Source organism: Mastigoproctus giganteus, chromosome 12, assembly GCF_048544385.1.
Source record: "Mastigoproctus giganteus isolate SK-2022 chromosome 12, ASM4854438v1, whole genome shotgun sequence".
In the NCBI taxonomy this organism is placed as follows: Eukaryota; Metazoa; Arthropoda; class Arachnida; order Uropygi; family Thelyphonidae; genus Mastigoproctus; species Mastigoproctus giganteus.
Window position 1 is genome coordinate 10577523 of NC_143586.1, and position 121896 is coordinate 10699418.

At 38.4% G+C, this 121896-nt stretch overlaps 3 protein-coding genes across 3 annotated transcripts; all 3 read left to right on the plus strand.

Moving 5' to 3' along the window:
• Nucleotides 1-10662: 10662 nt before the first annotated feature.
• On the plus strand, nt 10663-34652 carry LOC150076673 (ionotropic receptor 25a-like). The gene is made up of 8 exons (XM_090386603.1): nt 10663-10806; nt 20535-20641; nt 25690-25777; nt 25861-26019; nt 26345-26489; nt 27365-27594; nt 30097-30362; nt 34394-34652. The coding sequence occupies exons 1-8, from the start codon at nt 10663-10665 to the stop codon at nt 34650-34652; spliced, it is 1398 nt and encodes a 465-aa protein (XP_090242729.1).
• A 5080-nt stretch (nt 34653-39732) lies between these two features.
• On the plus strand, nt 39733-61224 carry LOC150076674 (uncharacterized). The gene is made up of 11 exons (XM_090386705.1): nt 39733-39850; nt 51997-52119; nt 52376-52428; nt 52865-53005; nt 55206-55357; nt 55545-55797; nt 55900-56060; nt 58775-58866; nt 60513-60674; nt 60910-60979; nt 61074-61224. Exons 1-11 carry the CDS (start codon nt 39818-39820, stop codon nt 61157-61159), a joined length of 1326 nt encoding a protein of 441 aa, XP_090242831.1. The 5' UTR covers nt 39733-39817; the 3' UTR covers nt 61160-61224.
• A 16353-nt stretch (nt 61225-77577) lies between these two features.
• On the plus strand, nt 77578-112696 carry LOC150076675 (2-Hydroxyacid oxidase 1-like). Its single transcript, XM_090386605.1, has 10 exons — nt 77578-77661; nt 77875-77909; nt 79518-79658; nt 80236-80387; nt 80917-81172; nt 82191-82363; nt 98540-98631; nt 104681-104839; nt 108208-108277; nt 112587-112696. The coding sequence occupies exons 1-10, from the start codon at nt 77578-77580 to the stop codon at nt 112652-112654; spliced, it is 1230 nt and encodes a 409-aa protein (XP_090242731.1). The 3' UTR covers nt 112655-112696.
• Nucleotides 112697-121896: the final 9200 nt, after the last annotated feature.

The following is a 121896-nucleotide window of genomic DNA, read 5'->3' on the forward strand; positions in this document are numbered from 1 at the left end:
TGAATAGAATTGAAATTCTCAAGGATACTCAGCATGGTTTTGTAAAGGGAAAATCATGTTTAACAAATCTGGTTCGCTATTTTGAAAGGGTCACTAATGAGCTGGATTTAGGGTATAATTTCGACATTTTTTATTTAGATTTCAGCAAAGCTTTTGATTCAGTCCCACATGATCGGTTGCTTTATAAGCTGGAACAGGTTGGAATCACTGAAAAAATTCTTAGATGGATAGCAGGATGGCTTCAGGGCAGGAGGCAGAGGATTGTCATAAATGGTTATTCCTCAGATTGGGTTGATGTAAGAAGTGGGGTTCCCCAAGATCAGTATTAGGACCATTGTTGTTTTTAATTTTCATAAACGACATCGATGAAGGGATAGAGGGCGTGACGTCTAAATTTGCAGATGATGTAAAATTGGTAGAGTAGTTAATGATTACTGTCAAGCTGAGCTTCTTCAGAGAGACCTAGATAGACTTCAGGAATGGTCAGAAAAATGGCAGCTGTGCTTTAATCCAACAAAGTGTAAGGTGTTACACCTGGGAAACAGTAATCCCAAAATTACTTATTGGCTTGGTGGAGTTCAAATAAACCCAGTACTGAAGGAAAAGGACTTGGGTGTTATGATACGATCAGACATGAAATTCTCTGAGCATTGTAAACAGGTTGCAAGGAAGGTCCATGGTGTCCTATCGATGATCTATCGAACTTTTGCAAGTAGAGATAGGGACGTGATAATCCCATTATATAAGACTTATGTTAGACCACACTTGGAATACTGTGTTCAAGTATGGAGACCGCACCTAAAGAAAGACATCGAGCTTCTTGAAAGGGTGCAAAGAAGGGTAACTCGCCTGGTGAGATCGGCAAAAGGGCGTCCTTATGAAGAAAGACTTCGAATATGTGGGTTGCAGAGTTTGGAGACTAGACACCTTAGAGGAGATTTGATTGAGGTGTTTAAGGCTTTGAGAGGCATCAGTAAAATGAATGGGGACGAAATTTTCAAGATTATAAATGATGCTAGAACTAGGGGACATAAATTCAAGTTGTGAGGGGGGGAATGTTTAGATTGGACTGCAGGAAGTTTTATTTTAGCCAGCGAGTTATGAATTACTGGAATAAGTTGCCTTCATGGGTGGTAGAGGCTGACAGTTTGGGGAAATTCAAAGGTCATCTGGATAGTACCTTCGGGTGAGGGAAGCGCATAGGATGATAGGTTAAATTTCCTTTTCTTTTATTAATTTTTTATTCTTTTTTTTTATCATCGTTTTATTTGTTTTTTTTTTTTTTTTTTTTTTTGGCTGGTGCAGCATAAGCCATAGGCTTTCTTGCACCATGCGGTCATTACTAATACTAATACTAATACTATTTTCTTCTATAAGTTTCAAATTTTTAACAATAAAAGTGCGTTTTGTTTTTCTTATTTTGAAACTGGTATTATAACGAGTAACCACTTTGAATACCAATATAAGAATTCAGCCAGAATTTTAAAGAGCAGTTTTGAAGGAGAGCCATTTTTTATGTGCGCTGGCCGTCATCAGTGCTACTTTATAGATCTTTTAATCCTCCTGCAATGAAAGGTGTAAATAAAAACGCTTTACCGATACTTTGAAAAGCTTTAGCAACTACCGATTTATTTATAAAATGGTTTCTAAATTGTTTTGTGCCAGCTGTGGAAAACTATTTGAAGTGGAAAAATCTAGATTCAAAAATTTTATTATATTGGATAACGCGCCAGGCCATCCAAGAGATTTAAGTCATCCAAACGTTGAAGCTTCTTTAATTCAGCCATCCATTAGATTAAGGCGTTATATCTACTTTTAAAACTCATTACATCAGAAAATCGTTACAATGGATTTCGGAATTGATTCCGTATCTCTTGAAGTGATGGAGGCATGGAAACATTTTGTAATAGTGGACTATATCGGAATCATGGCTTTATTGCTCAAAGAAGTAAAACCATCAACATTAAATGCGTGTTGGAAAAATGCATGGCCACAGTCAGTTCATTCAGGAAATATGGTCGAACCGGTGCGATATTAGAACTTGCTAAGCCGGTAGGAGGAGAAGGTTTTGATGATATGACTACTGAAGATGTGCGAGAATTAGTGATAGATAAAGAGGCTGGCGAAGTGATTTGGTGGAAATGGCATCGGAGGTAAACCAAATCAATTCATAGGATGATAGCGCAGATGAAAATTCTGAAGTTTCAAATTTTAAAAAGCATACGGGAATGCATAAAATTAGAAGAGCAATTAGAATCTTATTTTTTTGAAGATCCTTCGACTGAAAGGAGCACAAAGTTCAAAAGGGAGCTTCAAAAATGCTTAGCTCAATACAGTGAAATTTCCAAAGATCTATTAAGCAAGAGCAAACAGATCCATATTACTGGTTTTTTAAAGAGAGCAGAGGATATACATAATCTAGATGCTGAAGAAGAAAGTTCAGAAAATATTCTGCAACGGAGAAAAAAATTCTCTTTATTGTGCTTAGCAGCTATGAAGAGGAAGAAAATTAAATGAACGTATACATATACACTCTACTGCCCTACCATTAATATCTGGACACCCCTCTATGGATGGGGAAACAGGTCTTATGCATGCAACACGTCACAGAACATGCTATAAATAAGCACACAGAGCTTCGAACAGACAATATCAAAATTGGGCATGCAAGATGACACGTTCAACAGAATTACCTCAACAAATGCTAGCGCGAATCCTGAACTGTAGAGCAGTTGAAAACAGTCCTATGGACAGAAGAATCGAGGTTCGCACTCTATCATCTTATGGCCGTTCCTGGGTGTGGTGAATGCCAGGGAACAGTTCCTTCCTGGTTGTATCCTCCTAACAATGAAGTTTGGTGGAGGAAGTGTCATGGTATGGGGCTCCTTTCATGGTTTCGTTGGGACCCATTAGTCGTTATCGACAAAACCATGAATGCTGTGCAATACCAGGAATCCTGGACAATTATGCACTTCCAACGTTATGGCAATACTTCGGGGAAGGCCCATACCTGTATCAGCAAGACAACGCACCATACCATACTGTTCGAGTCGTAACAGAGTGGTTTGAGGACATGGGTGTGGAAAAGTTGAATTAGCCAGCCCAGAGTGCTGATCCGAACCCTATCGAGCACCTTTGGGATGTATTGGATCTTCCGGTACGTGCACGTCGAGATAGCCCAAAGAACAAGGCCGAACTGGGGGATGTGTTAAAGGCCGAGGTGGAGGAACATGTCACCTGCCATTTATAAAAAGCTGATTGAGAGTATGCCGCGTAAATTGAAGACCATCATTAAACCAAAAGGTTTCAGCACAAAATATTAAATGACACAATAAAAGCTCATTTATTTTTGTCTAAAGGCAGATGTGGATATTAATGGTTGGGCAGTGTATGTATCACAGTTTTTTATGACGTCTGTTCAGTTATTTTTAATAATAATTAAGTTTCCGGTAGTTATAAAAAAATTGGGTATTTTTGTTAGCTTTTGAAACGTAACCCCTCCCCCTTTTTGTACTGCTTTCTAGTCCCATATAACTCGGTTTCGCAATACACGATTTTAAAGGAACCTAACTACCGTGTTATTCGAGGGTTACCTGTACATTGTATTTTTGGATGAATACTAGGCAACCCTTGGTTGTGTTCAATTACGGCCACGGTATGTAAAAAACCAATAAAAAATTTTCCCGAGATTAGGGAAACCGCATTGAGTTCGATGGGTGTTTCCTAATCTCGGGAAAAAAAGAAACTCGATTATTAGGGGAAACCCATTGAACTCAATCACCATTAAGGTGCACCGTGAATATCCTTTTAACTTCAAGTGTGACTTGAGTGGCAAAATATTGGCAGTCACGGTTCTGACTAACTTAGTCAGGTTGTCAAAAAAATCGGATAAAAGTTTCACAGGTCGAAACGGAATTCGAAACAAGGCCTTTTCCATAAGATGATTTTAAGAAATGTGGTAACTGTAAGTGCCTATTGGGCTTATTACAGGGCCTTCATAGAACCTATATAAAATCGGCACAAGTATGCAGTTTGCGACGGCTTTTAACGAAAATTTCTGTTTACTTGTCAGGAATCCCCCCTTTTTTTAGAGAACGCAACTAAGGCTATGAATTTTGTAAGACATCATTTCCACCTTGATTGTTTACAGTGGGTTAAGGTTTCACATACGTACGAGTTTCTGTTGTCGAGTAGATTCATTTGTATCAGTACCATGTCTTCTCCACCCCTCTCTTGTGAAACATAATGATAAAACAGACACACCCCTTTTAGGACAATAAAAGGTCACGGTGGATATCGTGTCTCAGTTCTCTGCGTGATTTTGAAGATTGTGGGGTTATTAAATATGCAGTTGTATCTGCTAAATAAACCTGCGAACTTATCGATCCCAAGTGTAGACTTTCCGAAATGTGCTTGTTTCCAGGTACCAATCAAAATGACGCTAAGAGATTTATGGAAGGTTCCTTGATATACGCATGATTCAGCAATTGATGTCTGAAGATTGAGTACTATACGATAATATCAGATTCTCCACAAAAAGTATCAGAAATTTTATTGCTTTTCTACTATGTTATGATCTGGTAAAATGACAACAAAACGGGACCTCGAACGCTTAAATCCAGAAGAGGCTGCAACTCTTCTGTGTGGAAGAACATCAATACTGACCACTCAGCTACCCAGAGGGTGATAACAACTGAACTGTTATATTGAAATTTATTACTTGTCAATACATTGTACTTACCACCCAAATAAAGAATACCCTTTCTAGTATAAGTACATTGGAGTGCCTACAAATGTCCTCCTCCTTAATGTCCTCTTACCTGAGCTGATTTTTAATTTGGAAAATGTCCTTTCACAATTCACTTAAGTACAGGCCAGTGCAGTAAAATAAGAGTATGTTTATGGTGATGAAAGGCTCAGTCGTACCAGTGTGTTTTAATGGTCTAAGGGGTTCAAAGACGGACGTGAGGATTTTTGCGATGACCCAGAAAGTGGGCGTCCTTCGGCATATCGAGATGAGGTCAGAGTTTTAAAGGTTCGGGCAACTGTGACAAGAGATCGTCGTTTTGGCGCTCAGAATAATGACTCATGAGTTGGACATGAAGAAGGAGATGATTCGTCAAATTCTCAGTTAACAGTTAGGGGAAATGAAGGTCTGTGCAAAGTTTGTGTTGCACAGCCACAGAACAGGATTTTGAATTTTCCCAAGCAATTAGCTTCAAACACCCATGGAAGTAACTTTATTCGGTCATTGCCACAGTATGTTTGCATAGTTGGAACATAAGGTTTGAAGAGATTGAATTCTTGCTTCGAATAAATGTAGTTTTTAACATAACCTACAATCGCAGTTATTGAATAATGATCTCAGCTACCAAACAGTAGGGTATTGTTTATGACGTTTTGCAATAAGTTAACAGTATAAGAAATAGGTAAAGGTAGGAAATGGCAGCCTTTATGTATACGCTGAGTGGACAGAAATCAGGGGATACCTACCTAGTAACGGGTAAGCCACCTTTCGCCCGGATAAGGGTAGTCACACGGCGAGGCATTGAGTCCACTAGTTCACGAAAGCGTTCCACGGGTATTTCCATCCATGCTTGCTGCACCGCTGTCCATAATTCCGTCGCATCCCTGGGTGGAGGATCCAAAGCTCAAACGGACCTTTCCACAACATCTCAAAGATTCCCCACAGGGTTCACGTCCGATGAAAGGGGAGGCCATTCCATGGTAGTAAAATGAGTGCACTGCTCTTCGAACCATCCAGTCACCACGGCTTTTCCCAACTACGGCTCTGTGGGAGGTACATTGTCCTGCTAGTACAGTCCATTGCCCTGTGGGTCTAAGATGACCATGAAGGGATGCAGATGGTCTGCAGGGAAGTACACGTAACCTAGACCGTTCAGAGATGGGTCTAGACATACCAGGGGTCCCGGTGTGTGATTGTTGAACATGCCCCAGACCATTACCGACCGTCCACCTGCTTGAACAGTTCCTTGTTGACATGACGGGTGCATAGCTTCGTGCAGTTTCCGCCAGATGCGCACCCTCCTGTTCTTTCGAAATACTGGAACCGGAATTCATCGGAATAGGTAACCCGTCTCCAATCATCTAAGGTCCAGTGCCGATTTTCTTTCGCCCAGTTGAGGCGTAGAGTCCTTTGTCTTGATGTTATCAATGGGACTCTGGTGAGTCGGCGGTGATTTGTGTCCCTGTCGCTCTTCGGTTGGCTGAAATGCTATTCGGGAAATGGAGTAATCCCGATACACTCGATACTGTTGAATGAGGATAGTGGAATTTCCGTACCGCCTCTGCGATAGTGTGATCCATGCGTCGGGCACTCACTATCAACCCTCTTTCAAAGTCGGTTAACTCACGACGGGTATCCACTGACATCGAATTACTGATTACGTGAGTGCAGTGTATCTATATACCTGCCAAGCTGTAGATTCGTCCGCTAGCGAGAGGGGTAACACTTTCGAGTGCCCAGGAACCAGGTATCCCATGAATTCTGTCCTTTCAGAGTACAAATGGAGACAAATATTTGCAGCTTGGAAGAAGTACACAGCTGGTCTCCAGTAAAAGAGACCTTTACTGCATCGCCAATTTTGCAGACAAGGTTTTCAAGAGAAGACGCAGGATATTGCATTCAACATCCAACTAAAGAACTCTGCTACCACTCCTTCGCCCACTGTCCCACTACTTTCTACTTCTTAAATAAATTCTTTGCGGAGATGTCTCAACTCTCTCTATTCCCCGCTCGACCTATCACCTATTTCCCCACTCCTATACCCCACTTCTCTCCTCTGAAACTCACGCTCCTATCGGTATTTTGGGTGGCATCTAGGGGGAGAGTCCTCTTCGGTGGAATCTCTTCCTGGGCGTAATGTCAGTGCACTGGTAGTAGACCCTGGCGCACCTCCACTTGACTAGGGATGGGAGTCAGGGGGCAGTGATCAAACTCGTCTATGCCCCATTCCTGTGAAGACACCAGGAGCTGTCAAACAACACTCAACAGAACAAACACTAACTATTAAACTAAACTATTATTTTTAGGCCATCCGAATAATTATGTCTGTTAATTGCGTGTGTTCTATGATTGGTTTGTCTGTTTTTCTGGACGAAAAACCCCCAGTTTCTGGGGGGAAACCCTTGCTACCTACGCCTGAGACCGACTAGCTCAGCCACGGAGTGAAAAAAAAGCCCATTAAAGATCCTCGCGTCATCAACGGGATTCCAACCCGGGCCTTTTCCACCCGGTGTGGGGAGGACTGTGACGGTACTACTGTGTTACCCACGCAGGCACAGAAGAAGCACAACACTTTATGCAACCACACTGCCGGAATTGGCACATACCTCGTACAGACGTTACAGCAGCTAATGGGACAAACCCTGGAGACCGCCATGAAACACAAACTGTGTTTGTTTTACATTCCGAAAAAAGTGCATCATGCACGCTATTCTAAAGGATATTGTTTATTATGATTTTTCGGTGACTTAATGAGTCCATTGAACTACTTATTTTCATGCAGCATTCGTCTTTACTACCTTGTAAACATTCTCATCACTTTTTTTTTTTTTTTCTCGCACTTTCTTTTTCGGAAGTTTGGTATGCCTGTATCGATTTTATTTGGAAAGATTGTGACGAAGTTATTCTACCTTAATGGGCCCAGCATCTGTATAATCTTCTTCTTCTTCTTCAGTCTTTCGTCTTTAGACTAGTTTGCCCCTTTGATGAGCTTTCTCCATTTCTCACGATCTTCTGCTGGGTGTTTCACTTCTGCATGGCTCCGAAGCCCATTTTCCTTCAGAATTGTATTTATGATGGTGTTTTTTGGTCTTCCTTGTTTTCTTTTTCCTGGTATTTTGCCTTCCAGCGCTTCCAGTAACAATCTCATGTGGCCTAGTGGAACTAGGCCATATGTGCCAAAAGCGCTGGAAGGATTTAGCGAATTAACCTGATCATCTAATAAAACTGTAGCCTAACCAGGTATCAGTTTCATTAGATGATGTTTGCGAAATTAAAGAAGAGCCAGAATTCAAAAGTGCATTTAACTACCTTGCCGGAGAGAAGGCATGAAATTCCCAAACATTGTGTAAATGGCTTGCTTTAAACGTATCATTATTAATGAAGCATCCAACAACATCGTTCCGTCCGTCATTCTGATTGGCATTAAGAAACACGCAAGCTTCGAAAATGCACACAAAGGGTCGATAGGTTATACGTCACTAACAGCACCCGGTAATATAAAACGGCAGTTCGCAAACACGTCAGAGGAGGACACCGCTTTGAATTACTTTGGTAGCCGAAGCACATTTCGATAACTTTTCTCATGTTGGAAAGACTGATCGCTGAAAGCACATCACCAGTTTGAAGTTCAGAAAGAAAGGGAAGAAAAGGGATGTCAGAAACTTGGAGAGTTTGGAGTATTTTATTTCCGATTACGTGTGCCATCCTCGATGCACATCAAAATGGTAAGAAGCATATTTATAAGAATTCAAGGTGCAGTTTTGCCTCAAATTTAGCCTGGTAGAATTACATTAATGACTAGAATGCTGTGACCCCTGCAACTAGCAAGCTGTGATTCCATCAGAGGAGAGAGCACGGAATTATGTACTAAATGTTGGACTTCTGAATTATTCTTGGACTTGGGTTTCCAAGGTACATCTTTGCGTACTACTAACATGTGAAAATCAGAAATTGCAAGATCAGGAAAATGCATTTGAGGTTATATTTTAATTTTAACTACTGCTGGCATTATCATTGCTGATATAACAATGTCAGCAATGATAATGCCTCTCAACCCAATCCAACCCAATAGATTTGGGTTGGATTGGGTTTAGAAGGCTAAAAACAAGCGTTTTTACTGTGTCAGATAATTGTTGTCAATTTTGATGGAAGTTTTTCTGTCCTATAGTCCTTATTATGACTTTCCGTCTATCTTTTACAGAAGGAAATTTTCTTATCTCACACGAAGCAAACCACCTCTCGTTTTGGAAGTGTTCTGCAGTACTGAAGTCAGTGAGCGATGTGTATACTGGCTATTTACGCCTGGAATCTCACATCCTTATTTTGTTCTCCCCAAAATCAGGTACAGATTTACAATAAATATAACTGAGTTGCGCTGTTAGCTAAAATATTTAAAATTTAATAAAAAATGAAAAATAAAAATAATTTATTTATTATTTTCATCAAGGTAGTTTCATATTTGTTTAAAATAAAAATATTATCCGTTTTGAACAAAGGATTAGTTTCTGATAAAAAATATTACGTTTTTAATAATTTTAACTAAACCAATTTAGTTAATAATGTTCAACCTCAAGTTTGAACAATTTTGAACAGAGATCAGATCTTTAAAATTACCTAGTATTTTCCTTCCAGTTCTCATAGTTAGCTTCCCTGTTTCGGCTGGAACCTGGTGTGTTTCTGCTGAGAACAATTTATGCTGTTACCAGCTGATTCTAAACTGGGATAAAGATTGCACGTGAGGAAATTAATGATATGGAACGGAAACGAACTGACCATTTGTTCGATAAATATAGGACTATACATTTTCATAGTCCATTTGATCATTCCAGATAAACAAATGGCCCAGGCTGGTATGTAAGGCAGGCAATACCCGGATACGCTTTGGGGACTGGTGTATATGTATCTCTACGTCTAACCAGCGATATGAGGAACTATACTCTGGGAACCTTAAAGATCATTCATGACTTCAAGGAATCTGTAAGGATTTTTGGGAAAATTTTTATGATAATGGCCGTGCTAGTAGACAGAAGGAATCTGTTTTGCTGAGAAAGAATACAATTGGCGTAAGGGGTTTGCTAATATCATTGAGGATCCTTTAAGAGTTTGACGAACTCGCTACTAGAGCCTTCTCGGGTGCTCCTGAAAGCAGATATTACATATGACAAGACTGCTCAGATGAGAAAATTCAATTAAACTTTCACCCCGCTCATTTCTAGTGCCAAGATCAAACCAACACATTCCGGACTAGAAGAAACTGTCTTGCCTACATTTGCATTAAAATCACCCATGAGTATCAAAACATCCTTTTTTGGGACCAGATCAAGAGCTGACTGGAAATTTTCATAATATATTTATATATTAAAAGAAGTTTACCTCAATATTGCCAAATTCTTATATACACTGGTGTTCAAAGAAAGTGCATCACCTCTTAAAATAGTAATTGTTGTCCGAATAACGTAAGTAATGGAAATATTTCTTACAGATTGCGTCAGATAAGATTGACACGCGTAGGTGATGGCGTAATATTGTATCAGCTGTTACTTTCAGCTATATAAGCACGCTCTGCAAGAGTTGCAGTCATTCCTTGCTTGTGTCAGTACAAAAATATTCACAGAAAAATATGTTCGACTTCTGTAACAAACTCTCCTGACTCACGATTCATGGTGTGTCTGACACACTTTCACAATTAAAAGCATCAGTATGATGGAAAGAATCTTATTTTTTTGGGTTTTAAGTATTTTTTGTGCATCCCTGTAGGGCGAAATTTTTCCCGTGCGGCCATTGTACATAAACTTAAATATTATAGATTTAACTATATACTAACTATAGACACTTTGTGTATTGTGACTTCACTTACAGAACGAGTCACTGCCACTTGTATTTCGGAAGAGATCTTCAAGTTTGGGATTTCAGTAATGACTTTAGAAGACCACCAAGGGTTGGCTTTGATCATTGAGATGTACAATCCATTCAAAAAGAAACCTTCCTTTTTGAACAAGAAATTCCTAGTGATGTACCTGACCGGATCCCAAGACGAAGCTAAACGTTTTTTAAATGAGGTGAGTTAACGAGACACTGGTTATGATAAATAACATGTTGGATATTGGATGGAACGGTATTGCCCAGTTCCAGAACTCGCAAATCAATATGGTTATTCGATTTATTTATCTTGTGTTGGAAAAGAGTTCAGGATTTTTACGAAGGTTGTGTTGTTTATTTATTTTAATTTTTATAATTGTAATTAGATGCACTTTACGATTAAGAAATGGAATTTTTGTGGATGAAAAGTGCAAGAATTCGAACTCTGTAATTCCGAAAAAAAAACTCATTTCCTTAATAATAAAAATGATCTACTGATGCTTGTTGGATGAGTGGTAGTTGAGGTTCATATTGTCTTGATCACAGGTTCCTGTGCTTGCGAAGTTTTACATGAGATGGTTCGTCTTCGTAGATGGGGAAGTAAACGCTGGCCAAATATCAAGCGATTTTTCAAATGCTATGAGCGGAGTCTACCATGCCGTCTTTGTAAGCGTTTTTTCCCACCCAGAAAATATTTCTGAAAATGTAAGTAACTGTTTGTATTCTCATAACTGAATGATTTTAATATCGATGAGTTATTTTAAAAACTCGTGGTATTTTTTATCGTTTATATGTCAGATAGGAGGTAGAAAAGCATCTCGACTTCGAAAGCGTCAAAAGGACGTCCTCTACGAAATACATAGTTACAGAAGGCCAGCTTTCCCATCGAATTCCAAGGATGTTCATAGAAAATCATACACACTAAGCCATTTTCGTCCATTGAGGTCGTTACTTTTCTACCACTGCAAAAACCTCAATCACGCTACGCTGAATGTGGTTGAGTTCGAAGTAAGTTTACCAAATACTTTTTGCCTTCTGATACTTAAGATATGTTATATTTCATGTTCCTTCTGCATTAGCAAAAAAGGAGTTAGTTGTGACAGCGCACTACCATGTATAAATATTTTGACATTTTTGATTTTAATGATAATAAAAATAACAAATAGGATAATACCTGGACACATTGAAGAAGAACCTCCTCGCACTCAGCATGAGACTACGCCGATCAAAAGAGGAAAATAAGCAACCGAATCTTCGATGAGGACCAAAGAGCTTTCTACAGGAGTCTAAGAGAAGACGGCAAAGACGAAAACGAATATTGTGTGTTCTCTGGTCGATTTTTCTGTTTTTCGGGCGAAAAACACCCCAGTTTCTAAGGGGAAAACCCCGGTTTCTAGGGCAAAAAACTTTGCTATCCACGTCTAAGACCGACTAACTCAACCACGGAGTGAGAAAAGCCCATTAAAGTTTCTCGCGTCATCGATGAGATTCGAACTCTGGCCTTTTCCATCCGGTGCGGAGAGAATTGTGACGATACCACTGCTACCCGCGCAGACAGCCGAACAGCAGAAAGGATGCAAGCAAATGAGCAAAAGATGCAAGGAGCAATTAACCGTAGATGCCGCAGTTACAGAGCAAGCCTGCAAGAAACGCAGCAACTTTTTTTTTTTTTTTTTTTTTTTTTTATGTGAACCCCGAACACGAAAGGTATTAGAACCTATAGTACTTAGTACCGTGCTTGGGTTGGAGGTTGAGAAGACGAAAGAAGATATTTGTTGACATTGGACTTGAACTTCTGTACACTGCAATTTTCAGGAAATACGTATGAAGGAAGGTTGTTCCAGAAAACAGCAGTTGAATGAATAAACGAGGAAGATGAAAAGTTGGTTCTGTGAGTTTGAAGTTGGACAGTAAATGGATGTTGGCTGGTGGCGGCACGTGTTCGGACCGTTTTGAAAGAGAGAGCGGGAATTATAGAAGCCAATTCAGAAGAACAGTGCCCATGGAAGTATCGGTAGAAGAGGCATGCAGCAGAAACAGTACGTCTATGAGAAAGCGAGTGGAGAGACTCTGTTAGAGATGAGTCATTAATTAACCTAATTTCCCTCTTCTGAATGGAATAAAGAAGACTGAGAGGGGTTTTGGGGGCACCACCCCAGATGTGGGAACAATATTCCATGGCAGAGCGGATTTGCGATTTATACAGAGTGAGAGAACAGCTGTTTGGAAGAAAAGTAACGCCGAGAGCGAAAGAGAAAACCAAGTTTTTTAGATGCGGAGGAAGCAATATTTGTAATGTGCTTGTGCCAAGAGAGATTCGAAGTCAGGGTAATCCCCAAAAGAGAGATATCATTTTGCCTAGAAATCGAAGTGTCACTAAAGATAAGCATAGGAGCAGAAGAATCCTTTTTCCGAGATATAAGACAAGACTGAGTTTTAGAAGGGTTGAAATCGACTAAGTTCTCTTTGCCCCACTGGAGAATTACCTGAAGATCGGCATTTAAGGAATTGGCAGCAGATTTTCGGGAAGTTGAAGCTGTTTGAGCAGGGCAAGGTTTGTCAAAATGGAAAGTGGAATGCAAGGTTCTATCCTCGGCAAAACTATGGATAGGATTTCCAGTCAATGAACAAAGGTCCTTAATATACAAGAAGAAAAGAGTGGGGGAAAGAACTGAACCTTGGGGGTCACTGGCATTGGTGGAGAAGTTAGAAGACAGAGAGCCATCTACCATCACCCTCAGTGAGCAATCAAAACTGGATAACCAATTACTAAAAACAGTTGGCAAACCATAAGAAGGAAGCTTGTTTAGAAGACCTTTATGCCAAACACGATCGAAAGCCTTTGAGATGTCAAGAGCAACTACTTGTGTTTCACAGAACCTTTCCATTGAATTAGTCCATAAATGGGTAACATAAGCCAGAATATCACCAGTGGTTCGATACTGACGGAATCCATACTGGCGATCGTTGATCAGACTGAAGGTTTCTAGGTAGTTTAAAAGTTGGCGGTTAATTAATTTCTCCATTACTTTAGAAAGAGTAGAAGAAATTGCAGTGGGACGATAATTGGATGGGAGGGATTTGTCACCCTTTTTAGGAACTGGCTGGATATGAGCAAATTTCCAAGCAGAAGGAAAAACACCTTTGGAATAAGAAAGTGAAAAAAGGCCGCAAAGAATAGGAGTAAGTTCAGGAGCACAGGTTTTGAGAACAATTGGAGAAATACCATCAGAACCTGGAGCTTCCTTAGCATCAAGATTCCTCAAAATCCTTCTGACATCCTTTTGACGGAAGACCACAGGAGGCATTGAATGCAGAGTGTTGGGAATGGTGGGATGTGTTTTACGAAGATCATTAATACATGAGTTGGAAAAAAAATGGGATGCTAGAATGTCAGCTTAATCCTTGGCTGAAGTGACAACAGAACCGTCTGGTTTGGACAGAAGTGGGCGCAGAGATTGGCAAAAGTTGCGGCCAATAGCTATGGCAAGAGACCAGAATGCTCGGCTACCATTAGGACAAGAAGCAAGTTTTCTACTCTTAGCCTGTTCAAACTCTAGTTTGGACTGATTAATAACTGCTTTACAATTGTTGCGAGCTTTGGTGTAGGCAGAAAATGAAACTGAAACATTGGAACAAGCCAATTACGAGATGCAACGTTCTTCTCTTGAACAGCCTTAGCACATTTATTAGAAAACCAAGGTTTACATAAAGGACGAGATTTTAAAGTGGAGTGTGGGACAAAGGATTCCATTCCTGCATGAATAATTTCGCTGACACGATCTGAGCAAACGTTGACATCAGAAGTTTTGAAACAGTAATCCGACCAAGGAAAAGAAGAAAAGAAGTCTCGCAGGTCATCCCATTTTGCATTCTTGTAATGCCAAACAACACGAGGTTGGGAATAGCCATGAGGTAAAGGCTCCAATGGAGAAAAGACAATCACCAAGTTTTGATCTGAAGTGCCTAAAGGACCACTCACTTCGACCGTGTACTTAGAAGGGTTGTTTGTGAGAAAAAGATCAAGCGAATTGGCTGTATGATTAGGATTGTCCGGTATTCTTGTAGGTAAATGAACAGTCTCTGCAAGTTCATCAGTAATTGCAAAAGCGTCAGCATCTCGACCAGCTGGGTCGGTGTGACTAGAAAACGGAAGCCAGCTGGAGTTGTGAACATTAAAATCACCAAGGAAAATTACCTCTCTGTTAGGAAAGTTGAACTGGAGAAAGTCAAGTTGCAAGGAGAGGAAGTCAAAGAGCTCCAAGTGCTTAGTGGAGTTGGGAGAACGGTAGAGACAACAGATGAATTTGACACAATGAGGTAGAGAGATTTTAAGCCAGAGAAGATCAAAGAGAGGAGATTCCAAATTGCCAAGTCTCTGACAGGGAATATCAGAACGGACATACGCACAAGTACCACCTTTGAGGCGAAAGGAATCATACAGCGAATAATTTGGGCACCTGAGATGAGCAGTAGTTGAATCAACCGATAACTGAGATTCTGTCAGAAAAAGTACATGGAGTGTGGAAGACTGCAAGTGGAAATGGACATTGACATGGGAATTGAGACCACGTATATTTGTGAAATGAATTAAGAAGTGTACACGGCATACATTGATTATCGCAAGGACTCCAACTTGATGCCTCATATCTGGCTAATAGTGGCACTGAAGATCTACGAAATCAATCCATCAGTAACAAACTTCCTAGAAGCAATGATGTCGAAATGGAGTACCACAATTACGGTGAAGAACATCATAATTAGACCGATCTCCATCAGAAGAGTAATCTTAGAGTTAAATTCCCCGAGCCTACTGTGGCTCTGCTTGGCACTCATCCTGCTGTTCATCATGTTCAGCAGGAGAAAGTATGCATATAAGATCAAAGAAGGAAGGAACCGCCTGTACAACACCATGTACCCACCTGATGCATGAACATGGATGACATCATGCTCTACGCGGGAACCGAGATGCAACTCCAGCAACTACTCCGATCTCAGACGAATTCAGCAATGATATCATGATGGAATTTGGTCTGGTAAAAATGCAACACCCACGGATTTCATCAGGGAAAATTAATAGGGCGAAACTACCAGTTGCACACTAGTAAAGAGATCGAAGCCATGACAGAGAGAAAGACCTACAAATAGCTGTGGACGATGCATGCTCGACAGTTACAGCACAAGGAAATCAAGACCTGCTTGATCGAAAAATGCCATCAGAGACTCAGAAGGCTGCTGAAAGCAAAGCTAAACGAAGGGAACACAGTTAAAGCCGTAAATACCTATGTAGTCCCAGTGCTAACATGTTCCTTCGGGATCATGGATTGGACTAACACCGAGCTGGAAGACATTATAAGAAAGACAAGGAAAATGATGAACAAGAGCCGCCAACGGCACCCGAAGTCAGCTGTAGAAAGCCTGACAATAGCTTGGGAAGAGGGAGACAGGGACTTGATAAACCTCATCAAGTAACAGAAAACAGAGATAGCTAACTTGAAGTTTACTATCACTGGATGTCTGGAAGGTTTGCTTCCAGAAAAATGCAGCAGCACTCTTTCATGCCATATGGAAGGTAGAAAAGTGGCATTCCCCAGTGAACCTATGTGAGGAGTCCCCTGTAGCCCAAGCGGCACAGATGTAGAAAAATGGACAAAGAAGACATTCCATGGCAGAAACTACAATGACCTCCATCAATATCACATACTTAAAATGGCTTCCAATGCATAGCTCACGAGCCGGACGCTCTTCTCCTAGACTGAAGGATTAATGGCTGTCATCCAAGACCAGGTAATCAACAGCACAAACTATAGAAAATGCATTGCCAAGGAGCCCGTAGTGTCAGATGACACATGTTGACGATGCCACCTGGCCTTAGAAACGATCCAGTACATCACCGGAGGATGCAAGGTGATCACTCAGACTGAGTACATTCGTAGACATGATCAGCTAGCCAGGATAATACATCAGAAGCTAGCAAGGAAATACCAGTTCATCAAAGAAAGTATGCCGTATTAAAAATACGAACCACAGGCAGTCTACAGACCCCAATTCAAAATCTGTACTGTGACTGCGCCGTAATAACGGACACGACAATTCCGCACAACAGACTGAATATAACCCTTGTCGACAAGAAGGAAAAGACTATATATCTGATTGGCAAAGCGGTGCCCAACACTGTCAACGTCCAGAAAACCCATGAGAAAAACATCATAAAGTACACGAACGTAAGATAGGAGACCAAAAAGAGATGTGGCATATGCAACAAATAACGACCATCCCGATCATCGTGTTAGCAACTGGTATAGTGCCAAAGACCCTTCATCACAGCCTAGCAGAAACAGGCCTCTCAGAGAACACCTACAAGGAACTCCAGTAAGTCGCAACCCTGAACACTTGTAAGATAGTCAGAGAGGTCCTCAACCAACACTAACATCAGACATAACAACCACTCTGTGTATGTGGTTGCAATACCTGTCACGGGGGTGGAGCCCCCCAATCAGGGAGAAATAATAATAATAACCTATTGGGCTTCTGTATCACGTAGGCTTTGTGGGGTCCATTCCTTCAAATTCTGTTAGAACCTTTTTCCACCCGTCTTCATAATATCCAGAATAGAAGACGAGAGGAAGAAGGCCCTAACAGAATTCGAAGGAATGGAACACACAGACTCAGGTGATAAAGAAGCAGAGGCCCTATAGCACCTTGTGGAGAGTCACAGACCTTCTCATTCACGAAATAATACCACATTACCTCGACAACAATGGTGCAACACTGGACGCCATCCACACAGCCGTATATTGATTGTGCTGCCATAGCAGCCACTAAGGTCAATGGAAGAGAAACGAGAGACCAGCAGCAGAAGAACTGAAAACAGAAGGAACCGCCAGCTTGGGAAAGAAACCTTCAGCAGATGGCAGAAGTATTAAGAGTCAGGATAGGCCAATTGACTCAGTACCAACGGGGAAATAGGAGTAAGAAATTGATTGGAGAAGGGAAAAGCATCCTCAAGAGAGACAGCATCCACAGCAAGCACGAGACAAAAAATCACAGAATAAGAGAGTACTTGGAAACAATGAAGCAGAAGCTCCTCGCACTCGGCAAAAAACTACAACGATACAAAGATAGCTACCAGAGGAAAATAAACAACCGAATCTTCGATGACGACCAAAGAGCCTTCTACAGGTGTCTCGGAGAATACGGAAAAGAGGGTAACGGACCACTCGAGCAGAAAACGATTGAAGAACTCTGGGGCAACATGGTGCAGGTAAGGAAGGCATAACAGCCGAGCACCCCGGACAGAACTAGAAAGGAAGAAAACCTAGGAATGATACAAGAAATGAGAGAGTGGGAGATTCGGGAGGAAGAAGTAAAACAAACAATCAAACTGGCGAACTCCAGAAATAGATAACGTCCACAACTACTGGTACAAGAAGCTCACTTGTACACACAAGCCTGGCAGAGCAGTTCACCCGAATGATAAGTTACCCAGAGACAATCCCGAAGTTTCTCACTCAAGGAATCACATATCTGAAGTCTAGAGACGAAGATACAAGAAACCCGGCGAGATACAGGCCAATCATCTGCTTCCCAACGATGTACAACATCCTGACCAGATGCATAACCAAGAAGATATCAGGCCACTTGGAGCGGCAGAACATAATGGCCGAACAGCAGAAAGGATGCAAGCGGAGGAGCAAAGAATGCAAGGAGCAATTAACCATAGATGCTGCAGTTATGGAGCAAACTTACAAGAAGCGCCGCAACGTGTACACAGCCTACATCAATTACTGCAAGGCCTTCGATTCCGTGCCTCATAGCTGGCTAATAGAGGCGCTGAACATCTACAAAGTCAATCGGATAGTGACAAACTTCCTAGGAGCAACGATGGCGGAATGGAGTACCACCGTTCGGGTCGACAATATCACAAATAGACCGATCCCCATCAGGAGAGGAACCTTTCAGGGAGATGCCCTGAGCCCGTTGTGGTTCTGTCCAGCGTTTAACCCGTTATCCACTATGCTCAACACGGCAAGTAAGGTTAGAACCTCAAAGAAGGAAGCAAGGAAGAACCTGTACACCCTCACACCCTCACCCACCTGATGCGCATGGATGACATCAAGCTCTACGCGGCAACCGAGAAGCAACTCCAGAAACTACTCTTGATCACCGAAAAATAAATTCTGCAATGATATTATGATGGAATTTGGTCTAGACCAGTGATTGTCAAATGGTGGGCAAGAGGTAGCTAAGTGTGCCGCGAATATTATGAAAGTATATTTTAAAAATGAGAAGAAACCCATTTGTATAGAGATTTATTACATCCATGATCAATTAATAGCTGGGCTGGGCCCCTAGGGTAACAGTTATTATTGTACACAGCTAGTTTTATTCATAGTTTAAAATACTGTATATTAATATAATTTTAATTTTGTACACGAAGTGCGCTAGAAAATGTTTATATGTTTTACTGCGCGCCACGGACAAAAAACGTTCGAGAACCATTGGTCTAGAACAATGAAGACCTACGGATTGCACCGGGGAAAATTATTCAACCGAAACTACAGCTGCAGAGTGGCAAAGAGATCGAAGCTATGACAGTGGGAGAGGCCTACAAATACCTGGGGATGATGCTGTCTCAGCCGTTACAGCACAAGGAAATTAAGGCCTACATGACTGAAAAATACCATCACAGACTCAGAAGCCTGTTGAAAGCAAAGCTGAACGGAGGGAACACAGTTAAAGGCATAAACACCTTTGCAGTCCCAGTGCTAACACACTCCTTCGGGTCATAGATTGAACTAACACCGAGCTGGAGGATATCATGAGAAAGACAAGGACAATAATGACCAAGAGCCGCCAACAGCATCCGAAGTCAGCTGTGGAGAGACTGACAATTGCCCGGGAAGAAGGAGGAAGGGGTATGATAGACCTCATTGAGCAACAGAAAACAGCGATTGCTACCCTGAAAGATTATTTCCAGAAACACACAGCAGCACTCCAACAGACCATAAGAAAGCTAGACAAGCGGTATACCCCACTCAACATAAGCGAGGAGTCCCCCTCCAACTAGGACGTACAGACGAAGCTATAAAAATGGGCAGAGAGGACACTCCATGGCAGACACTACAATGATCTCCATCAAGATCACATAGATAAAACTGCTTCCAATGCATGGCTCACGAGCGGGACGCTCTTCCCTGTGACTGAAAGATTCATGCTCGCCATCCAAGACCAGGTAATCAACACAAGAAATTATAGAAAATACATCGCCAAGGAGCCCGGAGTGTCAGATGACTTATGTCGACGATGCCCCCTGGCCTCAGAAACGATCCAACACATCAGAAGCTATCGAGGTTGATCAAAGAAAGTGTACTGTATTACAAGTACGAGACCGCAACCAACAATACTTGGACTGCGCCATAATAACGAATAAGACAATCTCTCACAACAGACCGGACATAACCCTTGTGGACAAGAAGGAAAGGGCTACCTATCTGATTGACACAGCGGTACCCAGGCAACCTGCATTATATCCATGGGGAAAAAATCAGGAAGTACACGAACCTAAGACAGGAGATCAAAGAGATGTGGCATATGTAACGAGTAACAACCATCCCGATCATCGTGTCAACCACCCATATGGTAAAAAACTAGGCTGTTAAACCCTACTTAACAGCCTAGTAGCAATAGGTCTCCTAGCGAACACCTACATGGAACTCCAGATAGTCGCAATCCTGAATACCTGTATCAACAGTAACACCAGACATAAAAACAACACAACTACCTTGTGTACTTGGTAGCAATACCTGTCACGATGTGGAACCCCCCAATCAGGGAGAAATAATATAAAGAGAAATTAATAATAATAAGAATAACAGATAAAATACATTATCAATATTTTATAACTCATTTTTGTTTCCGTTTTAAGTGGCCATTCTACTATCAAATATCAATAAATAAGAAAGGGATGAAAGACTTGTCAAATGGAATGGATGCATTTCTCCTAGGCCTACACGCCGAATTTTTTAACTTCAAGTAAGTACTTCTCTTTATATACTCTGATATACATTAGATGTCTTCTTCTTCTTCTTCTTCTTCTTCTTCTTCTTCTTCTTCTTCTTCTTCTTCTTCTTCCTCCAGTCACATAGTTCCCTGAGAAGCTTTTTTGGCCACCAAGAAATTCCTCCAACTGCATCGATCATGTGCTATACGAGCGGCATCACAAAATGTTACGCTCAAAGGTTCACTGATCCCATCCTTCCACCTAGTTGCAGGTCTTCCTCTAATTTCAGCAGTTTTTGGAGTTTTATGCTCTCTATTGCATCGGATAATGTGGTTTTAACCAGCCCTACATTAGATGTAGGGCTGGTTAAAATCAATTTATTTCTATTATGAAAGGAGGTGTAATTAATTGGGTAACTTACCGTTTCTCCTTTTGCCAAAGATGTAAATAGTATTAATAGTGGCAAATGATGCAAGAAAGCAAGCATAAGCAGCATCAGCCAAAAAAATCTCCCACAACACATGTAAATATCCTCCAATAGTTTATCTAGATGGAAGTGTGTTCCAACAATCACCCAACCGCTGGTTGAAGATAAACTCCCGCACATCCATCTCCTGCAACCATCCTTCCTCAATTTAAATGTATGTGTGTGGACTGAACAAGAGGAAAAAATCCATTAGCATTGAGCTTGGTGAATCTATTCAAGCCTTCAACACCTCGAGCGGATATTCTCACAGGTGCCTGGTCTCCGGACAATGTAATTTGAAGAACTGAAGCCTTAGTGAGAACACACTTTTGTTCCCTTCACCAATCTCGTCGCTCTTCTCTGCACCCGGGTGTTTTCAAACCAATTTTTTTCCCTCAGGCTCTGGTGCCTCTCCATGCATGGCTTCTCTGACATCACAGAGAAGTAGGTCAGACTTTGGATGTGTATTGGTTCTTTCAGCTGGTTTTCCTGGTAAATCTTTGCTCTCTTTCAGTAGACTTGATTTTATTCAACTTACGAAAACATTTCTTATTTCGAATCGTGCTTCTGAAAGCGAGTTTGACGTGGCAACACTAGTCGGTCTTTAAAATTCAATAGACTTAACAAAAGATTAAGTTGGCGATTATCTGTAGTCTTAAGAAAAGATTGGTTATATTGTGTAAAATGTGTAAAAGAATACTAATTTCAAATGAACATCTTTCAAAAGTGCAATGCAGTGTACACTGGAGTTTGTTTAACTTCTTAAAAAAAGATTAATTTTCCTTACTTAATTCTGTGAAATGTAATGTGAAAGAAAGAACTCCAAACTTGAAAAACTTAACTAGAAAAGATGTCTGTAGTCAAAATTTGTCTAGTTCTTAAAAAAAAGACAGACTCCATGGCAACCTAATGAACATTTAAAAGTTACAGTCATATTTAAATGATTATTCTGTGGATTGTTTAAAAAGGAAAAATTTCAACTGAAATTCCAATTTGTGATGAATATCTTTCACCACAAGTTGGAATTTCAAAAGTGCAATGCAGTGTAGACTTGAGTCACAGATTAATCAAGCAGCTTTTCTTAAGCTTGTTTAATCTGTGAAATGTAAAAACAAGACAAACTCCAAATATTGAAAATTCCATCGTCACTACAAAAGGTTATTGACAGTTATATTTCCAGTTTGACCCCTTTAAAAAAGACAGTTGATGAAATTTTGTTGACATTCATACACAACTAAGAAAAACGTTAACTGTTCCTTGGTAGTTTTTTGGATTCTCAGAATGGGACTAAGCTGGTAAACTTGTTTTTGAAGTTTGGGTAAGAAAGAGAGAGAGGGCAAAAGAACGCATACAAAGGATGACGAAGATTATCATAATGAAATTCGTAATTGGTTGAATGAGAAACACTCATCATACATTAACAACCTTGACCAAAAATAACACGGAGGAAACTTTTGCAAATTCAAAGACAAAATATTTTTTTATCGAATTTCATAATCACTAATACAGATTGATGTTAGACAATGACGAAAGGACACTTGCACGCGTAAATTCTTGGGAGTTGTCAGGTGATATTCATACCTATTTTTAGAGGAAAAATTCAAAGTTTTAGGCTGAGTCAGAATATGAAGGTCGAATGCAGCTTTTTAAGAGCAAGTAATGAGCATCTTTATGGACAATACAATCGATTTAATTCAGTGGGGACATTATGAACAAATTAACAGGAAATTATAAATTAACATTGAGAAATCACAAGTTTGGGTGATTGGTTTTTTGGTGTAGTTCATTCGATATTTGCTGCCCTAGATTCGTAGGGACGATTTAATCTGGTCTATATCTTCAAAACTGTTGTATAAAAAGGACTCGTTCTTTATACGTTGAACTTGATGCTTTTTTATTGCTAGCTTGGTTTCTAAGAACTACCGATACGTTTCTTGCTGTTGTCATTGATATTCAACAGGTGTGCGGAATGAAGAAGCTGTTGTTGTTCAGAGAGGTTGCCGTTGCTAGCGTGTACCACGCCTTGTTCCAACCACCGTACGATGTGCGATTGTTTCCACCAAAAATAAGAGACATCCATTCAAGGTCTCCCATTTACCTTCAGAACCCCATTTTTTCGAGGATTGTATTCCTGGAAAAATAGTTTGCTAAACGGTAAAAAAATGCAGATTTATTTCGGCTCACTTAAAAATAGATGTAAATAATTTAGAAGTCATCAGATATGCCATTTCTGGAGCGAGGGCTCAGGTGCATTATCGAGTTTTATCTTGTGCGTTTGATGAGAAAAAAAGCAGACCCAACCGTTTCTCAGTTAACATTTTCCGCTCCTCACTTCCTTTTATAAATATATGACGAGTGTTTCTCATTAAAACATTTACGAATATTTCATTGTAAAAATGTTCGTCTTCCTTTGTATGAGTTCTTTCGCTCTCTCTCTCACCTCAAACTTCAAAAATAAGTCTATCAGCTTAGTCTCCCATTATGAGAATCCAAAAAAACTACCAAGAAACAAGTAAAGTTTTTCTTCGGCGTGTATGATTATCAAGAAACTTTCATCAACTGTATTTTTTAAAAGGAGCAAACTGGAAATATAACTATGTTCATAACCTTTTGGAGTGACAAACAAATGTTTCACTATAACCACTGTACCTTTGAAATGCTCATTAAAAGTTAGAATTTCATTTGTGTTGTTTTTATATTTCATAGAATTAAGTAAGGAACCACAAAATTGATCTTTCCTTAAGAAGTTGAACAAACACAAGTGTACATTACATTGTACCTTTGAAAGATGTTCCTTACAAATCGAAATTTGATTTGAAATTTGTTCTTTTACACATTTAGCAGAATATAACCACAAAATTAATAATACTCTTAAGAATACAGATAAACACAAACCTAATCTTTTCTTAAGTTGAATAAAAAGAAATTGAAGCATACTGTATTTTTTACAAGTTACAACCAAATATAACTACAAAATTGATCTTTTAAGAAACTGAATAAACTTAGGTCTACACTGCATTGTACCTTTGAAAGACGTTCATCACAAATTGAAATTTCATTTGAAATTTGTCCTTTTTTAAACAATCCACAGAATAATCGTTTAAATATGATCACTGTAGCTTTTAAATGTTCATTAGGGGAGGGGCCTTTTTTAGGCAAAAATCAGTTTTAAAACAACATCTACTCGCCAGTTACAGCAGATCTTCATCATTCCTGAAATGAGGCCTCTAGACCTATATGCAGTACTCAAGATGTGGCCTGATCATTGGCTTATACAATGGCATAATCCCCTTCTTATCCCTGCTAGGAAAGTTCTTGTATACAGTTGACAAAACCCCACGATCTGTACTGATCAGAGAACTTCATATCTGACTGCCCAATTACCCCGAGGTCTTTTTCATTTTCCACTACTCCGAGTAACCCCAGAGTAATGTACCACACAGTTGGTACATTACTCTGGGGTTACTGCTAACCATATGCAGTACCACTTTCAACTGCCATTTCTCAGCCCATCAACCTGATTTTTATAGATCTTCTTTCAATAGCTTACCTTGATTACTGGATTAACCAATCTGCCATCCTTCGTATCATCTGAAAACTTAGACATTAAGCCTGATATATCGTCATCAACATCATTAATAAATAGAGGAAACAACAATGGGCCCAGAACTGAACCCTGTGGGACTCCACTAACAACATTAGCCCACAAAGAGCGGTATTCATGGATAGCCACTCTGTTTTCTCCCTCTGAACCATCCGTTTATCCATAGCAGTAACGTTCCCCTTAATTCCACGCTGCTGCAATTTGTACACCAGTCTTTTATGTGCAACAGATATCAAAATTATTTTTGCAACCAGTTCCTTTGTTACTGCATCACAGTATCCAATCAAATTGGTCAGACAAGATCTCCCCTTAATAAACCGATGCTGTGACTGAATTATAACTGTTCTCCTGCCTAAATGGTCCTGCATCGCTTCTGTAACCAGTGACTGAATTATTTTCTCTGGAACAGTAGTTAGGCTAACTAGTCTGTAACTATTCAATTATAAAAACTACAGTTTGGTTGGATTTAAAATTTAGAGAGAGAGAGAGAGAGAGAAAATCTTTATTGTACAGTAAACATACAGATACAATAATGTGCCCGCCACAGCCAGGAGGCTAGGGCTTACCCCACGACTGAGAATATTAAACTTAATTTTGGACAGCAGCCATTTGCTCTGATTATTGATGGACGCATGCTTTGAATGGAAGTAAGAGTTTGAAATACTGGAGGGCGCATCCAAACCGTTTTTTTTATTGGCGGAGGAAGGGAGGAATTGATGAATGTTTTAAAATGTTTTTTATTTGCATTTCAGATAAATAAATCACCATAAATGCCACTGTTATAGTCATAGATTTAGAAACGGTATATAAATGTTTTTCAGTGATTGGATCTTTCTTTAAAAGTTTAGAAATTTTTACGTTTAATTATTGGAAAAATTTGTTTTAATTTGTTGAATCGAGAACGTTTTAAGAAGTTAAAAGTTCTGTGATGCTCAATTTCCTCGATGGAAATGTATTTTCCAATTTGCGCGTCGAATTATATATTAACAAACTAACAAACTATTTTACAGTTACAAGCTCATTGATTCGAAAGATGGAACATATGGAGATTTAAAGAACAATAGTTTTACTGGAATACTGGATATGATATTCACTCACGTAAGATGCATTATAATTTCTTGTGTTTCTAAGAATATTTATAAGTATTTTGTCACCAACTATATCCATAATTACATTTCCAGGAGGCTGACATCAACGTTCCCACATTTGATGTGTCCTACGAATCATTCTTAGCAGCTGAGTCGGTGTTTCCAGCATGGACAGTTCCAATAACCTTCATCACCAGGGCTCCACGATCAATTTTAAGACCATCAGCAATCATCCATCCGTTTTCTCTGAGAGTGAGTGTTTAGTCATCGCAGATAACTTGAATATTTCGCCCCTCTTTGAAATATCTTGTAACAGACAAAGGATTTTATAACTTTAATTGTAAGACGGTATTACTGCGTGAGAAATAATTAATAATTTTAGTTAATTTTGTACCGTTTTATTTTGTTGTGTGTGTGCTGGAGATGAAGAATGGAAAGACTTTTTTGCTATAGTATTATAATACTTTTTTATTAATAGGATTATTACTTGAAAATTTATATTACTGTGACTAAAATTTCATTTTTACAATAAAAAAATTCATGTTCCACCACAATTTCAGTGCACTTTCCTCTGCAGATTTGGGTGATGCTTATTACAACGCTCATTCTGTCCAGTTTCTTCGCTTATTTCTTTTTGCTAAAGCCCAGGTGGATTCCCAAGAGTAGAAGAATCTCATTTTTCGAAGTGACGTGGTTATATTTCGGAACTCTAACCCTGAAAGGTAATTAACTCTTTGTACCCATTTTGTTTGTATATGTTACAGGCGGTGGCGCATTTTACCTTCATGGGGCCCAAGGCAAAATGGAATTTGGTGGCCCCATCTAAAGAAAAATATCTTTGTTAAATGGTCGAAAGGAGGAAAAGATGGTAACCCCCAACTTGCTCCTAAATTAGGATGTTCATTTTGGAGTAGCATCAATGCTGATTTAAGACGTTCAGATGCTATTAAAAAAAACTGGTCCAGCTGCTTTTTCTTCTTAAAAATTTGCATGCAACGTTCCAAATCGCACAACTATTTGAGAATGCATTTCTTTGAGCTGGCACAAAATAAGAATGATCCATCTTGCCTCATATAGGAAGCAAAATGGCATTTATGCAAAAAGGTTTTTTTATTCGTTTGCGTTAAAATTATGAGTTCATTATTGTATCTAGCTAGTAGTTTTTACCAATATATCTGATATTGTTTATTTGTCTATTATATATAAATAAAATATTCTGTAACGGTTTTTATCTCCATCTTGTACGCAATATTTTTGTATTTTTGTTCGGGCTTGTATACGTGTATTTTGTTATTAACTATTTTGCACAATAAAAGTCTACTCAAATCTAATTTCACACTGGTAATCAGGGTTCTGCCACCAACATAATTTCTAGATGAACAACCATATACTGTATAATGATTTCTTTTTAATAATGCCACCAGCTTATTTTTACGGTAGTAAGTCACTCCTGTTTGGAGATTGTATTCGTTCCCAGATCTTTTCATTCTTTTAGTTTGATTTTGTAAAGAACTTTTTCTTATGTGTAAATTACAACAAATCGACTCATCCAGCCATCCATCTCTTCTGTTTCTGATTGTTTTCCATATATTTTCAGGCATCCCAACTCCCTTATTTCGCAATGAGCCCTTCCGGACATTTTCAGTGTTTTGGTGGTGGTTTGCCTTCATCATGGCCTCAATGTACAGCGGAAGTTTGCTCTCCTCGATGACCATCACCGAGAAAGAGAAACCAATAGAGACAATGGAAGACTTAATTAATGCCGTAAAATACAGAGGGTATTCCTGTGGAACAATGGCAGAATCTACCGCTTACTATGCAATCATGGTAAGTATTTCTATACAGTGCACATTAACGGTTGTCCACTAAGTAATCATCAATATCCTCGTGCATTACAGTGTGGGAAAACAATCAAGACAGTACACATACACTGTGCTGCCACTTTATCAGGTATACCTACCTAGTAGCGTGTTGAGCCTCCTTTAGCCTTGAAAACAGCATGAAGTCGTCTAGGCATGGATTGAACAAGATGCTGAAAACGTTGTGCAGGAACGGAGCACCATGCAGACATGAGTGTGTCACGCAATTCCTTGAGATTCGACGGAGGTGTAGGCCTGCAGCAAACAGCCCTTTCCAGCTCATCCCAAAGATGTTCAATAGGATTGAGATCCACAAACTGAGCGGGCCACTGCAGCAAAGAAATGTCATTATTATCATGTTCCTGGAACCATTCCATAGGGATTCGGGCTTTGTGCACCGGCGCATTATACTGCTGGGGATAATGTGTTAACATGAACGGATGCACTTGGTCACCAACGATGTTTAGGTACGATGTGGCATTCAGCAGTGAATCTATGGGTATCAATGAACCCAACATGTGCCAAGAAAACATTCCCCACACCATAGCACTGCCCCCACCACCTTGCACAGTAGTCGTCAGACATGACGGGTCCATGGATTCATGTTGTTTTCGCCAAATTCTGAGCCTTCCATCAACATGATGCACCAGGAACTTCGACTCGTCAGAACTACCAGCTGTTTTCCAATCCTCGATAGTCCAGTGCTGGTGTTGCTGTGCCCACAGGAGGCGTGCTCTCGTGTTCTTCATCGATAACAAAGGCACGCGATGTGGCCGTCGTAGCTCATTCGCGACAAAGTGCGACTAATGGTCCGTTGCGATATTTTGTTCTGCGCACCAAGGTTGTATTCTGACGTGATGTGCGACCGTGTGGCCCGTCTGTTTGCTTGCACAATTCTAGCCATCCTCCTCTGACCCCTCTCTCATCAACAAGCGATTTTCTTCCGCAGAAGTACCGTTCAGAGGATGTTTTCTCTTCGTTGCGCCATTCTCGATACACCCTTGAAACTGTGGTGCGTGAAAAGTTCAAGAGAATTGCGGTTTGAGAAATGCTTTGTCCAACATATCTTGCACCTACTATGCCACGTTCGAAATCTGTTAGATCATTCCTTTTCCCCATTCTTGGTACAGTTTGTACATTTAACCTAATAAAGTGGCAGCACAGTGTATATGTTCTTGTTTATAATCCTGCACGACTACCAGGTCAGTGGAGTTTACAATAAATGAATCAATATAAATGTTAATCGAATTTAGCAGCCACGGGCTTAAACCCCGGTCCACTCAAAGAACGTGTGCTACTGTACTCGGGCTTCTGATTACTCGGCTACGTCAGTTTTATAAATCACTAAAAAGGCCTCTGTGGTCAGGAAATCTATCCATAATTGATTCCGCCAACTCTGACCAATTATAACTTTAAACATAGATAAAATTAAATTACAAAAAAAAATAAATATATAAAATCGACTGTAAAATATAATATAATTTAAAATACAATAAATCATAAGAATATATTAAAATAATAAAAATATTATGCATTAAAAGCGTTAAACCCGTACTACTCAAAAACTGAAGCTTTCTGCAGCATCTGCTGCCTTTTTCAACATAAGTAGTGCTGCATCAGCAATTCATTACAAAGTACTAAGCCTTCCCAGCAGACCCAGGGCGTACTATGGTACCTGCCCGTTTCTTGTATATCGGCACAGGAAGTGGCTCGGGGCTGTGATGGATAAAAACTGATCTATGATGGATCAAATTTTATCCATCATAGATCAGTTTCTTTGATTTTCTTTGCAGATCTTTCAGTCCCTCTTCAGCATTTAGCACTAATTAGTCACCATGTTGACATTCCACCTCCCCTGGTACCGCATCTTGATGTCTTTAATGTCCTGGTGAAAGCTTTCACCCTGTTCTTCACTAACACTTCCTAGATTTCTGGAAGTAGTCGATGTGGCAGTACAAAAAATGTACGTTAACACCCATGTTGCAGACCAACTTCTTGAAGTTTGGCCTCTGGGTAGCACAGTTGCTAGAATCATCGTCCTACCCGCACATCGGGTGGAAAGGACCAGAGTTCGAGTCCCGTCGATGACGTGAGGGATTTTTATGGGCTTTTTCAGAACGTGACTGAGTTATTCAGTCTCAGGCGAGGGTAGCATGGTTTTTCTCCCGGAAACTCGTGTTTTTCATCCAGAAAACAGAAAATCGACCACAGAACACTCGCAGTTTACAGCTAATGTATACACATAGCAATATGGTCTTAGTTGCTCATGCTCCTGAAACCCTACTACAACAACAACAACAACATCACCTCTGGGGGATTTACGTCTGCTTAGTCCGAATGAGTTGTATATACTCATCTTCCTCTTCATGAGATATCCTTTGCCGATTTAACGATAGATTGTCTATACAATATCTAATATAATAAACGATTCTATCTATGAGTGGTAATGTAACGTTGTTTTCAATTATAGATGTCCACTGATGATTCCTTTGACGTCATCAAAGAATCATTTGCAACAGATAAGTCGCTGCTTGTTTACCAAGGGGAGGAGACAAGGTTCATCCCTATAATTCTCAAAGAGAAGTTCGCTTTTCTGTATGACATTGTGAATTTAAAATTGTTGGCTAGTTTTAATGAAGTTGATAAATTCTTCATATCGAGGGAACCGTGGCACCTTAGTATGTATGGTTTTCTTCTTCCGAAAGGTCATCAGTGCAGGGAGCAGTTTGACATTAAGTAAGATTACTATTTCTTCTCTGTTTACTTATGTTTACTGTTAACTTATAACTTTAATGGCATAGCGTAAACATAATAACGTAATACGTATAACATAAACCAGATAACTTAATATGTATAACATAAACTCGATATCATAATATACACTGCCCTACTTTAAAAGTGTTTAGCCGTTGGGTCCCACATGGGATCCTCCGTTGCCCACACTATACCTCGTGTAAGCAGACCAGGTACAGCAGTATTTTAGAGATTTACTATTTATTCTTGCAGGTCCGGCCTCTTATTTTCCTGAGATTTCAGTGGCTAGGACCTATAAAAAAATTGGGTCAGGCGAAAGAGATATAAGTTATGCGGAGTAGAGGTGAAAAATTTTTGAGTGTGGAACTTATGTAGTTTTGACAAGGGTCAAACGCTAGTAATGAGATAGCTAGAGGGGTGAGAGACAGAAATATGGGGTCAATAGTGAAGATAACCCCAAAAGTCAGTGGGGCAGTCCCAATGCTCACCAGGTGAACATAGGAAGCGGCAGGGGGAAGGTACAGAGTAATAATCCCCCATGCAAGCGAAGGGAATAGATGGAAAGTGAACCGAGTGAGGGTTCACGGTTCAGATCGCCAAATGACGTTTCAGAAGCAAACTGCACAATGTCTTTGTCGGGCCTTCCTATGCCATTTCTGGGACATGTTGTCCCGTCCGTGTCAGTGGTCAAGTTAAGATAATGGCTTCAGTTTAAGCCGGTGGTCAGATCCAGATTAATAGTAATATTAATAATAATAGACGCATGTGATTCAGGGAAGCAAACGTATGAGCTTAGTAGCATCAGCCAAAAAAAAAATCACACAACCATTCCCTCTAAACGTTTGTGCACTTCCTCCTTGAATTTTTTAACCTATCAACTTCTACAACTTCTACCCTTATGTAATACTGTACTTTGCATTCGTCAATGTTAAATTTCATTGCCACTTAAATCAGCCCATTTGCCCAACTTATCTAGATCCTGTTGCAGTAGCACACTGCCATTACTGTCATTAACAACCCTGCCAACCTTTGTATCATCTACAAACTTCGATATTAAGCTTGATATACCTTCATCAATATCATTGATAAATATACAAAACAACAGTGGACCTTACACCGAACCCTGTGGGACTCCACTAATAACATTAGTCCACGAAGAGCAGCACCCATTGATTACCACCCTCTGTGTTCTCCCACTCAACCATCCTTTTATTCATTGTAGCAACTTACCCTTAATACCATTCTGCTCCAGTTTGTACAATAATCTTCCATGCACAACAGTGTCAAAAGTTTTCCTGAAATCCAAATATATGATATCAAAATTATTTTTTGCATCCAGTTCCTTTGTGACCACATCGTAATATCTAATAAAATTTGTCAGACAAGACTTTCCCTTAATAAATCCATGCTGTGTCTGAATTATTGCTGCAGTCTTGTCTAGATGATCCTGCAATGCATCTTTAACCAGCGACTCCATCATTTTACCAGGAATAGGAGTTAAACTAACAAGTCTGTAATCATTCGTGTCACCCTTCGATCCCCCACTTTTGTGAATTGGGAATACATTGGCACAGCTCTAGTCCGTATGGATCCCCTAAGTCCAAGGATGCTCTCATAATTATGGCTAAGGGTTTGCTTAGTTGCTTTGCCTCCTCCTTTAATATAACTAGATAGATCCAATCCGCCCCAGTTGCCTTTTTTTTATGTTTAACTTCAACAATTTCTCCTCCACTTTTCTCTCAGTTATTACAAAATCATTAAGCACTCTGCTACAATTTGATAACCTCCTGGCATTCCCCTCCCTGAATAACTCTGTATGTGTGTGAATGTAGATTCAAAATACTCATTCAGTTTGTTAGCCACCTGAGCACGATCATAAACAGTCGAACCATCGATACGAAGTGGACCAGTCTTTTCCCCTTTCTTTTAGAGTTTATATAAGTAAAGAAATCTTTGCTGTTTTTCTTTGCATCCTTTGCCAAGATTTCTGCTTTCGCTTGCCTAATCTCCTTTGTGACTTGATTACAGACTAGCTTATATCTGCCATAGCCTTCTGTGTCACCTGAGAATTTATATGCATCCCATGCATTTTTCTTCTCTGCCACGAGTCTCATTAGTTCATTTGATAACCATTTAGGCCTAAACCTTGAACAATATTTCTTAATAGGCATGAAACGATTAATTCCTTTAATGGTTCCTAATTAGAATTTGCTGTTGGTAATATCATCAGTTGATCCCACTGTACATAATTTAAAAACTGTCTAAGTTAACGATTTGTTGTTCTTCAGATTGTAGCTGTTAAGTGTTTGTTTGGTTGAGACATCTAAGGATCTTTATTCTTGATGACGAGTGGTTGGTTTCTAAGAAAATTCCTGCTAAGGTTGTGGGTGTCCTTCTTCTAGTAAAAAGATCCTGCCCCTTTTTTCTTTTAGTAGGCTGAGAAATTTTGAGATGGCCGAGAAATTTTTAATTGAAGTTTAAATTTGACAAATGCAAAGTACCGCATATGAGTAGGAGCAGTCCCAAAATAACACATCAGCGGTGTGGACAGTGGAAAATTAAACGATTTAGGGTAATTGTGTAGTCTGATATGAAGTTCTGTATGCAGTGCAGACAGGCTGCCATGACATCATGGGGTCCTGTCAATGACATCCAGGGATTTTTTCGGAAAGGATGAGGTGATTATCCCATTGTTTAAGGTAGTAGGCAGACCACATTATGAGAACTGCATACAGGTGAGGAGACCCCATTTAAGAAGGATGCAGAGCTGCTGCAATGGTGTAGCAAATGGTAACGATATTGGTGAGGAGAACAAAGGGATGAAATAAAGTCTCTCATACCAAGAGAGACTTCATTTTTTCAAATTCCAGCGTCTGGAGTCTAAACACCTGCAAGATGATCTGATTGAGGTTCTTAAGGCTTTGAAAGGATTGAGCAAGCTGAACGCTGAAGGGATTCTTCCTCTTGCCCAGACTGTGCACACGAGGGATCATAAATTGAAATTGAGGAAGGACGATTGCAGAATAAATATGTGGAAGGTTGCCTTCAGTCAATAGGTGGTTGATAGCTGTAAAAAACTTCCGTCCGTTGTTGTGGAAGTGTATAGTTTGAATGAATTCAAGGAATAGCTGGACAAATTATTGGAAGCGATGGATAGGCGAAATGGAATTTTTATTTATTTATTTATTTTTTTGGCTAATCTATATAAGTTTGCTTTCTTCCATCATTTTGATACTAATACTAATAATTTTCTACCCACCTCCAGAATTTTGAATATTAAATGTAGCGAAGAAAGATTTTGACAGAGAAAACATGTTTGACATATCACGCACAGATCAACATTTAGGCTTTCTGTGAAAATTATCCAATGTTATTCGTGAGTTAACAAAATGAAGCGAAGAGACGTACCACTCGCAAGCAGTCTCTCACAGTCGAATATAGCAAATAACCCATGAATTCGCATATCGGTGCTGCAGATCTCTTCTTTATTGACCCGATGGATAGGCGAGTGAACCAAATAAATGTCGACTTTAGTTTAAACATCGCCTGTTTTCTTTAACTTCAATATTTCGTTGAACAGTTAAAAATAACAAAACCAAATAAACAAAATCGGATATTTTTTATTTTAATTTTATTATTACATATTATTTTTAATTAATTTTTTTATTTTTAATCTGTTAATGAGTAGACGTCATTAAAGAAGCATTCCCTTTTGCATCCTCTTTTAAGGCAAGGCATACAGGTAGCGAAATTCAAAATGCATCTACATATTTCTGGTATTTTTGTTTATCGTCCTATCTTTAAAGTTTCTTTAACTTTTCTTTTGATGATAATTGTCCCCCCCCTACGATTACTTTGAAATTTTTTACATAAAAAATACGAAAGCATTTGAAAAACTAATTCTAGAAATCCAAACATATCAGAATAATCTATGAGAGAGGAGATATTATAAAATTAAAAGTATGGTTTTCCACTTTCATTCATCCCTGTTGTTGTTTTTTTTTTATCAACAGAACAATGAAGATTATTGAAGCAGGATTGGTAAAGAAGATACTGAAGGAATATCTACTTCGAGAAGAGCTAAAAGGAAACAAGGGAAAGGAGAGAAACCAAATGGAAGATTACGAAAGTAATACAGCTTTAAAGGTGAAGCACATCCGGATGGCGTTATATTTCCTGGTGGTTAACTACGCTATAGCTGCCTTCATTTTGGTTACCGAGATCGTGATTGCAAAAATTTCTTCAAATGCCACACGTTCATCATTTAATTAGCGAAGTGACCTACCTTCATTTAAATCTTCGTCGCTGAGATTTACTGGTGCTGTTTCCTTTCCGAAAGTATCTACTTCGAAGTGTGCCATCGATGACCCCTTCATTGTGCCACCTCCAATTTGCAGTTTTCTTCAACCCCTAGTCTCCCTAACCTCGGACATTTCCCACACGCTCTCTACACCAATCAGGCCACGTCGTACACAACAGCGAATAACAAAACGTTGCTCAGTCTTCAAATCTTCCATTATGCAGAAGCAACGCTGTTTACACTTACAGCATGCAACTTAAGGCCGCTTTTTAACTTCCAGAAAATCTTCTAGAACTTCCAACTGTGCCAGCGTGGACATAAACTCTTCTACCATCTACCAGCAATTGTTCGAAACTCGTGTGTTTGTATGGTGGCGTTGTCATTCTGCGAATTAAATATTTATCCTGAGTAAATGTAAAAACTCTTATCATCCCCTTGGGTATTTCTTTTCGAAAAATAAATAATTCTGAACCTGGCATGAATCAAACACAAGCTTAAACATAAATGTCTTAGAAAGTGTAATCTTAATACTATTCTGGAATCGATTTCTAGGGTTACAGCTCACCAAGTGGTAAACCTAGTTTAAACGACCAAAATATATTTCTTAATATAACTCTAGTACAAAGTCCAGTTCCTTGAAATAGAATTCGTGCAAGTGTTCAGTTCAGTTCAAGTATCTTTTAAAACATTTGGCGTGCAGTCATTTCAAATTCAGCCAAGATTCACCCAACCTACTTTTTTTTGTTCATCTAAACCTCCAAAATGATGCAACCTATTTAAACCAGAATTAGTTCGTACAGACCATCTTGCCCAACAGTTCGTCAACAGCACTTTCAACTTCTGAAATACTAACGAACTGAAGATATTATCTTTCAATTTCATTTAAAATGATATAATCTTACTTTCATGATCATCTTAAATCGTACAGTTTGCCAATAAGTTTGTAAAATTTCATGGTCCAGTTTCTTTTAGATAATATTCAAATCCAGGACTCATTGGCATATCTTTTCTCTTCAGGGCTACTTTTTAAGTACACTAATGCGGAAAATATGTTTCTAGTCATGTAAGCTGTTACTAAGCTTCTAAGTTTCAGTGATCAGTTTAACTCTGGTGATTTCTGTTTCGCTCAAGTGCATAATTTTAAAATAATGTTCCGAAGAAAAAGTTTTATTTGACTCATAGCGGGAATTAGAGCATTATAACACTTTTCAAAGAGAAATTTACTTTCCTGAAACAAACTGAGATCCATTTTAAATATAAAAAACTGTGGAAGATCTCTTTTAGTCATCTTTGGCGACTTTCCACATAATGAGATTGTTAGTGTCAAGCTATTTTTTTGTTTATGTCATTCTGGTTAAATATGCAACCAAAAAAAATTATGACATGTTTTTTGTTTAAAATAAATTTGATTGAATCAATAAATATTGAATATGTTTTCATTTAATATTAGTGAGAGAAGTGCTGTAATATTACTGCGTTTGTTTCTTGTTTTGACGCTCCTTTAAGACAGTCTTCGCCCTAGCGGGTAGCCAAGTGGTTATAATTCACCCTCTTCCATACACCAGGTGGAAAAGTCTTGAGCTCGAATCTCTTTAATCACGCGAGGAATTTTTATGGGCCTTTTTCGCAACTTGACTGAGGTTAGTCTGTCTCAGGAGAAGATGGCATAGTTGTTTCTCCAGTAACTCTGGTTTTTCGTCCGGCTGGCAGGGAAATCGACCACAGAATACAAGCAATTTACAGGAAAGCGCAATATGGTGCACTGGCAACAACTAATAGATATAAGAATTCATGGTTTTGTCCAAAATTACCAATGATCCCAGGCCAAATTATGAAAAAGAGCCCAAGACCATCACGCCGACTCAACGAAACTTCGTGAGCTTTGGAAATGATCAGGTTTTCCGGGTCGTTTCGTAATTCTGTCAGTCAGCATTACATTAGGCATAAACTTCAATACCTTCACTCCATAATCACACACATAGCGATACTTAAGAAACTAACAACCGCGGCTTGAAAGGAGAACTCTTCAGATGGCTAAATAATTGCAGTTAGGTGTTTTATCATCTTAAGGACTATTCATTACAACGGTCATTGCAGACAAATTTTGATTACTAAGAGCATCTTAATGGTAGCAAAGCAACTGGAAGACACGAATCTTGGATAATGACTCAGATAGAAGCAAAGAATACGGAAAAGCAATCTTCGAAAATGCGTCACATAAATGGATGCAAGCTGACTGAAATTTAAAGATCGTACCCATATCTCAAGAAATCTCCAGAAGGAAGACATCGTTCCCCAATCACTTAGAGGTAGTTAGGGAAGAGATCATTGATAAATTATTGTACATTTAATATAATATCTTGGAAATCCTGAACATGGTTATTTTATCCAAAATAAAATATTACTATTATATTTTTAAAAGGCAACGTGGCATCTATGTTAGTGCTGGGAACTGCTTGCACGAGCAGTAAGTAAATCTCCCAATTGACACACGAACGTCATGCTCTGATTAAAAAATAATGTGGTGTTCGCAAATACATCAAAATAGGACGAGGTTGAAATGATTCAATGACTGAAGAACTTTTAAGGCAGCATACAGTGTGAGGAGTGACAATACATCGCCTACTAGTTGCGAGTCCAGAAAGACAAAGTTTAGAACGTTGTTGGTTTTCAGAATTTCAAAGGTTCCAGTCACGTAGGTCGTCTTGGACAAACATATAATGGTAAGGCTATTTCTGAATATTTAACAGCAATTTAACTGCAAGAGTATCCTAAAAGATTCGCATCCAATTTGTTCAGCAGAAGAATTGCGGTTCCTTTTCACCAGCGTTCAAACTACACTGTCATTCTTTTCTAAGCTTTCTTTCGTCACTGAACGTGCGCATCTCATATAAATATTTCGGTGTAGGTGATGTGCATCTGCATTTTTTTTGGGTTATTCCAAAATACATTACATGAAACGAGACATACCTTAGCTAGCCACTTTATTAGGACCATGTACTAATAGCATATTGGCATTGATATGCTCTCATATATCATGGAGTTACAGAGTCCACGAAGTATTTAAATGAGGAACATAGTACCACGCAGTGAGCATAATATCTTGCCGTCGTCGAAGAGATGTAGACTGAAAGATGTGCTAACGAAAACATTTCAGTTCATCCTATAGATGCTCAATCGGGTTCAAATCCAATAGATCTAATGCCTTCGTCAGTTCCTGAAATTGTTTACATTTGTCATCTTGGGAGTAGTTGCATTATCAGCTTGGAAATCACCAGGATAGACTGATGTTCCTGGATACAGCTTATGTACTGTAAAGTGCTTTGTTCGAATTGCTGGCCAGGAGGTCAACAGATCTCATGAGAATATTCCCAATAACTTAGTCCAATGTATTATGTGGTTTCCTTCATCACTTCGGAACAGTACAAAGGAGGATCCATCAGACCACATTACTCACCATTTTTCACTACGGAGGCTTTTAATATTAGTATTGTATTAAGTAATCGTGTAACTTAATACAATTAAGGAATATAACTAGGGTTACTATGAGTTAGACTACCGTGAAGATGCAAGCAGAGTATTTGATTGTCGAGATGGACAATCAGTTCATATTTTGATAGGGTTTTTGTTTAGGACTAAAGTACTTCAGCATCCTTTTAGAGTGCCCATGCAAAACTTACTTTAAACATCTCACACACGTACATGAACTACTTTTTTTTACTTTAGGACAAAGAGAATTATCGATGGAAGTGACAGATAAAGCAGAAAAGCCGTGCGCTAACAAGAACTCAGGGGAGTCCAGGAAAACAAGAGCAACCAAATTGGCGAGAATGAAATTAGAAGGTTCTCTGTAATTTTTCAATTAATGATACATAGTTCTTCCTTTAGTACGAATCACTTCATGAGTTCTCATTTGTAAGGATTCAACTAGACTTCTTAAATATTTTAAACAAACATTAAGCCATTCTGAAAACAACCGAGCCCGTAATTCAGAGAGGTTTCGTGTATGAGCTTATTTACACTTTCCATTCAAGAAATTTAGCTGGTCAATTTAAATGCTCTACCATTCCAACATGTTCCTCGTGCCAGGTTGGTATTTTAAGTAAGGAATCAGATTATAATAGTCAAAACATCCCCAAAGCATCACTGACAAATTACCAGCTTGTATGACACTTTGCACGCCAATTTAGCACTGTTTGGAAAAGTTCTTGAGTCACTGCTGGTATAACTCTGAATTAGAGAAAACACAGTTAGAAAACAAGCATAGAGGTTACACGTTCAATCTTTTAACACTGTTACTTTAATGCTCTTTAGAATTCCAAAATGCTGTCCCTCCTTTTTAACACTCACTAACATCTTTTGTACCAATATTTCGTGTTGGAAAGGTTCTTGAGTCACAGCTGGTAATAAATGGAGGAAACGTTGTTAGAATCACAGCTGGTACGCCTCTAAATGGAGGAAACGTTGTTAGCAAACAAGCGTAGAGGTCATACGTGTTCAATCTATTACATGCCACAAAAACTAGAAGTGACTAATTTTTTTTGTCCTTTGTTTCTACATTACTAGAACTGATCGTTGTATGTGATGGCTGCTTATAGACCTGAAGAATGTAAGTACATCACTTTTGAAATGGTATACTTTCTCAAGAGCTTTAGGAGAGTATGAGGTAAATGAATCGAACGCAAACAGGACATCCATTAAATCAACTGCTAACTCCTCTCGGTTTTGAAATGCTTTCAGAATTTTCCTTTAAGAGTGATAACAATTTTTCTTATTTCTGTTTCGTGCCATGGAAACTAAAGTCATGAGGGGGGTCACTGTACTGTGTCTGGACTCTTCATCATATTCTGTGTTTGATTTTTTCTCTGCTGGATGAAAAACACAAGTTCCAGTAAAAATCCTACGTACAATATTCATTTATATGCAGGAAAAATAAAGGATCAAGTCTAGCCATCTGCCATCTGCTGCTATACCCGTACTTAATATTGTGTACATGTACATGCATTATAAATATAATAGTCTCCTATTAGTACAGGCGCAGAAAACTATCGTATTAGCAGAGAATTCATTTTTCATCAGCTTTAACAGCTACGAAGTTATACGACCAACTGTTATCATCCCTTGTGAACGATTTGCAATGAAAGTACTCCCTCTCTTTAAATGCAGTCAGGTATGGAATTATTCCAGTATGATTATTAATATTTATTTGGTTTATATGATTGCATAAGTTTAAGGTACCTGGTACCTTATAAACCTGATATAGTCAGCACTAAGGCACAAAAAAGATCCCTTTTTTTGTGCCTTTCAACAGGCACAAAAAGGGATTACGACAGGAGAATAATCTGCACACCGTGTACCTCATAATCAATTCATAACTTATCAACTGGAAACTTTAAAAATCGTTTATTGTGCATTTAGTATTGAAGGCCGACATTATGTGAATTTTAACTCACTCTTCATTTAGTGAGTTAAAATTCACGCAACCCTATCTATTAGTCATTATAATTGAAAACTTCAAACACTCAAGTCTCCTAACTATTGTGCAAATAGTTTACATTTTGAAAGAAACACCCCCCCCCCTCTTATGACAGTGACATGACTTGGACGTAGGCTCTGTACAAACAACTAGGTTATCCACGGGTCGACCAAAAAAAATCAATATCGTTTTTAATCGAATAATATTACCCAATAGATGAAGCTGTTATTCATTAAAAACTCGAAAGCACTGTTTAGGAAATTGCAGGTGCAGAACTTGTGCGAGTTTAAGTATTCAGAACTGTCTGTGTGGGCTGACACAAACCCTGAATACCGCAGGACAGTGGAGAAAAACATCAGCAACTGTCTCCAGCATTGAACAACTCAAAAAGCACGAATCGTTTCGTGGTACTTTCACAAACCATCAAAGAGCACCCAAACCATCTGTAGCTGAGATGCCCATGGTTACCGACAGAAGGATTCCATTGGCGTAGGCAAATTTTTCACATCCCCGAATACTGCTGGCAGGGACTTCTCATGGACGTTTGGATTATTATCCATAGAAGAGGTACCAGGGCCAATGAAAATAGGGCCGGACTCAAATCTTGCCTTACTCATCTGCGAAAGCTCGGTGGGACTGAGCAAGACGGAATCAAATGTATGCTGGCATTTACAAGCTGCCAATAACTCTGGCCAAATAAGATCCGGTGTTAATTTTGCTGTCAAAAGCATTAAATACAATCAAATTTTCCAGATCGGATTGAAGAGTCCCTGGACATTTTTGGTATTAACATTACCAGCAACACGAATAAGCTATTCAATTAAAATGGCCATTCATCTGTTGCAGTGGCATACTGTAAGTTATCAGATCGAACTCATTAAGACCAGAGTCAGGATTCTCATGTAGAAAGAGTTTATGCAATATTGCCTGCCCAATCAATAATCTCTACAGAATTAATCATTATTACCAAAGAAATCGGAAGTGAATTTTTTTTTCTAGAGATCTTATACAGATCTCTAGAAACAAAAAAATATGTGGGATCTTCTTATACAGAAGATCCCACGGGTTTTTGTTACCATAATTTTGGACAAATTTCATCCAAGGTTCTCCTATACTATAATATCCTTCTTCTAAGAGAAGAGAGTTCCTGCGACCACCATGAACAAGTTCTTGAAGCAATTCTCTTCTTTTTAGCTGATGTATACGAAGCTTTTCACATTCCACTTGAACATGTGCTGCAAGTGCAGAATTGGACAAGGTAATATCAATACCGTATTTGTTTCTCCAGAATAACTGGAACGAATAGCAAGTTGATGAGATCTGTTTATAATAAGTAGACTCTGACTGATAATAAAGTCTTCAATAAGTTGTCAAAGTGAATCCCAGTGTTTGCTGAACCATAAATTTCATTTTGCATTAACTTCAGATGAAATAAGAATATTTTTGATCGTATGAGGAGACCAGACCGTTTGCCCATTGATCTACATGATTTTTAAATTTGTGTAATTTGTCGTGAGGAAAGTATCACTGTCAGGATCTGTAAAAATGTTATTCATAATTAATCCTTATTCGTGCCAGCTGAATTTTACTCAGAACAAGAAGGGTCCAGTGAATGTTGATGTTCTCTCCTTAAACCATATTCCACTAAATTGTTGTTAAAGAGACTTTCGATGATTTCCTCTTTACATAGGTCTTTAGGAATGCAATTGATGAGGACTGAGGGATTTTCCTTTCTAGAGCCTCCATAAGTAAAAGAACTGGAAGCAGTAATACTCTTTAAATCTGTTTTTGAAGCTGTTTCCAAACAACACCACGGTTTATAGCAAGTCTTAGTGACTTGATTTTAATATTTTTAAAATCTGTTTTAAGCGTTATTACCTTTTTTAACATCTGTACTTATTTTTAATTCGCCACTATCACAGGCTCTAAAGATAAGTATGTTTTCATTAGCCTTAGAAGACGTCTCTCCATGTTGAATGTCACTATTAACTGCATCAGAATATATACGCATTGAAGAGGGGACCCTGTATTTCTAAGCTGCCTTCTTCTTGTGTCTTAGCAAAATCATCGGGATAAGCTGATGAGTAATCCGATTTTCCTGGAATCACAGAAGAGAATGAATTAACTCTATCTTAATAAATATGCTCTGTTGGTAATAGCATTCTTTATAGCTTTGAGTTTTCTCGTTTTCGATTAATAAGGCAGTAACAACAGTCTCAAGGTTACACCATTTGTCCATTATCAAATTTCCTGTATTTTAGTAATTTTTTAACTTCATTTGAAAGAAAGCTCACGATATGTTTTCGCATACTTGCCTCATATAAACTGGACACTTCCTGATCTTTGTTTGTTCCCTGTAATTTAGTTGGAGTATTGGGCTCAGTACTGGGTCCAATTTAGGGATCCAGAGGTACATTAAAACCAGTATCTTTTTCTAATGTTGATGGTTTGAATCAGGTTTGAATATTCTCTACCACTAAAACCTCGAGCATGTCTCTAAACTCAGATTGCTTTCTGAATTCAGACTGTGGTTGAGGTAATTTACTTCAGTCAGAGTCTGAGACTAGTTCTGATCCTTATTCGCTGCAGAATTTCTTGACACAAACACTATAAATTTCAGCAGAACCTCGATATCGATCATCATTAATGCGTAATTGTGACCATCATGGCAACCATTTGCAACAGCTGAAAAAACTTTTTTGGTTAAAATCTTAACAAATACTTGGCCTAGTAACACAAAAATTTCCCAAATACCAGAAAAAGAAACAAAAACACTGCCTCAATTATCAGCAGCAGAGTTCCACACCTCAATGAATCGATTCTATAATCAATTTTTCAGGAACACATGAAAATCATGGCCCACAGCCGCCATGGAACCTGAATTTGACCGATGCCAACAGAAGAACACATCCAACACTACACGAATTACACCCTACTTTAATAAAATGATTGTCTGCGCCTCCAGAAACAGAGGTGATAGGATGTCCCAAAAGAATTCATATACTTGGCCTAATGTTTATATAAACCCCTTTGGTTTCATAAACCAAAATGCTGTTAAATCACTGTACGAAAATATTTTGCCATCTGTATCCAACCTTACTTCCGCTGTCCATCGTAATCTGGGCTTTCATCCCAAAATCCGCTCTTCAGCCTATCATGCCGGCCGAATATTTTCTCATAAGATGATTAAATGCTAAGCTTGGACATCATATTGTATCATCTCGACGTTAACGGTATCATTAATTTATATAACCCCCCCTCTAGCTTGGTTGTACTGTGGTACTGCCCATACTTTATTGGATGGCAATAAATTATTTTATGTATATACACTACGATAGTTAAGTACTAATCGGTGTCCCATTATAGGTGCTGGTTTCCTCTTATCCATTTCTGCTACTACCTTCAAAAACAAAACCCGTGAATATTGATTGATTCATAAATTTCCACTCCACCTGTTTGATTGCGCCGAATTTTCCAAACTCTGTTTTCATACGTCTATCTGGTAGTTAAGAAATATGCTAATCTTAACATACAAGGGGTGATCATTTAATTCTCGGACTGGTGCAACATTCTATCTTAATTGTCATCATCTGAATCTTCTGTGGATTTCTCCTTCTCGAAATACTCTCCCTTGAACTTAACACACTTTCCCCACCATCGTATTCACGCATTAAATGCTTCTTTGCAAGCCATTTTTCGAAAGTCTGCGAAGTGCTTCCATTATGGCTCTGCGAGCATCGTTGTGTCTGACGAGAAACGCTTGCCCTTCAGAGCTTTCTTCAGGCGTGGAAACAGAAAGAAATCACACAGGTCTAAGTCCGATGAATAAGTGAGATGTAGCAGAACCTGGGCACCTCTGGCAGTGATCACTGTCTGCGCAATATTAGCCGTATGGAGCCGGGCATTGTCTTGATGGAGAAACCCCTTCACACCGGAATATGGCCGTCCTACCAAGACATTATTACCATACGCTTTATTCATCTTTTTAGCTGTGTCCGATGCATTTAAGCCCAGTTTGACACATTAACGAAACGAATCACATGTAACTGTTCAATCTGTATGTCCGACGTGATTCTTGCTTCAAACCGATCGTCAGTGAGACTTGTTGACATAAAACGGCCATCCACTAATTGCCGAAAAGCCCTACCATTCTTGTTGTTGTTGCAGTAGGGTTCTAGGGTCATCAGCAACTAAAGCAATATTGCACCGTGTCTGTAAATTGCATTCGTTCTGTGGTCGATTTTCTGCTTGCTGAACAAAAAACCCAAGTTTCCTGGAGGGAAAACCATGCTGCTTTCGACCGAGACCAATTAACTGAGCCACGTTGTGAAAAAGCCCATAAAAATTCATCACGTCATCGACGGGACTCGACCTCAAGTCTTCTCCACCCGGTATGGAAACTCTACCAACTGTGCTACCCACGAGAAACACTCTACTACCAAGAAAGTAACCAACCCACATTCCTCAGTTCTTTGGAAACTTAAAATTCCTCATAATAAAGTAAAGCATTCTGATTTACAAGCAAAACAGAATGCCTTACTTTTCTTGAAAGCACAATGCCAGATTTTTTTTTCTTTAAAGAAAGCTAAGGAAGCGTTCTTCAATCAAGAAACGTTGTTCATGCAGGAATTAATACACAAAATATATAAACATTAATATCTAATATTTTATGACCCGTATTATATTACCATGATTAGTGTTCAATGCACCTTTCTCCCATACTTTAGATGAAACCGTACCTTATAAAAGAGAGAGAGAGAGAGAGAGAGAGATAGTTCTAATGCACTGAGTGTTGCCAATGTCTGGAAACAGGATGCGCCTTATGCCATCATATGACAGCTGATATCCGGTAGGTGTTTATCTCTAACGCTTGGCTGCATGTTCATTGTCATTTAATGGTAGCAGTAAAGATGTCCTTTTGTCTATCCGAGCACCTGTTTCAGGATTTCTTTATTTCCTGATTTATACTAAATTTTTGTCGAGAAAAACCCAAGCTTAGACTCCAGCCCATTGAATGAAAAATCGCATCCCACTACGCTACCACGTCTCCTTCAAGTATACGCATTTATGCATAATTAAAGAACTCTGCGCATATTTAAAGGATTTAAAAAATTAGCTTTATTTGATACCATCATTTATGTATAAGTACGTGTATATAGATCCATCCCAAAAATTTACAATATTCCTAAAAATGGTAAGATCTTCATTAAATGAAAACTGGTTTTCATTTAATGAAGGGGTAGAATTTTTTTCAGCCTGGTCTGTACTTGTTAACAGGAGAGACTGCTTCTACAGGGATGGGATACACTTAAATAGAAAGGGTGCAAGAATGTTTGCTGATGCTATCGAGGCAATGTTAGGTGGGTCGGAAAACTGCTAGATTGGGGGGATACAAGGACTAATAGATTAACAGTAGCCACTGGCAGAGGTGAAAGTGATTCTTGCACTGCTTCTATTGGAATGAGCCGCAGCCTGGAAAATAAGATGCAGGATATTTCAGAGACTGCTGGGAGTCATTGGGGTACAAGTAAACACATGGGTTGTGCTAGGGTAGCTAAGAAAAAGAACAGGTGCATGTATACTTGTGTGTACACCAATGCTAGGAGTTTAGTAAATAAATTTGATGAATTTGAGGTATTGCTCAAAACATCAAAGGCAGATATTGTGGGGATTTCAGAGACGTGGTGTCACACAGATATAAGAAATGCAGAACTGGAATTTGGGGAGTACAATGTCTACAGAAAGGATAGACAGGATAGGAAGGGAGGAGGGGTTATGCTATTAGTTAAAAAACACATAAAATCCAAGGAAGTGAAGCCAGTCGACATTGCTGGACAGTGCAGTGTCGAGTCAGTTTGGTGTGACATAAGCACTGGGAGATCAAAATTGAGAGTAGGAGTGTGCTATAGGCCTAATGACTCTGATGAGTATAATAAGAAACTGTTCGGAGAAATAGAGTGGGCCAGTAAATCAGAGAGTCTTATAATGGGGGATTTTAATTTCCCAGATATTGACTGGAATTTGGGGGCTGGTCACTCACACAGTAGCAAGGCTTTTGTGGATTTATTGGATGATTGTTTTCTACATCAGCATGTTCGGGAGGCAACTAGAGAGAGTAATACTCTTGATTTGATTATCAGTAGTGATTCTTCATGCATTAAGAATCTGCAGATAAATGAACCACTAGGTGGCAGTGATCACAGTGTGCTGAAGTGGGATTTACTCAAAGAGGTAACTACCATTAGGGGTAAAGGGAAGGGTTATTGCTTCCGTAAAGGCGACTACGATGGACTGAGACAGTATTTAAATTCTATACAGTGGGACCAACTGATGATGTTATCAACAGCAAATTCAAAATGGGAAGCATTCAAAGAACTTATCTTGGAAGCTACTAGGCTTTACATACCAACTAAGAAATATTGTTCAAGGTTTAGGCCGAAATGGTTGTCAGATGAACTAATGAGGCATATGGCAGAGAAGAAACATGCATGGGATACATACAAATTAACACGTGACACGGACGCCTATGATAGATACAAGTTGATCTGTAACCAAGTTACAAAGGAGGTTAGGCAGGCGAAGGCAGATTACGAGAGATCCTTGGCAAGGGATGCGAAGAAAAACAGCAAAGAGTTCTTTACTTATGTAAACTCTAGAAGGAAGGGGATGAATCAGATTGGTCCACTTGAGATCGATGGGTCAACTGTTGATGACCCTGCTCGGGTAGCTAACAAACTAAATGAATATTTTGCATCGACATTCACACATGAGGAGTTATTCAGCGAGGGGAATGCCAGAGGTGTATTCAACTCTAGCAGTAAGCTAGAGAATCTTGTAATAACTGAGAGCAAAGTGGAGGAGAAATTGTTGAAGATAAACACAAGAAAGGCACCTGGGGTGGATGGGATCTATCCAGTTATATTAAAGGAGGCAGCAAAGGAGGTAAGCAAACCCTTAGCCATAATTATGAGAGCTTCCTTGGACTCAGGGGAGGTACCCATTGACTGGAGATGTGCAAATGTGACCCCAATTCACAAAGGGGGATCAAAGGCTGACACAAGTAATTATAGAACTGTGAGTTTAACTTCTGTTCCCGGAAAATTAATGGAGGCACTGGTGAAAGAAGCACTGCAGGATCATCTAGACAAGACTTCAGTTATAGCTAGGACACAGCATGGTTTTGTTAAGGGGAAGTCTTGCCTGACCAATTTGATTGGATACTATGATGCAGTCACAAAAGAACTGGATGCAGGGAATAACTTTGATATTATATACTTGGATCTTAGAAAGGCTTTTGATACTGTTGCACATGGAAGACTGCTGCACAAATTGGAGCAGTGTGGCATTGGAGGCAAGTTGCTGCTATGGATAAAGGGGTGGTTGAGGGGGAGAAGACAGAGAGTGGTAATCAATGGACACTGCTCATCGTGGACTAATGTTATTAGTGGAGTCCCTCAGGGTTCAGTATTGGGGCCTTTATTGTTTTCTGTATTTATAAATGATATTGATGATGGTATATCAGGCTTAATGTCCAAGTTTGCAGACGATACGAAGGTTGGCAGGGTTGTCAAGGACACTACTGACACTATGCTGCTGCAACAGGATTTGGAAAGGTTGAGCAGATGGGCTTCGAGGTGGCAAATGAAGTTTAACATTGACAAATGTAAAGTACTACATATGGGAAACAGCAACCCCAGAGCAACGTATCAACTCTGTGGTACTACACTGACAGTGGTAGAGAATGAAAGGGACCTGGGGGTGGTGGTGCAGGCAGATATGAAGTTCTCTGAGCAGTGCAGACGAGCTGCAAGAGTAGCTCATGGTGTATTGTCAATGATATATAGGAATTTTTCTAGCAGGGATAAGGAGGTGATTATTCCCTTGTATAAGGCAATGGTCAGGCCACACCTAGAGTACTGTATACAGGCCTGGAGGCCTCATTTCAGGAAGGATGTAGAGCTGCTGGAACGAGTACAGAGAAGGGCAAATAGATTGGTGAATGGGACAAAGGGGTTCTCTTACGAAGAAAGGCTTAAGTTTTGCAAATTACAGTGTCTGGAAACTAGGCACCAGCGGGGTGATCTGATAGAGGTGTATAAAGCCTTGAATGGTTTGAGCATGCTCAATGCTGATGGGATTCTTCCTTTAGCTCAGAAAAATCACCTGAGAGGGCATAAATTCAAATTGAGGAAAGACAGATGTAGGATAGATGTGCGGAAATTTGCCTTTAGCCAGCGGGTGGTTGGTGGGTGGAACAGACTTCCATCCCTTGTCGTGGAGGTTGATAGCCTAAATAAGTTTAAGGCTCAGCTGGACAGGTATTTCGAACGAACAGAGGGGTGAAGTGGAAGTGGTTATTTTTATTTATTTATGTTACTTTTTTTTTTTTTTTTTGCCTGATGCTGCATAAGCTTGCTTTCTTGCATCAAATGCCTCTACTAATGCTAATGCTAATGCTAATGCTAACTGGTTAGGAAAGCTTTCCTAAGGGAGCTCTGGAGATATCAGGGACTGAGTTGGAGATGGTGGGTAGTTCCAGGAAGCTTCATTTAGCCATCGTGGATATCCAGTGTTCAATATTTTAGATTGGGCAGAATTACAGATGAATACATGCATTGAGTATAATGTTATGATAATGTTGGCGTTGTTTATACCGGTAAGATTCTGTTTGATGTCCACAGTGCTTCTAATATTTTGTTTTTATTTCTTTAAAGCGCTGAAGAAATGTAAGGTTCTTGTTGCAAACAAGCCTAAACTCTTGTGGTGATTTGACTTTTTGAATTTGAATGTTGTTTTTTTTTTCTGTTTTTAATTAGTAAATGTCGTTTGAGATGACATGCTGGGTAATCTTGGCCAATTTAACTTAGGTAGTGGTTAGTTAAGGCTTGCTTTGGGTCATCAGAATAGACAAACAGCTTGTGATCGTCCATATGTGGACGATCTAAATCTCGGGATGTTTGGAGGGGTTTTTAAGCGCATCAGCCACTTAAACCATATTGCGCAGTGTATATTGTCTGTAAATTGCGTGTGTTCTGTTGTCGAATTGCTGTTTATAGGATGAAAAACCCGAGTTTTTCAGGCGAAAACCCATGCTACCCTCTCCTGAGGCTGACGAACTCAGCCACGTTGTGAAAAAGGCTGATAAAAATTCCTCTTCATTGACGGGATTCGAACTGAGTTCTTTTACACCCAGTGTAGGGGGAGCGGCGATTCTACATTCTCGGAAGGATGGCTGCCAAGCTTACAAGAATATTTATATTCTGTAGAATATTAAAAAGAATCGTAAGACAGACGCTATCTGTCACCTCAATCAAATCTAGTTGCCAAGTTGCACAGTGGTATCGTCTTCGCACACTGGGTGGGAAAGGCCACCCAGTCGGTCTTAGGCGTAGATATCAAGATTTCACTCCCCCGTAAATTCGGGTTTTTCGTCCAACAAACAAGAAAATCGACCAGAGAACACAAGCAATTCACGACCATAAAAATACTTGGTCAGATGAATTAATATTCCAGGTGACCCTAGTGAGACATTTGTCAGTTGCCAAGTTCTGCAATCCACATAATCGAAGCCTTTTCTTATGTGGATATCCTTTCGCCGATCTCACCAAGTGCGATAACCCTCTTTGGACCCATTCAAGAAGCTCAATGTCTTTTGTTAGGCGCGATCTCTATGCTACTACGCCCAGACAGGAAGTAGTGGCATAGTCTTTGGGGAGGGGCGCCACAGGTGGTTTCTTACAATTGTGCCATTTGTTCTCATGTGAAATAAACAGTATTCTGTAAATGCTAGAAGTTTCTATAGTGTGTTTTTTGTGTTAGAGTTGTGTTGTTCTTCTGAGTTTTGGCCACAGGACCCCTAGAGGGAATCAGCGTTGACGCCATCAGCACTAGGAGGTAGCCAGACAGTCCATTGTCACTGACTAGTCTCTGCCAGAGCCGCCTGAGCTTCCTGAAAGAAACCAATTAAAAATGAAAGGGAAGTAAGAGGGACAATTAAAGAAAGAAAGTTAAAGTGGGAAGGAAGAAGGAAGGACGTGGTAAGCAGGCGAACTTCACATTAGGGAGGTAGGGAAGGACTAAAGATTGAAACTCCTGGCCTGGAGAGCCAACCCACCCGGGGCCAGGGAAAGAAAAAGATTGCAGGGTTAGAGTTTTCCTGAAAAGGGGGACACCACATGGAATTTCACATTCAAAGGCGTCAGTAGCACCTGACCCACCTTTCAGTATACAAGTGCAAAGTCATTCCACACCTGATGGTGTCAATAAGGTTTGTCGTATTCCTACCCGCAGGGGGTTTTGCAGTGTATCGTACCCCAGAAGAGTTACTAATTTATCCTACCCCGAGAGGGTATGCAGTGCGTTCTGGTAGAGAAAAGAAAGATTCTTGCCTGATTCATAAGTCCGATTGCAATATTTATTGAGCAAACTCGGTAAGGGCCTCATAACAAAGCTCATCTTGCCGAAATAGAAGTTCCTGACAGTGTAGTTTCTCCTGCGTTTTTCACATCAAACACATCATTTGTTTATACTCCAGCACGACCACCAGGTCAGTAAAGTTTACAATAAATCATCGATACAAACGTTAATCTCGTATTTAGCAGTCACGGGCTTGAACCCTGGTCCACTCAAAGATGGCGTGCTATTGCACTCTCGCTCCTGACCACTTGGCTACCTCAGGTTTTTGGGACCGTAATGCCGTGAGGAATTTTTGGTGCCCATTTTCACAAGGTGGCTGAGTTAGTCGATCTCTGACAAGGATAACGTGGTTTTTTCTCCCTGAAACTCAGGTTTTTTCCACAGGGTATGCAAAAAACCGTTGTACTTTCTGATGTATTCTTTATAGAATTAATATTTGCTATATACATGAGAAGCCCTGGTCTTTCGATGCACTCACAAAATGGACAGGTTTCTCCATCGAAAAAACTACTACAGGAAAGGAAGATCGCGGCATTCTTTTTTTTTTATTATTATTATAATAAGAGGTAACGCTGCTAATTTTTTTATTACTTTTATATGCATAAAAGAGTCTGGTTCAATTAATTCTGAATATTAAAGATTACTGTTATCTGCATTGCAACTGTAGTTGACACTAGCGTAGGATCAGTCACGATTACTAAAACTCAATTTAATTACTTTAAAAGTGCATTCCATCTAATTAAATTGAAACCTTGATTTTCTTAAAGTAAAACAGTTCAATTTTGGAGCATCCACTAGCGTTCTTTGCGGGTACCGTCAGCTGTTGCTTATCTGCATTGTGGGAAAACGCTTTGCTGACCCAGACTGGCAGTATCTTCGTTTGAAGGTTGGAGTGATAATTCGCACGTAACTTTGGTAATCTTTATGTAATAACCCACATGACTCCAGACAAGCATCTTGAACTTCGGGGGAATTTCCTACATTGGTTATATAAGATTCAATTGTGTTATGTCGATCTTCCAACGGGTGTAAATCACTCTGAATCTTCCTTCTTTCTCCACCAAGGTAGGCAATACCACAAACACAACAACCACTCTCAGGTCAGTGTAATTAGGAATTTATACCACCCATATCGATACAGTGTTTGAAATATCTGAAAAATATATTTATTTCCTGCTTAGCTGCGAAGAATGTCTTTCATCGTAGACGGATCCAAAAGCGCAATTATCTTCTTAATTTTAAAAGTTGTTGCTAGCAATTCTTGGCGGTTGCAGAAAATCTCAATGCATGTATCAATTCCACGTTGAATTATCTGTTTATAATTGTTACCATATTTACAATGATTGTATTTATTCAAAAAATAAATCAACTCAATTGCGAAATATGATTATGTGAAATCCCGAAATTTTAATTTTATTTTCCAGGTCATTCCAGCCAACATGGTTCCTTTCAGAGTCTGTCTGTTAGGCTTAACTGTTTTACTTGGTACAGTTTTAGGGGACAGCTGGAGAGATGCAGGTATTGAAGACTGGGGTAACCAAATTGAGGTGAATAATACAATTAATAAAAACAATAGTTGTATTTATGAATAAGTTATTAATAATATACAGAGTGAATACAAAAAAGATTTATTAATCTTGAAGATCTTTCTGTGGTGTTAAACAAACTTATTTTTAATTAACAAGCCCACTAAGAGCTGTTTTGATGCGTATTTATCCACAGACAAATGGACTAAATTGAAACTAGATGAATGACCACTGACCATATAGGTGTGCACTAAAATTCGTTCTCTGTTCTTTTCAGGGCTTCAAGTTTCGTTCTGCACGTGAGTCAGCACCACCCTGTACTGTTGATGAGTAAGTCATTTTATATTTTAAATTTTTTTAAAACGGCCAGTGACAGAAATTATTAGAGTGGGCCCCGAAATGTAATCTCCTTGAGGGATTCATTTAAAACACTGTGATTGAATATGTTTTCGATATCGCGTTAACTGAACTGGCCAACCTAACTATGAAATCTGCAGAGTGCCTTTGAAAATTCTTCTTCATTCCCATGCTCAGCAAACCAAATTTCGGTGGAATCTGCAACTTTTGTTGGCCATAAATAATTATATTCTAAGAGGAACAATGAAATTTCTGTTTATCTTTTCCTTCTGGTTTGAGCATGGACACACTAGACTTGTCCTTGTGTTCGCGTGTAATTAAAAACAGATGATCATTTATGAATTGAGTTTGCCAGAATGGATGGACAAAAATCAATCTCAGTTCTCAATTGACCTGCTTATCTTTTCAGAATCCGACTGGCCAATATGATCACAGTGCAAGACTTCACAGACAACGCCCTCGACAGCCTGGACAGAAATGCGCGAGACTATTACAGGAGTGGAGCTGATGCAGAACACACACTTCGAGAAAACATCGACGCCTTTAGCCGGTAATTCAAGTTTTTACAGATGTCTTCTGGTTTGGTTTGAACTTTCAGAATTTTGGACATCGTATTGGGTAGATTTTACGATTCATCCAATTGTACAAATGGGGGAATGGGTATTAAAATAATTCCACCATCTTTAATAATTGCACATTCACATTTCAATTCAATATTTAAGCATGAATGTACTTTCATTTCATTCGTGCTGGACGTCCTGGACAATAATGCGTTACCTGTGTTGTTGTGGCTCGTCGAAGAAGGTCATTAGCTGTATTAGAAGGACAACTGTCTATGTTTGAGGATATGAGCGTCGAAGATTGGTCTGGCTCGCTCAGAGCCAGAGCCTTGACCTCAATCCTACGGAGGACCTTTAGGATGAATTCGACTGTCGCATGCACATGAGGAGGGACTGCCAAAAAACAGAGCTGAACTGGTCGCCTCTTTAAAGGCCGAATGGTGGAAATTTTCAGAGGACGTTCACAAAAAAATGATGAAAATTGCTCAACGGATACTATATGCTGCCATAAAGGATAAAGGTTTCAGCATAAGTTATTAATTTTCCTGTAAATAAAGGTTTTTTCTTTGACTATAATTGTTCTGTTCGTCTGAGCACTGTCATCATAGTCTTCAAAATTAGTTCTTCCTTTTGACTGCATTGTTTTATGCAATCGCATGGTTCGTCTGCACACGAAGATGGTTCATACGTATTGTTATTTGGTTTTTAGGAGCATTAGCAACTAAGGCCATATTGCTCCGTGATATGCGGTGGTCATTCCCTGACCTTTCCGCATCCTCCGTATTTGGTGGTGACGGGCTCGAACCCCGGTCTAATCAAGAAGCGTGTGCTACGCACTGCTGCTCCTTCCCACCTGGCTACGGAGGCGCCTGGTTCATACGTATAATTGCAGGTATCCACAATGAGATCGCGAGAAAAATAGCACGTGCTGCAAAGCAGGATTTTCCATTTGAGAAAAGGCTTAGAAGGTTTGAACTGCACACTTTGGCAACTAGACCCTACCTCATCTCGGCATCACGTTCTTCTTATGCTCGTTGAATGCTCTTCATCTTCAACTTGCTTTGTTAAGTTGGTGCAGCTCATCGTACTGCATTGATACTTGGATATGATAGCTCAACGATAGAAGATTGCTCTAACACCTCAAGATCTCGGTACTTCCTGGTGCTGCGCTCAAATTTCCAACCTTGTAATACACTATGGACTTCACTTATAATTTCATTTTGGTCTATATGGATTTGACCTCCCAACCTTAACCTCGGACTATATTGTGGACTTGACTCACAATCCTAACTGTGGATCTAATTATATCGTGGATCTGACTTTTTGGCGACCCTGTCGCCCTGGTAGACAGGGTAGGATTCTTCTATCAGCTAAAATACTCAGACTGATAGTAGTAGGCAGTCTGCCTCCACGAATAGAAACGAAAACCAGCGGGGTTATATCTGCTCCACTGGGCTTCACTTCACTATTAATTCCAATAAATATTTTCTGTCGTATTGGAACAATTTCATCCTGAAATTCTTCAATCCTACCCGGATTGCCATAGATTCTTCGATAGATGGTTCGAGGAACATTCCTAAGATTTCCCAAATCTACCGTTGCCGCCTAATTCTTCAATTCTGAATCCAAATAAAAATGTCTGAGATATGTTTCACAAGGGAAGTTCGGCTTCTTAGTCCTCTACCGATTACAATATAGCAGCTGGCATATCCCAATGGAAGAATGGTTAAATATGGAGCTAGACTTTCTCTGACATCTGGTGAAATCCATGTCAAGGCATAATATTGGCTGAAGATGGCCCCTATTAGGTACTGAAGTGAGGTTTTTAAATTTTTGGCTAAGTTGACAACTTGGTTGAAAATTACGAAAAAAAAATGGATGCGAATGTCCATCAATCTCCATTACTTGCCCTCTCACGTGACTTTCTTGTGACCAAATCTGGGTGATGTCAGTGAGGAGCATGTGAAGAGATTCCACCAGAACGTACAATCACCGGAGAAGAAATACCACGAAAGGAGGGATAAATCTGTGATGGGTAACTACATCTAGTTCCTTGTTCGGGATGATCAGGCTGACCACAAAAAACAAAGACGTTGAAATATATGTACATTTTTAGGGATATTTGATTATCTGAGGAGATTTTCAACTTTTTTTCCAGTGTTTGATTTTTTATCTTATTTCGCTCATTAGGTTACGGATCAGACCACGCGTTCTCAGAGACGTATCTCAGAGGGACCTGTCCGTTACCGTGTTAGGTCAGCGCATTTCCATGCCCCTGGGAGTTGCACCAACTGCAGCCCTAAAAATGGCACATCCTGACGGAGAGATCGGAGCTGCAAAAGGTGAGTTTACACATTTTTAAGGCCCTGCAATAACCTCACACTCAGTGTTGTATCGTATACGTATATGCAAATCATTAGAGTCAATTTGGACTTGAGGTAATCCCTTTAGATATCGAATTGCTGTATATTCTTGCAAAGTTATCAGGTGTCCTTTGAATAATCTTTTGTTTGTTTTCTCTTGTTTCAGCTACTGCCGGAGCAGAAACTGTAATGATTCTCAGCACCCTGTCCACCACTTCGATAGAGGAAGTAGCTTCAGTACCTAACACCATTCTCTGGTTTCAACTGTATGTTTACCGTGACCGAGATGTTACTTTAAACTTAATCAAACGTGCAGAGAGTAGTGGCTTCAAGGCTCTGGTCGTGACGGTGGATACTCCACTCTTTGGAAAGAGGCGAGCAGATGCCAGGAACAGGTTTTCTTTGCCGAAACATCTCAAGTAAGCATTCACAACTGGTTGGTAGCGCCACCCATAAAGAATTATCAGTACCATCTTCTATCTATCTTGGTATACGTGACATGTGATTTTTGTATCGTACAGGTTTGCAAACTTCCAGAACACACCGATAGGCAACGATGGTTCATCCGATTCTGTGTTGGCCGAAGTATCCAAACTCATTGATCCAAGTCTCACCTGGGAAATGGTGAAATGGTTAAAGACAGTCACTACTCTTCCCATTGTGCTCAAGGGAATACTTACAGGTATACGGTTTTCTATTGATCTTGGACATTTAAAGTTTGGTCAATAATATACACAGCTGTCCAAAATTAAAGTAAATTAATCTTTGGACAGTTGTTTCATTCACATTTTGACCAATCCATTACGCGACAGTCTTCGTGGAAGGTTCTATTCCTGGAAGTAATTTCATATGAGTAGTACTGAACAAGTAGCATGCATATCCGATCAGAGTTTTTCTTAGTGAAACGATTTTACGAAGGTGGTAATGTGTTCAAAGTTTAACATGAAGTTCGAGTGAAGAAAAAAGATCTTAAAAAAAAAAAGCCTAGTTAAGAAGTTTGAAATTATGATGTTAGTGATCGACAATAAGAATAGCGTGATCAGCAAGAAGGTACACTTCTCGACAAAATTAACAGAACGCGTACAAAACGTGGTGTACATCGTGCATCTTGCGATCAAGCTGGACAAAATTTGATATGGTGGTGTACCAAAAAACAACGATGAAATGAGGAGACAGCGAGAAACTTCAGACAGGTAAAGGGACATTTATAGGGGTTGTATAAGAATTACCAAAAAGGTAACGTTACAGAAGATGCTCGAAAAAATGGTCACATGCATCAGCAAAGATCCCCTACAACGACTGAATAGGCTTGATAGCGGTGAGCCATGCTCGATATAAGGGTGTTCATAAGATTCTGTGGCAATCCCATTCTTTCACCAGCGCAGACCTTAACTCACCATAGACCGAAGAGTTGGCTGTGGGTGGACAAAACGATGTGTTCGATCGGATCCACACATCGGATTTAAGTTTGGTGATCGTGCTAGCCACGGCAGTCGTTGAATATCTTCAGTTTCAAGATATTCCTCTACCTCTTGAGTGCAGTGGCGTTGTCGTGCATGAAAAGAAAATCTGGGCCAACCGCGCACCTAAAAAGTCACACATAGAGTTCGAGGATCTGTTCTCGGTACCTCTACGCAATTACGGCACCTCTATCAAAAACGTAAAGAGGAGTGGGGGCGTTAATCATTATTCAGCCCCAACTCGATAACACCCCCTTAAGTGTACCTTTTTCTGATGTTGGAGGGACGGTACCGCATTCCTCCTCCAGTTGAAATAAAGTCTAGAACCTGTTTGTAGGCGAAAACGGTACTTAGCAAAGAACAGAACTGTACCCCATTTGTCAGGGCTCGAAGTCACATGGCACCAGTTTCGATTAGCTCTGTGGTGGTTCGGGATTAATGACATAACAACCACTGTTTTCCTTGCGCAGAGTCCACTGGAATTGAGATTTCCTATCATAGTGCGATTGGAGATGTTTTAATCTGTGGCTATAGCAACATCAAGAGACAACTGATGAGAGGACATCGTAGGATTCCGTCTTGCTGTTAGAGTCAGATTGCGGTATGTTCTGGTTGACGGGCCCTCGGTCTGCTCGGGTAGCAGAGTGGTATCGTCACCGTCCTCCCCACACCGGGGGGAAAAGGCCCGGGTTTGAATCCCGTCGATGACGCGATGAACTTTAATGGGCTTTTTTTCACTCCGTGGCTGAGTTAGTCGGTCTCAAGTGTAGATAGCAAGGTTTTTCCCCCAGAAACGGGTTTTTTCGTCCAGCAAAAGAGGCAAATATTTACCAATAATACTTTCTGTCCATCAGGTGTAGAAATAAAAGCAGCTTTACCTGGATTTACATGCCCTATGAACATTGAATGCGAGCATCTGCGTAATTATAAATGTATTGATGAATTAGTGACACCTGCAGAGCGCTTTAGAAGACGAAATCTCTTAAGAAAGGGCCTCTGTCGGTACTGCCATCTATTATATAACAGAGAAACTAAGGAGAATTTGGAGTAGCGAATGAAAGCTGAGAAGTGTATAAAATATACTGAGTTGCCTTTTCATTGCCATCCCTTTTGTGCAGGAATGGACTCGCGACGCTGGTGAAGGCTCAAAATCGGGAACGGCTGATATAAGATTGCAATTCGCACGTGGCTATATTTTTTAGTGTCTGCGAGGAAGAACGTGTCGGCGTCCAGACCTTTCTGACTTCTTGGTGTGATGAATCTCGTTTCCAAGAGATTCGGTAGGACGGAGGCGATGATGAGGTTTGGCTGCTTTTTTCGAGGCGTGCTCTGAATCCTCTAACCACCGTTAATCAAAGCTTCTACAGGAATGCCTACCTTTTTTCTCATCTGCTACCAAGTAAACCCCCTTCAGATGTTAATGCAGACGGACAACACCGGCGTCTATCAGCAAGATAACTCGCCGTGCCACAAATCCTGGAAGATTGCGAACTAGTTTTAGGAATATGACTATGAATTCTCCATCCTCCCATGGTCGCCCAACTCACCCTGTCCAAAACCAATTGAGTATGCTTGGGATCTATTGGGACATTCAACCATCCACCTGACCATGTGAGTGCATTACTGAACACATTGTGCAATGCATGGGTAGCGCTACCAGCGGACCATTGCAGTACCTTATGGAGTCCACACCAAGACATGTACGGACTCCATTACGGGTAAAAGGTGGCTCCACGGGTATTAGGAGTTGTTGCTAATGAAAGCAACTCAGTCGGAGTTCACACTAAATGGGGAACTGAATGAGGGCCTCCGAAAAACTGTTTTTATTTTGGAAACAAAGAAGAGTGCAATGTATAAATTACACTGTTACCAAACTTAATATTTTGATGTTTCATTAACTCCACTTCAATACATTTGCTTTCTATTCTTTCTTTAGCCGAAGATGCTCGCTTAGCTGTAGAAAATGGAGTTTCAGCTATTGTTGTGTCCAACCATGGTGGACGTCAACTTGATGGAGTTCCAGCTACAGTAAGTTTTCCTCTCTTAAATATTAATTGTGTTAATTACGTGTATCAATAAAATTAACAGTTTTTCGTTAATATTTTATCGTGAACTGTGTCAACGAAGGCGAATATTTGATATAACAGGTAACTTGGAATGCAAATTCCAAGTATCCAAGAGTAGTCGACCTACCACTTTACAGAGCAGCACATTATGCAAATTATTCATGCCTATAAAAACGCGGACTGCGACCACATCACTTCATTCTGGTTTTTTGGCTTGCGCAGTGGAGTAACCACATCACAGGATGCCATTCATACTCAGAATGGCAAGTTATCATCGGTTAGATGATTCTTTGAGATGGCGGGCTGTTGGACGACTTGAAGCTAGCCAGTCGCAGGGGGAGGTCGCACGTTGACTTAATGTATCACTCAGTGTCGTCTCGGCACCATGAAAGAGACACGAACCATTACACATGAAGAGCTGGCTAAGGTCGCCCTAGCGCTGTATCAACTAGAACATACCGCTATCAAGCTCTAACAACAAGACCGAACTCTACGAAGTCCTGTCATCAACTGTCTGTTGAGATTACTGCGGCCACAGGTGAAAACACTTCCAATCGGACTTTGCTATGAAGGCTCAATTCAAATGGAATCTACACAAGGAAGCCAGTCGTTCTCATTAACCACAGACCACTGCAAAACTCGTCGAAACTGGTCCCATGAATATAAGCCCTGACAAATGGGGTACAGTTCTATTCTCTGACCAGTCCCATTTTAGTCTACAAACAGATTCTGGACGTTATTTCATCTGGAGACAAAGAGGAATACAGTACCATCCCTCGAACATCAGAGAAAAGGACACTCACAGTGGAGGTGGCGTTCTCGTGATGGGCGGAAAAATGATTAACGGCCACACTCCTCTTCATGTTTTTCATAGGGATACCATAACGGCGCAGAGTTACTGAGAGCAGATCTTCGAACCCTATGTGCGACTTTTTTCGGTGGTGCGTTTGACCCAGATTTTCTTTTAATGCTCGACACCGCCATGCACATAGAGCTCAACTGGTGGAGGAATATCTTGAATCTGAAGATATCCAACGACTGCCTTAGCCAGCAGGATTTCAGATTAAATTCCAAACGAACATGTGTGGGACGCCCTTGGGCGTCGCATTGCACGTCAACTAACTGTTAGCTGTCAGCTAACTCGACAGCTAACTTGATGAGCTAAGGTGTGCGCTGGTGGAAGAATGGGATTTTATCAGTTGTGATCATATTTTGGAGCATCTATTATCGACTTCTGTAATGTTACCTTTTTCTTAATTCGTATCCAACCCCTATAAATGTCCTTTATACCTCTCCGAAGTTTCTGGCTGTCTCCTCATTTCATCCTTATTCTATGATACACCACCATACCAAATTTTGTCCAGCTCCATCGCAAGCGGCACGAGTTACATCACATTTTCTACGTGTTCTGTTAATTTTGTCGAGCAGTATAGTTGCGCTAAATTCTCGATCTAGTAACCACTGTGTTAGTCCTTGCAAAATGCTGGCCCGAGCTTTTTGCAGAATGATAAAAACTTTGTAAGATGATAGGACCTAGCATTTTGCTAGGACCATGCATGCGTAGACAATATCTATTACTGATGGAAGGTACACTTTTTTTCGTTACAGATCGAAGCCCTTCCAGAGATAACAGCTGCTGTAAATGGGTCAGATATAGAAGTCTATCTGGATGGTGGGATTCGCAATGGCACAGACATATTTAAGGCTATGGCCTTGGGCGCAAGAGCGGTGTTCATTGGTAGGCCAAATGTGTGGGGATTGACACATAGTGTGAGTATTAAATATGGTTTTCGGGTCAACTGAAAAAAGATTGCGAAACTAAAGCCAAACAAATTCGATTTGAAATTTTACCCATTTGGGTAAAATTTCGAGTAATTATAATCCACGCATGCTTCTGTGATTAATTGGTACCGGATTAATTTTGTCAAAATCGTTTAAAGATTTTATAAGTGGAGTTATAAATCTTAATGAAACTAACAATATACATCTTCCTTGTTACTTTAAGGGAGAACTGGGTTCCAGAAAGGTACTTGAGATCCTCCGAAAGGAATTTGATACTGCTCTGGCACTTTCAGGTAATTGTTTCCAATAGCAATTTTCAGTTCTTAAGCTAATTAACAGACAAGAATATATGGACCTTACTAATTTCTCTTTTCTTTTGGATTTCAGGTAACTGCAAAGTGAACGAAATTCGCCGAACTCAAGTGGTTCCAGAATGTTATTATTTTGGCTGTTCAGAAAGAAATTCTTGTTGATTAGCTGTTTTTTTCCTTTCTTCTAATAAACAGTTCTAGAGCTCCTAATAAAAGCATTCCTATCACATTCGAATCGTAATGTTCCTCAAATATAAACACCCAAATACTAAATTGCAGTAGGAATTTGGAAAATGAATTCTCCATTACACTCCCATGAAAAGTGAACATTGGTGCTATGGATCTCTATCTTTATATTAGATATTATAAGTATAATAAATTTCCTTTATTATGCCTTAACAGAGATTTTATATTTAAAACCTCTTTTAAGACTGCTTTAAAGGACCGGTTAATAAAATTTCGTTCCCTACGTAATTTTGCATGGAGACGAAGCTGTCTTATCTGGCTTTGTATTCAGGTTAATATTGTTTTACATTTTGATTTTTTATGAAAACCTAAATTCTCATCTTTCTATAGATGGATGATGCAATAAGGTAATGCTATTACAAAATATATATTGCCGAATTTCATAGAATTCAGTGGATTTTGCTATGAAATTTTTTTAGCACTACTGTAGAAGATCACCAACACCAGCAAGCAGCCACAGAGAAAACTGAATACCCAAAAACTGAAGATTGAGAAGACAAGTACTTTTTGACAATAGAAACGAATTCCTGTGCATTGTAATTTTCGAATTCTAAGGTTTCCCAATTCAGAAGAACAGTACCAATAGAAGTATCCATGGAAAAGTCATTCAGCAGAAACAGAACTTCTGTGAGACAGAGTGAAGAGACTTTGTAGAGACGGGTCATTTATTAACCTCTCTTTTGAATGAATTCCAGAAGATTGAAAGGAGTTTTGGGAGCATCACCCCAAAATGTGGGGACAATGTTCCATGGCAGTGCAGATTTAAGATTCACACACAGTAAGTAGTTGCATAAAAGAAAAGAAAACCACAGTTTTTGTTTGTGATACGCTTATGCCAAGAGGGATTAGGAGTCAAGGTAATTCCTAATAGAGCTGTGATGTTGCCTAGAAATTGAAGTGTCAACAAAGATAAGCATAGAAGCTGTAGACTCCTTTTGCAAGATCGAAGACAGGACTGAATTTTATGAGTTTTACTTCAATCCTCGTAAAAGGACTGAAGTTAACTAAGTTTTCTTGGCCCTCACTGGAGAATTAGCTATCGGTATTTGGAGAATTACTTAATCGATATTTAAGGAATTGGCGGTGGATATTCGAGAAGTTGAAGCTCTTCGTGCGAAACAAGGTTTCTCAAACTGGAAGCTGGAATGCAATGCAAAATGGTGGATAGGATTTCCAGATAATGGATCAAGGTCATTAATATACAAGAGGAAAAGAATGGGACAAAGAACTGGACCTTAGGGAACGCCAGCACTAGTGGAAAAGTTACAGTGGTGCTCAAAATAATTGCATCACTTAATTTTTTGGTTGTTTGTTCTTATACTGATTTACTTTTATGCCTTATGGGTAAATGCGATACTGTACAATGAAATAAGTACTTTTCTCCGAAACGACATCGTGTCACTTATGGTTCATATAATTACAAAATTTTCATGAAAGCAGGGATTTTTTTTCATTACTTTGCTCATAAAACACAACCAATGCACACTAATATTTCGTTGGTCCACCTCTTCCTTTGATGACTGCATCGTTGTGGCATCTGCTGAATAAAAAAGGTTTCGGCTCTATGACATGGAGCAGAATCGTCCTGAAAAATGCAATTGTCAATATTCCCACAGTGATCTTTAATTGTGGGTTTGCCTCAGGAATGTCCTTACACGCTTCGGCATTCACGGTACCCTTCACAAATTCAAGACAACCACCTCCTCTATGTGAAATACAGCCCTTATCATTTAAGATGCGGAACATTTCAGTCAGGATGAAATTCTTCTACTCTTCTTCGTCTAACAGTCTGCTGGCCATCCGAATATAGGGCACTGTTCTAAATAGATGATGCACAATTTAAAAATATTATGCGAATGATTTCCTTTGGTAGTCTTCGTCCGGAATGTCAAATATCCAGGAACAGTTGCCAATGATATGTTTGTTCCAGAAACTTTGGTAGTGATTTTCCATTGACGAGATGTCTTGATGGAATCGTTTTTCTTGCCAGTACTCACAATGCCAAGGTTTGCGGGAAAGAATTCTGAATACGAATTCAAGAAATGAAGATTCAGAAATTTAAGACATTCCATTTCTTTACAGACACCGAGGAATTTTTAACTCCATCTTTGCATGCTTGAAACCGGTGGTTATCCAAAAGGTTTCCATCAAACCATGAAAGCCTGCCATGCTTTTAGTTCTGCCTTTTTCCAAAACTTTCGTTCTGCAATAGCTCTTTGATTTGAGCTCCACAAAGATTCCCTCTTTTAATTTCGTAGCACCGATCTTTGGAAATTTCTCACTTCTATATAATAAAATCCATCTTACCCATCGCTTTTTAAAATCCTCTCCATTACACCAATTTAATGGGAAGAGGTGGAAAGAAAATCTTCAATGAATACACCAATAGAACAACACTACTTGTTACTTTCACGTTAATGAATGTAGTAGATGAGTCAAGATTTAGCGTATTTAAATAGAGAGTTATTATAGGATTAGCAATCATCTGCTTTTGCCATTGCAGCCTTCGTGGGTTGCACAGAAGATGTAAACATTGTCTTCCCACAGTAGGTTCATCGAACAATAGTCTGTAGACACAGAGAGATCATAGTCCCACTGTATAAGGGAATTAAAGACCGCGCTTGGAATGCTCTGTCCGATTATAGATACTTCATCTTTAAATAGACATTGAGTTTCTTGAAAGGGTGTAAAGACGGGCAGTTCGCATGGCGAGATCGGAAAAAAGGCAACCCTATGAGGAAAGACTTCGATTAGAGCTACAGAAGTTGATAACCAGTCACCTTAGAGAGGACCTGATTGAGGTTTATAAGGCTCGGAGAGGGGTTAGTGAAATGAATATTGGCGGAATTTTCACTCATAAAGAATTCCAGAATTATGGTCATAAAATCAAATTATCGGGGAACATGGTTAAACTAGATACCATGAAAGTTTTCTTAGCCAGCGAGTTGTTCTGAAACTTGTTCTGGAACAGGTTTCCTCAGCAAGTGGTTGAGGACGACAGTTTGAAAAAATCCAAAGGTAAAAAAAAAAAAAAAACTGTTATGACTGAATCATTCCCCGACTTTCAGTCTCTCATTCAACTTCTTCTTCTACTTTTTGTTAAATTTGTAGCTTTGTAGCAGTGTAGTCAGTATCAGAAGAAGCCTATAAATAAGGGATGTGTTTGTGTTTGTGCTCTGAAAAGAGCATGAAGCGCAAACTCGGCATTCTGTTGAGATTATATGAGGGCTTGAAGAATAGGGTTGATTCCCTCGAAGGATGCAAAGAGAGGGTCCCATTAAGCATTCAGTTACCCAGCCTCGCTTGGGCTAATGCTCCAGCATCAAACAAGGCTTGACGTAGCCGAGTGGTCAGGAGCACGAGTGTAGTAGCACACGTTCTTTAAGTAGACCGGAGTTCAAGCCCGTGACTGCTAACAACGATTAACATTTGTATTGATTAATCTCCACTGACCTGGTGGTCGTGCCGGAGTATAAACAAGAACACAAAGACATCATCTGCAGCAGATATCCTTGGTTCAACAAGATGTAGCTGTAGCTACTTCGTATTGGACCAAGTTAGTAACTCGATTGTCAGGAGAGTGGAAAATGTATTGTGCAAAAACGGACAGCTGGAGCAGGACCAGAAGCTAAAGTAGATGACGTAGAGCAGCTGACTTCTTTTAAGGGCACAAAAGATGATATTGTTGTACACGTTGGTGCGAATGATATTAAATGTAGGATATCATTAACAAGTACAGAGCAATGGTGAGAAAAATTTGAGAATTATGATTGAAATTGAAAGTGTCTGCAATCCTTCCCAGACACGATAAGAAAGATTACATGAATGAGAACTTTGTCAATCAATTAAGCTGTGGAGAGACGGTGCAAAGCATTGTGGTCTGTGCTTGTTAATAGGGTTTTTTTAATAGGAATCGGATACACTTAAATATGAGGGTGCCATAAATTTGCTAATGCTATTGAGGAAATGGTAGATGAGTTGGAAAACTGCTAGCTTGTAGGATGAATAGAATAACAGATTGTCAATAGCCGCAGACAGAAGTGAAAATGATTCTTGAAGTCCCCGACACCTTGTTTGAAAAGCAAGGTGTCGGGGACTTCAAGTTCTACTATGGGTCATAAATACAACGGGCTGTTGGGATAACATAACTGACAGTAAGAACAGGTACATGTACACCAATTTAGAAGTATAGAAATAAATTTGATGAATTTGATGAACAGATTGAGTCATCCAATGAGGACATTGTATGGACATCAGAGATAGGGAGTCATTTAGTTATAAGGGATGAAGAATTTGAATACGAACAGTAGAATGTGTGCAGAACGCAGACAGGACAAATGGGGGATTATTCTCTTACTTAAAAAACACATAAAATTTAAGGCAGTGCATCCAGTGAATACCGATGACCAGCGCATTATTCAGTCAGCTTGACTTAAGTATTGGGAAAACAAAAACGATGTAGAGTGTGTTACAGGCTTAATGACGCTGATGAGTACAATGAACAGCTGTACAGAGCAATAGAGTGGGCCAGTAAATCAGAGTGTCTTATAATGGGGGATTTTAATTTCCCAGATATTGGCTGGAACTTGTGGTTGGTCACTCACACACTAGCAAGGCTTTTGTGGATTTATTGGATGAAATTCAATGCAGCGGGATCTTTTAAAAACTGGGGCAAAAACTCACTGAGAGATGCTGTTCAAGGCTTTTACCTAAATGGGTATCAGATGAACTAATGGGACATGTGGTAGAGAAGAAAAATGCATGGGATGCATATAAACCATCAGATGATACAGATGACTACAGTAAATATAACTACTCTGCAATCAGGTCACAAGGGAGTTACCCATTCTAAAGCAGAAAGCTCTGGCAAAGAATGCAAAGACTTCTTTAGTTATGCGAACAGTAGAGGAAAGGGTTGAATCACTTAATGGATTTACCGTTGATGATCCTTCTTAGGTTGATGACAGGTTGAATAGGTATTTTGCATTTATATTGACATATGAGGAATTTAGTTTTGAGGGGGGTGCCAAAAGTTAGTCAAATTCTGGCGGGGGAGCTGAATGATTTTGTGATGACTAAGAGGAAAGTGAAAGTGAAATTGTTGAAGTTAGATATAAAAAGACAACAGGGGTAAATGTGATCTATCCAATTATATTAAGAGAGGCAGAAAAGAAAGTAGGCAAACACTTAGCCATAATTATGAGAGCATCATCGAATTCGGCGGAGATATCAGTGGACTGAAGATGTGCAAATGTATCCCCAATTCATAAAGGGAAATCAAAAGGCAACGTGAGTAATTACAGACCTGTTAGCTTAACGTCTGTTCCAGAGAAAATAATGGAGTCACGTGTTAAAGAAGTAATTCAGGACCATCTAGACAGGAAAGCAGTTATACTGCAGTCACGCATGGATTTATTGAGGGGCAATTTTGTCCAACCAATCTCATCAGTTACTACGATGTGGTCACAAAGGAACTGGATGCAAAAAATTATTTTGATATTATATTTGGATTTCGAAAAGCTTTTGATACTGTTGCACATAAAAGCATAGTGGAGGTGCTGTACAAATTGGAGAAGTTTCTCATTAAGGGAAAGTTACTGCCATAGATAAAGGTATGGTTGAGTGGGAAAAGACAAAGAATGGTCATAAATGGGCACTGCTTGTCATGGACTAATGTCATTAGAGGAGTTCCCTAGGATTTATTACTGGACCGATTGTTTTTTTCCAATATGTATTAATGATATTCATGAAGGCGTATCAGGCATGTCAAATTTTGCAGATAGGTTGCCTCATCAGCTCATGGGCTTTTGTCAATGATACACAGAAGAATTGGCAGTCATGATATGGAGGTAATTATCTCATTGTATATGGCAATGGTTAGGTCATATTCTGCATACTACATACAGATCTGAAGGTTTCATTTTAGGTTATGGACTGTTGGACGGGTGCAGAAAAGAGAAACAGGGTTGATGAGGGGGAACAACGGATGTTCTTACTAGGGAAAGCTTCAATTTTGCAAATTCGCCTTTGAGACACGGTTCAAGGAGAACTGACACATCACGGAGCATAAATTCAAATTGAGGAAGGATAGTTGCAGTACAGTTGTGCAGAAGTTTGCCTTCAGCCAGCGAGTGGTTCATTATTGAAACAAACTCCTGTTGTTGTTGTTGTGGAGGTGCATAGTTATTCAAAGAAGAACTGGATAAACTGTTAGATGGGATGGACAGAAGAGGTAGATAGTTTGGTTTTTTTTAACTGATATTGTATAAGCTTGCTTTGTTACATCAATTGCCACTACCACTCTCTTTGCTAGATATGAAGATAGTTTGTTCCTCAGTATTCCCCTTATAAACTCTACTTTAAAGTTGACTATCGTTCCTATAAAGATCGTCCAGCTGTTACCGAAATTCATGACTGGCTTTTTAGTAGCTATCTGACATGGGACTTAATACGGAGGTGGTCAAAAAGTTACAAGAAAGGGGTATAGGTACAAAGGTTTATGGTTTTCTTATTATTTTCCAATCTATTCATTCACGAAGTTTATTAGATTTATTGTATTTAATCTGCAAAGCGCTTCATCCTTCAAAAAATTTCATGTTGGGCATTGAACCAGGGTTCCACAGCTGCTTTTAGTTTTTCATCTTTAAAATGAGTTCTCCGAAGATGAGACTTGAGGTTTATGAACAAATAATAATAATTTGAAGACAGATCTGAAATGTAGGGAGTGTGATTTAATTGAAGTATACATTCATGACTTTTCGCCTTATATTTGTGCAATCCGGGCTTTGCGGGTAGGTGCGTTGTAATAGAGTAGCAAAATCCGACGACCCAAATTTCCATGTCTTTTTTCCTGAATTGCAGCATTTTACTGTATTTCAGGAAAATTCATTCCCTGTTACTTTGGCTTTCAGTGGACCTGAAGCCATAGTAACAGGGGAATCCTTTTGGGAAAACCCTTTTGTGTCCTGTAACATTGAGGCAGAACACTTTTCCAGCTGATTGTTGGGACCGAAACATTTTCGGGGCTGGATATCGTTTGTGCTTCTACTGCTTACTTTAATTTTGATTCAGGACCACAAAAATGTAGCCAAGCTTCATTACCAGTCGCCAAACAGAATAAAGATCTATCCAGATTAGGAAGAATTAGGAGCCAATGGTCAGGAGTGGGAGTGCAGTAGCATACGCTCTTTGAGTAGACCGGGGTTCAAGCCCCTGACTGCTAAATCGGTCGATCTTCCAACCCGCACTGGACCAGGTGGCAGATTGTGGTCTATTTCTCTCAGTATGAATTGTTGAGGAGGCTTCCATCCTGCAGTGGGTTGATAATGGCTGCAGTTTACCTTTTTTTTTTAATATTAAATTCTCGTTTGATAACTCCACCCTAATGATGTTTTCTCGGAATCTTGCCCGTACTTTGGACATTCCCAGATGTTGAGATATTATTGTTAAAATGAATCCTTGGGTAAATGTGAAGTACAAGATGGAACAGGAAAACGGGCGATTTTCTGAGTACCGGTGCAGTAAGGAGGATTTCTTCACTGGACAACTCTTGTCCACATCATGTCATCTAGTAACCATAGAACAGTGGTGTAGTATCTAATGTGCTTTTCGGCATTCACGGTAAGTTTAATCGAATCTATTCATGCCATTAAAACTTGGTACGTAATTTTGAAGAAACTCGTTCTACTCGAAAAAAAAACAAAAAAAACGGTGGAATAAAAAGGAACCGTACGTCAGGAAATATTGCGACTGTAAGAAGCGCTCTCATCATCATCAGCCATTTTCAATCCACTGCAGGATGAAGGCCTCTCCAGCAACTTTCCAGTTCCTTCTGTTTTGAGCACTGGCCATCCATTTACTACTCAAAAACTCATGAATTTCATCTATCCATCTCCGCCTTTGTCTTCCAGGTTTTCTTCTAGCTCCTCTTGGGTACCATTCTGTTATTTTCTTAGTCCATCTGTCATCATGTCTTCGAGCTATGTGTCCTGCCCAAGACCATTTTAGTTCTTTAGTTTTGATAAGAACGTCCTTTACTTGAGTTTGCTGCCTAATCCATGTGTTTCTCTTCTTATCTAACAGTCTGATTCCCAATATAATTCGTTCCATTCTTCGCTGTGTAGTTCTCAGCTTCTCTTCCATTCTTTTGGTGAGTGCCCAAGTTTCACTTCCATAAGTCATGGTGGGGAGTGTACATTGGTTCATTATTTTACGTTTCAGACAAACTGGGATATTGCTCTTCAGTATGTGACTATATTTCCTGAATGACATCCGTCCAAAATTTATCTTCTCTTGACTTCCAGCCATTTATCATTATTACAGTATAAAGTTATAGAGTTCTTATAGTACCCTGATAACAGACTAAATATAAAAAATAGCAAAATGTTTAAAATGCGGTACTCACCTTGAATATAATCTGCAATAGTTTTATGAAAAGACTGATGGCTAAATATAAGGTGGAATGGTTAAGTTAATGCATTAAGGTGGGATGAGATTTGATTTAACGGAATTTTAAAATACGCGCAAGGAAGCAGAAGTGCACTCCCTGGTTGTCATAAAGTAGAAAGTAGTTAATCTGGAACATAATGGAATTGATAATGCCAATAGTCGTGACGACAGACTTTCGTTAAGTTATAACGTCTTCAGTTGGCGGTGTTAAGTGAGTAGTAACGCGTGCTGTATTTTAAGGAAATCTTTGTACCTAGTTTGGTACCTGTTTTGTAAACAGTGAGGTTCAGAAAATTAATTTGGTTTTTGTTCCCCTGTCAGAAATTTACCTAGCCACAATAGAGAACCAAATCTTACAATCCTTCCCCCCAGAAATAAAGTTATACACCCGTTACGCTGATGACATACTCATAATAGGCAATAGATCCACTATAAACAATCTCTTTTTAAATTTTAATTCAATACATGATAGGTTAAAACTCACTCTTGAAATTGAAACCAACAACCAAATTAATCTTCTCAACTTCACTGTTTACAAAACAGGTACCAAACTAGGTACAAAGATTTTCAAGAAAAATACACACCTACATTTTGCTTCCAACCACCCCCTCTGCACAAAAAAAGTGGTTCTATACAACCAAATACATAATGCCCTCAAATATAGCACCTCACAAAATGACTTAACTAATGAACTTCAATACCTCACGGAAAAATTTAGAGATAGGATGTACCCAACCCAATTCATTCAACACACTATTTCCACCGCCAAAAGTAAAATTAACAATCCACCAAAACCCACCACCAACGCAAATATACGCATCATCCTCCAATACCATAATGAACTTGCCGGACAATTCCGCCGTGTGTTTACAGGTACTGATATTTCCCTTATTTTGTCAGCTTATAATAAACTCGGATCCTTATTCAACACTTACAAAGATACACACAAACACCCAACCAACGATTTGAACAATATAATTTACTTGATTAAATGTCAACCAAATTGTGATGCCTGTTATATTGGTAGTACTACTACCAAGTTTGGTTCTACCAAAACCTCCAACACTCGTGCATACTACCACTATAATAGTCTTAGATCGGGACAAGCTAGTACAGAACTCACAATTCAAGCTCAAACCCACAATTACAGTCTTCTTTCGTAAGGTGATCATTTCGCTATTTTTTTATATTTAGTCATTATTACAGCTCATGACTTGTCCCAGATAAGTATATGAGTCCACCTTTTCAATTACTGCTCCTTCAATCATTATTTCCCTTTCCGTGGCATACTTGTTCATCATTACTTTTATTTTAGCCATATTCATCTTTAGTCCAAAATCCTTACTAACTGTGCATAACTGATTAAGATTTTCCTCTAATTCTTTGGGATCGTGGCTTATGACCACAATAAGATTACTTATGACCACAAGAAGATTACGACCAGTCTAATCTTCTGAAAATCATCTGCAAATCGTAAATGGTTTAGGTACTCTCCGTTCACATTGACTCCTTTCTGCGACCAGTCTAATCTTCTGAAAGCTTCCTCAAGGGCAGCAGTAAACAGCTTCGGAGATATTGTGTCTCCTTGTCGAACTCCTTTTTCGATTTTAAATTTGCTACTGTCTTTGTCTAGTCTAATAAAGGAGGTAGCACTCTCATATATTTTCTTCAAAATCATAATATATGGAGTATCTATGCCTTGTCTTTCCAGTGCCCGAAACATTGCCTTATGCTGTATGGAGTCAAATGCCTTTTCATAATCCATCAATGTTAGGCATAATGGTGTTTTGTATTCATTTGCTTTCTCCATTAGCTGTGATATTACGTGAAGGTGATCCATAATTGAGAATCCTGTCCTAAAGCTAGCTTGCTTTTTCGATTGATTCTCATCAAGTATTCTTTCTAATCTGTTAGTAATTACCCTTGTGAACAACTTGTAGATGTGGGATAACAAGCTAATTAGTCTATAATTTCCGATTTCTGATTTATCTCCTTTCTTATGCAGCAAAACTATGATTGCATTATTCCACTCCTTAGACGCTACACCTTTTCTAATGCATTTTGTGAAGAGTCTTGCAATGTTATGTCTCTTCCTCCTAATTTTAACAACTGGGTAATTTCATCTTCATTCGGGACTTTCTGATTTTTCATTTTTTTAATGCATGTTCTATCTCATCAGGAAGAATATTGGGTATGTCGTATGTGTTGCTAATTTGTGATCCATCTTCCCCACTGCTGGCATCATTCCCTCGCTCCTTATATAATTCTTAAAATAGTCCTTTGCTATTTTAATTATGCCTTCTGTGCTATTTATAAGTACACCATCGCTATTCTTTAGATTCAGTATCATTTGTCTTTCTGTGTTACTGCTCATGACTGCTGATTTATTCCTTTGTTTTCCCCTTAATGCTTGTTCTACTTTTCTTGTGTTAAATCTTCTTATGACCACTTTGAGTCTCTTTCGAATGGCTTTGCATAACTCAGTATACTCAATTTTGTCCTTGTCAGTGTTTATCTTGCTCTTCATTTGTCGTCTTCGATTCATCACGACAATTGTTTCTTGACTATTTTGTCTAAAGACCTGCAAAAGCTCAAACGTGTTTCTAAGTTTTGATATATACTGCTTTTAATCCTCTTCTGTTATCTCAAAGAGCTTCGTATTATTTACTCTAGTCAGTTTTTCCTTTCTTTTCTTACATCTATATCAAGTGTGCACCTTACCATTCTGTGATCACTTCGAACATTTACCTTGTTCAGGACGGTAACATCATTCACGATATATCTTCTGTCAGTGAGGTTGAAGTCAATTTTCATTAGTTGTAAATACATTCGGGCTCTTTCATGTCCACTTTTGTTCACCCTTTTCTTGAAAAAAAGTGTTTATTACTACCATTCCTCGAGAACCTTCAAATTCCACAAGTGTTTCACCTCTTTCATTTATTTCACCAAGCGCTCCCATACGAAGTTCAAAGCGTCCTGATTCGGCATGCGCTATCTTTGAACTTAGCCAATAGGAGTGTACCATTGCACCATCAAATATTGTACTAGGATTTAAATTTCCATTCTTACAAGGTACGGGTTCTTCAAGAATTAAAATCTCGCAATCGCCTTATTGTAAATATTTTTGTCCAGAAATGTTAACTCAAAGGGATCATGATGAGAACTTTATTCATAAAATATGAATGTCTGATGAAGCTCACTTCCGCCTAAACGGTTTTGTGCATAAAAAAATCTTTTGTTATTGGTCGGAAGAAAACCCACGCCACTTCCACTGGCAACCATTGCACACGGGTTTGGTGTGCAATTTCACTGATTATCGGCCCATAAAGATGATTATCGGCCCATTTAAAGATGATAATGGGAGGCTAATTGGCATTTAGGTGGCTCTGTTAACATGATAGTAAGTTTTCTGACTGACGAAGTAGCCACGAGGTTTTCTTCAAGCTAATGAGGCCAGGTGGTTCCAACAACCAATCGTCATCCAACTATCTTGGATCACAATCATTCTTATGATATTTATGATATTTTTTGAGCACGTTTTAAATTCTTCATCAGTTCCTTTTAGGTGATGATGCAGACTTCTAATATGGCTCCTTCAGTGAAAACTCCCTTTCAAAAGGCCCAGAAAATTCAACCTTTAACAGAAACACTATCAGCCGGAAAAAGAGCGAATAAAATAGCTACCTGTACTGGTCCTTTGTTGTTACGACATACAGTGTATATATTAATATATTAATAGATTCTAATTATTAATATTAATAGAATCTAAAGTTAAGCCAAGATTCGGTAAATAAAATTAATGCAGAAGACTGTTGATAAAAATTGAAAAACTCAACTCTCTTCTTTTCTTTGTCTAATTGCTGTAGTGAAAGGGGATTCTTTTGAATAAGGAAGAAGTGAAAAACAAGTGAAGTATGCTACAGAGTGGGTGTTTCAGGATATTCTAACAGCTTCTGCTTCTAATATTTTGCGTGAAGTCTGATATTATCGTAATAAAAACAAATTATCAGAGAAAGTACCACCGATGTTTCACAGTAAACCTCAAATTGGTGATTAACTGCCCTTGGATACAACAATGTCAACCAGTTTATTAAAAACATCAGCTGATGATAACATTGAACATTCTTCTCTTGTTATCTTAAGGGAGAGATTTTGCTTCGCGAAGCGACTTTTCTCTATCTAAGTTTAAAAAAATTGTTTTGGGAGTGGGATGGTATCGCTTCTCCCCCTTGTTTCACAACGTCATTCGTCGAGTGGAATTCATCAGAATGTCTTTCCGCTGGTAACACATGCAGCAGTTTTGGTAATCACTTCCTCACCTTCGTCAGAAAGGGGCGGTACTGGTTTCTTATCATCCACCGTCCTTCAATCCCCACACCTGCACTTTTTCCCATCGTCTCATTGGGAACCTTTCTTCAACGATACGATGGGAAATAATACTTTCAAGGATGCAGCGTCTGTTTAATTTTTTCAAGGTTATCAAAGAGAAAACCGAACGATACATGACGAGTTTCTGGGATAACAGTCATTAGTTTGTCTCAACGTTGTCTCCTCCCAGCCCATAATATTTTATCTCGCCAATCTTTCAAAATAATGATACCATATCCTGTATTAGTTGTAGATAATACACCAAGGAACTAATCTAAAAGTTGCCAATACCTCTGTTTTGCACTCCTAATATCTCTAAAATTTCTGACTGTCTCTAGTGGAGTTATCTTTTTTCAAATAATATACTGAATCTGAGCACATGAAGGTTTACGAATATTTATTTAAACCCATCCCCTTTGAAACACAAAAAATTTTAAACCAAATTACAATGTTAATTATGAAAACCCCGAGCACGAGAAGAATTAGAGTCTATAGTTGAAGGTTGAGAAGATAAACAAGGCACTTGTTGACAATGGACTTGAATTCCGGTAGATTGTAATTTTTAGGAAATACCTATGAAGGGAGGTTGTTCCAGAAAAAGGAAGTTGAAGGAATAAACGAGGAAGAAGAAAAGTTGGTTCTGTGAGTTTGAAGTTGGACAGTAAAAGGCTGCTGATTGGTTGCGGTACGTGTTCGAATTGGTTTGGAAGAAAGAGAGGAAATTATAGAAGCCAATTCAGAAGAACAGTGCCCATAGAAGTATCTATAGAAAAGGAAGGCAGCAGAAACAGAAGACCTATGAGACAGAGAGTGGAGAGACTTTGTTAGAGATGAGTCATTAATTAACGTAATTGTCTTCCTTTGAATGGAATCTAGAAGCCTCAGAGAGATTTGGGGGCACCACCCCAGATGTTGGAACAATATTCCAACAATAATCGACTAGATGTGGGAAGAAAAGTAACGCCAAGAGCGAAAAAGAAAACCCAATTTTTTTTAATGTAGAGGAAGCAACATTTGTGATGTGCTTATGCCAAAAGAGATTAGAAGACAGGGTAATCCCTAATAGAGATGTCATCTCGTCTAGAAATCTGAGTGTCATCGAAGAAGAAACCTTTTTGCAAGATATAAGACAGGACCGACTTTTAGAATGATTGAAGTCAACTAAGTTATCTTTGCCACACAATTGCAATAGAATGAATTAAATTCGTTTTAAAATCGATTGCTTCCTTTCTGAGTATGGTTGTTTTAATCTATGATTCGTCCACTTGAGTCATACATTGGCAACCAGTCCTGTTTTTTTATTGTTTGAATTTTAAAATAAGATGTTGGTATATTGTATCTGTAAACTTTAGCCAGTCTGTTGATTTTCTAAATAAAAAATCAAAATATCCAGAGATGAAAATATGCAGCAAACACTCGAGACAGACTAAGTCGGCCATGATGAGAAACAAGATTAAAAAAAATTCCTCCAGTATTGATGGAATGTGAACTCAGCCCTTTTCACTCTTTTGGAAGAACAATGTTGATTTTAACTGTATTATGTGCCAGCAAATCGCGATCCGTGCATCTCATTAGGCCGATTATCTACCCAACTCTCCTTACATGACACACACAAGTGTACACTGTCCTTCTAAAGTATCCAAATTTCTTGTTGCCGGAATTCCCAGTCCATGAAGATAATTTTGAATTGCGTATCTACTACCGACTAAAATTTAAGAGGTGATATTGGGTTGAACGTTGTAGTAAACATCGATAACCCAAATAATCCAATAAACGCACTTCTTCTAAGAAATCCAAAGCCACCTGTTCGCGTCTGTCGCTATCTTTTGCGAGATTTTCCGTTGTAAAGTGTACACGAACTCGATAACACTTCAGATAATATATTTGGTGCTTTAAACTAACCCATCCTTAACGTTGTTTCTTCTCTGTTCCGTTGACATCAACGTTCGCTTTGCATCGCGACCTATATCGAGGGACTGACAAATAAAATTATCCCTGAAGAAATTTTGCGCAACGGTAGGTGCCACATCGTCTAGTTTGTATACATAATTCTATAATTTGTGTGTGTCAGTCACGATTTCCCATCATACACCACAATGATTTTCGTTAGACCTGTGCCCATTATTGATCCAATAAGTATTTGCTCGTTCCGTTGATTTTTAAAGGACCCAGGAGGAAGGCAGTAGAAGGTAACCATGATCATTTGAATATGTATCTGGTGTTCTCATTTTAGGAAACAAAGTTGTAAATGCCTGATGAGATGCATCGCGTTTAATCCCAATAGCTTGGAAGCAGGGTTGTCGCAGTATTTTTACAAAATGCGCGATTTTGTAAACCGGCTGCAATAAAGGATTGAAACTAATACCTTGTATTAGCTTCAATCCTTTGCCCATGCACACTATGTGCAAGGTTTCTATCTGATTAGTATTATTATTATTATCTGTTTATTCCACAAACAGGAATCATTGCTGCTTTCGATATGTAATATAAATATATACGAGAATATGTACAAGAATGAGTGCAACCTTCAAGGATTGCCCTCGTGGGTAGCACACTTCGTATATCACCATCCTCCCCACACCGGGTGGGAGGCCGGTAATTATTCTAATTTAGGGTGGAAAAGACTGAGTTTGAATTTCGTCAATGCATTATTTCGTAAAGTATTTTGTGGGTCTTTTTCACAAAGTGACTGATTTATTCGGTTTCAGGCGAGAATATCATTGTTTTTGTATCCGGAAAATGGGTTTTTCCTCCAACAAACAGCAAATCGGCCAAAGAACACGCAATTTACGGACATATTACGACGCAATATGGGCTAAGTTGCTGATGCTCCTGTAACCGTCCTGGTGGGAAGCACAGTTGGTAGAATCGCCGTCCTCCCCACGCCGGGTAGAAAAGACTTGAGTTCGAGTTCCGTCCATGATGTGAGGAATTTTTATGGACCTTTTTCACAACGTGGCTGAGTTAATCGGTGTCAGGCGAGGGTAGCATGGTTTTTTCTCCCTGAAACTCGGGTTTATCGTCCAGAAAACAGAAAAGCAACCTCAGAATACACGCAATTTGGCCTTAGTCGCTGATGTCTCTAAAACCCTACTACAACAACGACAACTCCTAAAACCCTACAATAAAAACTTTATATGATTCATGCTAATCCCTTATCACCAAGTCATATAAGCAGATAACAATCAAAGAAAGACATGGCTTGTGACCAGCTTGAGGATAACGATAGGAAGTTTGGTATCTCCTCTTTATGAGTCTCGGTTCGCAGGAGTTATTACAAAGGCCCATTTCAGTAACCCTTCGAAGTTCAACCTTTTGGATTTTATTTTTTTTTATTTTTGGATTCACTTACAGTTCAATCAAATCGATTTCGATTAATTAATTAATAAAAAAATATTATTAATTGTAATATTACTTTGATATCAGAAATATGACTATTTTGTTTGTTAGTTTGATTTTTTAGATACAGCCTGCTCGAATAATGCAGTTTCAATTTGTTTTTGTAGAAACAATAGAAGATGGTGTCTGAGAAGCTCTGTGTCCTCTTTGCAGTTGTCTTGCAGTTCTCTGCTTTTCAAACTTCCAATGGAGAGGAAGTTGAAGTGAGTATTGCACACAGCGACTTACAAGCCGTACGCCACACCATTAGTACGATGCTAAGATAAGAGTATTTCTAAAAGCGAATATTTAATTTTTCTATAAACACAGGGATACATTTCTTTATGCAACAACTTGTCTCAACTGTGGTATACATTTGAGATAGTGGCGTTATAATTCCCATAAATTTCCTAATTACAGTTTTTTTGGTGTTTCAGGGATTTTACTTCAGTCCTGGAAAATGCGAAGACAGGTAAGTACTCGTTCCTAATAATTTTGCTTACTTAAAAATTCTTATTTCTTACCTAAAACAGTAAGCAGAGAAAACATTACGATTATACACTATGTAGCCAAAAGTAACCGGCCACCTGATTGTTTCAAAGAATCTTTCATTGATTGTTAAAAAGGATGGACCTGCTGTTGAAGTCAACCTGTGACTGTCTTTTTCGTCTCCTCATCACTTAAAAAAGTGTTTTTCAGAAGTTTTCTCTTCTTATGCCCAAAGTGAAAAAAATTTATGCAGAACCAAACACGAGTTAAGGCAAAACTCTCCACCATAGGTCTACAATTTTCATCTGAATTATATGGGCAGTGTGTCGTCGGCATTATCCTTGTTTAATGTGATTTGGTGTCCTGTTAGAGCGTTCCTCTTTCGTTTTTAAACTGTATTAAACTTTTCAAGTATTCGAAAATATCTTTCCTTATTTGCAGTCTGATAATTCTATTAAAAAATCAACCAAATTGAGCTTTCTCTGACGGAAAACACTGTGGACATAATTTTTTATATGAGATTTTTTTTTCTTCACTAGAGATGATGGATGTGTCCATTCCATGGCTTTTAGAATAAGGGCCATAACGGAAGATGAAGCTCTCAGCACCTGTTACAAGGCCTTTAAAAAATCTCCTTGAAAGTTATTGCACTCCTGCAACAGATCTTGGCAGATCTTTGCCTTTCAAATGTTTTCGTTAACAGATTAAGCTATCTGAGCACATTTTCCTGTAGTCTAATGTGTTTAAAATTGTTAATATTCCTATTTGAACACCCCAGTACTTGCATTCATTGTACATTATCCTATCGTTTTGAGTCATTACATCCAAAATCTTAGTTTTCTTCAATGCCCACAGATTTTGGTCCTCCGTCTTTGGCTGTTCACAAATGTCACTCACCCCTCCTTTAAAAGATGGAAGCCATCTACAAACATTGCTCATACGAATAGTGTCTTGTTGGCTTTATTCAGGTCTCTCCTGATTTGAAAAGGAATTCTATCCATTGTCAGAAATGGACATCAGTTTGACTTCTCATAACTTCAAATCTATAATAGACAGAAATTTTTATTTTAGCTTATTTTCGAGTCTAAGCATAATTCATCACTTGGTGGAAATGACCTGAATTTGAATCCCTTCGATGATATCAGGAATTTTTATGGGCATTTTTCATAACGTGGCTGAGTTAGTCGGTCAGGGGCAAGGCTAAAAGTTTTTCATTAAACAATCAGGCAGAAAGACAACCGAATACAAGCACTATACAATTGATATATACAGCACAATATAGTTGTTTATGTGCGAAACAACCCTATAACAAACAAACAAACAAACTACTGTACCATATTTCGCTCAGATGCTCACTTCTATAGTGGACACCGGTTCTTTTATACTCGTTCTTGACATATATATAAGCGATAAGATTCATTTTCCTCCATATCCAAGTGGTGTCCAGATACTTGTCGCAATATAGTATATACAGTATTATGTAGAATGAACTAAAGCAGAAACACATGGGATGAATTGAAATCCCATGCTTAATTAGAACAGTTACTGAAAGACTATCTTCTGACGATCCACAAATTAATCTTCCCTACAGATCTCCTCTGTCATCCATGGTGTCCGTGGCAGACTTCGAAAACGTAGCCGACAAATTTCTGGACAAGAAAATCAAAGATTATTACAAAGGAGGAGCCAACTTTGAACACACGGTGCGGGACAACGTGGCTGCTTACACAAGGTAAGTGCGCTTTCTGGATTAATTGCTGCACACTTGTTTGGTACAAACGAATTGAGTTCATAGTTCTGGTAAATTCTAGAAAAAGTTCCGGTTTAATATCGATTTTTCGATCCCTGAAATCTATAAAAACATATGGATTCATAGCTTTATGAACGTTTTTATTTCTTGGCTACTCGATTCAACATGTTTTCCCAATTTGCTCAAAAAAAATTGCACGAAAACTAATTTTTTGTGAGCTAACCCGTCTAAGCCTCCACCTCACTGCAGTCACAAGAATCTGGATGTCAATATCAAGGGCAATCAGAAGGCTGCATGCGAAAAGGGGGGGGCTCTTTGTGCCCTGCTACCCACGGCTTCTCCTTTATCGATTCTTCGATACAGTACAGAACTGTTCAACAGAAGCATTAAGATGCCAATCTTAAATTTGATAGTAGGCATCCATTAACAATATCCGCTGATTCCACTCATGTAATTACATAATATTTTCAACTCTATTTTAGTTTTCGTTGTTTCAAATTTTTCTTTGTGATGAATGACGTACTATCTGCAATCGATTAACTGATTTTGTTCTGATCAGGTACCGTATTCGGCCCAGGGTTCTACGAGACGTTTCTAGGCGGACAACACGGATTGCAGCCCAAGGACACTTCATGGAATTTCCTGTTGGGATCGCTCCAACTGCATTCCAGAAAATGGCACACAAGGATGGGGAGCTAGCCACAGCAAGGGGTAAGTTGCTAAGTCGTCCGTTGGACGCAGTGGGGGGAGTATAATTTTCACAATCTTCACGAGAAACCTCATTGCATATGGGAAGTTCTAAGAATTTATTTAGCATTTCAGCATTTTCCAATTTAGTTACGGGGGGCCTTGCCATGTGTGTTCTTCAGTTACGCCACCAACTGGATATTTGATTACGAATTCTAGTTTACCTAAAGAGGAAGAATTCCAAAGGAAAAGATAGTCTGCATTTTAATTCATTTATAATTTTTTCCTAGGTTTTGATGATTTATCTTGTTTATACATTAAATATTTATCAATATACAAATATTCAAATTATTTGCTACAGTGGCATAAGGTAATCACATAAAGATAAAATTATGCCTGTGCATGTTTGGACATAAACATGCACAGGCATAATTTTCTTCACCAACTGACTGAGTTTTGGCTATGAGTATCCTTGTTCTGTCATGAACAAAGACACCCAACTTTAGAGACTAAACAAAGACTGAGTTGTGTTTTTTTAATCTTTCTGTTGTAGCTGCCCAAAATGCTGGTACCATCATGATCCTTAGTAGCCTGGCCACCACGACAATCGAAGATATTGCTAACGCAGCCCCAAGGGGGACTCACTGGTTGCAACTTTACGTATTCTCTGACAGAAAATTGTGTATTGACCTAATCAGAAGGGCCGAGAGAAACCGATTTAAAGCGATAGTGGTAACTGTAGATTCGGCGGTGTCTGGACACAGACCGAGCGATGTTAAGAATGGATTTGCTCTTCCCTCGCATCTCTTGTAAGTATTTCTTTAATTTGCGCAACATTTAGCCGTTATAGAACTCTAAGGAAATGTGGGTTCAATTTCTATGTATAACCAGAATTTGTTATTTTTCAATGAACATTTTTTAGTGTGTCATATCCTGATTTAGCATGTTAAATAATACCAGGACTTCAAGTTTATAAACATTGTTAACGGCGTATTAGTGGTAAAAAACAAATTCAGCTTTTCTCTTTGACTTACCAAAAAAATTTATAGGAATCAGTGGGAAAACTAGAAATTCTGGGTCCCTGTTTAAGATTGCGGAACGTTTCCCATGATCTTTAACCCATACCAAATCAACAGCCGTCCCACTCCCGCAATGGACCTGGTGCATGGTAATTTCGAGAATAAGAACCATAAAAGTAAATATATGTATCTATTTAAAATATCATTAAAATATCATTTGTGCTTCAGGGGACTTAATAATCCAATTTCCACAAGAAATGTAACAACTAAAGTTCCAAGGATATTCAGATAAAGGAGTAAATATAAACACGGAACATTAACTTCAAGTTAAGTTGTCGTTTTAAAAGAAGGCCTTCACTATGGTATCGTTCCAGCAACGTGCAGTTTATGATAGCTGAATTACTTACAATATAAGGAAATGATATGGTCTCATTAAGGGAGATGTTAATAAACATATTCCCTTCCCTACGATATTATAACTCGCAAACGACTTTCACGGAGTGGTAGTGCATTTGGAGACTTTTCGTAATAACTGACAGCTCTGGGTTTTCGAATCCATCTTCAAATTGAAGGCCTTTGGGAATTCTTAAAAAGACCTTTTCGACAACATAAATACATAATATACCCAATTTATAGACACGATAAATATGATTTATCGTGCACCATATTTGGGGCATTATCAAGTAACCAAATATGGTTAAAATAAATTTATAAGAGTGATAAACAAATTTCCTGGTATAATGGGATTAACTGAAGAGATACTTGAGATTTATTTTCGTTTTAATTTGTCTATTGTTCGTTATTTCAGGCCTGCCAATTTGGAATCCTATATGATCAAAAATGGGTACATCAATCAAACATCAACTACCGGAAAAGACACGTTCCCCGGAGTTCTCTTTGATCAGTCCATAACGCTGAACGATTTGAAGTGGCTTCGACACAATACAGTTCTCCCAATAGTGGCAAAAGGGGTAGTCACAGGTAGGTGCCTTAGCACTGACATTATTATTATCATCATTAGCCATATGGTGCAAGGAAGCCTGAGGCTCCTGCTGCACCAGCCAAAATAAAAATTCTAAGTTACCCCGAGAGAGAGAGAGAGAGAGAGAGAGAGAGAGAGAGAGAGAGAGAGAGAGAGAGTAGAAGGAAATCACCAAGGAAGAGAAGAATGATGATGTCCAGCTCAGAACCCTGGGTGTACCAAGCCCATACTCACCAAATGTGAGTCCCTGGGGTTTATCCTTCCGTGACATTGAATTTAGTCATTTAACAGCTGCTTCGAAAAATTTAAGTAGCATCATGCTGCCAACATAATTATACTAGAGATTTTTGTATGTGTGTGCGTGATTCCTCAAGATTGTTTTTAATTTAACACGTGATTACAGGATTGATAAAACAGCATTTTACTTTTATTTCATCACTATTCCTTTCTTATCTTCTTTAATATTTATTGCATTAATAAACAGCAACAAAATTACGTCATTCCATTGACGTGAACTTCTACGTCACTTGTCGTCTGCTTTTAAGGAACAATAAATACATTACGACACCTAGGTAGCTTATTAAATGAATTCATTGCTAAATTAATGATTAAAAATCAATAAATTGTTTTTGATTGGTAGTCGTTTATAATATATACACCTCCTTATACTTGTAACAGAATCGAACTGAGAATGCAATGATTTGCTAATATTCATTAAATTCAAGATTTGGAAAGTTACTAGTATTGGAAAGTTATTCTGTTTAAAGATAACGCAAAGAAGAACACGCTTTTGGGGAAAAAGTTAAAGGACATAATCAACGCGTGAATCAGCTCTTGATTATGTAACTTTGCTTGGCAACCACTTTCCATCGCTTGACGTAATATAAAAACAATTAATGCTACTACTTTTTATTATGGTTTTTATATTATCAGTTACGTGGTGTGTTAATAGATGGATAAAGTACTTCTGGTTATAATTGGTCAGGTAGCTGGTGGTGTTAGCTACCAGGTAATGGTGGTCTCTTTTCCTATTTGCGAGCGATACTCACTGGCCAAAAAATTAGAAACCTTTAGTAATTGGATAATTAACCCGTACGTAAATGTAAGTTGTCAGTATGATCGAAAATTCCTGGGAGTCAGATAAATACTCTACGCTTTCTTAGTGCTTCTTAATCCATCCAGTCATGGGGAAGGAAGGTTAACCTTCCGATTTTCAGAAAGGTGTTATTGTTGGATCACGTTTAGCAGGAGCCACAATTGAGAAAACAAAGGATATCACTGATGTGCGAAAGCAACCATCTCGAAAGTGTGCAGCGAATGGGAAAACTAAAGATAAATGCTGCTGTAAAAGGAAGAAATGCTGTACAAAGTCGATAAGAAGGAGACCGCAGGAATTTACAGCCAATTGTGCATCAGAATAGAAGGTCCAATGTGCAGCAAATTATTGAAAATTCAACTTAGGCAACAAAAGACCAATTTCCAATCGAACTATACGACCGGAGTTGAAGAAACCGGGATCTGGTAGTTGTGTACCTTAGTGAAAGTCATTTCTTTCTGTAAAAAGTCTAAATATTCGACTGGAATGATGGCACCAACGCCAACACTGAACGGTGGAAGAGAGGAAAAAGCTTCGATTTACACTTTTTTTGCACCAATTGTACGACGTAAGCGTGGCGTGAATCTTATGAAGTCAAGTTGCCAAACTGTCTTGTATCTACCACTCAAGCTGCTTGAGGTGGCATCATCGGCTGTGTTCCGTTGATGCATACTGGGTCCACTCGTATCATAGAAAGTCATGTTACCTCCAGTGAATATCTTTTTGTTGTAACGGATCATATTAACCCTGCAATGCTTCATTTTACCCGGAATGCGATGGATGCCTTCAAGACGACAGTGCAACTATCCACTGTGCAAAAATTGCACCTAAATGGCTCGAGAACCGTACCCAAGATTTCCAACATCTACTCTGGCTGCTTAATTCTCCAGAACTGAACAAGATTAAGAATATCTGGGATGTGTTACAAAGGATAGTTCAGCTTCGCAGTTCTCCGACTACATTACAGCAGCTAACAAATATCCTGATGGAAGAATGGTAAAATCTAGAGCTAGATTCGCTCATACTCCAAGGAATCCAGGCTGCGATGTGTATGGGCTAATATTCTAGCAAAAGGTGGCCTACTAGATATTGAATAAATATTTCAATTTTTTGGGCCAGTGAATGTATAACGTCTCGATAATTATCAATCCGTCTCTGCTTTATTATTAAAAAAATGTTATTCAACTTCCTATCTGTTCCTCATATTTGTAAGTAATTGATGTCCTCTTTTTCTTTTTTAAATTTATTTGAATAAATTCAAAAAAGAGAAAGAAAGAAAAAAAGAAATTGGAGAGATAAAAATTGATACAGCTCACACGAATAAATTGTACCAATTTTGCTTCTATTAAATGCAAGGTTAAAAATCACTAGTACCATCCCATACCAGTAATATTTCTTACACCCAAGAACAAATATCAGGTAAGCTTGTCACTCGTTTCTTCAACCGAGTCGATTCCTTCGGTACAAAGTAATGATATCGAGTTGTCAAAAGGCTGTTCTCTGTCCCTTAAATTCCAAAATCTCAAAAGACTCTCACAATCAGTAGACAAGATAATTTCTGTGGAATTTTTTGTTCCCATCAAATTAGTTGTGAAATTTGTAGTAGATTAAAGAATGTGCATATGTTTTGTCAAAGATGCACCGCAGAGCCAAGAACGTGTGAAAATTTCATATCTTCCAGCTCAGAAGGGACTTAGAAAAAGATCTTTAAATAATATTAAATTATGTAAATTAGCGCATCATTTCTACACGCAGCCAGCTACTAATTAACTAGGAATTGGCATCATTAAGTACATCTCATATTGTGAATGCCTTCACAACGAGTTACCATGATATTGCACTACCTCGAATAAATTACACGTCACTTAACTATTTCGTAACCTGAGGCTTATAGCCCTAAAGTGCTCTATAATATTAAATTTAATCAATACGACAATTTTTTGCTACTACTCAAATAAGGTGCACTCTTAGCAAATTCTAACGAATTTCTACCAGTTTACCAAAATATAAAAAGTGACAAGTGCCCAACGAAAGGTATTTATTTTCGCACCTGCCAAAAAAAAAAAAATAAAACCTACTTAGTAAGAGTAGAATCATAATTTCATCTATTGCAATTTAAAAACTTTTATCGTTAAAATTAGGTGAGTTCTAGACAGCTTTTACCTTGAGAATCGCATACTTCAATGAACTGACATCGTGTGACCATTACTACCAATAAATGTCGCCGGACAATTGGCAACTACTCCTCCTCCTCTTCTCTTGTCCTTCGTAGTGCCCTAATTAGAAGCTGACTCAGCAGCAAAACCAGTTCCAAGTTGATTTTGTTGTTGAACCGTTCCGCTTTTTGCCCCATTGGTAGTGTGCAGTTATGTCTACACACGAAACGACCTTTAAAAGGTCAGCCACTTGAACCATTATCAGCATGAAATACCAAATATTCGAAAACGCTGATTACACCACATATCCATCAGCATGGTATACCAGGGTGTTACGCAGCCGTTTGAAGTGTCCAAAAACAGTAACCCATGCATGAGCTGTGAGACGTCAGAAATTAGAGTACATCAGATTCCACTATGATTGAAACAGATCCAATGTGTTGTCGTTCAGATTCCAGATGCAAAGCACCGTTAGCCCTAGTGGGCTACAAAGAATTTTTTGGACTCTATTGACATAAAAAAGCAATTCCAGACTCTTAAAAATGTTGTTTATAATGTGCATTTTGAGTACTGCTGAAAAAATCTAAGCTACAAAAAATTGTTTAAAAGTTAGAACATCGGGGGGGGGGGAAATATGTTCATGTGTTGCTGAGGAGGATTCCATGGTTTCCCCATCAGCCGCCGTTGTACATCTTGTGTAGAAGCTCACGCCAAAACCGGCCATTTTTATGCAGTGTGTTGGATGTGCAAGTGTAATGATATGATATAGTGGACATAATGGACATAGTGTTTTTTGTTATGCGGTTCCCGTGGTTTCCCACAAATCCGCGTTAAATACTCTGTTAACATAGCAAAGCCAGTCAGTGTGGGTTATGTGTGAGTAGTGTGTTGTTTGTGTTGTTTGACTGGCCTCTTCGTTACTGGGAGGCGCGATCACCAGGAAGGAGCCTCCCAGCATCCGTCCACTGGCACGAGGAGCCGGACCAGGGAGTAAAAGACATCTGACGGGCCGTCCACACTCTTGCAGGAGCGAGAGTGGGGAGGGCCAAGGAAAGAGCGGAGAAGAGACAGGAAAGTGGAAGACAGACAAGATAGCGAGGATGACAGAGCGTAGGCATCCTCCCAGGCGAAACGGAGCAGGAAAAGTGCTAGGTGCAGTTGTTAGAGTCCTGGAGAAAGACTGTGGGTAGGAAGAAGAGAATAGGTAAAGTTCAAATTAAAGAGTCCAGGATCGTCACAATGGAGAATCACGGAGCGGCGTCGACAGGGCTGACCGCCATTTGCAGTTTCATGTCTGGAAGTTTCCGGTGCTGGGTATCAGTTGCTGTCTAGAGGAGGTTATCCAGGAGTAGTGTTCGGAATTCACTCCTGTATTAGTCCTTGAAAATACGAACGCCTTCATATGTCTTTCCAAAACCAAATGGCAAGCATTAAAATCAAAACTGAATGAGGTTCTAATTCTACTCGAAGCTCGTGTTGTCGACAGCCTACAAGTCGGCGAAGGCTTAACTTTTGAGACAAAAAATTCACGCGCAACTCAAGAGTGGAACGACTTAAGTGGTAGGATTGATATACACTGAAGCCTACAGAGACTCAGGACCTTTTTTTGACCGTGAACCACGTTTCCCATGTGCAAGGAGGAGAGTGCCAATGCTGAGGAGGCTACGTTTGGAAGGTGATTGCTCTGTGTTCGTTAACGTTAACTATTGAAGAGTTTCTTTAGCTGTTTTTTTTTTTTTTAATAGTTTCAAGGTGAAATAATAATCAACTGTTGTAATATTGTTATTTGATTAAGTGTGTGTGGATTACCGCATTGGCAGAGCCAATTTGGCTGCCATGTGGCAACGATCATAGTCGGCGGACACGTAATTTAGCGGGAAACGTAATTGGGTTTTCCTGCTGATAGTTACTGTATTTCTGAGTTGATCAATTATCTGGTTTAAAATATGGATAAGAAGAAAAATCCTAGAGGTGGGGGAGGAAGAGAAGAAGAGCCTGGCACATTCCCCCCCTCTCTTCGCGAGTTCCCAGGCTACACGGAGAGGTGGCTAAAAAGCCAACAGATCCAAAGCATAAAATTAAGAATGTTAAAGCTGGTTCATCTTCAGTTCAAGGTGCAACTTTCAGTTCTAATCCAGGAGTTAGTGGTACAAGGAATGAGGATAAAGATGTAGGTTCCATGACAGCTGTTGAGGTTCAGAATGGTGTTATAGATCAGGGAACACAGAGTGAAGAGATCAGAGAGGATATACAGGATTTACAGTTAACATCAGAGCCAAGGATATCAGATGCTTCAGAGGCTCATTCAGGATTTCTTAATGTTGATGTTGACAATTCTTCTGGGGATATTAGCAGACGAAGCATAGGTACCAATGTCAGAGAGAGCAACATAATAGTCAACAATATATATGAGCAAAGATGCAGATATGGGGATGTAAATACAGTATATGAGTTGATTACAAAGTTAAAGAAGATTGTGGTTGATTACACTACGAGCGAAGCCAACAAGGTTATAAAGACAGCATCAAATTTTATACTAGATAAATGGGTTGACATGGAGATAATTACTACAGCCTTGCTCATTGATAATGAGCGTTTGAAGGCTAGGATTGATGAGCTACAATTAAGAGCCAATCTATTCGATGATCTTATTAGAGATCAGTCCAAGCTGTCAACAATTGGAGAACAACAGGCAGTTTCTTATGCAGATAAATTGAAATCAGGTGTTGTAAAGGGGCAATTGGGTGCTCAAGTTGTTTTAGAGGATCATGAAGGTGTGTCAGATGGAAGTCATTGGCATCAACCTAAAAACATTCAGCAAAAACAGGGCAATACTCTTATATTGCGAGCAGAAGACAATACTCAATTTACTTCCATATAAGAGGTGAAGGATGTTGTGGCTCAATCCCTGAAAGAAGGCTTTAAGGACATTAAAATTAGAAATTTAAAAATGATAAGAAATAAGGGAGTGCTGATTGAAACAGTTAAAAGGGAGGATTTGAATAAAATTATCAATTCTGAACAGTTAGTAAATAAAGGTTTAAAACTAGACAACATTAAACTTTCAGACCCTTCAATTTTAGTATATGATGTGCCAAAGGATGTGGAAAAGGAGGAATTTTTTGAGGACTTGTTTTATAAGAACTTTAAGGATTTTGGTTTTACTGAATTGGAAGTTAAAGAGGGTGTATTATTTAGATTTTGTACTGGATCTAAAGCCAGGTATAATAATTGGGTTATAAGTATGAATCCAAAATTATACAGGTGTATCTTAGCTTGTGATAGGTTATACATTGGGTTTGCTTCTTTTAAATTCAGAAAGTTTGTAATAATATCCAAATGCTTTAAATGTTTGGGATTCGGACATTCAGCTGGTAACTGTACACATAGGACTGTGTCTTGTGGGCATTGTGCCCAGGGGGGGGCATAAATATAGTGATTGTCAAGATAAGGATGGTACTCCAAAATGTGTTAATTGTAAAAGGAAGGGAAGGATTCATGATCATTCTATAAGAAATGTTAATTGCCCTGAATATATCAGGGCATTGGAAATTGCAAGTATGCGAATTAATTATGATGAATAATGCTAGTACGTATGATCATAGAGTAAATTATTTAAGAATTGTTCAATTGAATGGGCAAAAATCAAGAAATGTCATGGATGAAATTAAAGTTGGTATGATTGAAGGAAGTTATGATATTCTGTGTCTTCAAGAACCTTATGTAGGTACATTTGCAAACTCTTGTAAGGTCACTGGATTTCCAATAACTGCTCATGTTATACACACTACTGTAGTTAAACCTAAAACTGCTATTGTAGTTTTTAATAAGAGTTTTAATATCACTGTTATATCTAGTCTTTGCTCTGAACATGCTACTTGTATTCATGTTTCAACTAATGTGATATCATTTTGTTTAGTATCTCTATACTGTCCACCTTCATTTAATATTGATATTTCAGTGCAATACTTAGAAAATGTAATGAATTTTGTAGCTTCTAGTAATCTTATATTAGCAATGGATGCTAATGCAAAATCACATTTGTGGTATAGTGATATGGTTGATTATAGAGGTGTTCAATTAGAGGAATTCATTTTATGTCATAATTTAAGTGTTTTGAATGAACCTTTTAAACCATATACTTTTGATAACATTCATGGTGTTTCCAATATTGATATCACCTTAGTAAATAATCAATTAAATAGAAGAGTCAGTTCTTGGGATGTTGTTACAAATATGACTAACAGTGATCACAGAGCTATTGTAATAATTATAAATTTATCTGAAATTAGCAATACAGATATGTCAACAGATGATACTTTGAGATTTAATTATAAAAATATTAAGTGGGATAAATTTAAAGGTGCTGTGTTGGATAGTTTTTCAATTTATACTAGGGAAAATTTAAATTCATTAACTGCTTCTGAATATGCATTTTTTGTTCAATCCTCTATTTTTAATGCTTTAAATTTGGCTGCTAAGAGAAGAAAACAGAGAGGTCATAAAGTACCTTGGTGGTCTTTGGAGCTATCAGAATTAAGGAGGGAAGTGTTTAGAATGAGGAAGCTTTTTCAGAGGGTTAGGAGTAGAAGTAATAATGAAGCATTAAGGTATAAAGAAATGTATAAAATTAAGAGGAGAGAATACCATAAGGCAATCTCTGAACACAAATTTAATGCATGGAAAGAATTGGTTTGTACTACTGGAAATAGTGAGCCAGGGGGATTGTTGTTTAAGTTAACTAGAAACAAGTTGAATGTTAATAATTTAATTAATACTGTGTATTCAAATGATACTGAGTCTACTGATTGGTATTCTACAATTGCTACTATTACTAGCACTTTATTTTTGAATGACAATTGTGGGGAAGATAGTGTACAGCAGCAACAAATTATACAGGGGAATGAACAATACACTGGATCATCTGAGATGGAATTGTTTAATATTGATGAAGTGAAATTTGTATGTTCTAAGGTTGGGGATAATAAAACACCAGGTTTAGACTTGATTGAAAATAATTGTGTTAAAAAGTTTGTTGACTTGTGTCCAGAAAATTTTGTAAGTGTTTATTGAAAGGAGTTTTTCCAGGATTTTGGAAAATTGCTCTGTTAAAATTATTACAAAAACCTGGCAAATTGTTGACTGATCCTAGGGGTTATAGACCCATTTCTTTGTTAGCAAATTTGGGCAAAATATTGGAAAGATTATTGTTGTTAAGGCTAGAGAAATTGTTCAACGAACAAAATCTTCATTTTAAATATCAATATGGTTTTAAGAGAAATAGTTCAACAGAGGATGCCCTACGCGATTTGATTAATTTTAGTGTAAATTCTGGTGAGAAATATGTGTTAGCATTATTCATAGATTTTGAAGGAGCATTTGATACTGTATGGTATCAAAGTGTGCTTTTTTCATTAAGAGAATTAAATTGTCCCAATTTGTTATACCAAATTATTAAAAGTTATTTAATGGCTAGACAGATTATTATAAGATCCCAACATTTAACTTTTAATAGAATTATTGATCGCGGTTGTCCACAAGGATCTGTGTTGGGTCCTATTTTATGGAATCTGGTCTTAAACCAGTGGTTAAGTAGAACAGTCCCTAATTGTTATAAGGTGGCTTATGCTGATGATTTGGTTTTGTGCGTGACAGGAAGATCTAGAGCAGTATTAGAAAGTAGAATGGAGGTTATTGTTCAGGATTTGACTGATTGGGCTACATTAAATAAACTAAAAATTTCATCTTCTAAAACTGTCATGATGTTATTAAAAGGAAAATTAGACTACAACAGACCACCTCGATTATTAGTAAACAGTAAACAAATTCCTCTTGTTTCCCAGGTAAAATATTTAGGGGTTATCTTGGATGACAAGTTATTATTTTTCCAACATTTGAATTATTTAAGTAGGAAAATAAAAAATTACACTGCTTCTATAGTTAGGGTTACCAGAAAAGATTGGGGATTAGGTAAACGCATTTTGTATCTATATTATAAAGCTATTTTTATTCCGATTGTGTCGTATGCTGCATCAATTTGGTATGTTCGTACTGTCAATGTAAAATTTAAACAAAAACTATTATCAATACAAAGAATAATGTTGTTAACTATTTTGCGTGTTTGTAAGACTGTTTCGACTAATGCTCTACAGGTGATTGCGGGGGTATTGCCTTTGGATTTAACAGTTGTGTATAGAGCTTTTTGTTATTTTATAAGAAAAGGAATACAAATTACATTTCTGGGGATTACTAATGAAGTTTCTTCTGCAGTCAGCAAACAGAAGAAAGAAATTTTGGTGAAATTAATTAAATTATGGCAGGACCGTTGGGATTCCAGTAGTACTGGTAGAGTAACTTATTTATTTATACCTAGTGTCGAATTTAATTTTAATAACAAATTGCATCGCTGGTTTTATCCAAGTATGGAATGCTCATATTTGATTACGGGGCATGGTTCCTTAAAAAGTAAGTTGCATCAGTTTAGTTTAGTAGAAGATCCTTACTGTGTTTGTGGAAGGTTGGAAACATGGGATCATATCTTATATGAATGCAATTTGTATGATGAATTTAGATTAGACTTATTTAATTTGGTACCTAATTTTATTAGGGGTTCTGAATTAATTTGGCTGTCTAATGAAAGGAATTTTGTAGAATTTCAACGGTTTTGCAGGTTGACATTTAATAAAAGGAGGAGTATAAGTATACATGTTGTTACTAATACTGACTAAAGACCTTTTTTTTTTTTTTTTTTTTTTTCCCCTCCTCTGGATGGATAGGCATTCTGTCTTGGAGGCGGGGAGAGGAGGAGGAAAAAAAAAGGAGTAGTGTTCGGGAGTTGCAGGTGATGCCAGCGACGACGAAAGACCTCGTTGGCATAACTGGTCAGTGCACGGAAGGCATCATTAGATTCCAATAACTTGGTTTCTGGCCGAAGTGATGTAGTATGGAGGTCTAGGAGTAGTTGGTTTCTTAGATCTAAGTATACGTTGCATGAGTGCATCACGTGATCCCAGTCTTCAGGTTCTCCGCAGGTTCAGAGGGCATCCTCGACTAGGCCGAACTCTAGAAGGCGTCTCTTGAAGGACCCGTGGCCAGTTAATAGGAAGGAAGCATAGACGTTAGGGAAGAACCAAGTGGACCGTTGCTTGTTGATGTAGGTTACCTCAGGAAGGAAAAGTTTAGTAGTTGCACCAGTTGTGGAGTTATTCCAGCGGGTTTGCCATAAGTTTATGAATTGTAGCCACACACGTTTATGTTCCTTTTTGATGTCGGTATCGGTACGGGTTTGAATAGTGAGGAATTCAGCTTCCTTATTCTTCTTGATGGCATGAGAAAGTCCGATAAAAGCGACGTGGAGGTCCAAAGGGAGGCGGCCTGTTAGTAGCTGTAGGGCGGCAGTTGATGTCGTTCTACATGCGCGGGTCATTTGTAGTAGCATAAGTCGTTGAATTTGCTGAATTTTACGTTGAACATGCACTAAGGTCATTCGGTGGTACCATACTGCAGCTCCATATGTGACAATTTGTATAAATACTGCTGAGTATAAAAGGCGTTGAGTTGGTCCTTTAAGACCCCAGTCCTTGCGGGTAAAGCGTGCTAACATAGTGATGTAATTTTTTATCTTTTCTTTGATAGCTTGGATATGAGGAATGAAAGTTCTCCTGTCGTCCAAAATTACTCCCAGGTACTTCACCGATCGGTAGTTTTTAAGTGGGCGGCCATTAAAACGTATGGTAGGAGGTCTGGAGAAGTCCAGTTTGCCTTTTAATAAGAGGGTTTTGCTCTTCTCAGTGGAGACTGAGAGTTTATTTTCCGTGGCCCATACGGACAGAGCAGTGAGAACAACCGTAGCCTGGGTTTCTATGGTGGCGCGGGTGGGGCCCTCAATGATAATAACCATGTCGTCGACATAAGAAAGCTGAGTAGTGTGTGGGTGATGTGTTATTATGTTTTCGGCCGGCACCTGACTCTTAGCATATGGGAAGTAGCAATACTTGGTCACCACGTCCCACCCCCCATACCCGCCAGGTGGAGGCGGCCAGGATCTACTCTCGCCTGCTGGACTAGCCCAGGGCAAAAGACTCGAGAGAGCCCAAATTAGGATGAAATGAAAAGGCTATAGAAGGAGAAGTTTGGGAGCTGGAGAGGTAGGAAAGAATAGAAGAGAGGAGGATCATACAGAGGAACCCTTCAATAGTTAGAAGATAGAAGAAATAAAGCAAGACTAAAGGAAAGGGAGGTGGAGAAGTGGACAAATTTCTCATTCTATGGGAAATAATCCCATGGAGGATCCCATCCTAAAAACTAGGATCAGCAAGATTTCTTGAGATATAATTATGTCTAATCTATTGCAAACATTGCTCCAGGCACTTCTTCGGAGAAACAAGTTTTTTATTTATTTATTTATTTTTATTTATTTTTTTTACCCCAATCACGCTGTAAACAGGTTCCACGTCTTCAGAAGAACACCAAGGATTTACACTATATACAGGAACACGTTCAATGTCCAGCAGGGTATATTTGATTACAATGAGTATCCAATCCTCATCAACTCCGGATAAAATTATTCCAAATTAGCAAATTTAAGCTCCTCTCTTCTTTTAAAAGCACATGAGCCAAAGGTGTTCAGTGCTATAAATGCTGCTTGAGATCGGATAAGCGCAGTTTTATTTACCATTGTGAAGGTATCTGAAACAAGCTGTAGTTCACGCCTGTAGTCTTGATAATATTGACAGTCGAAAATAATGCGGTCAATACTCTCTTCCTGTCCACAGAGACAAAGAGGGGTAGGAGACAATCCTAATTTGAATAATTTGCTGTTAATACTCCCGTGTCCGGTGAGTAAAAATGTACTATGCAAACCAGGTTCAAACCACAAAGTTAGAACATCAAAAATAAGCAATTTAATAATCTATAACCTTATGATTTTAATTAAAATCCCTAATTGGTTTTTAAAATACGTTTTGGCGACTTGCCACCATTATCCGAAATGTTACCACGTATGGTGACTGTCTAGTGTTATATAATAATATTGTCATATGCAGCTTTATTTCTATATTATTTATTAAAAAAAATTACTGGAACAAACCCCTGGAAAACCTCGTCTTTGTGAGCTGCTATTAATAATTCTTGTACCGTGGTAGCAAATCTTCTGGTTGGTTCTCACTGATTCTCTATTAAGAAGAAAGAAAAACACGAATTGTTAAACGTATGGAATTTATATTCCCAGAACTTTTACAAGAGATTAACAGTTCAAATCTATTACACAACCCGTTCTTGAGTTTGGCCACGAGTTTTGAATCTACAAAGATAAATATGTATGATTCGAAAAGTCTCAACTAGGAATCAAGTTTATGATATTAACCAAACTTTTATGAGTTAATTTTTAGATACAAAATAAAGTATCCGATGCGTATGCACAAAAGAATAACTGCTTTGTAAATTAGGATTTTTTTCATGAAAACCCCAAACACAAGAGGTATTTGGACTTTTAGGACTTAGTACTATGCATTGGATGAATACTAATAAGATAGAAGATTCTTGTTGAAAGGATGAGAAGACTAAAGGCACTTATCTTCAGTCTTCATTATTAAGACCTCATTTATCCTGTTTTCTGGAGCAAGGATAAATGAGGAAGAAGAAAAGTTAGTTCTATGAGTTTGAAGTTGGACAGTAAATAAATGCTGATTGCTTGCGGCACTGCTTTCGAAATAGAAGGAGATTTATAAGGCCAACTTAGAAGAACAGTGCCCATGGAAGTATCTATAGAAAAACAAAACAGCATAAACAGAACGTCTGTGAGACAGAGAGTGGAGAGATTCTGTAAGAGGCGAGTCATTAAGTAACCTAACTGCCCTCTTTTGAATGATGTCTACAAGCCTGAGAGAGGTTTTGCGGGCATCACTCCAGATGTTAGAACAATATTCCATGGTAGGGCGGATTTCAGATTTGTACAGTGTGAGAAGTTGTGTAGAAGAAATATAACGCGGAGAGCAAAAGAGAAAACTAAGTTTTTTAGATGCAGAGGAAGCAATATTTGTGATGTGTGTTATACCAAGAGAGATTAGAAGTCAGGTTAATCCCTAGATTACCCTGACCTCTAATAGTAGAGAGATGTAGAGAGAGACCTTGTCTAGAAATCTGAGTGTTATTGAAGATGACTACAGAAGTAGCAGGCTCTTTTTTGCGAGAAATAAGATGGGAATGGATTGTATAAGGATTCAGGTTAACTAAGTTAGTTTTTTTCTCCCTATTGGAGAATTACCTACAGTTCGGCGTTTAAGGACTTGGTGGTGGATATTCGAGACTTGGAGGATGTTTGCGCAGGGCAAGATTTCTCAAACTAGAAGGTGGGAATACAATGAGCCATCATCAGCAAAACTATGCAGACGATTTCTTGTCAGTGGAAGAAGGTCGTTAATATACAAGAGAGAAAAGAGCGAGAGAAAGAACTAAACCTTGTGGAACACCATCATTGGTGACGTTTAGAAGACTGAAGCGCCATCCACCATCACCACAGTGCACTTTACAGAGAGAGAGAAAACTGATACCCAATTGCAAATCTTTGGAGTACAGTCGACTTCTCAAAAACATTTATAACCATATTAAATTATCAAGTTAAGACTTACTGACAGTACATTCAGCTAGATTCTTTTCATTTTTACCCAAATTCTGCACATCATCTTCATCATCATCAGCCATCTTCAATCCACTGCAGGATGAAGGCCTCTGCAGCAGCTTTCCAGTTCTGTTTTGTGCACTGGCCATCCATTTACTACCCGCAAACTCATGAATTTCATCTATCCATCTCCGCCTTTGTCTTCCAGGTTTTCTTCTAACTCCTCTTGGATACCATTCTGTTATTTTCTTAGTCCATCTGTCATCATATCTTCGAGCTATGTGTCCTGCACAAGACCACTTTAGTTCTTTAGTTTTGATAAGAATGTCCTTTACTTGAGTTTGCTGCCTAATCTATGTGTTTCTCTTCTTATCTAACAGTCTGATTACCAATATGATTCGTTCCATTCTTCGCTGTGTAGTTCTCAGCTTCTCTTCCGTTCTTTTGGTGAGTGCCCAAGTTTCACTTCCGTAAGTCATGGTGGGGAGTATACATTGGTTCATTATTTTACGTTTCAGACAAACTGGGATATTGCTCTTCAGTATGTGACTATATTTCCTGAATGCTATCCATCCAAAATTTATTCTTCTCTTCACTTCCAGCCATTTATCATTATTACAGCTAATAACTTGTCCCAGATAAGTATGACTCCACCGTTTCAATTACTGCTCCTTCAATCATTATTTCCCTTTCTGTGGCATACTTGTTCATCATTACTTTTGTTTTAGCCATATTCATCTTTAGTCCAAAATCCTTACTAGCTGTGCATAACTGATTAAGATTTTCCTCTATTTCTTTGGGACCGTGGCTTATGACCACAATGTCATCTGCAAATCGTAAATGGTTTAGGTACTCTCCGTTCACATTGACTCCTTTCTGCGACCAGTTTAATCTTCTGAAAGCTTCCTCAAGGGCAGCAGTAAACAGCTTCGGAGATATTGTGTCTCCTTGTCGAACTCCTTTCTCAATTTTAAATTTGCTACTGTCTTTGTCTAGTCTAATAAAGGAGGTAGCACTCTCATATATTTTCTTCAAAATCATAATATATGGGGTATCTATGCCTTGTCTTTCCAGTGCCCGAAACATTGCCTTATGCTGTATGGAGTCAAATGCCTTTTCATAATCCACAAATGCCAAGCATAATGGTGTTTTATATTCATTTTCTTTCTCCATTAGCTGTGATATTACGTGAAGGTGATCCATAGTTGAGAATCCTGTCCTAAAGCCAGCTTGCTCTTTCAGTTGATTCTCATCAAGTATTCTTTCTAATCTGTTAGTAATGACCCTTGTGAACAACTTGTAGATGTGGGATAACAAGCTAATTGGTCTATAATTTCCAATTTCTGATTTATCTGCTTTCTTATGCAGCAAAACTATGATTGCATTATTCTACTGCTTATGCGTCACACCTTTTCTAATGCACTTTGTGAAGAGCCTTGCCAGTTTTTGTGTTATGTCTCTTCCTCCCAATTTTAACAACTCTACAGTAACTTCATCTTCCTCCGGGGCTTTCTGATTCTTCATTTTCTTCAATGCATGTTCTACCTCATCAGGAAGAATATCAGGTATGTTGTATGTGTTGCTAATTTGCAATCCATCTTTCCCACTGCTGGCATCATTCCCCTGCTCCTTGTATAATTCTCTACAGCAGTCTTCTGCTATTTGAATTATGCCTTCTCTGCTGTTTATAAGTACACCATCGCTATTCTTCAGTTTCAGTATCATTTGTCTTTCTGTATTACTGCTCATGGCTGCTGATTTAAATCCTTTGTGTTCCCTTAATGCTTGTTCTACTTTTCGTGTGTTAAATCTTCTTATGTCCTCTCTGAGTCTCTTTCTAATGGCTTTGCATAACTCAGTATACTCAAATTTTCTCCCTGTCAGTGTTTTTCTTGAAATACCATCTGAAAGGTGGTATTACATGAGCACCTACAGCCAGACAGACACACAGACGAGACGAAATAAAGCAATGGTGGAAGATGCTTCCGCATTGTTTCAAGATATATCTAAAACGTAACCTGTTTACATTCGAGAAAGAAAAAAATTCAAACTAATTAATTCCAGCCTTCGTTCATATCAAACTACGACAATAAGATTCCTCCAACAAATTTTGATTTAATGTTCTTAAAATTCTATGTGAATTCTTTCCAACCCACTCCCTCGAAAAAAAAACATAGAAAACACATTAAATTTTGCTTCTCTATTTTGAAAAATACAATTTATAATTATCTTCTCTTTCATTTAGTCAACTTAAGGGATTTCGTTAAAAAGACTGAAATCCTTTGTTATTGCTCTACTCTTTCAGGAGAGGATGCTGTTGAAGTATTAAATCACGGAGCTTCTGCAGTGGTGGTCTCAAATCACGGAGGCAGACAACTGGATTCTCTTCCTGCTACGGTAAGTAATCCTTTTTATTACTCATCTAAAGCTAATACAGTATTTCCATAAAAATTACCTTTTAATATTTTCCTTGTTTTTCCTGTTTTGTTTTTTGGTATTGTTTAAATAATTTTCACTTTTAGCATCACAAAATTGTGATATTAAAAGTTTTTATTATGATTAAATTATAATTATAAAGCATTTATTATAATTTAATTTATAATTTATTATCGGTAAAAGATCCTGTAACAAACTCATTTCGATTTTATAATAATGAAAAGAATTAAAGAAGCGTAAAAAATGTAAGCTGACGTCACTCTCTTTCAAGCAGCGCCACCTAATGTAAATCATAATTAAACACGTATAATTGTTAAATAAATCCCATTAAAACGTAGCGCCATCTCGCATAATATTATTGAAACACCGCCTTAATTAAGCAGATGTTTGTTGCGTTTCTATTTTGAGTTTGATTCAAGGTCATCAATTATGTAGATGCAAAGATACAGGATTATGATGAAATTTTCAGTGTGAAGAAAACATAATTAGCCTATATCTGCAATTCTGTCACAGTTCCTAGAAGCTATTATGATAACAAATACTGTACTATCATGCTCAGTAGTATACTGCTCAGTAGTTTAGTCCCCTTTCCTATTTTTTCCCTTTCCCATCTTTTGTTATTTAGAATCTGTTTGACTCAAACAACTAATTATATCTGCGTGATTTTATGGGGATTGTTTAATATATGTAGAAGCTTTCTTGTACGCATGGCTGCATTAAGAAAACCAACTACATCCAGGCAACAAATTGCCAGGGGCTTTCTTTGAATCCAGTCGAGTGGTAAAAAGTTTTGTTTTAAATCTTAAAAGACATGGTCCTGCTTGCGTATGCAGTAGCACTCATACATGTTCAGAGAAAGTTAGTGTATGCAAATTAAAAATAAATAGTTTAATTTATTCGAGGACTCAGCTCGATTTTTTCATCTGTGCAGTCGTTGACACAGTCTGTGCCATACTGGGTATCACGATATCTGAAATCTACTCTGTAGCCAACCTGCAGATCTGTATCGCCCCTTGTTCTGTGGGAGGGGTATTTTTCTTGTTTATTTATTTTTTATTTCCCCTGCACCTTAGTATTGCCCTTAGTATGTCAGGTCCTAAGCAGGTCCACAAGCACCTCAAGTAGGTCCTAAGATCCACAAGTTACCACCATAATGCATTAAAATATTAGAGAATTTCCAGGAGCTGAGGGATTCCTCCCAACTATAATATATATAAATTCTCTCTATAACTGCGATCACTCCACTAATTCTATCCTAATCATTTCGTCGTATTTCTCTTAATCAGCAATATCAATTCTCTTTACAACTTCAACCAATAAACCAACTCAATACTGAACGTTTCCTTACATTTCTTGTAATTTCTTCAACTTAACCTTACTTTAAAATAATCTACAATTTTATCTAAGCACCCTTTTAAATACAGCGCAGTAAACAACAGTTCAGAGGACTTACGTTCCTTCTCTTTGCGCGGATTCCTTCCACGAAGTGCGATGAAGTCGCTCTTCTTGGTTGAAGTCTGCGGTAAAGCTCTTCCATTACTGTCTTATTTCGAGAACAGTTCTTTGTTAATACTGAAGGAAATTACCATAGCAGTAGTAGAAACTAGGTGAACTATCTGACTTGCCTGTTACTCAGCTCCAGGATAAACTTCTAGCACAGGAACATACCCGACGACAGATAAGTTAAAATTCTCTAATGACGTTGCTGCTTAAGGAGTAACCGGGCAAGACAGGTACCATTTTATTTTACGCATTTCAATACTTTTTCACTTTTAACACTCAGACTTCTCTCGCCCACACGTTACTAAACTTCCTCCACTAATGCACAGCGGAACTCTTCACTACATGGCAGGATTCTCCCAGAAATGAGCCCCGAACTGAACCAGAAAAAATAACAACCCACTCCCCTTTGGCGCGAAAACCTCATTTATTTTCTTCTCCTTACCTAATTACGGTGTTATTTTTTAAACTCACTCTTCTCATATGTCAGTAACTCACATTCTGTTTTTTCCACAGAACGGAACTCTTTCATCTTTTACCTCTAGATCACCTGCTGACCATACCTTTGAAGCTGCTACATACCGACGCCCTTCCCCAAAATACCCTAAGTGTCGCGTCCTGAAGTAGCGGTGTAATATACAGATTAAACTATTGTGCTGATACTAACAAGTACTAACACTTATCAAATATGCCAAGAAACGGATTGTGTGGCTCGGCGATTAACGCACCCCCTAACTGTTAATTGTAATGCAACTCCGAGGGTTCCCCAACTCCGCTATAGAGAAAAGCGAAACGATCACTGCGAGAACAGTAGATTTCATCGGCAGATGGTGAGTAACAGCGTGAAGAGGACATCATGCATTGACTAATCAAATAGACCATTAAAATTATCCTTAAATAAATATAAAAGTGTAAAGTGTAAAGTATTTGATGTCTAATGGCACCAGGGGTTCCCCCATCTCCGTGTTGTATGCATTGTTTGTGTAGCACAGAGGTCTGTGAAAGCCAGAGATTTACAAAAAATATATGGGCAGTGTCCTGTTGTGTAATGTCATGGTATGTTGTATCTCTGACCATTTAGTCGTTGGGCCCCTAATGAGACCCCCCCCGTTGCCCACACGTGCCCCTTGGAGACAGGTCAGGGAACCCAGTAGATTTATATTCAGCATTCTGGCAGGCCCTGCCACCTAGTTTCCGGAAATTTCAGTGGCTACTGAGAAATTAATCATTTTTTTATTTCGCATTTTAAAACCATCAGATCTTAAGAAGGTTAAAGACATCTAACGGAATTGCTAGGCGCCAACCTAAAAATGGGCTCCTAGTAGGATAAGTTCAGGGAATGGATAAAATCTACCTTTGAACTTTCCTTCAACTCTCTCCTATGCAGCAGTAGCGAGCTTCAACGCTTCACAGATCACGATCTTATCATAATCTTTATCACGATCTTTCAAAGTATCTAACCAAATTGTCAGCATTCTGGAGTCCTTACTACAGCAGATACACTTACTTATAGCCTATGGAACTCACTGAAAAACCACCTATGCAATGAGGGGTGTACTTCAAGGTGGAGTGTTGTCGACAACCATATTTGCAATCCTACTTGAACCATTCCTAGCAAAAAATCCAAATTTTAACTCCAACGCTGACGATCTAATATTCTTTATTAGAGCGTTCTTTATTTCAAAAGACCCGAAACAGATACAAGAAATTAATAATGAAACCTCCTAGGGAATTCAGCAGTTAATTGACTTCCTACAGCGAGCTGGATTCCAACTGAACAATTCCAAGTCAGCCCAAATGACAATCACGAAGTGGAAGATAAAGAATGGCATCCTAGTTACAGTTAACGGTGAGACAATCCCCAAAGTTTCGTCTCATACCCACCTTGGGCTAACGTGGGATGAATACTTAAATTTCAAGGAACAATTCCTAAAGGCAAAGAAGAAGACCTATGCTGTTTTCTGGGCTATCCTCCAGGAGCTCGCAGGCTGTCACAACATCAAACTGATCGGACAATACATTAATAGATGTCTCACACGTATACCACTATAATCTGGTCCTCTGCATCTACCTCTCAATGTAACAAATTTCTGACAATGAATATTGAATTCTGCGGTGGCTGAACCGTTTGAGAATGAACCCGTTCACCATCTCGAATCCGTTCTCCTAGTCAATTTAGGCATGATCTCCTGGGAGCTCACTATCATTAAAAAAATCTGTCAATACTCGCCAATTGATGCCTGATCGATAGAAGATATTATTGCACTCACAAGAGCAAGAAATAGAAACCATCCCCCGCTTAGGTGGAGCTATCTAACCTGGACTCCTTAAAAGGAACGTTCCCATGTAACACCATCGAACACTTCGACACCTTCTCCATTGATCCAGTAAAGTTTGAAGTCAATAAAGAATACAGAAGCATATTATGGACCAAATCTGGACTACATCACCAGGACTGCCATGAAAATTGAGCTGAATTTTTTAATCAGAAATTTATATGATGTAAACAATTAAATCCAATGATATGATGAAAAATGAGTAAATTTGTTATGTCATTTGCTGAAGAAAGATATATTGTATGAGTCAACCTGTATATTTATCTCTTTAATTATTAAGATCAATTTTATTTTAAAGTGAATTGTAACTTGCAATTAAGTAAATGTGATTATCTATTTAATAATTATTGTAAATGTCTTTAAAATTTGTATAAAATTGTATGATGTACATTTCAAAATATCTGTACACGTTCCTAGCCCACTATCTGTATAGGAGGTAAACCTTGGGTAAACAAATGAAGCAACGTAGGGCCAGACAGTTTCCCTTGTTGATTGTGAAAGTTTGCAATGTTTACGTCGTCGAACCCACGTGAAAGCTTTTAATAACATTCTTACCACAGGAGAACCGGTTACCAGATGGGATAAATACTTCATTTTCTCCCTGTCCAGAAAAATCACAATCTAAGGATTACAAAGGTTTCAGGCCCATTTCTGTCAGTTGCTCTCTCCTAAAGATTTTCGATAAGATCTTCCTTCCTAAGCGTATTGACTACTGCTTTCTCATAAGACACCTACCTTTATATTCCAGAGTCGCTCGATAACCACTATCTTCCTGGCAGCTCCGTTCAATGTTCAGAAAGTGCCATCAGTTGATAAAGCTCAACTTGATATAATCTTCCTAGGTATCAAAGCAGCTCATGAAAGTATTAAAATCTTGGCACTGTTGCATATCTTCCACTTTGAGTTAAGTTTACTTTGAGTTATCTAATGAGTTCTACTGCTCTTACAGATATTACGGCCAAACTTGATTATAACACAAAACAACTTGCATCTAGGCTTAATATCTCTAGAGGTGTTGCGCAAGGTAGGGTTTTTCTCTCTGCCTTCCTATTCGCAGCGTCCTTGAAGCCATTTCCCGCCACATCCGAAAGTTTCCAGTGTTATGCTGATAATGTGAAGTTTTTCCTACAAACAAAGAACCAAAAGCAACTAACGAGATGACCCTACAGGGTACTAAGCAAATCCAGCAATTAGAGGATTGCTTTCAAACCATCGGCTTAAAGCATAACCTTCTCAAATCAGCCAGTTATCAATTACAAAAAGAAAATCATTGAATAAAATTCCACCACTGTTCGCCTGACCTCTCAGCAACGTTATGACCTAAACGTGATCGAGTAATTCACGCAAGTGTGTCTCATGCCAATACCGCTCTATGCTTCGGCTAATTGATTTTCTTCACTTGGCACATACTTGAACGCCTTAGTACTAAATATTGGATCCATCAATGAACGAACAGAGTTGAATGAAGACTCTTCATAACAACTTGCTACAATCCCAGGGGAACAGCAGACCGTGATCAAGAACCTGCATGCCATCGCAGCTGCTCACGAGGAGGATATCTTCATTAATCATCTCAAGCTGCAGTCAACAATCATTTCAAGTTGTAGCCACGTCCAGTTTTTGGAGAAGAAATAAAGGAAGGGATCTTCTCCTATTGAGAAGCTTAACGAATCTTGTCTGGTGTTTACCACAAATGCTGTGATCTTTAACACAGTAAATATCGATGCAGAGAGGCTCTGTGCAGAGAAATTCATTCCATGCAAATCCTAAAGGACACCTAAAATTTTAATTATTCCTTATTAATAAGTTGCGTGTTAAATTCCAATCAATTGTATGGATTGTCTTATGAATGTGTATTAAACTTATAGCTGTTTTTACAACTTTCCCCTGTGCTGGAAATGTATGTACTAAATTTTGTAACTATTTACCTTGTGTTTTTGTATAGGTGTAACTCTCTAGCTGGTATGCTGTTCTAGGAGGGGTGAGTCATACTTGGCTCAGTAAAGATTAAAATAAATAAATAAATATACGCCCACTCCTTCCACAGTTCCAGTGCATTTATCCAAATTCTGATTATGTGTATAATTTTTGAAGTAAAGGAGAAGGTTAGCTCTCTCTTCATTTAAAAAAATTTAAATCCGTTAATTTCTCGATCATTCTTCTTTGTTTCGCAGATCGATGCCCTGCCTGAGGTTGTGAAAGCCGTAAATGGGAAAGCAGACGTATATTTAGACGGAGGTATCAGGACAGGGACGGATGTTTTCAAGGCCCTTGCACTGGGGGCCAAGGCTGTTTTTATTGGCAGACCTGTCATATGGGGATTATCAAATGCCGTAAGTACCTTCCCAAAATTACTTAAGAAGACATTTCTTCTTAATACATTTATAATATAATATAGATGGAGAGAAAGAGAGAGAGAGAGAGAGAGAGAGAGAGAGAGAGAGAGAGAGAGAGAGAGAGAGAGAGAGAGAGAGAGAGACTTATTCAATTGCTTAAAAGTGTTTGGGTGAATGAGATTGTATTCTAGTCACGGCTACTGTCACTCAAGGAAACTTACTTAAGAACTCTTTCTTAGCATACTAAGTAAAATCTCTTCCTTCCTTAAGGACACTGCAAGGTTACCGTAATCATGTACAGTAGCATTCAAATTACTCGTTAGAACTATTATTTCCTCATAGCGTAACCTCAAGCATAAAGACAAAATATTAGAAACATAATGTTAAGTAACTTGGACACAACACGTCATCTATCTGGTTTAAAAAACCATTACGTCTAAGTATACAGAAATCAAACTCATATTACTAAATTATTTAATCAATGCACAAATTAAGTAACAGCCACATAAACAGTAGCAGCTTATTAAGGTATAAAATATATATACGAGTATGTACCAAGAATGTCCTTAAGACTTCGGTGGTAATGAATAATGCAATACGCTTCCTTGTAGCAAAACGTAACCAGTTACGTCATAAATAACAAAAGCTGAAGATCAAAGATGAGATTAAATTACTCAGTCAATCGGTCCTTCCACTTAACAATCGGTCTAATCCTTCTTTAAGCTTTATAAAACTACCAACCATTACACGACCAGATGGAGTTTCGCTCTAACAATAAATTATTTTCTGGTTGAAAGCAAATTTTTGCACGTCTATCCTGTAACCACCCTTTTCAAATTTAAATTTATTTTCCCTTGTGTAAAGAATAAAGATTCCTCAGCATTTCGTTTTACTTTTAAAAAGGCTTTAAACATATCGGTTAGGTCTCTTTGCAGGTATCTAGTTTCAAGATGCTGCACTTCATAGAACTGGACTTTTACAGTAGAAGTACCTTTTGTGCCCTTGACTAATTTTGTTGTTCTATTCCGCACCCATTCCAACAGGTACACATCTTTCATAGTAAAGAGTTTCCAGACCTGTATTTGGTACTCAATATGTAGCCTAATCATTGCCTTATCCTGTACAATGGGATAATCACCTCCTCATCACGGCTGCAACAAATGCAAAGAAACTTCATCAGTTGCCTTATTAAAAAAGAACCCATTTTTACCACAGTCTTCTACAAGCAGCATGATTTCTGTTTCAGTTTGGAGTAGCATGAAACTCGTAGAGCTTTTCTTGATCTCATACTGCTATAGCATTGGCATTAGTAGAGGCATATGATGCAAGAAAGCAAGATTACACAGCATTAGACAAAAAAAAAAAAAACTCCCCATTTCACACATCCATTTGCTCCAAATATTTATTTAGCTCTGCCTTGAATTTATTTACGCTGTCAAATTCTACACAAGCAATTCAAGCAATCAACCACCCTCTGGCTAAAGGCAAATTTCCACACATCTACTCTACAACTGTCTTTCCTTAATTTGAATTTATGTCCCATCAGCAGTGCCGGATTAAGGTACGGACTAGTAAAGCCCTTGCCCGGGGCGCCAGTCTTTAAGGGGCACCAAACACAGAAGAACCATGAGACAAGAAATATATATATACTTAGTAAGAGGGCGCCGAAAAACCTTTCTGCTCGGGGCGCGGAAATACCTTGGTCTGGCTCTGCCCATCAGGCAATTAATCTTGGCTAGAGGAAGAATTTCATTAGCATTGAGCTTACTCAAACCAATCAAGGCCTTATACACCTCAATCAGATCACCTCGCAGGTTCCTAGTCTCCAGAAACTATAATTTGCAGAATTTAAGCCTTTCTTTGTAAGAGCACCTCTTTGTTCCCCTCACCAGTTTTGTTTCCCTTCTCTGTAATCGTTCTAGCAACTCTACGTCCTTCCTAAAATGAGGCTTCCAGACCTATATGCAGTCTGAAGGCGTGGCCTGACCATTGTCTTATACAAGGGAATAATCACCTCCTTATCCCTGCTAGCAAAATTCCTGTATATCATTGACAAGACCCCATGATCTGCTCTGGCAGCCTGCCTGAACTGCTCAGAAAACTTCATACCTGACAGCACAATTATCCCCCAGGTCTTTCATTCTCCGCTACCCTGAGTGTAATACTGCACAGTTGGTATGTTACTCTGGGGTTATCCTACTCTTATGCAGTACACTGCATTTTTCAATGTTAAACTTCAGTTGCCACCTCTCAGCTCCCATCTAAACTTTTTCTAGATCCTCTTGCAGTAGTATACCATCCTTATTGTGATTAACAACCCTACCCACCTTTATATCTACAAACTTGGACATTAAGCCTGATATATCTTCATCAATATCATTGATAAATACAGAAAACAACAGTGGGCCCAACACGACCACTGGGAGACTCCACTAATAACATTAGTCCACGAAGAGCAGAGTCCATTGGTTACCACTCTGTCTTCTCCCACTCAACTATCCCTTAATCCATTGTAGCATTTTGCACTGAATGCAAAATTATTTTTTGCATTCAGTTCCTTTGTGACCACATCATAGCATCCAATCAAATTGGTCAGACATGACTTCCCCTTAATGATGTGTCTGAATTATTACTGCAGTCGTGTCTCGATGATCGTGCAATGCTTCTTTAACCAGTGACTCCATTATTTTCCCGTGAATAGAAGTTAAACTAACAGGTCTGTAATTACTGTAATTATATCAGATTTTCACAGGACAGATTCTTGCACCAGACCTCCTTCATCTTCCTCTCCACATTCTTGCACTGGCACACGACAACAGCGTTCCTTTCACATTCCCAAGTCTCAACTTGACATACATCAGAACAACTGTCTTCTACGTACAACTTCCCTTGCCAATGAACTGAAGGTAGATTTTATTGCGATCTTCAAAGACTTCTTACAGGATACTCACAGACTTCTGCAGACGAGAACATCGTCCAGACAACCTTGAACTAATAGTTTCGTTTTAAATACAGTTTAAATTTTGTAAAATCTCATTGTGTATGGAGGTAACATATCAATGGAAACAGTGTAATCACTTCTATGCATCTATCCATCAATAAGCGATTTCTGATTCTAAACTCTCAGAAATTGCCCCTCGTGATCACAACATAATTTACATATAAATAATACAACTGTACAAACAATATTAACATTTGACGTGGGACATAAAAGTTGACCTCCCATCTAAATTATTAACAAAATTATTGGTTTGATCTAGTAAACACAATATCAACCAATACACAGTATGTCATCGATAGTGATTTATCTTGAACATTTTCTGTCTTTGTTCAGAAACTAATTAAACTAATTATTTTAATTCTAGGGCCAAGTGGGTGTAGCAAAGATTCTGGATATTCTAAGGACGGAGTTCGACACCACAATGGCTTTGGCTGGTAAGTAATTTGAATTATATTTCTAAGTAACACAAATCATGATATGGTCCAGAAAAAAGTACCCCGAAAACAAACATCCTTCGAAAACATGTGTTCTGTCCAAAATAATGCCAGTCACGCTCCAGGCACAGATTTGCCGTTGCAGGTGGAAAGATTGATGACCTCATTATTACAAACTGAAGTTTCTGGACCAACGGGTTGTGTTACAATTTAGAAAACCTCAACAGTGGTTGCTGTTTTCTGAACTATAATACTGTACATTAATGCAATTCGAATACGTATGATAATAACCTGCATTCCCATCCTTAATTCAACCATGAAGTAAACATAAATCTAGAAACACCGCGTAAATAAAATTTCTTGCATTCGTCGTTGCTTTGTATAAAATCATCTACTTTTATTTGCACAGGACCATTAATAAAAGTAATGAAACAAAATGAGTGGTACTTAAGTTCGTAAAAGATGTTTTAAATCTTAATTTGAAGACGTGGGTATATTTCTGTTTTTTATTCTAAGGTCCTGGTGTGAACCATCTAAAAGCCTATTAACTTCGATGTACGCGAATGACATAAAATGGATAGAACTAATTCTGTAGAAGAACAGAGTTGCCGTGTCATGGTTATATCCCAAGGCACGCGTGAATCTCATCTTATTTCATAAGATGAGTTTGTTTCTCCCCCTAGCAAACTAAAAACAAAGTGTTTTGTAAGCGGCCTCCCATCCTACATGGAACACGGTGACCTAGATGTACAACAATATTTTCGTGTTTATTTTTTCGCTTGATGACGCCTCCAGTATGAGAAGATTGTATCTCTCTTTGTTCCACCTCGTGGAATCTCTTTTAAAACTAAAATTTATAGTTACACAGAAAATGCAAATAACCAAAGGCTTACTTGCGAGTTACCTGGAAGGATTACATTTCTTGAATGAAGAGAAACAGTTGATATTTCACCTCAACCTCTATCATAACCCTCGTCTCTTCCCAAGTCGCTTGCCTTAAAAAAATAATAAAAATTCCCCTTGTTTTCTTTGGTACCGATCATCAGGACTACACTACTATTAACCTAAAGTTTTTCATGCCATAAAAACCTGTCTTGATGACTCGCCTTGTCATTTTGTTTCCATAACCTTGGAATTGATATTTTTGACAAGTTTAACGCTCTGTCCACTTCAAATTGCGAAGTCTTGCCATTGTGGGGGGGATTAAAATGTTTTTGTTCCTTTAATTTGTTTTGTTTTTTTGAATTTTTGAACCCTACTGACGTCGCAATCCCACCCCACATTACGCAAATCTGATTGCAATTCACAGAAAATTCTAGATTGTAGGGTGTGTAAAGCGAGTGTTAGCAGAACATTAAAGACACATATTTTTTCAATAAATTTACAAACTTTTAATGAATATTACATACAGCATTTACATAAAAGAAACAAATAATTACATACAATCATACCAATTTCCATATATTTGAACCGTACTACAGTATGCTACACTATTTTCAATTTACAAAGTATTAACATCAGTTTGTATCAGCTGTACCTTACTAAATATGACTTCTGGATGATTACTCAATCATTCTCTTACATTACCAGTTTTTATCACTTACATCGGTAACTCATTTCAGCTCTTTTTACTCTTTTTGTATATTTGTTTCTAGCCTTTAACACATGAATTTATTAAAAAATGTATTACAACTGTATTACCAAAATGTATTACAAACTCTTACCTCAATAATATTCACTACAGACACCAATTCTATCTTAATTACTCTCCAGTTATCATTTTAGTCATCCCCTTTACCACCCTTACGTTATTTCATTATCGTTAACATCATAACTAATTGTCTCAACCTGAGTATCTAACTTGCCTAATACAACAGGAATGTTCTTTTTTTTAAAAAAGGAACATCACTCAACTGCTTACAGGGCTAGATTATGAGTCCTTGAGTTCAGGATTCGAGTAATTTGAGCAAGAATGAACACTTGCTCAAATTACTCCTCCCAAACTTTACTCTTTCCCTCAAGTTTAGAATATCTCCCCCAAGGACTCCAACCAATCCCCATACTGTTTAACTTTTTTTAATTCCTTCCTATTTGCTAAAACAACTCACCCCAGCTGTCTCCCTAGCGCAATTTAGGGAGTTTCTTATTTTATGTCAAACGGCAGTATGACCTTTTCATGTTTTCCGGGTCACCTCCGAAACACTCATTCGTGTTCATACCTCTGCTAAATATATCGAACTTAACCCAAATATGAGTCACCCTGACGCCGTTTTCTTTTGACTTTAGAATGAAGGATTATGAAGCGTCTCTTTAAATCAAAAGAGACGCTTCATAATCCCGTTTTACAGTACTATTGTTCTTGCCCTCAGCAACCCTTTCATGCCCGTTCGTAAATGGCACCCCTTCTCTAGTCATTGCGCTGTCTCTGTTTTACTTGTTTATTACTCGAAATTACTTGTTTCCATTTAGCCGCTATTCAACATATACATCTATAACTTTCCCATCCCCAAACCCAGTGTTTCTTCAAAGAAGAGTCTCTTATTTACATTAAAACTAAATATTCAATCTTAATACTTACTATCTTTAACTTAATACTCGGGAATTAATGCTAATTCTCACTTTCCATCGCCCTTCCTGGATTTATTTTAGCAAAACAAATATTTCTATTTTAATTTGTAAGATCTACATCTTACACCATCATTCTGCCAACAGCCATTAACCGTTCCAAATCGCCCAAGGGGCTACAAAGAGATGTCATAGTGCGCACCTTTGTCATTCTGGTTTAACTGGTTTAAGTATTGGATCTCATAACAGGATTCTAACGTATCTGAAGACATCACGTCAAATTGCACTACATATCAAATTTCGCGTAAACTTTTACGCAATTATGTTTAAAAAATAAAAACATCACTATAGGCATAGTATCAAATCACATACTTTTGATTTAACAATGGCTGGTTTTGATTTGCTGAATAGAACTCTTTTAAAACTCCTTTAAATATAAAATAGAAATAAAATAATCACAAAACAAGAAAATATGGTAGAAAAAGGCATAAATGTAAACGAAATCGTTATAAGAAAGGAAATCCGGGATCGAACAACAAACACCTTGATCAAAAAGAATTTTAGATTGTAAGAAAAACAAAACAAAATTGGGGAAATAGATGGTGGGAGAGAGAATTAAGGGGGTAAGTCAAGAAACATTGAAAATTAATGTTTTGAATGAAAACATTAATTTGTTTATTACGAAATCTGAAATTAGTTAATGTTGGTCTGGTTAAATAGATTTGTGATGGCATACTATAGAAGTTTTTCTCAACGGATCAGTAAATACCTTACATTCTTATTCGAAAAATACATTCCTCACTCAACAGACCAGTAAATTACAGCCCTTACATTCTTAATCGTTTCATTGTGAAAACTTTTCCTTATAAAGAAACTTCCAGTTGTGTGAATACGATATTATATATGTAGTCATGAAGTTCGCACAACTTAAGGGACATGGAGAAAGGCATGAAAAGGGGTTAACTAGCTGATCAGCTGTTTTAGAATAAACGCAGAGGCAACCAAGGAGCCATGAATCGTTAGAATATCGCGTCTATAACTGTATCATTCTACGGTCGGTTCGCCTTTTCGGATAAAAATCCCAAGTTTTGTGGAGAGCAAATCCAGATACATTATTCAAATGCCATCTCCCAACAATGTTCGTTACATACACGTTATTTTCCATCTTGAACTGGGCCCATTCTAAAAGTATCTTATAAAACTGGCTTAGAGGGCGTACGTAAAAGGATAGCAGACTGATGGGGCAAGAAAAGGGGACTCCTTCCAGAGTACTGTTACAGTAGACATCACTGAAAATATCTTCATTCGTTAGACAGTAGAACGTGTGATCACTTGAAGTCAAACCGCGCAATATCTTAAGATAATTTTATGTTGGACCTCCAGATGTCAACAGTAGTTTTCGTAAATGCATCGATAGTCTGTGGGAGGGGTTTTGATAATACAGCTGCTTTGTGCTCCATCCCATACAACGAACAATGTAGAAATCTGGCTTCAGCGAAACAGTCCAATAACTCTCCTGGCTCGCTCAGAGTCCAGACCTGAATCCGATCGGGACAACTTTAGGATGAACCGAAAACACTCTTAAAATCGTGTTCAAACCTGATGATGTTCAAATAATTTTGGTAAGATACCATATATTAAATTTTGCTTTTCTAACATATTAATCTCTGTTTCCTATGAACCGTTCTCACTGATTTTCTAATATTTTATCAAAGATTTATTTCTCTTCTTTTTTCATTTACAGGGGTCACAAAACCTTCGGAGATTAAACCTGAATTTGTAGTCCCTGCTGCGTACTATGCTAGTCTCTGACAGCTTTAGAATCTCGACGTGACTGAAGTTTCAGGCAGCCTCATCTCTGCCCATCAGAAATAAACATCCACTGTCCTGCTCTTGTAAATTTGAAAATTAAACAATTATTTTGAGACTTATTTTGTGTTTGGAATATCATTTTTAAATTACTTTAAAAATTATTTACTCTCAGCTAGAAATATTTGAATTAGGGATTTGAAACTTGGCTGCCAATTTCATTCTTTTTCTATGTAGCTAGTGCTTCTAGAAGTGCACAATTTTCTATCTGTGGGTAAGCCCTTTCAGACCTCTTGAATATAACTTCTCACTTTGAGCAGAAAATCAGGCTTCCACTTCATTAATTACCTCCTCACTAGTCTGAAATCTGCCGCCCCGTAGTGGTCTCTTCCTTTCAGGGAGGACGAAGAAGTCTGAAGGTGAGAGGTCGGGAGAATAAAATGGGCGCTGCAGATTTTCAAAGCCACATCTGTTTACAAAGTTCACTGTAAGAGAAGCTTTGTCAGCAGGTTCATTGTCCACTAGGAAGCCATTGGATAGCTTCGCGTCTCTTCAACTTGAGAACCTCTCTTAACTTCCAACAAAGTTTCTATAGTACTCCTTCGCAACATGGCACCTTTGACGACACCTTTAGAGTCTCAGAAGACTGACAACATGGCCTTGTTGGCAGACAATTAGACTAGTGGCTTTTATAGGGATCGGTGAACAAAAACAACGGAAATGAATATTTCCGTTGTTTTTGTTCATTTTGTTTTGTTTTTGGGTGTTAATGATGTATGCAGCATTCATTCATCATCACAATTCGATCAAATGGTTATCAACGTTCTACAAAGATCTAACAATTGTGCGGAAGAGTCTATCCTGTGGAGCTTTTGAGAAAGTATCAAAGATCTCGGAATTCAACGACCTTAGACATGTGCAAATACTCGTGCATTATGCTGCAAATAGACCCACGGCTGTTTACTTCATTTGCTATAAAATCTATAGTCACACGTCTGTCTTCAAAGACTAGCTGTTCCACTTTAGACACAATGACAGGGTTGATGGTTGAGATGGGCCTTCCTTCTCTTGGGTCATCGTGCACAATGCTTCGCTCACACTTGAAGTATTTTTTCCAATTTTTCAGTAACCCACATTAGATTTCATTTCCTCACGGGTTTGTTTTACTTCTATGCCTTGCAAATTACGAAATTTCACATCGGACCTCAACCTTCTTCAGCATATCACCTCTCAGTGTATCCATGCTTCTAGTTCAGTAACCGATGTGTCTTAAAAATCAAATGTATATTAACCTAAGATTAAGTAGTATGTATAAAAATAATTTCAAATCCCTAAATGAGGATAGATACTTATTGGCTGTTCCTGTTACGTTACTTAAAAGGTAGCAATCAAAAGGAAATGTGGAGGCAGAATTGTCTTTTACGTTTTGCTACCAAAATGTCTGTAGTGTGCCAATGAGAACAAAGCATGTTGATGTTACCTACAATCCTAACATCTCAGAGAACCATAACAATGGTCATAAACTTGGTATGTACCATAAATCACAAGTGCCAGGCTTAACAAGACCGGATGAATCTGCCAGTGCCTGAGCCAAAGGAATATCTAGAGTGTATAGGAAAAGGTACACACAAGGACATATCCAGGAAGAAAGAAAAGAGAGGAAAGAAGGAGAAAAGAGGGAAGAAGGGAAGAAAGAAGAAGAAGGAAAATGGAAGAGAGGGGAAAAAGAAAGACAAGAAGAAATGGACACTACCATGCCAGATTGCGTACCAGTATGAACTGATCACATCATTCCCACTCTTGGTCAGGATTGAGCCCTGCAAGAGATGGAATAGCACATCCCTCCCACTCTTGGCCAGGACTGAGCCCTGTGGGAGATGGGGTATAGGGATATCGAAAAGTAAATGATAGTCCTTATATTATTATAGTTTAATTTATTTAATTTATTTTAATATATTTTACTTTATTTTATTTATTTTAATTATCTTATTTTATTTTACTTTACTTTATTTTAATTGTTTTATTTATTTTATTTTATTTTATTTTATTTCATATCTAAGGGGAAATAAAACCAAAAAAGTGTGCCCTGGTAATTCTGAGGGGACCTTCCCTGATGCATTACCCGGCCACACAGGATTAACTTGATGGGACATCAGACGTCCAAAAACTTAACCACAGGACCGGATCCGTCCGTGTCCTCTTAAGATAAAGTAGATCCTGGCTGCCTCCATGTGGCTAGGGATGGGAGTGAGGGGCTGTGACACAAACCTGCCACAGCCCCCTACTGCTAAATGCCAGGTGCCGGCTAACACACAACGCAAACACAACACTAATGCACACCTAATTACATATTTCATCTATCAGATGCATTTTTTTTTTTTTTTTTTTGTTTTTTTTTTGTTTTGTGTTAAATATATACGTGAAATTTTGATGCTCTTTTAAGTTCTTTTCTAAGCCGGCAACTTGGCAAAAAGCCTAACAAACGGCGGATATAGGGGAAACTCAGCATGGTTTTGTAAAGGGAAAATCATGTTTAACAAATCTGGTTCGCTATTTCGAAAGGGTCACTCACGATCTGGATTTAGGGAATAATTTCGACATTGTTTATTTAGATTTCAGCAAAGCTTTTGACTCAGTCCCACATGAGCGGTTGCTTTATAAGCTGGAACAGGTTGGAATCCCTGGGAAAATCCTTAGATGGATAGAAGGATGGCTTCAGGGCAGGAGGCAGAGGGTTGTGATAAATGGCTATTCCTCAGATTGGGTTGATGTAAGAAGTGGGGTTCCCCAAGGATCAGTATTAGGACCACTGTTGTTTTTAATTTTCATAAACGACATTGATGAAGGGATAGAGGGCGTGATGTCTAAATTTGCAGATGATGTTAAAATTGGTAGAGTAGTTAATGATCACTGTCAAGCTGAGCTTCTTCAGAGAGACCTAGATAGACTTCAAGAATGGTCAGAAAAATGGCAGCTGTGCTTTAATCCAACAAAGTGTAAGGTATTACACCTGGGAAACAGTAATCCCAAAATAACTTATTCACTTGGTGGAGTTCAACTAAACCCAGTACTGGAGGAAAGGGACTTGGGTGTTACGATACGGTCAGACATGAAATTCTCTGAGCATTGTAAACAGGTTGCAAGGAAGGCCCATGGTGTCCTATCGATGATCTATCGAACTTTTGCAAGTAGAGATAGGGACGTGATAATCCCATTATATAAGGCTTATGTTAGACCACACTTGGAATACTGTGTTCAAGTATGGAGACCGCACCTGAAGAAAGACATCGAGCTTCTTGAAAGGGTGCAAAGAAGGGTAACTCGCCTGGTGAGATCGGCAAAAGGGCGTGCTTATGAAGAAAGACTTCGAATATGTGGGTTGCAGAGTTTGGAAACTAGACACCTTAGAGGAGATTTGATTGAGGTGTTTAAGGCTCTGAGAGGCATCAGTAAAATGAATGAGGACAAAATTTTCAAGATTATAAATGATGCTAGAACTAGGGGACATAAATTCAAATTACGGGGGGAAATGTTTAGATTGGACTGCAGGAAGTTCTATTTTAGCCAGCGAGTTGTAAATTACTGGAATGGGTTGCCTTCATGGGTGGTAGAGGCCGACAGTTTGGGGAAATTCAAAGGTCATCTGGATAGTACTTTCGGGTAAGGGAAGCGCATAGGATGATAGGATTAATTTCCTTTTTATTTAATTTTTAATTTCATTTTATTATTTTTATTTATTTATTAATTATTATTATTTATTTATTTAATTTTTGTTTTTATCATTGTTTTGTTCGGATTTTTTTTTTTTTTTTTTTTTGGCTGGTGCAGCATAAGCCATAGGCTTTCTTGCACCATACGGCCGTTACTAATACTAATACTAATACTAATACTAATACTAATACTAAACCCTGGAAGCCGCTAATAACTTACAAATACACTTTATCTGTATACATGTCGCGAATGGATATATATGTGAGAATGTATATAAATTGTATATAAATCTTGTATCATGTATATATAAATGGATGTATATAAATCTTGAGAATGTATATAGAATTGTGTGTATAAATAAATAAAATGTAGTGTAGGCAAAAAACGTAGGCCCTTACGAGCCATGCTGTTCGCAGAGGATTTCCATTTCATGTACCTGGCAGAAACGTGGATTTTTTTTACTTCGATCATAAGCAAGTGCAGAAATGCATCAGCCATAAAAAAAGAAGTCAGCTGGTTCTATCTATGTACCTGTCCAATATCTGCAAAGTGCATGTGTTTCATATTCCCTTTGCCAGTTATATGGGATGAAAAATCCGAAAAATTCAACGAATGAACCCAGACAGACTTCTCTAAACAGAAGAACAAAACAGAGACAGAAAATATTGATGCACGCAGTAAAATGAAGAGCTATGATGCAAGAGCGCCCATAAATTTATAGCAGCTTCAAGGACTCCAATACTGCTGATTTTAGGCAAAAATTAAAGAAAACCAAAGTTGAGTTATACGGTCCAGTTCATTTCCTTCACAGTAAATCTATAGTTATTTGGTCAAATTAAAGCAGGTCAAGGAATTGAGAGCTCAAGGCTCGATTTAGATTGGCAACATGCCGTTACACTTTTAGTTTCCTTTTTATTTTTTTCCTTCTCAGCGTATTAATATGTATTAATATAATTCGTTTCTATAATTTCCAAATCCTTTGATTTTTAAGCAACATATGGTTTACATATGACATACTAAACTATCGTCCAAGTCGTTCAAGAAACTCGGCTACGTTGGCCAAGGTTACCGAAATAGATTTCGCTCTTAATTTAAATTTCCATCTAAGCAAACAAGTTCTACAAGACTTTTTTTTAAATTTCCATCCAAGTAAACAAGTTCTAGAAGACTAGGCTTTCTTGTCTATCTATAAAACACACGCTTTCACTGTTGGCAATCAGCTATCATGAAACATTTGCTACACAAATTAACACATCGAATTAAATTGTATTTATTGATTATAAATGTACAGTACTAATAAATAAGTTTGATATAATAATGAAAAAAAATTGCTATTTTGCTTCTCGTTAAAATTCAGGGGGATTCTTATAGATTTGACGTTGCTGAAATTCAAAGATGGCAACCATATTGCTGTAACACCCACCAATTGGGGAGAAGTAATTAAAGTCAAAAACTAAGTTTCTTGTAAAAAAGATTTCATATATTTTAAGAAAATGTTACATTCAGTACTAGATAGTGAACAAATGGGTCTATTAACCTTATTCTATTTACAAAAATGGTTATCTGATGACAAAACACTTATTTTGTCATTTTTTGTTGACTTTTATAATCGTCCATTGGTGTCTCCCCTACGAGATTCCAACATATTTGGACTTCATTTTCCCTGGTATCTTTTTTTCCATTTGAGAAATACCTTGGTGAAACCGTTCACCGTGTTCATCGGAGACCACTTCCAAGTTTTTTCCAGGAAAAAAGTCTAAATGGGAATGTAGGAAGTAAAACTTTAACGACAGGTTTTAGTTTTCGGTCATTAACCTACGATATTTGAAAACTGAGAGTGATGAGAACTTTTTAAGTACACCTCTGAGTTTATTAACATATTTCATACGAGAATCTGTCGAAATTATTTCAGGGAGGAAATTGATGCTGACCAGTGAAGCTCAAAGATGGTTTAGTTAGTGTATAAGAAGCTGTCAGAAAATGAGACAGAGTATCTTTAAAAGAAACTGCTTAAGAGTTGCTCTTTTTTTTTTTTCAATTAAAATAGTTCACCACTAAAACTTGGGCTACGCTGTCGTTTTATTTGTAGTTTTTGTAAAATATTTTTATATTCCTGCTTGAATTTACAAATACTTGTTCCACAGACTGTATCCTCGGGCCGGCTAGGAGAAAGAACGAAAAATTGATGTCTTTTGCTTCTTTACAATAACAGCAGTGACTTTGCACAACAGAATTCCATTTTTTCAATGTCAAGCACCACGTTGTTTATATGTTACATGTATTTTTGTAAACAGTTGGCAGGTGTCCGGGTTTTGATTAGAGGGTCCGGTTCGGATCAGGATATTTTAACTATTAGGAGTATTTAATCTTCCACAAAGAATAGTTTTTTAGTCTTCAAAAATTCCATCATAAGACTAAAATTTAGAGTACAACATAAACATCGCAACTGGTCTTCCATACCTAGGAGTTGTGGATAAAGAATAAGAGCTTTTAACTTGAGTTCAGCTATAAAAAAGGTAACAACCTTTTACAGAATTGAGTTGCGTATATGGGAAAATTTAATATAATCAAAAACAATTATTTTTGAAAATTGTTGTTGTTGGAGGTCTTCTTCTTTGAAAATTCTTTGCAAAGACCTACAACAAGAACTTCAAAAAATAACCAAGACTGCGTTCAGGAAGATTTCCTCTACATGTTATTAACAGAGCAATAGAAGACATCGCCAAGACCTTCATAGACCCCCACCCCAACAAGGACAGAAGAAACATCATATGCATACCCTACATACCAACAATCAGTACAAAAATAGCAAAAGAAGCAAGAAAATATGGAACACCACATTCTTCAAGAGCTCTGCCTCGCTGAAGCGGATCTTAAAACAACAACCCTAACAACCCTAGAGGTCCTATTTATAAAATAGACTGTAGATGTGTGGGTACATACGTAGGAGAATCGTATAGAAGACTCAACTGCACAATCAAAGAACATAAAAAGATGTGCAATATGGAAGAATCCCAATGTGGAGACACATGGGACTTCAACAATACCAGAATCCTCTCTACAGACAACCAGTATAACAGAAGTTCTTGTTGTAGGTCTTTGCAAAGAATTTGCAAAGAAGAAGACCTCCAACAAGTGGTAAAAGAATGGTTATTATAACAATAAACATCTCACATCTACAGATTTTCAAAAACCTCTCCAAAAACGCTCTGTGCTCTCTTCAAATTGTAAATTTTTACATCGGAATTTGAACCTAAGAACCAGAGGTAGAAGTCTGATTATGTTTATCACAAGAAAACCGAGGCAATAATCGATTTCTAAAATTAAGATAAATTAAGAGAAACCATATTAAATTAAGATAAACTAAAATTAAACTGTTAAAATAAATCAGTATGTCATACATTACTAGCTAGATTATGCGCTTATTTTGGTAAAACATATATCTTTCTATATTTAATAACTCTGACGTGATGTGAAACTACGATGGTAATTTTCGAAATCTATGCATAAAAGTTGGTTAAAAACACCATTTAAGTTCTTAGAGGTAAACTGGTGTTGGCTAGTGTAATTAATTACAAATGTTCCCAAATTGTAACTCTTCTTATATTTTTCCCTTTAACAACCAATGTATGGTCTGATGACAGGCAGCGGTAAGTTGCCTGAAACGTCACCTTAATATATAGTAGGCTATAAGTTTAATAAACTATATTATTATCTCACGTGGTAAAAGAGTGGTTATTATAACAAATAATTTTTATAAAAAATCTTCCCTGACTATATAAAAATAATTTTTTTTTATGTTCCGAGGTATTTGTGGAGTCGTACAAGTTCCAGTTCTTGATATGTGGAATTCTCTTTCTGTACACTCAGCCAAGGAAAACTCTACAATTCTCAAGGTCTATCACGTAACGCATTTCTCTTTGTGCCCCCTCTTCTCCCGTGAAATGAGATAGCAGCGAAGTCTTCAGACTACTGATGATGTAAACAAATGTGTGCAGGAAAGAGATATTGAGGAAACATCTGCAATGTGTCAGTTTGTGTAGAGAGAGAGAGAGAGAGAGAGAGAGAGAGAGAGAGAGAGAGAGAGAGAGAGAGAGAGAGAGAGAAGTTGAGGTTGTAATCAGCCATGTGATAAACCAGCAAACCTGAAACACAAGTTCTGTACATACACTGCTTATCAATGAAATCGCCCCACACATAAATAAAAAGTAACTGAACTAGCTAAATTTTTAAAAAAATCATAAATATTAAGGGAATGAGTTTAAAAACGTTGCGCTAAATGAAACATCTCCGAGGTTTTTCCATCCTTTTTTCGTTTTTTGTCATCCACATCAAAGTAAAAAATCTAATAAGACAAAAAAACCGAATCGCAACCCTGTCACGCGTTATTTTGTTTATAGCTGAGTGGTTCTTTGCAAAACATTTTTTTCACAATCAGTCTGAAGGATCTCCGATTCTGCTGATGTTGTAATCATTGCGTTGTGCCTTGAATTCACCTTTACGATGCAGACGGAATTACCACACTGTCCTTCAGATAAAAGAATTAGAGGTTATTATTCGAAAAGTGAAGCAATATACTTAAGAGGGCACGTATAAGTATAGCGCGAAAGCATCAATAAGAGGACATTCTTCCCTTAATTTCACTGCATATACTTAAGAGGGCATTCTTCCCTTAATTTCACTACGAAAGAAGCATGTGTGTATTATTACACGGCCCCTTGTGACACCATGGTAATTTTCAGAGAATGGCAACACAAGTGAGAGTTCATGGAATATTTCTTAGTTGACAAAATATTCTAAGAAACCTATGATAACCTAAGATTAGATTGATGTGGGTGTAAATCGACTTAGCCTACCCTTACCCCCACATCAGTCTATGACCATCTTCTTTCTGCTACTATGATTATAATATTGCTTGACAAAATTAACATAACAAAATGGTTTTCATGAATATTTTACTGTGAACAGTGTCGCGGAAGACACTGTTCACAATAAATTTCATCTGGAAACAACGAGGAATAAGGTACCATCCCTCCAAAATCAGAGAAAGGGACACTTACGGTGGAGGCGGTGTTCTCGTGTGGGGAGGAACAGCGATCAATGGCCGCACCCCTTCTTCGTGTTTTTTTTTTTTTTTTTATATGGACAGATCCCCAAACCCTATGTGCGACTTTTTAGGGGTGTGGTTGGCCCAGATTTTCTTTATATGCACAGCAACGTCACTGCATACACAGAGCTCAACTGATGGAGGAATATTTTGAAACTGTAGATATTCAACGACTGCCGTGGCCAGCACGATCACACACTTTAATCCAGTTGAACATGTGTGGGACACCTTTGGGCGTCGTATTCCACGCCGAGAGCCAACTCCTCGGTAACTTGGTGAACTAGGGTATGTGCTGGTATAAGAATGGGATTTGTTGCCGCAGAATCTCATAGACACCCTTATATAGAGAGTGGTTCACCGCTTTCAGGCCTGTTTAGCCGTTGGAGGAGACCATAAGCCATGTCATGTGACCATATTTTCGAGCATC

Coding starts and splice junctions, on each gene's coding strand:
- LOC150076673 (XM_090386603.1), top strand. CDS start 10,663: ATGACTTTAGAAGACCACCAAGGGTTGGCTTTGATCATTGAGATGTAC. Junction 10,807..20,534: donor CTAAACGTTTTTTAAATGAG/GTGAGTTAACGA, acceptor TTCCGTTTTAAG/TGGCCATTCTACTATCAAAT. Junction 20,642..25,689: donor GCCGAATTTTTTAACTTCAA/GTAAGTACTTCT, acceptor ACTATTTTACAG/TTACAAGCTCATTGATTCGA.
- LOC150076674 (XM_090386705.1), top strand. CDS start 39,818: ATGAAAGTACTCCCTCTCTTTAAATGCAGTCAG. Junction 52,120..52,375: donor ACTGGGGTAACCAAATTGAG/GTGAATAATACA, acceptor TGTTCTTTTCAG/GGCTTCAAGTTTCGTTCTGC. Junction 60,980..61,073: donor TACTGCTCTGGCACTTTCAG/GTAATTGTTTCC, acceptor TTTGGATTTCAG/GTAACTGCAAAGTGAACGAA.
- LOC150076675 (XM_090386605.1), top strand. CDS start 77,578: ATGGTGTCTGAGAAGCTCTGTGTCCTCTTTGCAGTTGTCTTGCAGTTC. Junction 79,659..80,235: donor AACGTGGCTGCTTACACAAG/GTAAGTGCGCTT, acceptor TGTTCTGATCAG/GTACCGTATTCGGCCCAGGG. Junction 80,388..80,916: donor GGAGCTAGCCACAGCAAGGG/GTAAGTTGCTAA, acceptor TTTCTGTTGTAG/CTGCCCAAAATGCTGGTACC.